At 44.7% G+C, this 125,875-nt stretch overlaps 1 protein-coding gene and 1 long non-coding RNA gene across 4 annotated transcripts; one reads left to right on the top strand and one right to left on the bottom strand.

The window, feature by feature from the left end:
- Nucleotides 1–9,100: 9,100 nt before the first annotated feature.
- LOC122240100 lies at nt 9,101–15,021 on the bottom strand. Its single transcript, XR_006219430.1, has 3 exons — nt 14,847–15,021; nt 9,912–10,229; nt 9,101–9,347 (listed from the first exon to the last, which is right to left on the bottom strand). It is a non-coding gene; the product is annotated as an uncharacterized LOC122240100 (long non-coding RNA).
- Nucleotides 15,022–15,186: 165 nt separating this feature from the next.
- SLC4A8 (solute carrier family 4 member 8) lies at nt 15,187–94,319 on the top strand. Of its 3 annotated transcripts, none has more exons than XM_042992322.1 (25): nt 15,187–15,358; nt 29,397–29,478; nt 40,167–40,313; nt 40,833–40,968; nt 42,709–42,869; nt 46,198–46,386; nt 47,265–47,356; nt 48,317–48,474; nt 49,407–49,494; nt 50,662–50,808; nt 51,647–51,747; nt 57,645–57,819; nt 58,418–58,551; nt 59,584–59,829; nt 63,555–63,660; nt 64,268–64,429; nt 67,331–67,444; nt 69,812–69,973; nt 70,865–71,116; nt 74,731–74,799; nt 76,087–76,260; nt 79,283–79,420; nt 85,429–85,520; nt 87,658–87,765; nt 88,933–94,319. In XM_042992322.1, exons 1-25 carry the CDS (start codon nt 15,314–15,316, stop codon nt 88,943–88,945), a joined length of 3,291 nt encoding a protein of 1,096 aa, XP_042848256.1. In that variant the 5' UTR covers nt 15,187–15,313; the 3' UTR covers nt 88,946–94,319. The 3 variants fall into 3 exon arrangements, with proteins under 3 accessions (XP_042848256.1, XP_042848257.1, XP_042848258.1); XM_042992323.1 differs by having other exon boundaries at nt 87,670–87,765; XM_042992324.1 differs by lacking the exon at nt 15,187–15,358 and adding an exon at nt 15,569–15,636.
- The last annotated feature ends 31,556 nt before the right edge of the window (nt 94,320–125,875 follow it).

Raw genomic sequence — 125,875 nt, forward strand, 5'->3', positions numbered from 1 at the left:
ATTAGCTGAGAAGAGGATTAAGTTGAGAGCTGCTAAGCTAGCTATCATGGCCGTAGCAGGAGAAGGAGAGTCAGCCTGAACATGAAGCCAATACTGAGAAAGCAGACAATAAAGGAAAGAGAGAGAGGAAGTGTGTCTGAAGTCATTTATTCCCAGACTTCTCCCTTTTCAACTTTGTTTTTTCTTTCTTTCTTTCTTTCTTTCTTTCTTTCTTTCTTTCTTTCTTTCTTCCTTTTTCTCCTTCCCTCCCTCCCTTCCTTCCTTTCTCCATCCCTCCCTCCCACTCTCCCACTCTCCCACTCTCCCTTCCTCCCTCCCTCCCTTCTTTTCTTTCTTTCTTTTTAGAGAGAGAAAGCACTCACAGAGGGGCAGAGGGAGAGAGAGAGAATCCTAAGCAGGGTCAATGCTCAGCTCAGAGCCCATTGCAGGCTCGATCCCATGACCCTGGAATCATGACCTGAGCTGAAATTGAGAGTTGGATGCTCAACCGACTGAGCCATCTAGGCACCCCTTCAACTTTCTTTTCTTTCCTTTTTCTTCTTTCCTCCTTTCCTTTTCTTCTTTTTTCCTTGTTTTGGTTGAAATTTTTTTGAGTGTGTTTTTGTTACTTGCAACCCAAATAAAGAATCTGACCAACAAATAGTGTGTGCACTGAATTAATGTATTGCTAGGGCGGGGAGCTATGTTCACTTAAAACCAGGCCTGGCAGGGAGGAAGCAAAGAGAAACTCCCAAGAAAAACTTAGAAAATGATGCTTTTGCATCTCTAGGGAGCAGAGATAGGGAGCTGAGTGGTGACTCATAGTGGAGAAGGTGAGGACATATTGGATTGGGAGGGATGGACCACCCATCCTTCTAGGCTTTATCCTATGAGATGCCCTTGAACCAGCCAATCTCCCTGGTAGAACTTGGAGATACATGGGAAGCCAGGAGAACTGGTTGACTTTCCCTTGGGGGGTGAGATGACCCCAAGACTAGAGAGGCAAGAGCCTGGTCAGGTGTCTGGCCTATCTCCAAGCCTCTCAGGGCATGCTGCACCTCAGTCCCTGTTAGTGCTGGCCAACCTAGGGACATCACCATTTCTCTACTTCATTACAACCTTGGGCTCAAGCCTGTTGATGTTCTATGGCCAAATATGTCCCTCATGTTTGCTTTGGAAAGGTTATACCCAAATTCCCCTCTAGAATCTCCTCTGTTGCACGTAAATAGTGCTGCTGTAAACCCCCTGGGTGCATGGGTCTGGTCATTTTCCTGGGGTAAACTTCTAGAAGTGGAACTTGTTGGGTCAAAGGCTATGAACATTACCAAGGTTTTTGATTCTTATACCAGCAGAAAATATTATCCATTACTAGAACACAGACATACAGATTTCCACCCTTGTCAACTAGGAGAAGGCTGATGGCCAAATAAGTAATGTAAGAGGTGACCTGTTTTTCAGAAATACAGACTCATGTCACAATGTCTATAATAAATTAAATTAAGACCATAATATGTGCTGTGGATACAGCAGATCACATGGCATTAAACAAATTGGACTGCCTGGTTCCCTGGAGACAAGGGCTAGAAAGCACCGGAGAGAAGTAATGGGGTTCTCAGGGTGCCTCCTTGGAAGTAGGAAGTGTTGCAGACGGCAGCTGCATTTCCTGAGGGTAACTTCAGTGTAAGTGGGGGTAGCACCAGAGGAAGGCAAAGGACATTTCTCTCAGGGAACTCTTTGTTTGATGAGGGAGATCACCAGCTACAAACAAAATGATCTCAGGAGAGAGATTTTGTCCTGGAACAGGTGAGAATGTTCTACCATTCTGTCCACAGTTGGAAAGATTAATGTATTTGACAATGTCTTCAGAATGTGGGAAGAGCTGTAACAGAAGAACGTATGTAGGGGATCCAGGGGTGGCACAAAGGAGGGAGCCATTAACTTCGCCTGTTGGAGAAAGAGGGGCCATGACCTGGTTTGTGAAGAATGAGTAAAAGTTTGCCAGGTGGGTGAGTGGGAGAGACGCAGGTAGAGTGAGGGGCGTATGTGTCACCTGGATGGCCCTTCCAATCTGGGCTACAAAAAACATGCCCCGGCGAGTCCACAGAATTTAGTGCTCCAGGCACCATATGCAATGATGTCAGATCCCGAAGTACAGTCTGGGGTCCTCTGAGGCCCACTCTCTCCCCAAGACCCTTGAGTTACCAATGTTGAGTAACCACAGGGCCAGTGTGGTGCTGGCCCAGCAGCCTTGCTGCAGCACAGGGCTGGTAGTCAGCCAGGGACTGACTTCCACCAGTCAGTCCTTAGGTGGAAGCTGGGTGAACTGGAGGCATTTGAAAGGACAAAGGCACTGGGGTGATGTCATGCCCTGAGGGTGTGCCTCTCAAGCTTGGGCTCCTTGCTTAGGAAAGCACACTCTTAGCTGAACTGGTCAGCATTCCCTGTTTAAAACCCTCTGTTTTTCCACCAGGAGCTCGGTTTCCTGCCCCGGTGGGGAGAGTGCACAGCTTCTGATCATAGACATGTGTGTTAATTTCCAGGGCTGCTATGAGACAAAGTACCACAAACGAGGTGACTCCAAACAGAAATGTATTGTCACACAGCCCTGGGGAAATCTGCAGGGCCACGCTCCTTCTAAAATCTGTAGTTGGTGGGGGGTTGGTGCCTGTGTGGCTCAGTAGGCTGTGTCCGCCTCTTGACTTCGGCTCAGGTCATGAATCCAGGGTCCTGGGATCAAGCCCTGAGTTGGGCTCTGCGTTGAGCATGTAGCCTCTCTCTCTCTCTCTCTCTCTCTCTCTCTCTCTCTCTCCCTCAGCTCCTCTCCCCTGCTCACATGTGCCCTCACTCTCTAAAATAAAATAAAATAAAATAAAATAAAATAAAATAAAATAAAATAAAATAAAATATAAAGCTTGTAGGAGAACGTTTCCTTCTTTGTGGTTCCTAGGACTGTAGACACAACCCTCTAATCCTCAGTGTTCACGTGACTCTGTGTCTTCATATGGCTGTCTTTTTGTAAGGACACCAGTCATATTGGATCAGGGGCCCACTCTACTGCGATACGACCTCATCTTAAATAATCACACCTGCAGTGACTCTATTTCCAACTAAAATCCCATTCTGAAGGTACTGGGAGTTAGGACTTAAACATATTTGGGGGAGGGTGCGGAGGGCACAATTAAACCCCTGACAGCGTCTCTCAGACACAAGGCAGAGCTTTCCAATGGTAAGGACTGGAGCTCCCCGTGCTCTGAAGTGTCGCTCAGAGGTGACAGCTCGGGACATGGTGTTCCAAGGCTGTTACAAGATCCAAGGTTGTCCAGCATTGGCCACAGGAAGGTGTGGGCCACAGGGAGCTGGGGCTCCCAGAGCCAGACCTCGGTGCTGTGGGTCTGGAGGGAGAGGGTAGAGTTGAATTCCCGTCAAGGGACCCATCGCGGGGCCCTTTCTCAGGTGTTCTTCGAGGAAAGAGGCTCCCAGTGTAAAGCTCATTCTGGAGCATATTCCTTCCAGAACTGGTAAGGAGTGAGGAAGGAATCTCACTAGATACTTGGGTTTTTTTGTTTTTGTTTTTGTTTTTCTGAGTTTCCTTGGATGTTTTTGCCCTTAAAAGAAATAGAGAGTATTAGTATGGGGTACAGTGCTATGTGCTAGGGAGCACATATCAACCCAGCTGATAAGTTTATTGTGTTCTAAAACTTATAGATGAGTAAAAGGAGAATTAACATCTTTAATAAAATAAAAGTTTTTCCTACCAAACAGGGTGGGCCTTTTGGTTTAGTTAAGACTTTTGTGCCACTCAGCAGTACTTGGTTTTTTCCCTATAGTTCTTGCATATTACTTGTTCGCTAAGACCTTTGATCTCTTTGCTTATTACCGTAACAAGAATCTTCTCTTGTTCTAATCAGTTGTGCTTTGTGTTAATAGGAAAGCTATTGAGTTTTGTATAATAATCTTGTGCCCAGCCACTTTTCTGAATTGCCTTATTGTCTGTGGCAGTTTTCAGTTGATTCTCGTAGGTTTTCCAGGTTTACGATTACATAGTGTATTCCTTTATGATTTTTTATATGTTTTATGTTTTTCTGTTATTAATGTCCATTGGCTAATCCCTCCTACCCATTAAGTAATGAAGGCGACTGTGATCATCCTTAACTAGTTTCTGACTTTCCTGGGAATACTTGTAGTGTTTTCCTGCTAAGAATAATGTGGCTTTGTTGTTCTGGTTAGAGTCACACATGAATGCATCTGGGCTTGAGTTCATTTATCTTTTTTTTTTAATGTTTATTTTTGAGAGAGAGAGTGTGTTGCATGAGCGGGGGGAGGGGCCCAGAGAGACAGAGAATCCGAGGCAGGCTCCAGGCTCTGAGCTGTCAGCACGAAGCCGATGCAGGGCTTGAACCCATGAGCTGTGAGATCATAACTTGAGCCAAAGTCAGACGCTTAACCGACTGAGCCACCCAGGTGCACCCCCCCCTTTTTTTTTATGTTTATTTTTGAGAGAGAGAGAGAGAGACAGAGTGTGAGCAGGGAGGGGCAGAGAGAGAGGGATACACAGAATCTGAAGCAGGCTCCAGCTCTGAACTGTCTTCACAGGGCACGACTTGAGACTCAAGCTCACGAACCATGAGATCATGACCTGAGCCAAATGTGGACACTTAACCGACTGAGCCACCCAGGTGCCCCTCATTCATCTTTTCAGTGGAGAGTATTTGAAACTTTCTTGTCTCTCCCTCTCCCCACTGCCATCCACTGGATTTTCTTTTTCTTCTAACAGTCTTCCTTTTTATAGAGCATTTGCCATTTAATTGATATTTTTCCTTACACAGAGTTGAGCAAAATTTCTTCGCATCAAAGAAATAGTCTCATTTACATATTCTTGTTTACTATTTTTTGCATTTATGTTTTCCCCTTTACCTAGCCTTCCCTCATGCTATGATTTGGTTCGCTGATGGGTTTTTTTCCCCCTAAAGAATTAGTTTTGAGGGGCACCTGGCTGGCTCAGTCAGAAGAGCATGTGATTCTTGAGCTGGGGGTTATGAGTTCGAGCCCCACGTTGGATGTAGAGATTACTCAAAGGAAAAGAATTAGTCTTGAGTATATATTTTCCCAGATTTATTGAGATATAATTGACATAAAACTTTGTGCAAGTTTCAGGTGTACAACGTGATGATTTGATACATGTATATATTTACAAAATGATTACCACAATAAGGTTAGTAATGCATCCATTACTTCACCTAACTTTGAGGTATATAATACAGTCACCATGCTGTACCTTAGATCCCCAGAACTTATGTATCTTATGACTGGAAGTTTGTGCACTTTGGCCGACACTTCCCCATTTTCCTTACCCTCCAGCCCTTGGCAACCACCATGGTACTCTCTTTCTATGAATTTGACATTTTTAGATTCCACATATAAGCGATACTCTACAGTAGTTGTCTTTCTCTGTCTGACTTATTTCACTCAGTGTAATGCCCTCAAGGTCCATTCATATTGTTACAAATGGCAGAATTTCCTTCTCTCTTTTTAATGGTTATATAAGCTAACTAATATTCCAGTGTGTGTGTGTGTGTGTGTGTGTGTGTGTACGTACATGACATTGTCTTTACCCATTCATCTGTCTATGGATACTTAGATTGTTTCCATGTCTTGGCTATTGTGAATAATGCTGCAATAAACATGGGGATGCAGGTATTTCTTAAACATAGTGATTTCATTTCCACTGGGTATATATCCAGAAATGGGATTGCTGGATTATATGGTAGTTCTATTTCTAATTCTTTCCTTTTGAGGAAATATCATGACTCTTTTCCATAGTGGCTGCACCAATATATATTCCCACAAACAGTACACAAGAGTCCCCTTTTCTCCACATCTTCACCAACACTTGTTACTTGTCTTTTTGATAATAGCCATTCTAACAGGTGTGAAGTGATAGCTCATTGTGGTTTTGTTTTGCATTTCCCTGTTGATTAGTGATGTTGAGCATCTTGTCATATTCCTGTCGACCATATGCATGTCTTCTTTGGAAAAAATGTCTGTTTATATCCTTTGCCCATTTTTAATTGGATTTATTTTTTTTTTGCCATTGAGTTGCATGGATTCCTTATACCTTTTGGATATTAACCCCTTTACCAGATATATGGTGTGCAAATATTTTTTCCCCTTCCCTTAGATTCTACTTTTAATTTTTTGAGATTTTTCTCCCATTGGCTGCCTTTTCCTTTTGTTGATAATTTGTTTTCATGGGCAGAAGCTTTTAAGTTTAATATAGTCCTACCTATTCATTCTTACTTTTGTTGCTTGTGCTTTTGGTGTCATATCCAAAATAATCATTGCCAAGACCAATGTCAAGGACCTTTTCTCTATGTTTTCTTCTAGGAGTTTTATGGTTTTAGGTCTTACATTGAAGTCTTTAATGCATTTGGAGTTAAGTTTCGTGAATGAAGACTTTCATTCTTTTGCATGTGAATATCCAACTTTCCCAACTGCATTTGTTGAAGAGACTATTTTCCCCACTGAGTATTCTTGGCTTTCTTGTCAAACGTTAGTTGACTGAATATGCATGAGTTTATTTCTGGGTTCTTGATTCCGTTCCATTGGTCTATGTGTCTGATTTTATGCCAGTACCATACTGTTTTGATCGCTATAGCTTTGTGGTATAGTTTGAAAAGTTCCCAAATACATTTATAAGCTCTATTGTTTTTCTGTTTTCTCATTTAAGTTTCTAGTTTTATCTTTAGGAAGTCTTTAGTTTTTCTGTGGCTCCTTTTTTAACTTTGTGAGTGGGATGTTTAATTCATTTATTTTCATTTTCACATTTATGTGTTTTACTATTTAAATCAATAAAATATTTTTGTCTCCAGTCTTCTGCAATTTCGGTTTTAATTTCTCTTCTTATGAATTACTTAAGACTTTTTAAAATTCCATTTAGTAGAGTTTAAAAAACTTTGTGTTACCTATTTCAAGTTTAATTACATTATCATAATAGAATGTCTATTAAGCTATAGAATTTATTCAGTTTTCTTTTGGTCTAATAGTCAATTCTGGTGAATTTTCCATAAGCCCTTCAAAAGATGTATTTTTTGTTTTCAAAGTATAGAGTTCAATATATATCAATTAGATCAATCATATCAATTTTGTTACTCAAATGTACGTCTTTATTTTTTTTGTATTGTTCTGTCACAGGCTAAGAGGGGTAAAATAAACTCTTACAATAATAATATGTGTGTTGATTCCTTCTTGTTTTTTCAGTAAACTTTGTTGCTATGTTATTTGGTTGCACAGGAATTTGTTAAATCCTCCTGGTAAAGTAAATCTTTATTGTTATAAATGCCTATAATTTTTACCTTAAACCAGTATTAGCAAGGTAGGATCTTGCTTTCCTGCTTTTCATTCCTTCCATTATTCCTTCCCCGCCCCCCCCCCCGCCTTCCCCCACATCTTTCTTTATTTTGTCTATGTGGTATATTTTTTAATGCTTTAAAAAAATGTTTATTTATTTTGAGAGGTGGGAGGGAGGGGCAGAGAGCGAGAGGAAGACAGAACCCCAAGCAGGCTCCTCACTGTCAGCACAGAGCCCAAAGAAGGGCTCGAACCCACAAACTGTGAGATCACGACCTGAGCCAAAATCAAGAATCGGACTCTTAACTGGCTGAGCCACCCAGGTGCCCCTATGTGGCATACTTTTGCCCATCCTTTATCTTTAAAACGTACTGAGTCATCTTGCTTTGGGCGAGACTCTTCTATTTCGGTGGCAATCTGTACTTTTGTCCTTTGGCCAACTCAGGGCAGCGATGTCCTGAAGTAGTGCTCACTGGCCTAGGGATTTGCCTGTTTGATGGAAGCCTTTTTTTGTTTGATTATTTGTGTTTTTGAAAATGTCTTTATTTCACTTTCATCCCCTGCCTTTTTTTGCTATTTCCCGACATTTTTTTTCCCAGGAGAAAATTGTGTTTTAAGAGCTAACGGTGTGATTTTAATATTTAAAAAAATTGCAGTACAGTGGATATAAAATATTACATTAGTTTCAGGTGTACAATATATAATTAGATCCAACAATTATATACATTACTTTACAACTTTTAATTATGAAAATTTCAAACATAGTGGGGAGATGAAAAACAAGGACAATGGACATCAGTAAAGCCTCCTCTGGATTCCAGAATTGTTAACATCTTGCCATATTTACTTTATTCCTCTCTCTCTCTCTCTCTCTCTAGGCATATCTGTTTCTATACCTATATTGATCTATCATTCATTTTTAAAAGTTTATTTACTGAGAGACAGAGTCAGAGAGAGGAGAATGAGAGAGAAGAGAGAGAATCCTAAGCAGGCTCTCCACTGTCAGCGGGGAGCCCGATATGGGGCTTGAACTCATGAACCGTGAGATCATGACCTGAGCCGAAATCAAGCATTAGACGCTTAACCGACTGAGCCACCCAGGCGCCCCTATATTGGTTTATCATTTAAAAGTAATTTGTATAAAATTTACATACATATATTTTGTGAGTCCCTTCCAACAATTTTTAGGGGACAGGGACCAGAAGTTCTGGAGAGACCCAAACTAATAGGTTAGAATTAAGTTGTGCTGGCATTAGTTCATTTTGCTTATGCCAAACAAAGTTGATTGTTTCTATATCTGTTTTAAGGCTGGATTTTTTTTTTTCTCAGCTCTTCATTGGCTGGCCATCTCATAGCTCTGGGTGTCCTTGGTAAATCTAGCAAACACTCTTTCTTATATTTTATGAGAAAAGACCAGAGAACCTCTGCCTTCTTTAAAGAGGAAGCTGACCTTTTCAATGTGGCACAAGATTAGGGGTAGAAAAAGACATATCAGGGAAATACGTTCAAATTCTGTGTCTCTTCCCTTTTGCCCCAACCCAAATGTCTGAATGGGTCTCTTTTTTATTAACTGCAAAATAAAAGGCCTCAAGGGATGTTACCCTAGGAGTAAGAGTAGCTTGGCTTGAATTTATATCTATGTCAGATAATGCGATTCTAGAGATAAGTAGTTAAGAGTTATTTTGAGAACTTCGTGAGAGTTTGTTCAGTGAGCTAATGAATGGGTATCCCTGGCAAGCTTTCCAAAGTGGAAATGATATGAAACGGTCATCTGCTGGGAAAGGGTAACAGAGGAGGAGCTCTGGGCTTTTGCTATGGGGAGTTCTTGTTAATTCTAAAGGAGATTCACATTGTCGCAGTTCAATTGAAACCAATTCAATTTTATGCAGGAAGTGGCTGAGTGAAGTTATATTTCTAGGAAGCCACACAATGAAGTGCAAAGCATTAGTAGTTCTTGACCCAGCTCTGCTATTAACTGGCGTGGGCAAGTCCCTATTCCAGCCACACTTCAGCTTTAGAATCTGTCAAATAAAAATAAATAAATAAATAAATAAATAAATAAATCAAACTACCATATAATCCAGCAATCCCATTTCTGGATATATACCCAGTGGAAATGAAATCACTATGTTTAAGAAATACCTGCATCCCCACGTTTATTGTAGCATTATTCACGATAGCCAAGACATGGAAACAACCTGAGTATCCACAGACAGATGAATGGGTGAAGACAATGTCAGACAGATCCGGATAAGGGGATACAAAAAAGTTAAGAGTATACAGAATTCTAGGAGTGTGAGCTGTTGAATGTGCTGCCACCTTAAGGATATCCTAGGCATACTGGCTAAAAGGGAAGGGAAGAACTTCCCTGCTTAGTATAATAACAAGCTCGAGAGGTCTTATCCCCAAGCAGATAAGATGTGGAATGAAACTGCCTGATTACTAAGCATCTGCGTTTGACTAGAAACGGATAAGACAGATGTATTTCATTAATACAGATGATGTGTTTGGATCTGATATCAAGGACTTGGCAAATGGATCTTGGTTAACACCCACTTCTCCTAAATTCCTGAATGATTGCCCACCTGGATCTGGAAAACTCAAGGCTTCTTTCCTCAAAGGCCTGCTTTTCTCTTGTGGTCTGCTCCCTCCTACCTCTGCCTCTCTGCAAATATCTTACTCGTGATTCCACATGAGGCAGAGTGTTGGTTTTTGCCATCTTATGGGGGGTTCCCTCTACTTGGTCTGGACCAAGGTGTGAATGAGTACAGTCTGGGGAATTTCTGTGGACCACGTTGATGATGACGAATGAAGGGGGAGGGATTTTCCCAGTCAGGAGTCCACTTTCGTGGCGTTTCATTGTTCTTCCCTTATGATGTGTAGTGTTTCAGGCTGGCAGCAGGCTGTGAACAAAGAAATTGTATGCAGTGGTCTCTTCCGATATGCTGTGACTTGGCAAAGGGCTGAAGGCAAAACCATGCACCTGCATGACCTTTTTAGCTAGACAAAGAATCCTCTCTCCCCCCAGCCCCCCAGGAAATGCTCCCAGACCACAGCGCAAACAAGCCCTAATTAAGTCTTTCCTTGGATCCTGATGTCTTTTCCTCTAACCTTTCCTTGGGTTTAGATGTGTAATTAAGAAGAAAGAGTGGGGGAGAACAGAATCAGGTATAAGACACAGCTGGGAATTGGGAGCTACTTAATAGCAAGTGAAGTCTGGAATCTGTTCTGGTGGCTCTTTTGATGGTTTGAACACAGCAAGGGATATGGTAAAATGATGGGAAAATTAAGATGCTTTTGATGAAAAAATTGGTTGCAGTTATGTGACTGAGCAATTTGCTCAGACATTTTGAGTTTCTTGTGTTTTTGCCTTTTTGTTTCTGAATAAAAGAATTTCAATGTTTTTCAGCCAATATTTAAAGATAATATAGGTGCTTGGTGCTTCCCTGGGAAGGCTGTGAACACACCCTTACAATTATATGCAAAATTTGAGGCTTTGTGTAGTTATCTGAAAAGAGAGTCCCATAGATTTTAATCATGTCCCCAGTGGGTTCAAGACCTATTCTCTTCCCCCAAAGTTTAAGAACTACTGGAATTAGGGGCACCTGGATGGCGCAGTCGTTTAAGCGTCCAACTTCCGCTCAGGTCATGATCTTGAGGTTTGTGAGTTCGAGCCCCGCGTCGGGCTGTGCGCTGGCAGTGCGGAGTCTTCTTGGGATTCTCTTTCCCTCTCTCTCCGCCCCTCCCTGCTCGTGTGATCTCTCTCTCTCTCTCAAAATAAATAAAGAAAAGCTTGAAAAGAAACCCCGCTGGTATTAGAGAAGGCTCTGGAGACAAAATCTGGAAGGGTAGCCATATTTGGAAGCCATGGAGACATGATGGAGCCTATAAAAGTTGGGGAAGGAAGGAAGCCCCGGACAGACCCATGGGAGGCAGTGAGTGGTTAAGCCTGTGTACCCTGGAATCAGATACACCTGAGCTCAGAGCTTAGCATCCTCTTCACTTATTAACCGTGCTGGCTGTATGATGGGGCAAGTTGTATCTCTAAGCTTCAGTCTTCAGTTTTCTCATCTAGAGGATGGGATGATAGAACCTACCTCGCAGAGTGATTGCAAGGATTAAGGTCATCCATGCAGCAGGCCTCCTTGCTTCCCTGTGGACGTGTGTGTGCACGTGTGTGTGTGTGTCTTTGTCTCTACTCGTACTTTGCTTTTTCCCGTGCATCGTATGCCTCCTTCTGGGCCAAGCACCTGTATAGGCCTCAAGAGGCCCTGCATTCGATCCCACTGTTTTTTCTGCTTTCTTTGGAAAAGTGATCATTGCGACGTGGTGTCCTTGGCTGAATATCCTCGTTCCAGCTCCTCTAGAGACCGCTTGCCGGCCGGGTTGAGAGCTGCATATTTGCACTTTTCCACGCAGTTTAGGGAGAATTAGAGCCTAGGAACCTAGAGCCTGGAGCGTGGAGCCAAGTGAGCCAGCCTCCTCTGGGAAGGAGAGACCAAAATAGTGCTGCTAGGGGAGAGCCTGTCTTCTGCAGCGCCTCAGATAGTGGCTGCCTCAGGCAGCCTCAGAGGCAGGTTCTGTGGCCCAATTCCTTTTGTAATTTGCACAATAGACCAGAAGATGGGGCTCTTGACCTTGGAGTCAAGGGCCAGAGGCTCTGACTTTTTCCACATTTGAACTGCAAGAAAATAGACCCACCAGAGCTCCCAAGAATGGTCTACCTCCTTAGGCCTCTCCCTACTCTACCCACTCATGCCCACTCCCATGGCTGGGAGCCGTATTTCTGGGGAGTGGGCAATTTGGGGCACATCTTCCCTTTGAACACCGTTCTTGGCCCCTCCTTAATTACCATGTTGCCAGAGTCCTTCCATCTGACCTCCTGCCCCAGGTTTTCCCCTGCAACCCACCTTGCCCCTGTGGTGGATCCCAGCCGTGTTGCGTAGTGGCCAAGAACTCCAGAGTCAGACAGGCTCATCCGTGACTCACGTCCTCAGAGGAGCTCACCCTACCCCTCCTTGCCAATTACCATCTATCACATAGCCTTGCTATTGAGTTCCTAGCAGCCCTCATAATCTGTGATTACTGTTTGTTTACTTGCTTACTGTCTCCCCACTAGATCCTAAGGCTCAAGAGGGCATGACCCTGTTTTCTTATTCTTTCTCTGTCGTGTAACACAGGCCTGAATACACAGGTTCTCGGTAAATGTATTTTGAATTAATGAATGACCAAAGCCCAGCTTCACACCTGCCCGACCTTAAGAAAGCTGCTGAACTTCTCTAAGCCCCAGTTTTCTTACCAGTGAAACGGAGAAATAATGGAGATATTGGAACTATTACATAACACGATGCATGTATACCACAAAGCCTGGGGCCTGGTACACGGAAGCACGTTCCAAAACCTTTAGCAGTGTCTTAGTTGCTATCATATGAGAAAAATAAAGTCTGAATTAATTAGCTAGTTCTCCATAATTTGGCCATAGGTTTCATTTATTATTATTATTATTAATTTATTTTTTAACCACAATTGGTACTTCACTACTACTCTTCTCTATAACTTTTTGCTTTGGCTCAAATCATGGCTACTCTGAATGGGCCACGTACATTCCTGTTATTAAGCCTTTGCCCAGTAGCTAAGATGCTTGCTCTCCTTACCTTGGCTCAATTATTTGCAGATTTAGCTGTAACCCATGTCCTCTGTGTCATGTTCCTGAAGTGTCCCAAGTCATAAAGATCATTTCCTTTTCTGACTGTTTATTACCTTTGTTGTCGACATTACTCCTATCACTCTTATTTTTGTGAAAATTTTTTAACATTTATTTATTTTTGAGAGAGAGAGACAGAGCGTGAGTAGGGGAGGGGCAGAGAGAGAGGGAGGCACAGAATCCGAAACAGGCTCCAGGCTCCGAGCTGCCAGCACGGAGCCCGATGCGGAGCTCGAACTCACAGACTTTGAGATCATGACCTCAGCTGAAGTCAGTTGCTGAACTGACTGAACCACCCAGGCGCCTCACTCCTATCACTCATATTTTATGTCTTATTATCTTGTCATTATGTTCACATGTCTTCTGTTCCCCTGATTAGATTGTAAGTCTTTTGGAGACAGTATTATATTTTAAATTTGTCTGCATCTTTGGTGCCATTTGGGCTTGTAAATAGCAGGCATTCAAAATATTTTCAATTGAATTAAAAGCACGTATATTTGTTAACTACTTTCTGTATGTTTAGCCTTCTTTGAGACTCTGTGGAGTATAGAAGGACATAAAAATAATTACTATCTTCAAAATACTTACAATATTATTGTAAGTTAAAGTCAACATATACTAAAGTACTTAACTAGGGGCACCTGGGTGGCTCAGTCGGTTAAGCGTCCAACTTCAGCTCAGGTCATGATCTCACGGTTGGTGGGTTCGAGCCCCGCATCAGGCTCTGTACTGACAGCTCAGAGCCTGGAGCCGGCTTCAGATTCTGTGTCTCCCCTCTCTCTGTGCCCCTCCCTCACTCACACTCTGTCTCTGTCTCTCTCTCTCAAAAATAAATTAAAAAATAAAGTACTTAACTAACCACAGCATGGTAACTGATAGAAGAAATGTATGGAATGCTATGAGGATTCATAGAAGGGAGAGATGACATCTCTCAGAAGTGTTGGAGAGAGTGGGATAAAGAAAGGTTTCTTGGAAGAGGTGGCCTTTGAGATTGACTTTGAAGGATGGTTAAGATTTTGATGGGCAAAAAATGGGCGGGGAGGGGGGTGAATTCCAAATTCAAGACAGGATTAGTGAAGAAATAGAGACTGTGGCAATGAATGCTAAAGCTCAGAAACAGGACCAGGGGCTTATACAGGAGATCAGAAATATGGTTCTGCCCCAGGGACACTGAAGCACAACCTTGTTTCGAATTTTAGGGCCAATGCAAGGTGTGGTATGCAGGGGTTGAAACTTTAACATGGACCCGACTATGTTCTCCAGATGGAGTTTCCTTCGGGGCTAAGGATTATTTGCAACCTTTTTTTCCCCCTCTCTGATAATATGGATTCACCTACAGTCTGATGTTATAGTGCGTGTAAAGCAGGGACTCCTTTCCTCCTCTTGGGGACAGAGGGTTGGTCGGATTATAGCCAGCCTCTTTTCTTTCAAGCCCAAATCAAATTGAATGCATTACTTACGGTTTTCTAACCTTGCCTTAGATCAGTAGTTCTGTTGTTAAATCATAATTTGTCTTACATCATTTCTCGGAAAAGTTGGAAGCGTTTTTGTGGAATTATTTCAACCATCAGCCTGAGCTCAACTCTGTGCTTTTTTCCTTGCCAACCTAAGACCCACGGAGAAGACCTAGGTCGTACGGAGTCTGTGGAGGGGGGTCGGATCACACTGCCTGCCCGCTTCTCTTTAATGCTCTTTCCTCTATCTGGACACTAGTTCAGAGATTGACAAGTAATTTGAGAAGGGCCTTTCCCCTCATCGTCAGTTACTTCCTTCTTCAATTCCAAGGGATGTTTCCCCAGAATTTAAGAACACTTACCTAAGGAATAACATCAGAATTAGACAGAAACTTTCTCCGTTTTCAAGGGTCAGGTGCAGCCGCAAACAGAAGCATGAGATTTTCGATTTGTAGCAAGCGGTTGGAAGGACCTTTAAGCCCAGAGGCCCCTGAAGGGAGGGAGGCGGTTTCCAAGGCAACCGGGCCGGGAGCGGTAGCCTCCCCGGGCTCCCTCCCTCCTCCTCCTCCTCCTCCTCGCGGTAGCCCAGGGTACCGCCGGACAGCGTCCTCCCGTGCTCCGCGCGCTGATTGGCCGCACAGGCCGCACGCTGATTGGCTGCGGCGAGGCCTCGCGGGCCGGTGGCAATGGAGGCGGCGGCGGTTGATGGTTGACCGTTGGCTCCGGGGTAGGGGTCGCCGCTCGGGCGATCGGCTCAGAGCCGAGCGGAGCGCGCGGGCTGCTGACGCTCGGCCTGGAGCCCGCGGGCGAGACCTAGCTGGGTTCCGCCATGCCGGCCGGGAGTAACGAGCCGGACGGCGTCCTCAGCTATCAGGTAGGGCCCCGCCTCCCGCCCCTCCCCGGGGCTCAGCCTCCTCATCCACTGCCCACCCTCCTGCCTCTGCCCCCGAGCCGGGCTCCGCAGGCCACTCCCTGAGGGCGAGGGGAGGCCGGCCCGGGACACCAGGGGGCGCTCCGGGCGTTTGGGGATCGGGCCGGGGCTGCGAGAGGGTGACCTTGGGCCGAACCTGGGAGCCGGCGAATCACTGCCGCATCCCTTGCGAGGCCGGCAGAGGAACCCTGACGGCGGCGGGCGGTGACCTCTGTTCTCGGGTACTCCTTCTTGGGAGAGAGGCTGGCTTCTGGCCTGGCGGTGTCCTGTTGGAACGTGGGAGAAAGGGTGGCCAGGGACCTCGCTCCGGTGGGGCAGGTCTCCTCTTTGTGTTGTTTCTGGAGACTTCTGGTTCCTCAGCGGCTCAGAGAAAGAGCTGGAAAGGCTGGAGGCTGGGGCCAGACCCCATTAGTGTGGCCAGCTTTATGAGTCTCGCCATCCCATTGGGCAGACAGCTGACAACTTCTGGCAAGGGAAGGGGGAATGGGCTGGGGAAGTGTTGAGAGGTCAGGAACAGGTGTTTATTTAAGGGAATGAGGAAACCAGGCTTAAGTAAGCCACAGCTCAACTGTTGGGGTGGCAAATGTAAGGAAAATCATCGGGCTAGGGGTCAGAGACTGCAGGCTCAAATCCTACATCTGCCTTGCGCTGGCTTTGTGACCTTGAGTAAGTCACTTGCCTCCTTGAACCTCAGTATCTCCGTCTAGTAAAATGCGAATGAGAATACCTGCTTTGCTTTCACAGTGTCGTTTTGAGGACTGAATGAGGTGCTATTTGTCAAATGTCTATTGTGTGACAACCAGTAAGAGAGTGGTAGCTCACTGAATTCTCACTCCCCCCTTTCCTGTACCGTCAGGTGGTTGTTACTGCTCTGGAAAGAGAGATTGAAGGGGGGGCAAGTCTGAAGTGGGGGACTGTGGCGATGATGATGGGCCTTCTTAGGAAGGATGATAAGTCTTGGAAACAAGTGCCATGTTGATGTCAGGGATGGTTTCTGTAAGGAGGCAGGGGAAACATTCTGAGTTTGTAGCAAAACAGGCATGGACTCTCTCCTCTTCTTCCTGGTACTAGTTTGCCTCTAGATGATCCATGATTCCCTCTTTGCTTGTTCCATCAAAAAAGGAACCACATCTAAGATTTTGGAAAATCTTTCCATATCTGATCCCCCTAAGGCCTAAAAGCGTATTCAATCTATGTGGTGGGGATACAGTGATGAGCAAAACTATGCAATGTTCTTGTCCCCTTGGAGCTTCCTGTCTTGGAGGGTGGGGAGAAATAACCATGTTTAAATCAAATAACCACACAAGTGTATTATTATGAACTGTGATAAGTGTTTTCGAAGAAAGAGAGGCAGTCTCTCAGTGTTTCCAGCCTTGGTCTCAGACGAGAGAAGATTTTGCTAAGGAAGAAAATTAGAGATCTAAAGAATAAGTATCAACTGAGGGAAGAGGGAGATCAAAGGACCTTGGAGACAAAGAGAATAGCAGAAAGGGAACACATCTAGTTAGAGGGCCTGAAAGAAGGTCAGCGTGGCTGGAGCCACAGAGCAATGAGGGGAATGGTGTGAGATATACTCTGGGGTCGAAACACAGAGCCATTATAGCCCGTCCTGAGAAAGTTGGTATTTATTTAAGCAGCGAGGGGAAGCCACTGAAGGGGTTTAAGCAGGGAGGGGAAGGAGAAAGCGAGAGCGAGAGCGAGAGAGAGAGAGAGAGAGAGAGAGAAAGAACGCTCGAGCAAGTGCATAGAGTGAGTGGGGAGGGGTGAGAGAGCAAGCTCCAATGAAATCATGATCAGATTTTCCTGTTGAAAGATTTCTCTGGCTGCAGTGGGGAGAATAGAATAGGCTGGAAAGAGTGTGAGGAGACAGTGTGCTTAACATGCAGAATGTGTACCAGTCGTATTGTCGAGATCACAATAACCCATAAGCTTCTGTTAGTGCTTTGTGAAATTGATAATTCCTGAGTGCTTCTGGGGTCACATAGAAAATAATTATCTCCTTTACATCTAGTTCATGTAACTTTCTTGATCAGTGGGGTGAGGAGACAAAAAGGAATAGAGTAGGAACAGTAGGACCTCATGAAGGCTGGGTCAGGTGATGGGCAAATGGATACTTGAGATATAGGGAGGAAAAGAAAGGAGGACAGGAGGAGGAAAGGAAGTAGGGGTGATTTGGGGGACAAAAAGTCAACCGATTGAAAATTGCCAACGAAGCCTCCTATGTGCCAACTAGGCTGTGGGGGGTGGGGTGGGCGGAATGGACCTTGCAAAGAGAGGGGATTGTGCAACTTGCTGTAAAGAGATTCTAGGCATCACATCTAAATATCACAAGTCTAGGCTGTTTTTTCTGGCTTGGACTATTGCACTAGCCTCCTACACTTCCCACTGCTTTTTCTCTTGCCCTTCTATAGTCCACTTTCCACATGGCAGCCAGAGAGAGCTTTCAAAAACACAAACCATGCCTGATCCCATCTTGAAACCCTTCAGTGGCTCCCCAGTGCATTTTAGAGTAAAATCCAATCTCCTTATCATGGCCTACCAAATTTTAATGTGCTCAGGGACTTGTCCACCCTTTCTGACTGCCTCTCCCCCATTCTCTCACCATGCACCCCTGCACTGGCTTTCTTTCTGTTTCTTCGATATGGCAAGCTCCTTCATACTTTAGGACTTCTGCTCTTGTTGTTTTCTCTGCCTAGGACATGATTCTATCCAGGGTTTTATGGGACTTAATTCTAATATTACCCCCTCAGAGCGGCTTTCCCTGACCCCCACAGTCACTGTCTTTCATATGATCCTGTTTTATGTTCTTAATAGCACTTATGACTTATCTGACGTGTTCTTGTTTGATTTCTATATTTTCTTTTTTGGAGAGAAGCTTGACGGGGGCAAGGACTAGGAGGAAAATCTTGCCATATAGCACAGTTCCTGGTATAAGATAGGCGCTCAGTTGCATGAGTGAATTAATGCCTTTCCTGTATCCAAAGTCAATGTGCTTCTCCTTCAGGAGCTCGCGGTCTTGGGGTTAGCACAGAACATCAGGTGCCCATGCTTGCTTACACAAAAGCTGTCCCTTGTGTGCGGCTGTGCCTTTACTCAGGTGTTCCAGCTGGGAAATCCTTCCCCTCCTCTTCACCTAGAATATCCCATTTAGCTTTCAGGGTCTGGCTCTTTATCACTCTCAGAATTCATCACTCAGTGTTCTCTGCTCACAGCACCCACCAAGGGCTATTACTGTCTCCAAAGTATGTGCCTTTAATCACTCTGCATTACTGTAGCTTGGTCTTTGACACCTACACCAATGTCTGGCTTGCAGCGAGCGCTTAATAACTGTTTGGGAAGATATATGTGGCAAGGTATACAAAGGTTACATTGGAGTGGGAAGAGACTGCACTGAGGGAGGCCAGCTAGGAGGCTGTAATTTAGGATGAGTTAATGAAGGCCTGCCTTTCTGAATTTTGATGGGATCTCTGGAGGTGGTTATCGAAATTTTAGGAGTCAGTGAACTCTTAAAGGGGTGAGGTAGTAAGGGAGGAAGAAGGGCAGGGGCGCCTGAGTGGCTCAGTCAGTTGAGCGTCTGACTTCAGCTCAGGTCATGGTCTCACAGTTTGTGAGTTCGAGCCCCGCGTCGGGCTCTGTGCTGACAGCTCTGAGCCCGGAGCTTGCTTCAGATTCTGTGTCTCCTCCTCTCTCTGTGCCTCCCGTGCTCATGCTCTATATCTGTCTGTCTCTCAATAATAAATAAACGTTAAAAAAAAAAAAGAGCAGAAAGCTCTAGGGAGAGCCCCTCGTTTGGACTGGAACTGAGGACATCTTGTATCTTGTGAGTCCTCCTGATCAGCACTTTCAGAACTGAGCAGAAAGGAGTACTGGAGGAGAAGGCCGGAGTGGTTGGAACCATCAGCACTCCAGCCACGTGGTTCTGGGAACTGCAGGGAGGTTCAGGGACGGTGTCAGCGACGGAGCGGGGAGCAAGTGAGTTTGGATATTCACCAAGGTTTTTATGTGAATCAGGCCTGCTCAGAATGGAAAGCTTTGCAGAAATCTTCAGAATAGTGAGCCCTGGGAAATGGGTGATGATTGGGAAGGGTGGCCGATGAGAAGACAGTCACATTCCGTACCTTATGGTAGACCTGAAAAAACTCCTCTAAGCCAAGAGTTCGTGACAGAGACGGAATGCTAGTGCCCAATGGCTGGCACGTGTCGGAGCCCAGTCAACACCAGCTGAATGTTGTTGAATAAAAATATCAGCCATAGCGGTTTCGCCTCTCACTACATCAGAGTGTACAAATCCATATGGCCCCGCCCCCTCCCGACAGCCGGGAGGTGTTCCTTTCCTATGAGGGAGTGGGGAAAACCGAACATTCTCTGTACCTGGCTTTCCCAGCTCTGCTGGGGAGCTTCGGTAGGGGAGGGGTGGGCGGTCCTGACAAACAGAGAACTGAGGTAGTGTGGGGGACAATGCAGGCTGCAAATTTACTTCCTTCAAAATTTGTGGATAATTGCCTTAGCTCATAGTTTGCCTTGGCAGGGTAGCCGGGGCTCTCAGTCAAGACTGCCCTAGTAGTTAGTAATCATTAGGACACAGAAAGCAACCGTGTTTATTCTGGATCTGCTGCCAGGTTACGGCAACAAATCTTAGATAATGGGGAGGTTGGTTGTTCCCTATAAGATAGTAAGTAATAAGTTTACTCTGGTCTTGGTAGTTAGGGAACCCTAATGTGTGTATTAGTTTCTATTGCTGCCATAGCAAATTACCACAAATTTAGTGGCTTAAAACAACACAAATTGATTATCTTTCAGTTCTCTACTTCACAAGTCCAATGCAGCTCTCACTGGGCTAAAATCGAAGTGTTGGCAAGGCTGTGTTTCTTTCTAGAGGCTCTGAGGAAGAATCTGTTTCCTTGATTTCTTCAGCTTTTAAAGCTACCTTGTTTCCTTGGCTTCTCGTTCCTTTCCTCAACTCCAAGCCGCCAGCATAGGGTGTCTCAAACCCTACTTTTGGTATCACATCTCTTTCTCTGACTCAAGTCTTCTGCTGCCAGTCCCCCCCCCCCCAACTCTTTAGGGATTCTTGTGATTGCATAGAGCCCACCAGATAATCCAGGATAATCTCCTTATTTTAAGTTCATCTGATTAGCAACATTACTTCCGTCAGTAACCTTAACTGGGGGGCCATTATTCTGCCTACCACAATGTACTAACTAGCAATCTTAATACAGAACAGGAGTTACTCTAGGTGGGGCTCAATAAAAGAATCACTTAGAAACCATAGCTACTTTGGAATTTGAGGCCCTAGCAGGTTGCTGAATAGTCAGAATAGGAAGCTCATGGGTATTTAGGAGCTCATGGCCACTGAGAGGAGGTCCGGAACAGCTGCACGAGTCCTTGCGGAACCTTTTTTTTTTTTCCCCCCTCGCTATAGCAGTCTGAATTCAGCGAGGAAGTCAAATTCATGGGCATCTGTGGGCCAGATTCACTGACAGGGTGTCTAAGGGACCAGAATTCAGAGACTTTGCTGGCTGAAGAGAAAGGAAATGAGATGGAGAACTCTTGGAAGTCTGGTCAGTAAAAGGGCAAAGTACAAGTTTGAAGTACAAGGTTCTGGCACACTATGGGTTTAAGGTGGCAATAATGTAGATCTTGAACTGTGGACATGAATGCATGATTGGGTGTCTTGAGCTCTCTGAAATGACCGGGTTCTTTGCTTTTGGCAATAATAGCGTGTAATGGTAATTGTAAGAATACAGAGAGGCTTGAGTTTGAGTTCCTCCTATCCCACTTACCTCTTGTGTGATCTTACTTAGCCTTGATTTTAAGAGTGTTGTGAGGATGAAGTGGGGCAATATACATATGTAAGGCACAATGCTAGGCGTATAGGAAGTGCTCAATAAATATTTGTTCCTGATACTCCCTGTGTCAACTCAATTTGCTGATCAGAAACCCTGGAAGTCACTTCTGTATTTGCTGTTTTAAAAATGGTTAAATGTGTCAGAACTCAATAATTGCTTGACTCTTTTTTGTTGGGGGTAAGGATGGGAGGGTGGAAGGGTGGAAGGATGTCATACACCATGTCTGAAAACATCGGATCTTTAGGAAAAAAGATGACAGGGGTCTCTGGAAGTGAAAAGTCTGAGACTGACTGCAGGCATGGAGGGGCAGTTGAGTTGGGCAGGTCCACCACCCCACAGGTCCGGAGTGGCGCTGCAGGGGGCACGAGTCAGGGAGAGGGCTCCAAATGGACTCCACTGCCTGCCACCTTCCCCTTCCCCTGCAGCCTCCGAGGCTGCTTCCAGGAGCTGGAGCCATTATGTAAGACTCAGCCCTGACCCTGCCTTTTAATTTGTCCATTAACTGTAAGTAAGAATCTGGTCTGTTACTCAGGTATGGTTCATTCATTTTTCAAGACTCATAACAAGATGTGCCTTGAAATTTCAATGTTTTAATGTGTATTTAACCCCCTTAGTTCTTTTTATCTTATCTAGTGCTTGAGGTAGGCACCCAAATCAATTCACATTTACATAGTGGGTCATTGTCAGTGAGCTAGGAGGAAGGACAGAAAAGAGGAGACTTAGAAACATTGCCTTTTCTCTAGTTCACTCTCCTTTCCCTCCTCCCTTCTTTCCTTTTTCTCCCACACTTATATAACGTGGTTCTCATGATTTTAATCTTTTCTGAGTCACAAGCTTCCCTGAGAATCTGGTGAACGTTATGGACCCTCTTAAGAAAAATGTACACTCACACATAATCCTCTAAAGTTCATTCATGGGAACCCTGGAAATCTATGGATAAGAAATCCTCTCTGCCACAAATAATGGTGGTATCAGAGGACATAATAGCCAACTGGTGAGGAATCTGTAACAAGCACAGACCAATGAGACTTGATATTCTTTACTTTTTTTTATGATTTTAAACAAACTTTGTATACACAGTACTTGAAATTTATGGAACATTTCGAGCAGACAACGAAGTAGAAAGACTTGTAAAAGTGACTTGCTATGTACCCATGACCTGGCTTCAGCAATGAACACTCACCTATGTTGTTTCATTATATCCCCACACACTCTCCAAATCCCAGACATCATATTATTTCATCAGTAAAAACTTCAGTATGGGGCGCGTGGGTGGCTCAGTCGGGTAAGTGTCTGACTCTTGGTTTCGACTCAGGTCATGATCTCATGGTTCATGGGATAGAGCCCTGCAACAGGCTCTGTGCTGACAGCATGGAGCCTGCTTGGGATTCTCTCTCTCCCTCTCTCTCTGCCCCTCCCATGTTTGCTCTCTCTCTCAAAATAAATAAGCTTAAAAAAAACCTTTAGTATGTATCACTAAAGATTAAGGACTTTCTTTTTATGATATCACTACCATGTCACAATATTGTTATTATTTTTTTTAACTAACAGTTAACTCCTTAATACAATCAAATGTCCATGTAGTTGTTTAAATTTATGAGTGCCAGGGGTGCCTGGGTGGCTCGGTCAGTTAAGCATCTGACTTCGGCTCAGGCATGATCTTGCGGTTCGTGGGTTCGAGCCCTGTGTTGGGCTCTGTGCTGACAGCTCAGAGCCTGGAGCCTGCTTCTGATTCTGTGTCTCCCTCTCTCTCTGTCCCTCCCCCACCGCCCCACACTCTATCTCTGTCTCTCTCTGTCTCTCAAAAATAAATAAACATTGAAAAACAAAAGATAAAAAAAATTAATTTAGGAGTGCCTTTTAATTTTTTAAATAGTTGGTTTACTTGAACCAGGATCCAAATGAGGTCCACACATTCACATTCAAGCCTGACATTTCAAATGCTTTGGCTAATGGTGTTTGACAGTGGCTCTGTTTTCTTTGGCAAGACAAAGAAAGTGGATGAACAATTATTCAGTGAATGTAGGCTGTGGTTAACCAATCTAAATTACGGAAACAAGTCGATTTTTCAACCTGAATATTTCAGGTGATTGACCTTGCTCTCCATATTTTGCTTTTATAGTTCTTAGAGTCATAAAATCAATTATGCCACCCTCCCCTCCTTCCTCTAGATTCCTGCTGTGTTCTATGTAATGCCAGGTATCTGTGGACAGTGCTAAGCATTGTAACCAATTGGTCCCTGTCCTTTGGATATTACAAACCTGCGGGGAAGCCAATACGAAAAATTATTCATATATATGAAGTTTTATGAGAAAATATATGATCATATGATAAAGAGTTCAGAAAACTAGTATTTATTCATCACAATTTTTATTTTATTTATTTATTTATATATTTTTTTAATGTTTATTTATTTTTGAGACAGAGAGAGACAGAGCATGAACGGGGGAGGGTCAGAGAGAGGGAGACACAGAATCTGAAACAGGCTTCAGGCTCTGAGCTGTCAGCACAGAGCCCCACGCGGGGCTTGAACTCACGCACCGCGAGATCACGACCTGAGCCGAAGTTGGCCGCTCAACCGACTGAGCCACCCAGGCGCCCCTCATCACAATTTTTAGATACTTACCACGTACCGGACATTATACTAGCTTCTAGGTACATAGTGGTGGACATAGGGACAGCACCCCCACTTCTGGAACTTACAAGCGTGCAAACTACTTACAGTGGTAAGCTATTGTATTGGGCTCTAAGAATATAAAGATGGCAAATTGTGGCTAGTACCATCAAGAAATCCATGATCTAAAAGGTGAGCTAGATAAACAAAGGACAAATCTAAAATAAAAGTTATTCCTAGAAGTTATTCCTTAGAAAGATCTTTACATGAGAGTTTTTAGAGCTTAGATAGAAGTGAAACTGACAAGCCTTGGAAAATTGACCCAAAGTGCCTATGGTGGTGGGGAAGACATTGATGTTAAAGATGTATTAGAAGGTTTTTTTTAAATAATTTTAACTAATTATAAAATGTGAAAAATTAATATTTCTAAGTTAATATATTATTTTACATATCTGTAATCTTTCAGTTTTACTGGTAAATATTTATGTATCACTCAAAGATAAGAGTTATTTTTTCAATTAAATTTTTAAAATTATTTTAATTTCCGTATAGTTTCAGGTGTACAATATAGCAATTCAACACTTCCATAAAAAAAGATAAAAATTCTTTAAAAAATAAACATAGTATCACCTAAAGAAAAAAATAGCAATTTCTTTACTATCATAAAAGATCTCATCAATATTCAAATTGGCAATTGTCTCAAAAAATCATTTAAAAAATAGCTAAAAAATTATTTGTTTGTTTGAATCAGGATTTAAATAAAGTCTGCACATTGAGATTGGTTTTTAAACCAATCTCTTTTAAACTACTGGTTTACTTTCTTTCTCTGTCTCTGTCTTTCTCTTCTTGCAATTGTTTGTTTTAAAAAAGGGGTAGGAGGAGGGAGAGGATTTGTTCTATAGCTTTATAATTTTGCTGATTGTATTCTCATGCTGGTGTTTTTCCGTGGAACTCTGTTTCACTGTATTTTCAGTAAATTGGTATTTCGATTTAGAGGCTTGATCAGATTCAGGGACAATTTATTTGTTAAGATTACCTAATGGGTGGTGATATAGTCTCCCATTAGGAGGCATATAATATCTGGTTGTCTCTCCTTGTGATGTTAGTGGCTGTTGAAAATCAATGCAATCCATTAGGGATTGTGAAATGGTGATGTCCTAATTCTAACATTCCTTTTTCATTTATTCTTTTCTATAATAGGAAACTTCTCTCATCTCTTCTATGGTACTACTCTATGGCACAATTTATATAGGAAAGCTAGGATACATTTTTAACAGTTTCGAAAATAATGGGTTGGTTTGTTAGCATTCTTCTCCAATGGTGACCAATTAATTTTTATTTTTTATGTATTTTTTAACGTTTATCCATTTTTGAGACAGAGAGAGACAGAGCATGAGCGGGGAACGGTCAGAGAGAGAGGGAGACACAGAATCTGAAGCAGGCTCCAGGCTCTGTGCTGTCAGCACACAGCCTGACGCAGGGCTCGAACCCACGGACTGCGAGATCATGACCTGAGCCAAAGTCTGACGCTCAACCGACTGAGCCACCCAGGCGCCCCACCAATTAATTTTTAAAGTGACAGTGTGAACTCATAGATTTTAACATATCTGATCTATTCAATCTGTTGCAGTTACTACTCTTACTGATGCTCAAATTATCCTAAAAGGCAAGGGATCTCTTTAAGTTGACTCCCTAGTGGTCTGTGAGTGCCTTTTAGTAGACAATGGTATTTTAAGAGACCACAGTCTGGGTGCTAAGGATACTCATTGCTACTGGCTGATCATTTTTTCTAGGGCTTTTGAGTGGACGGAGCTAGAAAATGTAAATTTATAAATTTAAAAATTTATAAATTTATAAATTTAAAAACATTTAAAGGTAAAAATGTATTCTATATTCTTGTTGACCCATCCAATTCAAAATCAGGACCGAATGGTTTTTACTTAACTTCTGTCCTAGGACTGTATTTCCTTTTACCCCTGCTGAGAATGCCAATTCTCAATGACATTGAGAGTGACAGAACAAGTTGACATGATCACGAATATGTTTATCTCACAATGCACAACAGCGTCAGAGTGATAGCACCAACACTCCCACCAACAGATAACTAAATTGTAGTTTAAGATATTCTTAAACTCTTTTTGTCTTAGGGTATATACCACTGAGGATGTTCAGGCAGCTTATTATATTTTACAGTTACTTGGAATGATATCTCTTGGAATAGTTATGCCATCAATTTGGCATTTGCTTTCATTTGATTTTTCATTTCTGGGAATTGCTTTTAAAATTTTTAGTTGTTTTAAAATTATGTAAGATATTGGGGCACCTGGGTGGCTCAGTCGGTTGAGTGTCGGACTTTGGCTTAGGTCATGATCTCATGGTTGGTGAGTTCAAGCCCTGCATCTGGCTTGCTGCTGTCAGCAGTGCAGAGCCTGCTTGGGATCTTCTGTCCCCCTCTCTCTGCCCCTCCCCCATGTGCACGCTCCCAAAAAGTAAATATTAAAAAAATAAAATAAAATTATGTTAAGATATTTACAAAATAAGGTATTTTCAAAGAAGTCTAATTTTCTGTCCTTTTCTCCTCTAACCTATTCCCTCACTCCTCTATGGGTAACTCTTTAAAATTTTTTTTCATGGTGGGGCAGCTGGGTGGTTCAGTTGGTTAAGCATCCAACTTCAGCTCAGGTTATGGTCTCATGGGTTCGTGAGTTCAAGCCCCACATCAGATGAGCTTGTGCCCCACTTCAGGATTCTCTCTCTTTTTCCTTTCTCTGCCCCTCATTGGATTCTCTCTCTCTCCCTCTCTCTCTGCCCCTTGCTCACTCATGCTCTCTCTCTCTCAAAAAATAAAAAAAGAATAAATAAATAAACAACAGGAATTTATTTCCTAAAATTTTTTTCATGACTTATTCTTCCTTTATAGGTTTTTAAGTATAAGCATATGCTTATGTTCTAACACCCTTTCTTTTTTATATGTAATTTTTTTTAAGTAAGCTCTATGCCCAATGTGGGGTTTGAACTCACAACCCTGAGATCAAGAATCTCATGCTCCACTGACTGAGCCATCCCAACAACCTTTCTCTGATAAAAGTTAGCAAACAGCAAACAGTTTTCTCTACGTTGCTTTTTAAACTTAATATTATATCTTGGAGATTATTCCATGATAGTAATAATATGAAATTTTAAATGTCTATAAACTAAATTCATAAGTAAAACACTATAAGTATTGGAAGCAATCCAAGTGTCCATCGATAGATGAATGGATAAAGAAGACATGGTGTACACACACACACACACACACACTGGAATATTACGTAGTCATAAAAAAGAATGAAATCTTGCTGTTTGCAACAACGTGGATAGATCTAGGAAGTATAGTGCTGAGTGAAATACATCAGTCAGAGAAAAGAATACCATATAATCTCACTCATCTGTGGAATTTAAGAAACAAATGAATAAACAAAAAACCCAGACTCTCTCTCTCTCTCTTTTTTTTAAGTTTATTTATTTTTGAGAGACAGAGGGTACAAGTGAGTGAGAGGCTGAGAGAAAGGGAAAGAGAGAATCCTATGAGGCGCAGGCAGGGTGGGGTGGGTGGGGTGGGGGGCAGCAAAAAAAATACATATATATGTAGACATTTGACTTTCATCTACTTCCCTAGAAGTTAGTCTATTCAAGTTGTCCTCAAGAACTTTTTTGAATCTTATCAGGGAAATGGATTGCTTTATATTCAGAGTTGCCTCGTTTGAGGACATAGATGATAACTTGAAAAAGTGTTAGAACAGTAAGCTGGAAATTTGAGTAGGATCTGGAAGATGATAAGGATTTGATGGAAAGTTGGGGGTGGGGTGGGGGAACGTTAGATGCAGGACATGTGAGCAAAGGGGTGAAAGTGGGAACATGCAGAATGCCCATGGGATCAGTGAACTTGGCTGGAGCTGCAGGTTTGATCAGAGAAATAGACTGACAGGAAAATCAGTTAAGATTAAAAAAAAAATAGTTCAGGGTCTTGATAAGGTAGGTGCCATTATAGTCATGATTTTAACAAAGAATTATTGAGCACCTACTCTGTGAAAAGTCTGTGTAGGGTGTTGGAGGAACAGTGGTGAGGAAGGCAGACAGGGTTCCTCCCTCAAGGAGCAGAGACATGTCATTACAGAGAAGCGCAGTGTGCAATAAGGGCTTATAAATGGGAGGACCTCACTTAGTTCAGATGAGGGAAGCCTTCCAAGGAAGTGCATTGAGGCTGAGATCTGTGGGATGATGAGTAAGTATTGGCCGCTGGTGGTAGGAGGTGGGGCTAGCAGGGAGAGGATGATAGTTCTAGACCGAGGGAGCAACACTCAAGGAAGAAAGTGAGTCTGGTTCCAGAACTGAAAACATGTCCAGTATGACTGAAAGGGCACGGGAGTATGGCATAGAGTAGATGAGAGATGAGAGTAGATTTGAGAGCAATTGCACAGGAGGACCTGATAAGAAAAGGAAGCTATCTTCCTGAAGGCATATAATAGGCACTTAATACACGTGGAATGGATAAATAAATGCATTTGAAATTTCAAATGTGGACTAAGAAACAGTCCTGCCATGGGTAAGTGTAAGTAAATGAGCACAGGGTGCTTGTTTTGGAAAGAAGATCAGTTTGGTTTTAGACAACGTGGGTCTTGTGGTCAACATCCCAATGGTTTGTCAAATACTGAGTCAACAGTCTCAGGCTGTAGTTGAAATTGGAAGACTCAAGTGAGGGAAACCAAAGGTAGAGCGCTCTTGCTTGGGAATTATGGTTAGAGGAAGAAGACGAGCCTTAGAATGAGACAGGGGAGACTTGATCAAAGGAGCAGGATGGAGAATTTCAAGGATAACAGGCTCAAATACTGAAGAGAGATCAAGGAGATCAGTCGACACTAAAAAAAAAAAAAAAAAAAATGTGGTTGACCCCGCTTGCAAAATGCAGACATGCTATGCACTTGCACTTGTGGGGAGGTAGAAAAGGCGTGATATCTGCAGTCACAAGACCAGAGTTCATCCCACCTCTGCCTTTTACCACATTTGTGCCCTTGGGCAATAATTACTTAATCCTCTCTAAGTCTCGGGCTGTTCATTTATAAAATGAGAAAGAGAATGGCTGTCATTAAAAAAATTTTTTTTAACTATTTATTTTTGAGAGAGACAGAGCAAGAGCGGAGGAGGGGCAGAGAGAGAGGGAGACACAGAATCTGAAGCAGGCTCCAGGCTCTGAGCTGTCAGCACAGAGCCCGACGTGGGGCTCGAACTCACAAACTGTGAGATCATGACCTGAGCTGAAGTCGGTTACTTAATCGACTGAGCCGCCCGGGCACCCCCGAGAATGGCTGTCATTTTTGCATCTCAAAGTTATTGTGAGGTTCAAATGAAAAACGTATGTAAACCATTGTGTTTTCTCCCCCAAGGGTTGCAAAAAGGGTCTGGCATACATGTGGTACTTCAGTGGATGTCTGAATGAACGTATGCTTATTACTATGGCTACTTATTTATATTTCAACAGAGACCAGATGAAGAAGCCGTGGTGGATCAGGGTGGGACCAGTACAATTCTTAACATTCACTATGAGAAAGAAGAGTTGGAAGGTAAGAACTGCCGTTCTTTGTGGTGGGGAAAATAAATGAGAGGCAGCCTGGTGTGGGAGGAGAATTTTGCCATCAGGAGATCTGCGTTTGAGCCCGCTGACTCTTTTCTCACTACCTGTCAGACCTGGGGGGAAAACCACTCAATTTCCCTTAGCCTCAGTGTCCTCATCTGTTAAATAAAAGTAGGGATATTAATACAGAGAACAAACTGGTGGTTGCCAGAGGGGAGGTGGGTGGAGTGGGGATGGATGAAATAGATAAAGGGGACTAAGAGGTACAAACTTCCAGTTATAAAATAAGTAAGTCATGGAGATGAGAAGTACGGGGATGTAGTCAATAATATTGTAAGTGACAATTGACAATAAATATTGTAATAATGTTGTTTGGTGACAGATGGTGACTGCGCTTACCATGATGAGCACGGAGTAATGCACAGAATCGCTAAATCGTCATGTTGTGCACCTGTATGTTAACTGTATAATTAACTGTATGTTAATTATAATTCCATTTTAAAAGTAGGGATATTAATACCTTACTAGTAGGTTCTAATAACATGTGAGACAGCACTTTGAGCACTGTTAAGTCCGATAGAAATATTAACAAATGATCTCTTCTTGAGACTGTGAAGGACTCGGGTCAGCTTGTCAATTCCTGGCAATTGCCCACAAATATAAATGTAAACATGTACACAGTTTGTACAAGAAAATAAAATAAGGTAGTTTAAAAAATTCAGCTTGGTTATAAAACCCTGTTTTTGCCCCATCTCCAATGTTTCCCATTCTAATGATACCCATTTCTGCCTGGTGTTTTTATCTAAGACAAGAGAAGACATACACCCCTATTCTCTAATTCACAGCACAGAACTGTATTTAAAAAAACCCAAGTGGGGACGCCTGGGTGGCTCAGTCAAGGAAGTGTCCCGTTCAGTTTTGGCTCAGGTCATGATCTCATGGTTTGCGGGTTCGAGCCCTGCATCGGGCTTTGTACTGACAATGCAGAGTCTGCTTGGGATTCTCTCTCTGCCTCTCTCTCTGCCCCTCCCCTCCCCCCTCTCTCTCTGAAAATAAACAGGCATTAAAAAAAAGCCCAGTTGAGGGGCGCCTGGGTGGCTCAGGCAGTTAAGCGTAGGGCTCTTGATTTTGGCTCAGGTCACGATCTCACAGTTCATGAGATGGAGCCCCACATCTGACAGCACAGAGCCTGCTTGGGATTCTCTCTCTCCCTCTCTCACTGCCCCTCCCCAGCTCACATGCACGCTGGCTCGAGAACACACACATACTCTCTCTCTCACTCAAAATAAATAAATAAACTTAAAAAAAAAAACTCAACTCAAGTGCAAGGGAAAGGAGAGGGGTTTTTATTGATCTGCTCTGTCTAGTTTACCTTATTAAGGCTCTTTTTTTTTTTCCTGTCCCACCCCTAGATCCCCACATGACCATTGGTAGTGCCCTTCTATTTTTCTTTTTCCCATAGGACCTGGTTTCCTGATAAGTGGTGATGTTCGGTTTTATTAGAGAAAGGCTTGTGTCCAGTATAGCTTTAATGAGAACCCACATTTGGCTCAAAAACCTTTGTTAAGTCTCTGCAGCGTCCCCTGCAATGTGGAAGACTATGATACAGCAACTTTCTAATGACTGAGACAGCATGTAAAATGTTCTCTCTGTACTGCTTGTTCCCGTGACTTTTTTTTTTTTTTTTTTCATCAAAGTTGTGTAATCCTCAGAGAAAACTTGTCCTCTGGATGGGGAGAGTGAGAGCTGTAGAGGCTGACTCAGCCTCTGGGTTTGTTACCATGAGAACTTATGTGGGTGGCTCCTGGAGGTCAGTGGAGGTTGGACATATCAAGGTCAAGTTTTCTAAGTTATTTTTGACCAGATGGAAGAAGAGCCAATGTGGGTCTCAGCGACCGGGAGAAAGTGGAGAAGGGGAGGGTGTGGAGGTGAGAGGCTGACATGTGTTGAATGGCCCTCATGTGTTAGGCATTTGATGAGGCACTTCGTACCCGTTGTCTTTTTCATCTTCACAGCAGCCCCGGTGGGTAGGTATCATCCCTATTTTACAGGTGGAGAAACTGCTCAGGGTCATTTAGCCTCATGGCGGGTGAGACTGGGCTGGAATTCTGCCCTTTCTATTCCAGCACACGGCCTGCGAGGGAGGCCAGCACTCAGCATTAACGCAAGGAAGGACAGTACTCAGCACGAGCCCCCCAGCCCCGACGTCTTGTTCCGTCACATACACATTTTTATATGGTATAAACATCATAGGGAATTTCTCTCGTTGCCTCACCCCTCCCTCAGCCCTGATAATCCTGTTGCCTCTCTACCCTCTCACTGCACCGTGAGAGCGCTGTTGTTCTCCGTTCAGCTGTCTGCGCTCACCAGACCTTTGCCCTCAGCAAGGAGGTAACCGTTGATGAACACTCTTGTCTGCCTGGGAGTAGAATAATAAACATGAGCAAATCCTCTTGGATCCTGAGGACCGGGTTCCACTCACAGAGGTCAGCTGAGTGATTGGCAGTGGGAGCATCTTCTCCAGACGATATCATCTATTCCTTATGCACTCACCATTTTGCTCTAAAAGAAAGCTATCTATCATGTCATTTCTAAGGGATAGTGTCTTGGGAAATGGTCCTTTATACATAGAGCTTTTTGAAAACTAGAATCTTATCTTAGCACTTTTTTAAAAAGTTTATTTGTTTTTATTTTGAGAGAGAGAGTGTGCTTGCACGCGGGGGAGGTGCAGGGAGAGAGAGGGAGAGAAGGGATCCCAGGCAGGCTCTGCAGTGCAGAGCCCGACACGGGGCCTGAACTCACGAACTGTGAGACCATGAGCTGAGCTGAAACCAAGAGTTGGACACTCAGCCGACTGAGCCAGCCGGGTGCCCCGTTAGCACTTTTTAAATCAAACACTGTTGGCAAATGGAGGACAAATGGTGCCCACTTCTCAGGCTCTCGAGCAGCTCGGGAGAGGGAGCCGGGGTCTGCTATAGGCTTGCTCATGCTGTAGGCTCTGCCCTGACTGACTGTGACGGAGGCCCTAGGACTCGGGCTGCACTTGAGTGCTGTCATCTCGAAGGCATGAAATAAAGTCAGTCCCACTTTGATAGAAGACAGAAGTAGATTGTGTTCCACTTCAATGTGTATGCCGTGATACAGGCTTCTGTGGCTGCAGATTAACCTCTGGGTCTTCTTTCCCCTTAATTTTCTACCTTCTGCTCCACATCACATAAATCATTCCCTCACCCTTTTTCAGAATTACTTCAGAGATTTAGTCTTGGGACGTCGCTACAGACTTTGGACGTGTGCGTCTTTTGGCGTAAGCTAATTCCATTAGTAGGAGAAGGCATATTAAACCATGACATTGATTCTTTTTATATACAAGAAGAGTCCAAACCAAATATTGGAACAGATTTCCAAAGATAAACTCAATGAAGAGCAGTAGTCGTCCATGATGTGCTCCAGTGGACTGTCCCGCCCCCAGAGGGACACGGAACATTGCTTTAGTTACAGGAATAATGGCTTTTTCCATTTTTCCTGACGGATCATTATTCCTGATTCACTACTAGACTTAAGGATCCTAGAACAGGTTTAGTGTCCTCTAATAAGTTTGTAACAGAGGTAGGAGCCTTTTGATCCTATTTATAAGTTAAAAAAAAAAGGCTTGCATCTGCTTCGCATGTTAGATTCCCCCCTGTGGTTATTGACTTTGAGTCATCCTCTAGCCCAGGGGGTGGAACAGTCTTCTGTATGTGCTAATGAGTTCTGCGTGGGCACTGGCCAAACAGTGTGCATGACATGCCCTCTGTGTTGGTAGGCCTGGTATCCATCCGCAAGGTAGGTCACAGCTGTGACTTCTGTCCTGCTTCACACGATGCAGCGCCAGTCCACTGATGGTTACTCTCTGTACGTGTATACATACTTATTTTGGGGTTGTTGGAGGGGAGGTGGGTTAAGTGGGTGACGGGCATTACTCTTGAAGCCAAGACTACACTGTACGTTAACTAACTTGAAAATAAACAAATAAAATAAAAAATAAACACACTAACGTCACACCTTTCCCATAAGTCTTTCAAACGAATACTTGTATTTGCATACAGATAGCCCCCTTTGCATCTGGGTGGCTCAGTCAGTTGAGCATGTGACTTCGGCTCGGGTCATGATCTCGTGGTTCGTGGGTTTGAGCCCCGCATCAGGCTCTGTGCTGACAGCTCAGAGCCTGGAGCCTGCTTCAGATTCTGTGTGTGTGTGTGTGTGTGTGTGTGTGTGTGTGTGTGTGTCTCAAAAATAAATTTAAACCACCATAAAAAAAAAAGTAGCCCCCAAAGAGTAGATTTAGAAGGTGGAGTCTGGGTGAGTTGGTCGGTAGGTAGCGGGAAGAAGACTGTGGATGGGAAAGCAGTTGAACGGCCAGCAAACTGACCATAGGATTCGTTTAGTGAAGTCACCAGACTGCCAGAGTCCAGTTAAATGGACTAGATTTTATTGACTCTGTGTTCATTTCCTAGTGTCCATTTGTTTGTCTTCACCTCTGCTGATCTCACCCAGAAAATCCAAGCCCCTGTTTCAGAGTCCTCAGCCTAGAAACTGAGGCCTGATTTTCTGACAGCCACTTGGCCCTTCTTAGCTCTGACCCCTGCTGGGGCTTGTTTTCATTTCCACCTGTCTCTGGCATTTTCAAAAGGTAGGCACTGTGGTTGGTTAGTGTTTGTGAGAACTGATCGGACCAAAACAATTCTTAGAGAAAGAAGAGTCTTCCTTCCCTAAGATTTAAGCTTTACCTTCCTACAGAGGCGCCAAAGGCATCTGAAGGGTGTCTTCCCCACTATCCTCAGACTTGCCTAGTGGGAATTTTGGATACCAAGCAAAACCATGCATCACTCGCTCAACATTTACTGAGACTCTGCTGGAGTGCCTTTTTGCAGCAACAAGTAAGAAGAGTGGGAACAAGTGAACCATCTTGGCTTCTCCAAAAACGACCTTGCCTGAGCCTTTCCTAGTTTGGATGTAGAACCTGGACTGGACATGAGAAGTCATTTGATCCGACCTCTTTGTTTTACTTTAATAATGACAGCAAATTCACCGAGAAAATGAGATCTGATAAAACAGGTTCTAACACCTAACCACTGCCCCTCAATTCCTATTTAGAATGTACTTAAAATTACATAATACTAGCAATACACCAACAAAAGCCCCCAGTGGAAGTATTTAGAATGTGCTTAAGGAGAAGTGGGGGTCCTAGCCTGCCCAATAATCCTCTGGGGGAATTACTGGGAAAGGAAGCTAATGGTTGGGATGCCTCTGTTGAAGGACTGAGAGTCACCCCTCGGTGAGGCTTTTCTTCACGCAAGCCAAGCTCGACCTGGACACAGTTTTACAACACGTAGGTCACTATTTTATTTTTTATTCTTGTTAAAACATTTTTTTTGAAGATTTTATTTTTAAGCACTCTCAACACCCAACATGAGGCTGAAGCTCACGACCCTGCGATTAAGAGTTGCACACTCTACTGACGGAGCCAGCCAGGCAACCCCCTAGGTCACTATTTTAGGGGCTGGTTGAAGTGGTTCTCTGGGATCTAATTATGCTTTTCACTGCCCATGGGTTCTTCATGATCTGTCCCTGCCTGCCTCTCTGACCTTTTCCTCCTCCTCTTCTTTCCTCTTTCCTCTTTCCTCTTGCTCTGGCCCTACTGGCCCTACTTTGGCTTTGGAATTTGCACATTCCCACTGTAAAGCCTATGCACTTGATCTTGCCTTGCCCTGGACTGCTCTTCTCTCATGGCCTCTCCTCATCACTCAGATGTCGCCTGTGATCATCTTAGCTACAATCTCTCTTCTTCATCCTACCCTCTACCCCAAACCCTTCAGCATGTTTTTACTTGGGATAATTATCAATACTTGAAATAATATGTTGTTTTCATGGTGTCTGTCTCCCCTAACTAGAATCTGTGTCTTGAGGACAGGGACCTTGTACTTTTTGCTGTTGTATCCCCAGCCCTTGGGACAGGACCTGGAACAGTTAGGTGACTCCAGCCCAGGTCGGTCTCAGCGGTATACTACGGGAAACTAATTAACATACTATAGTGGAACATTATTAGTTAACAGATGGTATTTTATTGAGATGGCATTCAACTTAGTCATTTTCACATTTTATAGTTTTCACTGACAATGTCAGAGGTTTGGAATCCCACATCTTAGCAGACGACTTCTTCTGGCTCTGTATTTTTATTTCAATAAAGTTACGAGGTGACTACACTATGTTCGGAGATCTGCCTGTCAGAAATGTCCTGAGATGTGCATGAGTCAACACAGGATTGCCCTGAGACAGGATGAGGATGGGAGGTGTGATTCCACTGGATACTGAATATTTTATCCTCCTGCCTCTCAGCATTCAAATAAATCTCTCATCAGCTTTCCCTCCAGTACTGTTCCTTTTTTTCTTGAAGTATAGTTAACATACAGTGTTACATTAGTTTCAGGTACACAATGTAATGATTCAACAGTTCTGTACAGTACTCAGTGCTCATCATGATAGGTGTGCTCCTTAATCTCCATCATCTCCTTCACCTGCACCACCACCTCCCCTTTGGCAAACACTAGTTTGTTCTCTGTATTTAAGAGAGTGTGTGTTTGGTCTCTTTCTTCTTTGTTCGTTCGTTCTGTTTCTTAAATTCCGTACAGGAGTGAAATCATATGGTGTTTCCCTTGCTCTGTCTGATTTACTTCACTTAGCGTTATATACCCTTTAGGTCCATCCATGTTGTTGCAAATGGCAAGATTTCATTCTTTTTTATGACTGAGGAATATTCCATCGTTTGTATGTAAATCAGTATAGCCACTGTGGAAAACAGTATGGAGGTTTCTTCCCCCCAAAATTAAAAATAGGATTACCGTATGATCCGGTAATTCCACTACTGGGTATTTACCCAAAGAAAATGCAAACACTAATTCAAAAAGATACATGCACCCCTATGCTTATTATAGCATTATTTACAAGAACTAAGATATGGAAGCAATCCAAGTGTCCATCCAGAGATGAATGGATAGAGAAGATGTATATATAATCCTGTTTCTTTTTATTTTTCTTTATCGCTTTGGAATTTGGAAGGCAGGAGAGGTTAAAGAAAAGGAGGGAGACATAGAGAAAGGACTGTTAGAGCTGCACTCAAAGGCATGTTAACTCCACTTGGAAGTGGAGAGCACTTACTGAGGAACCCCTAAAGAAGTTGAGCACAGTCTTAGGAAACCCCATTGCTATGGAAAGAAGATGAAGAGTTGGTAACTCTTTCCATAAAGTTCCCCTATCCAGGAAGTCTTCCTGGATTAAGCTCTACATTCTCAGGTTGGCTTGGACCTTCTCAATCCTCTCATGCTTTGGTGAGTTTTTCTTCTACCCTAAACACATTCACTTTGGTGACACATTCCTTTTGTGGCTCCTTTCAGATTAGAGGCCCTCTTAGGTTAGATTTTGGACTCCTGAGAAGTTATCTTCCCGAGAGAGGCTCTTAAGAGACGTTCCGTTTTCTGTACATTTGTGCAGCAATGGCCATCTGTAAAACACTGTGCTTTGTTATGTGAGGGATTCCAAGAGGAAGAAAGTCTGACCTGGGACCTTGAGAAGCCTGCAGATGAATAGTGGGCGGTATTAATTCTAGTTCAAGGCATAAAATAAGTGCATGAGAGAATGTTAGCCAAGGGCTCTGGGGATTTAGAAGGAGACAGCACATCTGATTGGGGAGATCAGGAATAATAGCAGGAAGGAAGGAAGGTGCGTTTGCTGTGAATCTTGTGGAGGTGAGCCAAGTCCATGTCTGGAAGGCATTGGCACATTTGTGGAATAGCAGGTTGGTTCAGGTAAAGAACGTGAGATGGTGGCAGGTGTAAGCATCTGAGGCTGTGGAGAGGAGACAGGGTGTCTGGGGTGGATGCAGAAGGGGTACATCTCTAGACCTGCACCCCCCACCTCCAGAATGTTTAAATGAGGTGACCGTGTGTGGGATTTCCACTTGAGTCTCTCTCGAGCTGATCACTCAGTTCTTTTAGAAGCCGCTTCCCTTTCTTTTCCTAGTGAATGCACGATTTGTCCTAGTAAGGAAACGACTAGAAAGGAGACTGGGGCCTGAGGGTCCTGGCTGCACAGAAGTGAGCTGTGATCAGAGCAGTGCTTCAGGAAGACTCATTTGTAGGAATGAATCGATGTGGGAGGCAGGAAGGAGACTCCTGCTGTTGTCAAAGTGGGAGGAGAGAAAGCCTTGACATCCCTAATCTGGAGGATGTAACACTGAGGGGCATGGGGAATAGCTCTGAGGTTTCAGGCCTGGAAAGTGGAGAGAATGGTGATGCCATGAACAGAAACATGGAAGAAATGGGTATGAGCCTGACTTGAAGTGGAGGATCATGGGTTTGCTTTGGGCTGTATTGAATTGCCATAGATAAAGATTTGGGTGTTGTTTGAAGAAGTAAACTTTCAAATCGTGAGAGTAGATGCCAATAGAAAAAGGGAAGGGCCCAAGACCAAAACCTAGGGATTTTTCCTTTGGGGATTGTGGAAGGGATGGAGAAGCATAGTCAGAGGAGTGCAAATGAGCAAGGGAGGGCAGGGGTACAGGAGCTAAGGGACCCTGGACCATCCAGGAGAGGAAATAGTCTAGGGATTTGGATACCAGGATAGCCTGGCACATGGTGGGCTCTCAAGAAAGGCTTTTGAGAGAGACATAAGATGATAGAGATTTGGTGATTAAGTGGTCCCTAATGAGGACACTTTCAGTGGAAAGTAGCCACATGTAGATGCTATGGAATAAGGAGATGGTGAGGAAAGGGAGCTAGGTGGGTAGACTGCTCCCGACAGTGGTTTGATGGAGAAGGGAAAAGGACAGGTAGAAGCTTAGAGGGTAGCACCATATTGGGAAACTTTCTTTTTAAGATAGGAGAGACTTGGGGTACTTGGCTGGCTCAGTTGGTAGAGCATGCAGCTCTTGTTCTGAGGGTCATGAGGTCGAGTCCCACGTCGGGCCTAGAGTTTACTTAAAAAAAAAAAAAAGAGAGAGAGAGACTTGTAATCAAGAGAAAGCTGTGGAAGGGGTAGATAGAAAGGAGAGACTGGGGATAGCTGATGGAGTAGGACTCTGGATGCATGGGAGGCCACGCTCATTAGCCTGGCAAAGAGGAGAAGCTGGGGGAGAAAGCAAGCCAGGCTGAGATGGACAGAGGTCACATGAGACAGCCTAAGTCTTCTTAGTAACATATGAAGTGAGGTCACCTGCTCAGAGGGAGGAAGTGTCAATCAGGCTTGTGGATTTGAGGACAGTGACTGAAGATTGGAATGCTTCTGTAATGGAAGAAGCAGGGGATCAGTCCGGGATCTAGAGTGCCAGTGGCAGTAACTGGGCAGCACTGGGGGGAAGACTAAGGCTCTGCGTGTCAGGGGTGGTAGCATCCCAGGAGCTACTGATTTTGCGCTTCAGGCCTGGCAGGAAAGCAGGGAAAGCCAGTGGAGGTGAGAGAGGCCTAGAAGTCACGAGCAGAAAAAAATATTGCCTATAGAAGGAACAAGTGAGTAGAAAAGGAGGACCTATGCAGGTATGCTGCGGGATCACTTGTTTTCTCACCTTCTTCTCTTTTTGTACAATATTTACTCTCTCTCCCTACAACCCCAGACTCGTGCTTCTTATGATTTGTAACTAGTGTCTCACTTCTATTTGAGCTTGTTTATTCTACAACGAAGGAGAAAAAAGTAATGGAACCTGTTTCTAGAATGTATTGACATCGTGTTAAGCATTGTACATACATTATCTTATTTACTGCTCATAAAAACCCTCTGAGTTTATTTATTTATTTTTTTAACGTTTATTTATTTTTGAGACAGAGAGAGACAGAGCATGAACGGGGCAGGGGCAGAGAGAGAGGGAGACACAGAACCGGAAGCAGGCTCCAGGCTCTGAGCCATCAGCCCAGAGCCGGATGCGGGGCTCGAACTCACGGACCGTGAGATCGTGACCTGAGCTGAAGTTGGACGCTTAACCGACTGAGCCACCCAGGTGCCCCATAAACCCTCTGAGTTTAAATAATAAGCTTTTAGTATTATTTTTTTAAAAACAGAGAGAGATTAAATAACTTGTTCCAGGTTACATGGTTAGTGAATGATGTCGTCAAGTGTAGGACCCAGGCAGGTTAACTTGGGCATTTAACCACTTTTCTAAACTACCTCCCTTCCAAGACTTGCTTCGGTTGTCAGAGTGACTGTACTGCTTTTTTCCAATTGCTCAAATTGTCATAACAATGACTAGCATCTGTGTTGACCTTTATGGTTTGCAAATCAGGTTCATGCACGTCACATCCTTTGATCTTAACACTCCTGTGAGGCTTGCAGCCACTGTAGGGTGAAGGAGTCCGTCCACTCCAAGGTCTCTATACATCTTTAGTCCTGGAAGTCTTTGAAGTTTTGCCACTAGCGTTGTGACCAGGCCAGAGAACTATGATTTTCTTTCTCTCTTAAATATGCTCAATTCCTTTTACTAATGGCATTCTCTGGGGTGCCTGGCTGGCTCAGTCAGAGGAGCGTGAGACTCTTGATCTTGGGATTGTGAGTTTGATCCCCGTGTTGGGTATAGAGATTACCAAAAATAAATAAATAAAAACCTAAAAAAAAAGAAAAAGGCATTCTTTGCACAGACCTTCTTCTTTGTTCTAGGTCATAGAACTCTGTATGTGGGGGTTCGGATGCCTCTGGGCCGACAGAGCCATCGTCATCACCGAACCCATGGCCAGAAGCACCGGAGACGTGGGCGGGGCAAAGGAGCCAGCCAGGGGGAGGAAGGCCCAGAGGCCCTGGCCCACGGTAACACTCTCGGGACAGAGGGTGGGTGTCCATGGCTGGGACCTCGGTGAGGCTGAGGGAATGTGTGATGGACGTCAAGTAGGTGGTCTTGCTTCTCTAATCCTTTTGTAGAGTTTTCAGAGCTTGCTTCCAAGAAGAAATGCCTCTAAGAATCAAAAATACCTTCCTGAAAAATTCATAGTTCAGGTCCCCCCAAATCAATGACTATATAGATGAAATCATTTGCTGGAAAATTATCCATGTTTTTTGATCAAATTAATCAGATTTCCAGTTTGTTGTGGGTTTTCTTCAAGTGGTCTTAGCTCATAATTTTTCCCTCCCTTCAACTGCTTGCATAGAATAGCATTTTGGGGGTGAGGGGTGGTAGGTGGTAAAGAAATGTTTTTGATCTACATTCAGAATTGTCTTCTCTATGTTCCTGAAGTTATAAGGCCCCCAGATGTGCTAAGTATAGCAGAATGCTATTTCTGTTCTAAGTTGAGGCTGGGAGCAGACCTTTCTCTGTGGTTGATTTTCCAGACACACCATCTCAGCGTGTTCAGTTCATTCTGGGCACTGAGGAAGATGAAGAGCATGTACCTCACGAGCTGTTCACAGAGCTGGATGAGATCTGTATGAAAGAGGGAGAAGATGCTGAATGGAAGGAGACAGCCAGGTAAGGCCCTAAAATAACCTGGGTCAAGATTTGCTTGGGTAGACCAACTTGGACCTTTCAGCAAGTGACAGGTCTGCTTTTCGTTTATTTCTTCATGGGAGAAGTAATGATTGACATGGGGATTAATGTTCCAGAGTCTTCTATGCGAAGTCTTGATGTCGGCCTCTTTGTGATGTCTCTGGTGACGTCTGTACCAATTGACCTTGAGCCTGGGATTGGTGGCAGAAACAACAGAACCTTTAGGGAGTCCTCAAACTTATTTAGGGCCCAGAGTTGTTCCTGGGCTATCTTGATATTATAGGTCTGGCTTAGAAGATGTTTCATGGGACCGCCTTGGTTTGGACCCAGCCCAGAAAATATAGCATAGGTGAAGACTTTTCTGCAGGTGAACCATAGAATTTTAATTCGTTTGGGTTTTAATTTACTGGGAGTTTCAGAATTTTTGAGACAGCCCAACCTCACGGAGACCCCTGGGGTTATAGCTAACCTGACAGTAGGCTTCTGGGGGTAGCTGCAGAGTGACCAGGCTTGCTTGAGGCTCAAACCCCAAAAGAGCCCTCCGATTAACCAGGGCCATGTCTGGGGCTCCTCTGTAATTGACCAGTGAGCCTCACGGACAATACAAAGCCAGCATGCCTGAGCCTCAGGGAAGAAGGCAAATTGGGTAACTAGCAAAGTGTGGCTCTAGCTCTTATTGGAACAGCTCTTCCTGGAACCCTGCTATATCCTTGGACGTTTGCCATGGCTGGAGAGGATTAGACAAGCCAATCAACCTGATACCAAGTGAAAAGGCAATTCGTCTTGTTATTCTGTCTTTGCCAACTTCTAAAGGTCACACAGAGCTTTTTAAAAAGAAAAATATGATCATTTTATTAATATACCGAAATGATACCGATGAGATCTATCTTTTTTTTTTTAATGTTTATTTTTGAGAGACAGAGAGAGACAGACCACAAGCAGGGGAGGGGCAGAGAGAGAGGGAGACACAGAATCCCAAGCAGGCTCCAGGCCCTGAGCTGTCAGCACAGAGCTCAATGTGGGGTCTCAAACCCACGAACCACAAGATCATGACCTGAGCTGAAGTCGGACACTTAACTGACCGAACCACCCAGGCGCCCTGAGATCTATCTGTTACACAAGTAATATGTGCTCATTATACAAAATTGGAAAATAAAGATAAGCAAAAAGGAGAAGATGAAAATTATGTATAATTTTACTACCCCAGGTATAATGAGGGATACAGCATTTGGTGTCTTATACATGTGTGTTTGTATTTTTAAATCTTTCTTTAAATAGAAATGGGATCAAACTGTACTCAATTTTGCACTGTTTTATAACCTGTTTTTTTTCACTTACCAATGTACCCTGAACATATAGATTAAATTACAACGTTCAGTATGATTATTCAGATGTCTTTCTTTGTGGCTTACATTAAAAATTCTCTCGTAAGGGGCGCCCGGGTGGCTCAGTTAGTTAAGCGTCTGACTCTTGATTTTAGCTCAGGTCATGATCTTACGGTTCGTGAGTTTGAGCCCCGCATCGGGCTCCACGCTGACAGCTCAGAGCTTGGAGCCTGATTAGGATTCTGTCTCCCTCTCTCTCTTCCCCTCCCCTGCTTGCTCTCTGTCTGTCCCTCTCTCAAAACAAACAAATAAACATTAAAAAAAATTAAAAGAAAATTCTCTTGTGAAAACCCTTCATTTTCTACCTCTGGCATCTAGTTGTTTGTCACGCTTTCAGGTGGCTGAAGTTTGAAGAAGATGTCGAGGATGGGGGAGAGCGCTGGAGCAAGCCTTATGTGGCAACCCTTTCACTGCATAGTCTCTTTGAGCTAAGGAGCTGCCTTATAAATGGAACAGTCCTTCTGGATATGCGTGCAAATAGCATAGAAGAAATTTCAGGTAAGCGTAGGTAAGAGAAAACAGAGGAATGTTTGTTTAAATTAAGAAGTGTGGTGTGGAGGGGCGTCCGGGTGGCTCAGTCAGCTAAGTGTCCGACTTCAGCTCAGGTCATGATCTCGGGGTCCATGAGTTCGAGCCCTGTGTTGGGCTCTGTGCTGACCGCTTAGAGCCTGGAGCCTGCTTCGGATTCTGTGTCTCCCTCTCTCTCTGCCCCTCCCCTGCTCACCCCCTCTCTCTCTTTCTCTTTTAAAAAAATGAATAATCATTAAAAAAAAGAAGTGTGGAGGAAAGAATAAAGTAGCTTTGTGTCATTATGCCAGTCACTGAACCTTCTCGACCTCAATGTCTTCAGCTGTGGGATGGGTTTTTAATTTAATTTTGGTATTTTTTTAAACTTATTTATTTTGAGAGAGAGAGAGTGGGGGGGGGAGGGAAAGAGAGAGAGAGAGAGAGAGAGAGAGAGAGAGAGAGAGAGAGAGAGAGAACAGCAGGCTCTGTGTTGTCAGCGTGGAGCTCAATGCGGAGCTTGATCCCATGACCCTGGGATCCTGACTTACGCCAAAATCAAGAGTTGGGATGCTCAACCGACTGAGCCACCCAGGTGCCCTGTGGGATGGGTTTTAAACTAAGAAACCACTCTACCTATTTCACAGCCTATTTCAAATGACAGGGTGTTCGGTGCCTATTCATTTAGCACACATTTATTTTGTATCTATTTACACTTGGTAATATTCTAGGCACAGGGAAATAAGATATAGTTCCTACTCTCAAGGGACTCACCTTCTAACGGGGGAAATTACCGTGGAACAATTTAAGTAAGTGCAACAACAGAGATATGTCTTGGTAATAATTAGAGGAAGGGGCAACTGGGAGTTGTGCAGAGAAAAAGGTGTTAAGGAAAGATTTGTAAACATGGCAGCTAGGGAAGACATGTAAGAAACTGAGCCACAGTACCCCCATTTTTTCAGCAAGATGTAATGGGAGATGTCTGATGGGGTTTCCTGATGTTGAGTGTTGTTACCATGTTTTAGGAATGGCGTTTGGGAAACACCTGGGTGCATGTGAAGGTTTTTCCCTCAGCTTGGCTCTGTTTGGCTAGACAGTGAAATAAAGTTTTCTTCAAGCTTTTCTGCAAGTGTACCAAGAGATTCTGCCTCTCTGGGATCACTTGGGGAAACAGGGGAGGGGTCAGCAATGATGAGACCCTGTGTCCCCTCTGAAGGCTCTAGGGGAAAGTTATTCCTTGCTTCTTCCAGCTTCTAGTGGCTCAAGGTGTTCCTTCTCAGGAATGCATAACTCCAGTCTGCCTCTGTCTTCGCATGGACTTCTCATTTGTGTCTCTCTTGTGAGAATATTTGTCAATATCATCCACGATGATCTTGAGATCCTTAACTTAGTTACATGCGCAAAGACCCTTTTTACAAATAAGATCACAGTCACAGGTTCTGGGCGATTAGTACATAGAAGTCTCGAGGGGGCCACCATTCAGCTCGTTACAAAAGCTAAGAAGGGAGAGAGTTTCAACTCCTCAGTGTCAAATGCTGCAGAGAGGTCACGTAAACATCCACTGAATTTAGCAACTGGAAGGCCATTGATTTTATCAAAAGCAATTTCATTGAGAGAGCCAAATTGCAGGGGACTGAGAAATTTTTGAGAACTTTATTTTGTGATTTTAATTTTATTTTTTTAAGATTTTAAAATTTATTTTTATTATTTTTTACGTTTATTTATTTTTGAGAGAGAGAGAGAAAATGTGCACGTGCATGTGCCCACAACATGTGGGGGAGGAGTAGAGAGAGCAGGGGTGGGCAGAGGATCCCAAGTAAGCTCTGTTCTGTCAGAGCAGAGCCTGACAGGGGACTCCAACTCACGAACCATGAGATCATGACCTGAGCTGAAGTTGGATGCTAACAACCTTAGCCACCCAGGTGCCCCTCTTTTGAAAACTGTAAATGATAGGAGAGAGAGAGAGAGAGAGTGAGACAGACAGAGTGCCAGAGTTAAAGGAGGGTCTGGGTTGGACATTCTTCTTCTTTTAAATTTTTTTCAAGATGAAGGATCTTGGGACACCTGGCTGGCTCAGTCAGTGGGGCGTGTGAACTCTTGAATTCGGGGTTGTGGGTTCAAGTCCCACATCGGGTGTAGAGATTTCTTAAAAATAAAATCTTAAAAAAAAAAAAAGATGAAAGATCCTGAAGCATGTTTATAATATGGGAGCAATAAACCCATCAATATAAAGGTTAAATATAGAGAAACCATGGATCTTCAGCTTGAATATTCAAGATAGATTTTCTTCTAGACTTGGATAGTCATGGAAGGAGTTGGGGTTGAGAATAGGTTGAAGTTTTGGGGAGGCTTGGGGATAGGGATGTAGGACTGAAGTGTAATTGCTATAGTTCTTTACATTAGGTACCTGATGTATTCATGTTGGTGATAAGAATAGGTAAACTGTATCAAGTATTTACTGATACGGCACTTGGTATTTATGATCTCATTAATTTTCTGTAACAACTTTTGAAGATGGTTAATAATATTAGCGCCATATTACAGATGAGGAAACTGAGGTACGGAAAGGTTATGTAACTTGCCCAAGGTCACACAGAAAGTGATAGAAGTGGGACAGAATGTGGGCCTCTAGAACTCATACTCATTATTGGGATTTTTTAACCCCCCTCAACTGTGCTGGTCTGACAGGTTAAAGGTTGATGGTAATTGCCTGGGGCACTTAGTTAACTGAATCATACACGTCGGTTCCACCTTCAAATTGTCATTTGGAGCGTTCTACAGTTGTCGTTCCTCTTGACGAGTATAGCGATGTTGAAATGTTGGAGGAAGGGAATATAGAGGAACTTTGGCAGATAACAGAACAAAGTGGGTAACGGTGTGGGCTTTTGAGTCAGATAGTCTTGGGATTGAATCCCAGCTCTGCGACTTACTAGATGTGAGATCTTGGGAAATTTTGTAACGTTTGGGCCTCAGTTTTCTGGATCTGTACAAATTGTTACAATACCACCTCCTTCTCAGAGGTTTCATTAGGATTTGATTGGATAATCTGTGTAAAGTTCATAGCATAGTTCTGGCACCTATTAAATGCTTGATTGTTTCTAATAATAATGATCTGTTATATGCATAAAGTATAACTTGTCACAGCTGCTGTCGTCAAATAGATCTTTCAGGCCCTGAGGTATGATTGTACCTTATACTTTAATGACCCTCGTGGAACTGTTTCTCCCACTCCTCGCCCCTCACCCCTCATACCACCCAACGCGGGCCTCTTTGAGTTCACTGACTGTCAGTTTGAGTGTTCATGTTAGCACCTGCTTTCCAGACCTGATCCTGGACCAGCAAGAACTGTTCAGTGACCTGAATGACAGCATGAGGGTTAAAGTACGGGAAGCCCTTCTCAAAAAGCATCATCATCAGAATGAAAAAAAGAGAAATAACCTCATTCCCATTGTTCGCTCCTTCGCTGAGGTTGGCAAGAAGCAGTCAGATCCACATTCGATGGATAAAAATGGTAAGATTATTAGGAGTGACTGTTCTTTTATTAATAAGACACTTAGGAACTAGTTGAAGATGCTAAGTTACCAGAGGGTACAGGCTATATTTGTCTAATATGTTTCCATGCTCACTTACACGCAATATGGTTTGGTTACTGGCAAGATGGGGGGTTGGGACTGATGACCATCTATCTCTGTGGCACTAGGGATGTTGCCTCAGATTGATCTTAGATTAGGGACACAACATACAGTAGTATAGGCTCTTGAGTCCGACTTCGAGGCTTGAGATTCAGGCTCCACTATTTGCAAAGTGTGTGACCTCGGGCAGCCTCCTAAACCTCTTAAAGTCTCACTTTCTCCTCTGTGAAATAAGGATGATAATAGCATCTGCCCCATCAGTTTAACGTGAGGTTTTGATACGTGATTCTACGTAAATCCCTTAATCAGGTGCGTGACGGGTTGTAGACATTCCATGAATCTCAGCTGCTGTTTGGTTTCCTTTTCTGTGGCCAGGCAATGTCTAATCTCTATGTCTCCCTGTCCCCACATTTACTGAATCACAACGTGCAGGGGATATGCCTGGGAATCTACGTATTTGAAACGTTATCCAAAGGAGTCTCTGATATGCACTCCTGGTTAAGAATTCCTGCCTTAATAGAGGAAGAAAAGAGGACCACAAATATGTTCAGGAAGAAGGTGCAGAAGTAGTAAGACTTCTGCCCTCCCTTTACTAGTCCGTAAGGAGACATGTATGTGTGGGTCTTATCTGCACAGTCTTCTTAGCTCTTCTCCATGGGCCTTGCAGGACAGAGAGCCATAGCCAATGGGTGACGGATGGGGTGTGTCAAAGGGGGGAAAGGGCAGAGGCTCAGAGGATTCTGTTTTCTCTGAATAGGTCAAACTGTGTCTCCTCAGTCTGTTCCAACTACGAGTCTTGAAGTAAAAAATGGCGTGAATTGTGAACACAGTCCCGTGGATTTAAGCAAGGTGAGCAGAGACATGGGAGCTTGGCTTGTAGGCCTAAGAGTATTCCTAGTGGAACCAAGAGTCCAATCGCTGGAAGCCGGGTAAGCTTTGGTAGTTCAACACCTTTTGTCTAAGACCAGAACCCTTTCTGCAGAAAAGGAGGCCCCTCTGCCTGGGTCTTCTCCCTTTCACTCCAGCCTGCATGGGGCGGACTCAAGTTTATTCCACCAGGTTCAATGCTAGAACTGAGAGGAGCCCCTGATAAGCCTCCCTGACACAGACCTCCCGGTTTTTCCAAAGTTGTTTTTGGTGCTTACTCTTCAGCAGCCCCTTCTCACCTCCCAGGGTTTTGCGGAAACAATATTTTTGCTCTTGTCTCCTAAAACTACTTTGTGGTCGAGGCTCTTCTTGGGGACTGTGACTTGGGCATCCTAAGATTTCTGCAGTAGCAGTGCCTCGCTGCAGCTTCTGGCTCAAGCCTCGATCTCCCTGCCTCCAGCCTCTCATTGCCCTGGTCTGTCCTCGACACTAGCCAGAACACAGATGGGGTCGCGTCACTTCTCTGCTGGGAAGTCTCCCTGTTTTATTTAGAAAAGCTGAAACCTCTGACAAAGCAGTCAAGTGTTTTAAAATGGAAAAAATTTGACCGAGAGCTTCAAAAACAGTCGGTGAGAAAGCGTGGTGTAATGAAATTCAAATCAGAGGACCTGGATTTAAATTCTCTCTCTTAAAGGCTCCACTGGGCAAGTCAACTTCACCTCTCTGGGTTTCAATCATTTCGTTTTTTTTGTAAATAAAAAATGAGGCTAATAAGACCTATTTTATCCACTTTACAGAGGTATTGCAAGGGTCAAATGAAAGGGTGTGAGCAAACATTTGTTAAATCATGAGACAACAGGTGAATGTAAGGTAAGGGAGGGTAAGGGTTGATGTGTGAGGTGACAGCTCCTAGGTTGTCAGAAGGTTCTTTTGGACTTTCAGGTGGATCTTCATTTCATGAAAAAAATTCCCACTGGGGCCGAGGCCTCAAATGTCTTGGTTGGTGAGGTGGATTCTCTGGACCGCCCCATCGTTGCCTTTGTAAGGCTCTCTCCAGCCGTTCTTCTCTCGGGTCTGACAGAAGTGCCCATCCCAACAAGGTAAAGACAAGGGCAGCAAAACTCAGTGCATCCTGTCTAAAGCACAGATTTGTGTGAGCTCTGGTAGAAGAAACCAGCTAGTGCCAAAATTTGGGATTAACTGGGGAATGCTGTTTAAAATTCAGCAGCGATCTCACTGTGGGTATGTTGGATTAACCTCCACGCAGAAGAATTCTAAGACTTTTAAGGCTATGACTTTTAAGTAACTATAGCCTTGGGAGTGGAGAACTGAAGAGCATCCCAAGGGCGTATCACAGGCTAATCACTTGTTATGGTGGGAAGCCTGAGTCTTACCCTCTCAGTTCCACAGAGCCGTGTCTCAGGGAAATATGTCTGAGCAAAAGTACTGATGTCTCTTTCCATGGTTCTGGCAGGATTTGTATGGTTTGCAAATATGTCCACATTTGTTCCAAAGGCTATTCGTGCACTCTGAAGGTGGTGATTCAGGTGATTCAGAGCCCCATTAATTACAGAGTATTCAGATGTCCAGAACACAATTTCGACTCCTCTACAGGGCTTGATCATGTCAACTTCCTTATCCCTCTCCTCTCCCCATCATTTGCTTATTAGAGCAATGAATGAGATTCAGAAAACCTTGAATTTGCACAACAATGGCATGTTTTAAAAAAAGAATTAAAAAAAAAGAATTTTTTTTTTCCTATAGCAAGGAATTGTGTCTATGGAAACCCTAACAATTATAACCACATTATTGAATGGAGTCATACAAATACGTCCAATGCTCAGAGTGGAGCTGTTAGGTCAAGGCCACTTATATTGCTCCATCATTAGTCTGTCTCCTTTTATTGAAGTTACCACAGTGATTTCTGGTTGATAGGAGAGAGAAATGTTTCGTTGTTTGGAGAGGAATAAGATGCCACTTCTTTATGTCTGCTTACATAGTTTATAATTTCATCCTCTGTGTGTGTTGCCAGATTTTTGTTTATCCTATTGGGTCCAGTAGGGAAAGGTCAGCAGTACCATGAGATTGGCAGATCCATGGCCACCATCATGACAGATGAGGTATGTACCATTCTGCTTTTCGTTCATGCTGTAAATATGTATTGAGTATTTACTCTGTGCTAGACCCTGAGTTATCTGTTGGGGATAAAATAATCACCCTTGCAGTGTCTTCTGGGGAGCAGGTCAGGTCACGTCTCTGAATGCTTTTTGTGGGAAGACCAAACCTTCTGGGGTTATTTCTTCCTATATCATCTCTCCCAAGGATGCAGAGAAATCTTTTTCTGGGAAAATTATCCTTGGCTCTTAGGATGCCTAGAGAGAAAGGTGTTAAGGCTGACAACCTTCTAGAGAGGATGGCTAATTGCATACATAAAAGCTATTTACATAAAGAACCCTCACTCTTATTCCACGTGAGGGTCAGGGGTATGAGCTAGGGTACTGAGATGTGAATGTCCCAAACAACCAGACATTGTGGCTGCCATGGTGCTGAATCCCCACTACATGCCTTAGTGAGGACTGTACTGCTCTTGTAAGCTGCAGGGTAGGGTTTTTAAGGCATATGTGTTAGCAGGCAGAGGGAGATGGGGGTTGTGTTTTGTCATCTGTCTTTGATTGGGAAGCTTATTTCATGGGGGACCTTCATTAGGAATTTCATCCACTTTTTCCAACCATTATGATAGGAAAATTTTCCCATGTGTCTTGCCTTTTGTCCCACTCTTTGGGGGGATAACAATTATACAACTTTAGAGTCTCATCTTTTCTTGTACTAGCATACAGATATCTAGTTCTTTTTTGACCCATCTCATCTTTAGTTTCATTTTTTTATGCTTTTATCCTTGCACTTTTTTAAATGCTGAAGTTTTCCACATTGTCATGTCATTCCCCATGACAGAGATAAAAATCATGAGGTTGTATCTGTCCTTCACCACATTCATTGGTGATTGTTGTTGTTGTTTTTAAGTTTATTTATTTATTTTGAGAGCAAGAGCATGAGTTGGGGAGGGGGAGAGGAGAGGGAAAGAGGGAATCCCATGCAGGCTCTGTGCTGTTAGCGTGGAGGCTGATGCAAGGGCTCGAACTCATGAACTGTGAGATCATGACCTGAGCCAAAATCAAGAGTTGGACGCTCAACTGCACAACCGACTGAGCCACCCAGGTGCCCTTCATTGGGGATTGTTTTAAGTAAAGTTATTTTCAACTTTCCTAAGGGTTTTTTCTTCTCTGTAGATTTTTCATGATGTGGCGTATAAGGCAAAAGAGCGAGACGATCTCCTGGCGGGGATTGATGAGTTCCTAGACCAGGTTACAGTGCTCCCTCCAGGGGAGTGGGACCCCTCCATTAGAATCGAGCCACCCAAAAATGTCCCTTCCCAGGTAATGTATGCACATTAGCCAATGGTGGCTTAAGTGTCACTTACTGAGTACCCACCATGGACAAAGCAAAGACCATGTGGGTAAATACTAAATAACTCAAGCTATAGCCCTGTTTTGGGCACGTAGAATGAACAGAGCAGTTATAAAAAATGAGTATACAGTAACATAGATTGGCTCAGGTGTGATGCGATCAGTCAGGATTACTCTAGGATAATTTTAAAGCCAGCTTTTGGAGGTTTGATGTGGGATGGGATAGGAGAGGAAAGCACATTTCTTGGGAGTATATTGTGAATGAAGCCATGCGATGAAAAGAGCAAGTTGTGTAGAGAGAACAGGTGGAATCCCGCATACTTTGGGACAGATCAAAGGTGGCCAAGGAGCCCTTGTACACGAGACACCAGGCCTGGTGCTTTACAGATGCGAACTCAGCCCTCCCGGCAACATCCCCACGCAGGTATTTTTATCCTTAATATTACAAATAAATAAAACTATCTTCAATGAAACTATCTTCAGAGTTTTAAGGTGAAGTGAGATTATACAGAGGCAGATTTGAAACTGGAACTTAGGTCCCACCTGATGTCCAGGCCTCCATATTTCTGTCTCTGAGCAATGCAGGGTTAGGAGTTAGGCACTAGTAGAGAGGGCGAGAAATTATATGTTGTTATTGTTTTTCAGGAAAGTCAATAAACTGCCCCAAATCAGTAAATGCCTTTGAAAACTACAAACACATGGGTATTTGGGGGCTGTTTTTGGATGATCTCATTATCACTCCCCGCTGTTAACAGGAAGGACAGGATAGATGGCTGACTTTACTAATTTTGTGTTCCTCTGTTGAAAGGAGAAGCGGAAAATGCCTGGAGTTCCAAATGGAAATGTTTGCCACATAGAACCGGAACCACATGGGGGCCACAGCGGGCCAGAACTTCAGCGCACCGGGCGGTAAGTTCTGAGACGTTTCACAGCTCATGCTGCTTACTGGGCTGAAGTTGTGTAAAGGAATGAGTCATAGTCTTCACTTTCAGCCTTCTTCTCTCTAGTATTTTGGCTGGGAATGACTTTTCAAATGGAACCACTGACTGTAATAAGTATTGTGAATTTATCAGATCTTGTATTTATTCATTCAAGTTTCTCAAACCACTGACCACAGTCTGTCTCACCTCCAGTCCTTTCTACATGTTGTTCCTTCTGATTTGAACACTCGTCCCCTCCCTCATCTCCTGGCTAACTGCTACTTACCTTTTTGTCTCAGCTTAGGGGTCACTTCCTTTGAGAAGCCTTCTAACACTCTCTCTAGATGAGGTTAGGTATTCCTACTGTGTGGTGTCACAACTTTGAGCTTTGTCCCTCACCTGTCTGCCACCTTCCTCCTACCCCTTGGTTTACAGCCCTTCCCATACTTTATTATTATTGCTTCATTTGTTATTATTATTGCTTTAATAGCATTATTGCTATTATTGCTTCCCATACTTTATGATTATTGCTTCATTGTTCATTATTGCTTCATTATTGCTTCATTCCTTCCTGCTAGAATGTTTGCTCCGTAAGGGCAGGGTGCCCATTATAATCCTAGCACCCAGCATGGTGCCCTGCACAGAGTGGGCACTGAGTATCTGATGAACAAATGAATGAATACTTTTAGAGTGATCCCTGTTCTGTAGCATGAGTGGACTAAATATAGATAAATATTTAGTGGTTATTTATTTATTTATTTATTTATTTTTAATGTTTATTTTTGAGAGAGAGAGGCAGAGAGAGAGAGAGAGAAAGAGAGAGAAAGAGAGCATGAGTGGGGAAAGGTAGAGAGAGAGGGAAACACAGAATCCGAAGCAGGTTCCAGGCTCCGAGCTGTCAGCACAGAGCCCGATGTGGGGCTTGAACTCACGAGCCATGAGATCATAACCTGAGCCAAAGTCGGATGCTTAACCGACTGAGCCACCCAGGTGCCCCTTGAGTGATTATTTTAAGTAAAGAAACTCCCTTAGGGTAGGAAAATAAGTAGTATTTTAGGGGTGTGGGTGTGTCTCAGTATAGTCCATCTACTCTTCTAGGCCCAGACTCTAAAGACAGATGTCCACGGAGGAGGTTCTCTATGGAAGTTTAGGGAAGCAGGTTCCCAGACTAACTTTGATTTGCCAGGTAAGAAGGTGGTGAAAGAGGATGGTGTTTTGGGTTGGAGTGACATCTAGGGTTTCCCCAGGTGGTGGGAGATGGTTGAGACCATAGTTCTGGTTCCATAAGTTGTACTTGTTTCTGAGGATCTGCTGGGTGGAGAGTCTCAGGACAGGACTCAGATCATGGAGTGAAGCTTTGTAACGTCCTCTACTTCCTAGCTTTCACCTTAGTTTTTTTCTTCTTTGCTTGAAGTTGCTTTCCTTATTTTTCTATCCTCAGTACCCAGTGGAAACTCAGGGTTTTCTAGAATTGTAGACAGTCATCTATTTTTCTACTCTTAGAAATTCAGGGAGAAGCTAGGAAAGGGGGCTTAGAAGCAGGAGAGATGGCACTTAGCTAGCAGTGTCCAGAATGGGGGTGTGTTTCCTGGCTGGAGGAATGTATTTGAGGGTGGGGAAAGATAATTGGGTTCTGGGGAGTGATCATGGAGGAAAAGAATAGCTCTTTGATGGAAGGGATCACTGAAATGAGGGAGCAACCTCCAAGAGTAAATTTAACATTTTCTTTAAAGTTGGGAGAGGTCTGAATTGGGTGGGGAGGCCTGGTATTGAGAAGCAGTTCAAGGGAAGCATCTGTCCCTAGAATAGGTTCCAGGATTGAGACGGTCCTAGAGGAGGTGGTGTTTTTTAGGGAAAGGGTCTTGGGTGTTTGATGGTATTTCAGGGTGGTGATGTATCTTTTGAAAATAAATGGTGTTCACACCCTAGGACTTAGAGTTTGAAGGTAGTGGAAATGAGGGCAACAGGGTTTCCTCCAAATGATTTGAGATTTCAGGTTTCTTTTGGTGTTAGAGGAGAATAAACTAAAGTCCCAGGCCTTTCCAGGGGGTCATTTATAATCCAGTCCACGTGGGAGTTTGGGAGACCATTAGATTAGATCTCAAGAATTGTCGGTTCTCAGAAATGGTGCCTGACATCCCAAAAGAAGATCTCATGTGGCCAGGATCATCACATGCTTACTCACAGTGTCAAAGTACCTTTACTCACAAACTCATCTAGGGTTTGAGGAAGTTCTCCCTTCATGTCTTGTCAGGAAGTTAATGGAGTTGATAAAGCTGAAAGGAAGGGTTATCTAGGTTCAGGGCCTAGGGCTGCTTGGTATGGGAGATACCTCCTCTTCCTGAGTTCCCAAAATTTTCCTCAGAGCCCTTAGTAAAAGACCTCAAGACACATGGTCTTTCTCCTATTATAGCCTTGTAGGTCAGGTGACTTCATGCCTGCATCAGAGATTATGCTTCTGTGCCAACCCTTTTCTCTTTCCAAATCTCAAAGTTTGTAGGGAGTCAAAGCAAACCCTCCCCCATAGATGAACATCCTAGAACTTTCTGGACCTGCCTGGACTACACAGACAAAAAATAGTTCTTCATACCATTAGTTGTGTTTCTCTGAGGTGGAAAACCTGCCTTGTGTGTACAATGTTGCAAGGCCTGGGGCAAAACCTGGAGACTTAGGGGATGTTCTATTTGTTGGACGGGGAGGTATATGAAGATGGGGGCGTGTAGACTCTTAAGGCAGGAAAGGAGGCAAGTTGAAAACAGTCCTGTATTAACCTGAGGCCGGGCTGGAGCACAGTGTGTTGGACCTCCGTGATGCTGATGCATTCCCGTACATAACAAAGACAAAAGTCTGACTAGAGTGTTCCTAGGTCACAAGTGTCACCGCAGGGAAGAGAAGGGTTTTCCAAGAAAGGGCTTTTCCAAGGCATATTTATGTACCTCGTTGGGGATGCCGCTTTTGGGAAGGGTTAATGAAAAAAAGAACCAGGAGCTGCTATCTCGATGATTCCCCGCCCCCCCAACACACACACTTCAAACAGGTTTCTTCTAAAGCACACCAGACAAATGGATGGCTGGCCTGTCCTTAAAGCCCTCCAGAGAAGGTCTCCCTAAGTCAGTGCTCCAGAGCCTAGTGACCCTCTACACGGGTAAGTCCTTTCTTGCATCAAGCTGAAATTCGTATCCCTGTGTGCCTCCTACCCCCCAAAAAACTTGAACATCAAAGGTAGTGTTGAAAGGGAAAGGAAGTCTCAAATGTGGAGAGAAGCATCCATGCCTGATCTTGTGGTAGCTGTGCAATTATGGTCTGATTCTATGCATGAGTGAGGGATAAGGCTGACTCCATAAATAGTAGTCAGAAATCATTTTATTAATTTATAGTTACATTATCCATAAGAGCCTCAGATCTTTTCTTTCCCCTTTTAATCACTGTTAGGCATGCAGATGCCCCCCCTTTCTATGGCTTCTTATAAATCCATTTCGCATACATCTTTTGTCTGTGACTCACAGACGTTTCTCCCTGGAGGGGCCTCCTGCATCCAGGGGCTGAGCAATCGTGGCAGCATCTCAGGTTGCCAAGTGGGGTGAGGCTCATTATTACAGAAGGAGAGTCTTCTCCCAGAATAATACCCTTCAGAGGAAGGTCATCGGTGATTAAGAGGTGATATTCACATGGTACTAGTTCTGTCTTGGTAAAGACCCAGAAACACTTGTGTCTTGCCCCAGACCAATCAAAACTGCCTATCAGGTCCTATTTGCACAGAGGAGAAAGCAAGGCGTAGTGACACTTTATTACAAACTGGAGCCTTGGTTCCAAACTCTGAGGTGGAACTCTCACACTCTAGGTTAGACCCTATAGATAGCTCCTTACCTAAGCTAGGTTTGCCAGATAGACTAAAAACAAAACGAGCTTTGCCTCTCTTCTCTAAGCCAAGAACCAGATTGTGATGTTACCGCTATAAACTGACAACGATGAATCCCAACTATACCCACCCAAACCAGAGGAAAAGAACAAATAGGTAGAATAGAACAGTGTCCGCCCTGTGTCCACGAACACACTCATTGCACCTGGCTAGGGAGAGAAAGCATTCAAATGGAAAGAGAGAGCTGCCTGGGCCTTTCCCCCTAGCGTACAGGCCCCAGGTCGCATGGTTCTCCTCCAGGCTCCCAGGCAGAGAGATGGAAAGAGCTGGCCAAGCCTCCTTTCATGAAAGAGTAGCTCATTTTTTGTTTTTGGCTTATTATAGAAAGTTTCAAACACATAAGAAGAGAGAACAGTATAATGAACCCCCATGTGCCCATCAACTGTGATTAACATTTTGCCAGTCATGTTTTGTCTATTTCTCCCCACGTAATTGTTTTATTTTTATGTTTTCTAGATTATTTTAAACCAAATCACTGGTATCATGTCATTTTACCTGTAACTACTTCAGTATGTATCTCTGTTTGATAAGGACATTTTAAAAAACAACGGTCATGCCATTATGAAATCTAACAAAATTAACAATAATTCTTTAAATTGTCTAATGCTCAGTTCACATTTAACTTTTTGTGATTGTCTTAGCCACATCTTTTTAGAGGTTTTTTTTTCTTCACATAGCATCCAGTCAGGGATTGCATTTGGTTATTATGATCCCATTCTGTACTAGCTCTCCTTCCTTTTTCTCTATGCCATTGGTTTGTAGAAGAGACCAGGTGATCTGTCCTGTAATGCTGAGTGGCATTTTTTGTGACTCCCCTATCAACTTTCACTCTGGTGCAAAGACCTCACTCTAGAAAAAGTGACCCAGTTTGAGAACGCTCTTTCTTGGTGTGGGATATCTTGCTCTTGATCTGTCTCATCCTTGGGAACTGGAGAGGGGTCCAGAAGTCCTGCCACCACGTCCTGTGGACTCTACTTCCTGATTCAGCCCTTGAGTCCTTCCACTTCTCCTCCTCCCAATCCCCTGCCTCCAGTCTTGCCCCGCGTTCCATTCATTACACCCCCTCCAGAGTGATCCTTCCAGAATGCACGTTTAATTATGTTGTTCTCCTGTTTACAATCCTTCGGTGACTTGACATGCCATCAGGATAAAGTTCTAATTCCTTAAAACAGTTTGCAAAGCGCTCTGTGACTTGGCTTCTCCAGCTTCACCGTTCCTGTCTGCTGGTATTTGCCCCTCACACTGTCTTATCGAGCTGTATCTGCGTTAGCACTTGGACCCTGCCATGCACTCTCACCTCCAGGTGTCACCCACGCTAGCCCCTCTGCCCCATCTGGCTAGCTCCTGATCGGTTCTCTGAGTCCCCGTTGAAATCTCCCTCCTGTTCTATGCTGCCGTGGCACCCTCACAGCACTGCCTATCGCCTGTGCTAGAGAAGGGCTGCGTTGTTTTGTTCCCTGCTGCATCTCCGGTCCCTGGCACAATATCTGCTACTACTTGTCGACCACATGAACGAATTCTTATGCTAATTTCTCAACAGTAAGGTGGGTAGCTGTTCAGCGTAGGGAAGTGCATGTGATGGGGCTCTTTGGCTAGAATACATATATAATAAAACTAACGATTTTAATACCTTGAATGGATTTTGCACATTTCCTCCGAACAGCTCAGAATTTGCGGTTTGAAGCGATTACTTAATTTCACGTTAATTTTTTTTGGAACTCTTTATTGAATGGGCAATATGCACTCCCAAAGCAATTCTCTTTATGCTCGGGATAATCATTCAAATTCATGCCCTTGTTTGCAAATGGAATGTGTGCTGACCCCGGAGAGATTTCTTGTACTGGGGCTCACATCGAAGCCAAAGCATGTCTACAGAGCACATTTGAAGTGGCTTTCAAATGTGCGCTGTTCAAATACTTCCGTGGAAGAGGGACCGCGTTAGAGGCCTGTTTGCCATGTTTCCACAGGCTGTTTGGGGGCTTGGTGTTGGACATCAAGCGGAAGGCCCCCTGGTACTGGAGCGACTACCGGGATGCACTCAGTTTACAGTGTTTGGCCTCCTTTCTGTTCCTGTACTGTGCCTGCATGTCACCTGTCATCACCTTTGGGGGATTGCTCGGAGAAGCCACTGAGGGACGCATAGTAAGGACTTTTTACCACTTCTCTTGGCCCCAACAGGAGTTAAAACATTGTGCTGGCAGGGAAGTCTGCTGAGAGGAAAATCCCCTGGGCTAGGGCTGAGGAGATTGGATTCTTTCTACTGAATACTGCGGTCTTCTGATTTCATACCAAGCAACAACCTAGTTTTCCCTTTAGAACCGACTCTCGTCTGCTTGCACATCAATGTCACTAGTTGACTGCCCGGTTGAATTGCCTGGTGCTCAAAAGGGTGGAAAATGATAGATCAATGTCATTTGAAATTTAATGTGATTCTGAATGACGGCTCATCATACAAATGGTATCACTGTGCTTTCTGTGTATATTTAAGTACTGAATTGAGTCACTGAAGAACAGGACTTAGTTAAGGAATCCTATGTGGTTGGATTTGGGCACCTGGATTATCAAGACGGTATCCTTTACAGGAGTATTAGACCGTGTGTATACTTCACTCTTGCTAAAATGAAATACAAGCAAAAGGCTTGTCAGGGCACACACAAGAGCTAAGTCAGGAATGTGCATAAGCCCACGCTACTGGTTACAGATGGGCTATGGACTCTGATGATTTTTTTTCCCCCCTCAGAGTGCAATTGAATCCTTGTTTGGAGCCTCCATGACTGGGATTGCCTATTCCTTGTTTGCGGGACAGGCTCTCACCATCCTGGGAAGTACTGGGCCAGTGCTTGTATTTGAAAAGATTTTGTTCAAATTCTGCAAGTAAGACATTTGGTTTTCTGAAAACTCTAACTGGATGTGTTATTGTGCCGTTAGGGTTGAATGCCAGGATCCTGGGCGAACATAATCAGGCAAATATTACTCTGGATTGTAAAAACCTAATGAAAGAACATCATTTGGTCTGTTGTCCTGCCCCCAGGTAGTACTGTATCTAAAATAGTAGATCTCCTAATCTTAAAGAGCTTTATTAATGTCCCTCAGCCATGATTAAAGTCTTGACTTTTTATCTTTTTTTAAAATTTATTTATTTAAATTCAAGTTAGTTAACACACAGTGTAGTACTGGAGTTTTCTTTCTCTAGCTAAGTCAAATTCCTTCATTTTCATTTCAAATCAGGTTTTTAAAAGTTTATTTATTTATTTTGAGAGAGAGAGAGAGAGCGCTCACACAGAGGGGACAGAGAGAGGGAGGGAGGGAGAGAGAATCCCAAGCATGCTCCCCACCATCAGCACAGAGCCCATGTGGGGTTCAAACTCATGAACCGTGGGATCATGACCCAAGCCGAAGTTGGACGCTCAACCGACTGAGCCACCCAGGCGCCCCTTTCAAGTCAATTTTTAATTTGGCCTAAGACGCCCCCTTCATATTGTGGGGTAGGGGCTGATGGTAGGGGCTTAGCAGTGCCTCCTTTCCCTATCAAATTTTTTCTTCATTTTGGATTGGACGTAGGAGCATGTGGAACATGGGCCAGCCCCTTTTTCCTAACTGTAAGAATAAGATCTGAATCAAGTTGGGCAGTAATGGCAGAAATGCGTGTGGCCGATTCCTTCCTTCTCCACTTTCCGTGTCCTTGCTGTCGCAGATACTACCTGTGGGGCAAATACTACCCGTGGAGCAAATCTTTGGTCACAGCTGTCCCTGGGCAGCATTTAGGAGTAAAGTACAGTCAGAATTAGGGGTAAACTGGGTTGCGGTACTGGAATGGATGAGATGAGATGAATTAACCACATTTCTGACCCTTTGTCTTGTAATTCACCCATCCATGCTTTTTGATGAACTTTGGTTTTGTTTCAGAGATTACGCTCTTTCGTACCTCTCCCTGCGAGCCTGTATCGGACTGTGGACTGCCTTCCTGTGTATTGTCCTTGTGGCAACTGATGCCAGTTCCCTTGTCTGTTACATTACCCGCTTCACTGAAGAGGCATTTGCCTCCCTGATTTGCATTATTTTCATCTATGAAGCAATAGAAAAGCTCATTCACCTGGCAGAGACCTACCCCATCCACATGCACAGCCAGCTGGACCACCTTAGCCTGTATTAGTAAGTATGCTTTATGCTTGTCTTTTTTTTTTTTTTTAATGTTTATTTATTTTTGAGACAGAGAGAGACAGAGCATGAACGGGGGAGGGAGAGAGAGAGAGGGAGACACAGAATGGGAAGCAGGCTCCAGGCTCTGAGCCATCAGCCCAGGGCCTGACGCGGGGCTGGAACTCACTGGACCGTGAGATCGTGACCTGAGCTGAAGTCAGACGCTTAACCGACTGAGCCACCCAGCCCCCCCCCTTTTTTTTTTTTTTAAAATTGAGCAGTGGGCCTGGGTTTACTGGCTGATGCAGTGTACCTGGCAGTACTTGCGCCTTTTCTTAAGGAAGTGTCTTGGCCCTCTGGGAAATAAGGCTTAGATAGGGATGTGGAGACCCCAGGGGGCCTGCCAGAGAACAGCCAGAAGTGATGACCTCTGTCATCACTTAGTCAGGATGGACTAAGAACAAAACTCAGAGGGGACATGAGGAATGCTTTCCAGAGCACGGGCTTTTGGTTCCAGGCACGAGACGAAAGTAGGCTGCAAAGGTAGCAGGGAGAATTCAAGTGAGTTATTGGGAGGACCTTCTTTTTACAAGGATTTGTGAGTCCCTGAAGCATGTTATCAAGATCGTCTGAATGTATGTACAGGCTCCTCTTAGGAATCGTTAGGTAGAGATATACTAACAATTCTTTGCAGATCCACAGGTCTCTTACTCTGTTTCCTAAGGATCTAATAATCTATTTACTTACATAGATTTCTTTTTTTTTCAATATATGAAGTTTATTGTCAAATCGGTTTCCATACAACACCCAGTGCTCATCCCAAAAGGTGCCCTCCTCAATACCCATCACCCACCCTCCCCTCCCTCCCACCCCCCATCAACCCTCAGTTTGTTCTCAGTTTTTAATAGTCTCTTATACTTTGGCTCTCTCCCACTCTAACCTCCTTTTTTTTTTTTTCTTCCCCTCCCCCATGGGTTTCTGTTAAGTTTCTCAGGATCCACATACTTTGGTTTCTCTTCAGATCGTATAAATCTTTCACCTTTTACTTACATAGATTTCAACGCAAGAGACTCTTTTCTTCCCATGCCTGATACAGTTTGGATCAGGGGGAGAAGAAACATGGTATTTCGCCATGTCGTCAACCATCCAGGAGAGTCTGGTCCTAGAAACACTTCTTCTCTGGAATAGTATTCTCCAAATTATGACTAAAGATCCTCAACCTTTAGCTCCGTACATCAAATTCCCTGCCTTCTGGCTGTACATTTCTGACGTGGAGGGCCTGGTTGTAAAGCGAACAATTTCAACCCGAAACTGTCTGAGCAGAGAGCACACTGTATGGAGGGGTCTGCCAACTAGTCATGGATACATTTTCGTAGGTTCTGCATATTCATTTATTCCCCTTTTTAAGGTCAGAATTCATAAAAAACTTTTGTTAGAATTTTGAAACTATTTTATTACAAAATAACAACCATTAGAGGAATATAATCTTTGAAGCCTAGTGGATTGCTGATTGGCGTTGGAGTAAGGTTCATTCTTCGACCTTTTTCTCAATCATTCATTTATTTGTTTAACAAACATTTGTTGAACACTTACTATATGCCGGGCATGGTTTTAGGCCCTGGAGACAGCAGTGAACATGGCAGACAAAGGATCTGCCCTCAGAGACCTAGTGGGGGAAGATTGACAAAAGTGACCAGCCTTGGACTGAGTAGACTTTGGATCTGGACACTGTAATTCTGTGTTAATACAGCTCAAGGTGGGATTTTTCTTAGTTGCATTCTACCGTTGGAGCTGTGAAGCTAGAACTCTCCAGCTCTTTAAATCATTTTATGTTAGTATGTGGAACTGATTTTTTTAAAAATATATTTTATTGTCAAATTGGCTTCCATACAACACCCGGTGCTCATCCCAACAAGTGCCCTCCTCAATGCCCATCACCCATCTTCCCATCTCCCCCACCCCCCATCCACCCTTGGTTCTCTGTATTTAAGAGTCTCTTGTGGTTTGCCTCCCTCCCTCTCTGTTTGTAACTATTTTTTTTTTCCTCTTCCCTTCCCCCATGGTCTTCTGTTAGGTTTCTCAAGATCCACATATGAGTGAAGATATATGATACCTGTCCTCTGACTGACTTATTTCACTCAGCATAATACGTTCCAAGTATGTGGAACTGATTTTTTAAGAGCAGTTTTAGGTTCACAGCAAAGTTGAGCAGAGGATACAGAGTTTCCATCCACCCCCTGCTCCCACACATGTGCAGTCTCCCCCAGTATCAACATCCCGTACACCAGAGTGCTAAGTTTGTTGCAAACAATGAATTTACATGGAGACATCATTATCACCCAAAGCCTATAGTTTACATTAGGGTTCACTCTTGGTGTTGTACATTCTATGAGTTTTGATTGATCTATAAATAATATATCCACTATTATAGTATCATACAGAATAGTTCACTGCCTTAAAGATCTGTGCTCTGAGGGCACCTGGGGGGGCTCATTCGGTTAAGCCTCCTACTCTTGGTTTCAGCTCAGGTCATGATCTCACACTTCATGAAATGGAGCCCCGCACTGGGCTCCACACTGAGAGTGTGGAGCCTGCTTAGGATTCTTTCTCTCTCCCTCTCTCTCTGCACCTCCCCTGCTCATGCTCTCTCTCTCTCTCTCTCAAAAAAAAATATTTGGTGCTCTGCCTACCCATCCCTCGGTACCACTCCAAACCCTGGCAAGCATTGATCTTTTTACTGTCGTCATCATTTTGCCTTTTCGGCAATGTCATATAGTTGTAATCCTGCAGTATGTAGGCTTTTCTGATTGGCTTTGTGTACTTAGTGTTATTGCCTTAAAGGTCTTTAATGCCTTTTAATGGCTTGATAGTTCGTTCTTTTTAGTGCTGAATAATAGTCCATTGTGTAGTTATAGATATAGCGCATCCATTCACCTACTGAAGGACATCTTCGTTGCTTCCAAGTTTGGGATTGATTTTGTAGACCTAAATGTAGGACTTTATGGCTTTCCCTATTACGTTTTATTTTGTTGATTTCCTCCTATTACAATCTACTGAGATCTTTTTGTATTTTAATTCTGTTGTACTATATCCTTAGAAGGTATGCTCATTAAATCCACAGAGGATGCAAAGTTAGTGGGAATGGCTATGCTCATTGTGGGACTGGGAGGCCGCATGTTGGCCAGAGGGACAAGTCTGATCTGGTCTGGTTAGGTACAAGAGGAGGCCATGGTGGTGGGATATTACCAGGAATAATGCAGTGTCGGGACAAGCTTGCATCACAATTCCAGGAGCCTCTGATATTGAGAGCATATTGAGAATGTGGCAGGGTATAGAGAGCAGGAGATATCCAGGCTCGGAGAAGACTGTTGAGAGCCAAATGGGGTAGCAGGTCCTCCTTGCTTTATAGATTGAATTTCACGGGAAGGGCCTAAGCGAAAGAAACTAAGCAAGGAGACCATCAAGAACCATTCTGTGCCAAGCATGGTGGTCGGCACAATTTAATTCAAGGCCCATGTGCTGATTTGTGTCTGTGTTTATAATGGCTGACTGAAAAATAAGGATGTGGTTGGGTTTACCCATGGGCCTCAAGCAACAGGACCAATCTCAGGGACCTGAGATGGGCAAAGGAGAAACGAGGCAGGCTCTGACAGGGCCTTTAGTCCAGTCATGGCTAAAACTATTTAATCAAATACTTGGCTGCTTTCCTCAGGAATCCTTTTTTCTTGTTCCCTCAGCTGCAGGTGTACTCTCCCAGAAAATCCAAACAACCATACCCTGCAGTACTGGAAGGACCACAATATTGTGACAACAGAAGTCCACTGGGCCAACCTGACTGTTAGCGTAAGTCTGGGAGTTGTATTGTACCATTGTGACTGCCAAGTTTAAGTGTCGTAGCCCTTCAGCGTGGTCTAGCGTTTTCAAAAATAAAGGTTGTTTGTTTGTTTGTTTGTTTATTTATTTATTTATTTAAACTATTCTTGCTGACCCTTTTCCCCAGCAAAAGTTCTCTTGTACATAAAGGGAAAAGAAGATTGCCTTTCTCTTCTCTCCCACGTACACCCTACCCAGGGTCCCTGCACTAGGGATATGTGGGGATGAAACCAGGCAGGGCGGGGGCACACCCAGGTTTCTGAGGCTGGCAGAACATTCCGATTTGGAAGTCCTCTGTAAGATAAACAGTACGAATTGCCAGAGCCCTCCCAGAGCTTCATGCTTGCTTGGGATCATCCTGGTTTCATTTTCCAAGCGTCTAAGGACTCTAAGTATCACCGTACTCAGAAGGGGCCTGTGCAAGCGAGAGTGCCACAAGCACACGGGTCAATGGACACTGCCGGCAGCCTGTGCTCCCCAGCAACCGTGGGACGACAGGGAGGGGTGGGCTCAGAAGGCCAGAGCTATTTATTCCCTCGTGCCTGCCTTTCATCACCCAGAATGCTTGTTCCCGCAGGAGTGCCAGGAGATGCACGGAGAGTTCACGGGATCTGCGTGCGGCCATCATGGACCCTATACTCCTGATGTGCTCTTTTGGTCCTGCATTCTCTTCTTCACCACCTTCATCCTCTCGAGCACCTTAAAGACATTTAAGACAAGTCGCTATTTCCCAACCAGAGTAGGTAGCACCCTCATACATTTCTTCCACGTTAGAATTCTAATATAACAGAGTCTATTCTCAGCTTCCATGCCTCTTGCTGAGTAGAGTGGCAGGTGGCAAGTTCCAGATGTCCCGGCAAGCCCCACTGTGGCATTCTCTTCTAGTGTCTGGCAGCCTTTCGTAAACGTGTGGTATGGGCTGAGGGGTTAATACTCAGGATTTTTTTGATTAAAAGTGCCGGGCGATGGGTGCCTTGCTGGCTCATTCAGTAGAGCACACAACTCTTGATCTTGGGCTCGTAAGTTCAAGCCCCACATTGGTGGGTAGAGATTGCTTTAAAAAAAGAAAAAAGTGTCAGGGGAGTTTAAGGTGGTTCTGCAAAAGCTCTTAACCCTCAATTTCCGGAGTGCTGTGAAGTGTCCTTTCCAGGATGCTGGGAGATGGAGTATGCAATAACTGGAGCTGGCTGCTAAATATAGTAAAGCGGGATGATCGCTTTGGATACATAGGGGACCCCAAAGTCTCTTCCCAGGGATGTCTCTTGTGGCAGTTTGTGAAATCACCAGACACATTGACTGCAGCGGCCAGAATACTCCTGACTTGGTTTGCTTGACTCTTTGAAGCCTCAGTAATCTGATACAAATGGTGCTGTTTGATCATGACCAGTTTTAGTAGAGCGGAATCAGAGGCTGGGTGTAGAACGGCGAAAAGGGGCCACTTTTGCTTTGAAAAGGAGTTCAAAGCATGAGAAATGGTGGGTTTTCTGGAAGTGAGGGTTCGGTCAGGTACATTTGCAGGGCAGGAAGTCCGAATGGGTGGGGAGCTCAGTTGATTAGCTGTCTATGGTACACTCATGTAGGAAAAACACATTCTTAGACTTCCGGGATGCTACATGGTAGTTAAGGGAAACACATATTGAATTAGTTCTGGGTCATTTTTTCTGATGTGGACAAATAGTTAATAAGGGCAGTTCTCTACTAGCTACTTGCTGAGGCCTGGGTTAAGTGCTATCAGAGATATAGAAGTTTAAAACACGGTCTCTGCCATCATATAGGAAGGAGAAACATACGAAATGTACAGGTCCATATGATACAGTGTAAAGGGTTGGGCGCCAACCTGGGATGCAAGGGGTCATAGGAGTTCAGAGGAGAGAAGGGCCACTGGGCTCCAGGATGGTCAGATGGACCCAAGATGGCTCATGATGGTGGGGGCAGGTACAGGTTCAGAGAATTGTGTAACATTCAGAAGAGAACTGACAAAACCAGGGCCAGGAAGCTGCAAACCTCAGGTTTCAAAGGAAAGCAAAGTCAGGTTAAGATATATTTTGGCTAAGATATATTTTGCTCTGTCTCTGTTGGAAGTTCAGATTAAGGCAGACACTGGGCGTTTTAGAGGCATTGTATTTTATTAAAGCTGAACTAAACTATAACGTCCTCCTAGGCACAAAATGGTGATGAGTGCTATGGAGAAATTTTTTTCAAATTTATTTTTAAATTTACATCCAAGTTAGTTAGCATAGAGTGCAACAATGATTTCAGGAGTAGATTCCTTAATGCCCCTTGCCCATATAGCCCATCCCCCCTCCCACAACCCCTCCAGTAACCATCTGTTCTCCAAATTTAAGAGTCTTTTATGTTTTGTCCCCCTCCCTGTTTTTATATTAGTTTTGCTTCCTTCCCTTATGTTCATCTGTTTTGCTATGGAGAAAATTAAGCAGAAAAGGAGCATAGGCGGTGCTGGAGTAGAGAATGGTGACCAATTGCAAGTAGGATCATCAGAGAAGATCTCATAGGGAAGGTGATCTTTGTATGAACATAGGGAGGTAAGGGAGCTACCCAAGAAGTTACTTGGAGAAAAAGCATTCTAGACAAGAGGGATAAGCAAGTACAAAGACCCTAAGGTGGGATGTTTAAGAAACAATAGAGTTGGGGGGGTTGCCTGGGTGGCTCAGTCGGTTGAGCGTCCGACTTCGGCTCAGGTCATGATCTCGCAGTTTGTGAGTCCGAGCCCCGCATCGGGCTCTGTGCTGACAGCTCAGAGCCTGGAGCCTGCTTCCCATTCTGTGTCTCCCTCTCTCTCTGCCCCTCCTCCGCTCATGCTCTGTCTCTGTCTCTGTCTCTGTCTCTCTCTCTCTGTCAAAAATAAACATTTAAAAAAATTTTTTTAAAAAAAGAAAAGAAAATACACAACGGAGTGGTCTGTATGGCTGGAGCAGAGTGAACGAGTGGGAGAGCGTTAGAAGCTGGGCTTCTAATGATTTCAATTTGTGGGCCTCATAGGCCGAGGCCTTTTGGGTTTTTATCTCAGTGAAATGAGGAACCATTTCAGGGTTTTTGTGGATTGACATAATCCAACTTGTATAGTCAGTCCAATGGCTTTAAAGGGGGGCTGAAGCAAGTGTCTGCTGTACTTAAGAGAGACAAGAGCTGATGGTGACCTTGGTCTGGGTAGGAACAGTGGAGGTGGTGAGAAGTGCTCAGATCCGGGATTTGTTCTGGAGGTAGAGCCAACAGGGCTTGGATGCAGGTAGATGAGGTGTCGGGCATGAGGGAGAAGAGTCGATGCTGTCACCAAGGCCCTTGGCTGGTACAAATGGACCTTAACTGGCCCCAGAAAATCTTATTCCAAGTTCTCAGAACTATTGCCCAGACCTGGGCACAAATGCTCCAAATAGAGCTCTTCCCAGTCAGGGTGGTTACATTAGAGTTTGCCAAATGGTTCATTCTCCCTCACCATATCCACCCTTTGGGAGTATTAACTTGGGCATATTAACATATTCCTGTTGTTTACATGTGGTTGTATTAATTCAATTATAACATTAAAGCATTCTTCTGAGGACTTTTAAACCTTTACAATGCAAAATTCTCTTCTACTGCATTGAGCCTAATAAAACACTTTTCCAATCCTTTCTCATGCCAGGTACGCTCCATGGTGAGTGACTTTGCTGTTTTCCTCACTATCTTCACAATGGTGATTATTGATTTTTTGATTGGAATCCCATCACCAAAACTTCAAGTTCCCAGTGTGTTCAAGGTAAACAGCTTTCAGGGTACTTGGTGCCCTCATGTGGTTTCCTAGAATCTGGTCCCAAGTGAATTTCAAAGGCCTTTCCATATCCTAATCCTGCGTCTGCAGTCCCTGAAATCTAAACTTTGTCCCTCATGCCTTACCTTTCAGAAGAGCAAACTCTTAAGGCTTGGCTGAGTTCCAGCCACAAAACTCCAAGAACAGAACATCTAAGGTGGTATAATGAATGAAAAGTTAAGATTTACAATAGTGGAATGTGCATGTTTACTTAAATACATACCTCATACAGTGGAAATGTGGGTCCTTGGAACAAGTCTGATTAATAGCACTTTCCTTGAGCTTCAGCTGTGTATGGGCACTGGGAAGGGGTAAGAAGTTAAATTAGGGTTGACCCCTCTCCTTCAGGATCTTGCCTTGTGAAGAGGTGAGCCGGCCTGGGGGCTTCACCTACAGTCTAATGCTCCTACCAGAGTAACCGGGACAGCTCTTCAACCCTATGTCATCGTTTCTTTATATAACTCTCTACAATATTTTGCTGAAAATGTATACATAAAAGAAATAAAACAAATGATCTGTATGTGGGGACTCCAGATCTGGTTCAGTGCAGCGGCACTGAGTAACAGAGAAGATGGGAAGGCTGAGCTGGGTTCCATAGAGCCCCACAGACCAGAGGGGAGGGAAAGCCTAGGCATACTCAGTGACTGGAGAAGAATCATAAGATGAGAAGAACAGGAGAGGCTGGGGAAGAGAAAGAAGACAGGAAGAAAGGCAGTCCTTGACTTGTAAACATCCCTGTACCCTGTGCCTTTGTCTTCCCTTTCTCCCTCCCTCCCTCCCTGAAATAGGCCCGGTTAAAAATATCTCTTTCCATATTGCCTGAAGATTTTTTATTTTATTTCGTTAAATGCACTGAAATGCCATCAGCTAGAAATTTGTGGATTGAAAAACACCCTTCTTAAAAATATAATTCTTCTGAGAATATGTCATTCTCACCTTTGTGTGAATGAGCGCAATCAGCTTTCTTTCTAATACCTAGCTGAGGTCAGCCCTCCAGAAGGAATGGATTTTGTGTAAAAATAAGTAATTTGAGAACCTTAAGCAGTCCTTGGAAAGGTTCCCTGATGGGTAGGCTTAGATAGTCAGAAAGTGCTGAATTTCTGGGACATCTGGGAAGAAGGCCCCGGGAGGTAGGGGAGAGATGGGAAGGAAAAATGGGAGAATGTCAAAGACAATGCTGCTTGTTGGCAGGCCTTGCTTTCAGGAAGCAGAGGAGAAATTTTCTTCCTTCTTTCCTTCCCTGTTATACCACATGGCCCCCAGTGATGAAAACCCAGTCTGAAGGCTAGTACTATTACTAATGTGTTAATGTCAGTCAGAGTTTAGTAAATTTTTGTGTTGGCCTAAGAACTTAACTGTCACATAGAACATTGTTACTAAGGAGACATAGATCCTATAAACTTTCAGAACTTAGCCCATTCATGATTTGGGATCTGGTGACATTGTTGAAGAGTCTTTGAATCCTAGAGTCACGACCAATGGGGAACCAAGTACTTTGGATGCAACAGTCTTTGCTTTGTTCATTGAATTTGGTTCAATTCTGAGCCAGTTTGTATGCCTAGCCTTTCATCTTCCATTACTACTTGCCAAACAAGGGGAACTTTTCTTCCCCAGAGTACCTGGGGGAGTTTGAGGATGTCAAAAGTACCCTAAGAGAGTTTAGGTATGTCATGAACACCCAAATAAGGTTTATGAACAGTAGTGGTCTTATAGGAGCATTGGAGAGGGTCCTAGATTAAATAAGCCCCAAGTTCAGTAGTCTTGGGCTCCTCTCTCAAATCTCTAGTACCTGGGCTCCTGTTTTACTGCTGATGGGAGAAGGCCCCTGGGCCAACGCAATCTAAGCCCACGAGATTCCATGCAACTGGCTGTACTTTGCCTTTATTTGTGCTGTAGACATGCATTATATGGCTTCTGGAGGGGAGCAACGAGGAGGATATTCTAAATTATTTATATTTGCTTTAATTATAATTGTGTTAAATTCTTTTTTGGCAATAGACTTGTTATTTTACTTGGGCTAATGTTAAGTTAAAGGTGGTGGCGGGTTTGGAGAGTAGGGGCAGGAAGTGAAATATTAATGAGTGTTTCACGGGAAGTTGATAATCCAGGATTGACTCAAAGAGGATTTGGAACAAGGTCATAGATTTCCTAAGAAGTTGCTACTAAGGAGTTACTTTCTTGACTTTTTGTTGTTGTTGTTGTTAGGATTCTCATTTAGGAGTAAAAACAATGTGGATATTGTGATTCAGTTTAATCTCTTTTGCCCTAATGACTATAGTTAAAGTATAAAACAAAACTTTATTTTTTCCCCTTTAGCCAACAAGAGATGATCGAGGGTGGATTATTAGTCCCATTGGCCCCAATCCCTGGTGGACTGTGATAGCTGCAATTATCCCAGCTCTTCTCTGTACTATCTTAATATTCATGGACCAGCAGATCACAGCTGTCATCATTAACAGGAAGGAACACAAGCTCAAGGTAACAAAAAGTTCTGACCTCGAGGATGAATGGTAGCCAGTTACTTTTTTTTTTTTTTTTTTAGGGTAAGCCCCTTTAGACAAGGAACTATAGAACCTGGATAAAAGCAGTCATAGAAGGAGCTCATAAAATGTTTCCAGAGGTTTCTGATTCCTCAATTAGTGACAAAGATTGGTTTGGAGATGAAACCAGAGTAGAGCATGATGAAATGGTGTGAAAGGAGCTTGGACTCTGTTAGTTTCCTCTCAAACCTGTGCGGAAGGTGGGTGGGCACAGTTCCTTGTGGTCCCTATACAGGCTTGTCTTTCTGAGGTTCAGGTCAGGGCTTGGGCCACTGTTTCCGAGAGTCAAGTATTCTCCCATTGGTGTCCGTTACTGGAGTTTCCAGACTGAACCTTGAGTCCAAGGATTCCAAGGAGGTAGGTTTGAGTCCAGCACATTTATCGGTGAGAGGCTTCATGCCTTCATCTCTGTTCTTTCCTTACTTAGAGTAGGCAAATCCATATTTGGCAAGGATCTGGGGGTGTTTGTGTGGAGCCATTTACCTCCAACTCCTATATTGTATACCACTAGAATGGTCAAGGTGTGCCTTGGCCTCTTGTTACTCTGCCAAGAAAGGATGAATCTTTGAATGCATGAGACTCAGGGTGAAATCTGGGGGCACTTGAATGAAAAATGGATATGGCATGTATACGACAGGGTAAGGTTTCTCTTTTTCTTCTCTGTTCCCTCCAAACCAGGAGGGGCTGGAAGACTCATCTGGGATCTCTGGACCCCTTCTTCCTTACCCATACACTCCCTCCTGCTTTGGGCCTGAGGCTCTTAGCTCACTGTTTTGTGCCCCACTACAGCCAGCCCATTGGTGGTGACAGAGACTCTGTTTCCCCACAGAAAGGCTGTGGCTACCACTTGGACCTGCTGATGGTGGCCATCATGCTGGGTGTCTGCTCCATCATGGGCTTGCCCTGGTTTGTGGCGGCAACTGTCCTGTCCATCACACATGTGAACAGCCTCAAACTAGAATCTGAGTGCTCTGCTCCTGGAGAACAACCCAAGTTCTTGGGCATCCGAGAACAAAGAGTGACGGGCCTTATGATCTTTGTGCTGATGGGCTGCTCAGTCTTCATGACGGCCATATTAAAGGTAATTATTCATTCACTCGTTAGATAGATATTGACTGCCTGATTTGTGTCAGGAATTCTGGGAATACAGTGATAGTCAAACAGATACATGTACAAATATCTGTCCTGAAAGAGCTAACTCTAGCAGAGTAAAGCAGATAAGATGTAGTTAAGGAAGTTAGTTAAGAGGGGCACCTGGGTGGCTCAGTTAAGCATCCAACTTTGGCTCAGGTCATGATCTCACGGTTGGTGGGTTCGAGCCCCACATTGGACTCTGTGCTGACAGCTCAGATCCTGGAGCCTGCTTCGGATTCTGTGTCTCCCTCTCTCTCTGCCCCACCCCCACTCATGCTCTGTTTCTCTCTGTCTCAAAAATAAATAAACATTAAAAAAAATTTAAAAAAAAAAGGAATTTAGTTAAGAACACAAAAATGAGGGGCGCCTGGCCGGCTCAGTCAGTGGAGGGTGTGACTCTTGATCTTGGGGTGGTGGGTTCGAGCCCCATGTTGGGTGTAGAGATTACTTAAAAATAAAATCTTTAAAAAAAAAAAGAGGAGGGGGAGGATAAGAAAAGAAAGAAAACAAACATAGTAATTATAGAATATGATAAATGATTAATGGAAATATTTGGTGCTCTCTGGTGCTATAGAGAATTAAGGGAGTGCTGTTTTAGTCCGTGTGGTCGGAGAAGGCCTCTCTGCAGAGATAGTATTTAAGATGAGATGGAACTGGTCATGCCATGGATGGTGGGAGATGGCATAGGGGAAGGGAGAGAAGCAGTCTAGGCAGGCCCTGAGATGGGAAGAAGTGATATGTATACTAAGAAATATCAGGGCTGGGGCGCCTGGGTGACTCAGTCAGTTAAGCATCCGACTTCAGCTCAGGTCATGATCTCGTGGTCCGTGAGTTCGAGCCCCACATCGGACTCTGTCTGACAGCTCAGAGCCTAGAGTCTGCTTCCGATTCTATGTCTCCCTCTCTCTCTGCCCCTCCCCTGCTCATGCTCTGTCTCTGTCTCAAAAATAAATAAAAACATTTAAAAAATTAAAAAAAAGAAATATCAGGGCCATGTGGCTCAAGGCAGGAACACAATGAGATGAGAGTGAAGACTAGGTGGGGGCAGATCATGCAGGGCCTTGTTGAGTCTGGTAAAGGTAACCTTTGAAGAGTTTTAGCAGGCAAGGGACATGATCTATTTAGTATTTTTATTTATTACTTTTTTTTTCTTTTTAAAAAACATTTATTATTATTTATTTTGAGCATGCGTGCAAGCCGGGGAGGGGCAGAGAGAGAGGGAGAAAGAGAATCCCAAGCAGGTTCCACATTGTCAGTGCGGCCCCCATGTGGCACTCAGTCCCATGAACTGTGAGATCATGACCTGAGCCGAAATCAAGAGTTGGACACCCAACCGATTTAGCCACCCAGGCACCCCCCTCCCCCATTTAGTATTTTTAAAAGATCACTCTGGCGATGTCTAGAGAATAAGTTTTTAGGGTTGGGAAAAATAGAAACAGAGAGACTAGTGAGGCTATATTATAGGTGGGAGATGATGGTGACCTGGCTAAAGAAGGTGGTAGTAGGGATGGATAAAAGGCACGTCTTCTGTGTATCTTGGAGGCAGATCCAAGGATCTTGCTGGTTGACTGGATGTGGAATGGAGTGTGGAAAATGGAAAGATCAAAATGCCTTCCAGGTTTTGGACTTGACCATCTGGATGGAGAGTAGTGATATTTAAGATGGAGAAGACTGCCTGAAGGAGGAAATGATTTTGTGAGAGGTGGTGGGGCTATGGACAGATTTTGGGTGAGATATCCAGGAAGCAACTGAGTGAAAAAGCTAGAGGGAGGCTCTGGATTAAAAATATAAATGTGGAAGTCAACAGCAGTTAGTGGTATTGAAAGCCATGAGTGTAGATCAGATCGCTCAGGGAGCAGGGTAGATGTAAAACAGAAGTAGGACCAGAAAGAAGAGCAAAGTCTAAGGAGCTCCAATATTTAGAAGTTGGGTAGAGGAGGAGACGGCAACAGAGACTCAGAAGGAGCTGCCAGAAAGGTAGAAGGGAAACCAGGAGGGCGTGGTGTCAAGGAAGCCAAACCAGGGGAATTTTTCCAGAAGGAGGGGTTGGTTAGAAACTGTCTAGAAAGATGAAGACTAAACCAAGCCATTGGATTTGGCAATGAGGAGGCCTAACATGACTTGACAAGAGCAGATTCAGTGGAGTGATAGGGCAGAGGCTGAATTACAGGGGAGTGAAGAGTAAATAGGAGGTGAAAAGTAAAGACAGCGTGGGCAGACAACTCTTTCAAGAGATTTTTCTGTGAAGTGGAATGGAAAATAGGCAGTGGCTGGTGTGAGGTGTGGGGTTAAAAGAGGATTTTTTGAAAGATGGGAGACACCTCAAACATGAGAAAAAAATATTTAGTTTTGTGGGTGGAAGGCTTGTGTCTGGGAAAAATGGGGTGAAAAGGAAAGTTCTGTGGCTGTAACACCAAACCCCAAACATTCTGGAGCACTTACTTGGCTCCCTTGCCTCCTTTCCCCTTCTTTTTTGGTGAATCTTCAACCACCCCAGCCTGCACTGCAAGTGCTATTTAGGGGTGACAACTGAGAGAAATGGGAAAGGATTTGGAACCATCTTCCTGGCTCCTTACTTTCCACCCAATCTCGCCACCTCTCCTCATACCCCCTGCCCCCTTCTACTCTCTGTCCCCAGCCCAGCCCCTGCTCCCACCTCTGGTCTGCCTGCCATCTGGAGGAGCCCAAAGATTGCCGCTCCTCCAGGAAGGTAACCACGAAGCCATGGGAGTAGGCATTGCCTAGCCTTCCTAGAACTGGCTCAGAAGGATTCCTTCAGAAAACCATTCAATAGTTCCGACAAGCAAGGTTAGCACCAAACTGAGATGTCTACTCACTGTACAGTTGAAACAGCGTAAAATCCAATGGGGACTTTCTAGTTCTGAGAAGAATTATGTTTGAGAATGTTCTTTAGCCTCAGAATAAAAGCAAGTCAAGTTTAGTCTTCAGCTATGAGACTTCCCTTGCCTTAATTCCATAGGCCTCATTTCCCTACCTCCTAGAGTTGCCTTGAAGATTACCTAGATTGCTAGGTGTGATATGATAGGTGCGTATATATATTCAAGTGCAATATAATAATGTTGCTGTTTCTCCCCAAATCATTCTCCCTCTGATACCTCCCCATTTCTACCCTCAAGTCTCTGGTTAGCAAAAAGGAAACTTTATAGTCCATGTTAAAATACACCAAATCCCTGAGATGATTGCTTGTGTGATTAGAAAAAATTTGAAAGGTATCGGTTCTGTACAAGAGGGATGTGTGTGTGTCTGCCCATCCCCATGGAGGAAAAAGAACCTGACGGATAAAATGTGAGGCCTAGGATTTAACTAGGGCTGGATTACACATATGGGTAATCATTTCATTTCAGAACAAAATAATTTTTATCATTGTCAGCTTCTGGTTTTGCTTCTACTTCTAAATCATGCAAAGGCAGCAGAAACTAATGCAATGTTTACGTGGTGATTTTGTGACTTTGTTTCCTTGGAGATTTAAAAATTTATGTAGTCTTGAGTGCATTATGGTACCAAATTTAATTTCTGGTCTTTCTGCCCTTTTGTCTTCAGTTTATCCCAATGCCAGTACTCTATGGAGTTTTCCTCTACATGGGAGTTTCTTCTCTACAAGGAATTCAGGTACGGCATGCTTCTGCCAGGGCAGTGTTTTTGCACTGGGAGCTCATCTGTCCTGACCAGGGAGGGAGAGCTCTCCCAGAAAAGCACAAATCCATTCTTGAGAAACTATTTCCTAGTCTTACTGGAATTTTAGATATTTCTTTGGACATTCGCTAAGTCATTTGGACAGTCAAGTTGGCATGATGATGGTACAGAGACTTATAGGATGACCTGGCTTGATTTCAGGGTACCCGTCATCCATTAATTATTCAACAGACAATTATTGGGCATGTATTATTAACTTCTAGGTGCTTTGTCAGATGCTAGTAACTTAGATCTGAAAGGCTTGTCAAGAGCCAAACTGGCTTCCACACATGGACCACACTAGTGTTAGCGCTAGGCTACAGTGTGAGAGAGGGAGCTCAAATGGGGGTCTGCTGGTGAAGAGATTGGCAGTAGTGGGGGCTGCTCCAGGTAAGCAGACATTACTTCCTGCCCTACTCGGCCTTTTCCCATCCATCAACTCATTCCTCTGAGTCCTCTGCATGGAAAATCAGGACTGGGCACCGATCATTTGGGTACCCCAGATGATATGATAACTTAGTTTCTTCTTCTATTGGTGGCTGGTTCCTCTTTGTTTTTATGGAATATCCAGTGGTCACTCTTACCCCCTGAGTTTTAATGTGACCTTCGGCAGGTTATTCAATCCCTCTAGCTCTCTGTTTTCTTATTGCTAATATAACGCTGGTCATATATTCTATCTCCAGAATGTTATAAAGTTTTATTTTATTTTCTTACTATAAATAATCAATGAAAAGCTCCAGACTCCTCAAAGAACAAGTAGGAGATTTGGTTTTGATACTAAGCAGAAATATGGAACTGGCTTATTTTGTATTCAGCACTCCCTGAGAAAGATCTCTCAGGAGCCAGTGTGGGATAGAAGAAAGACATTTTCTGATTCTAGAATTAGAAAGGATGGATTTAGGGGTGCCTGGCTGGCTTAGTAGGTAAAACACGTGACTCTCGATCACAGGGTTGTGAGTTCAAGCCCCAGATTGGGTGTAGAGATTACTTTAAAAAAAAAAAAAATCTTAAAAAAAAAAAAAGATGGATTTAAATTTTGATTCTGTCATTTACCAACCCTTAGCCAAATTACCTGTCCTCTCTGAGACTCAGTTTCCATTCTGTCCAGTGGAAACTGTATTACCTACCTTTCAGAGCAGGTGATATAAGAGACGAGAATGGGCCTGACAAGGCTTCTGACCCAGAGAAACCTCCTGAAAATACATGCCGGTTCCCTTCTTTCAGTTCTTTGACCGTCTGAAGCTCTTTGGGATGCCTGCAAAGCACCAGCCAGATTTTATCTATCTTCGGCACGTGCCCCTGCGCAAAGTGCACCTCTTCACCCTCATTCAGCTGACCTGCCTTGTCCTACTCTGGGTCATCAAGGCCTCTCCGGCTGCCATTGTCTTCCCAATGATGGTGAGTGAGTTTTAAAAAAATTATTATTATTTATTTTTTAAAATAGTGGTGAAACCCACACCACATAAAATTTACCATCTTAACCATTTTCAAGCGTATAGTTCATTAGGTACTTACATTGCTGTGCAACCGTTGCCACTATACGTTTTCGGAACATTCTTATCTGGCACAACTGAAACTCTGTGCCTATTGAACGATGACTCCCCATTCCCCCTCCCCTAGTCCCCAGCAACCACCATTTTGTTTTCTGTCTCTATGACTCTGACTACTCTAGGTACCTCGTATGGGTGGAACCATAAAGCATTTGTGTTTTTGTAGCTGGCTTATTTCACTTAGCATAATGCCTCCAGGGGGCTCATCCATGTTGTAACATGCGTCGGATTTCTCTTTGAAAGGCTGACTGATATTCCTCTATGTGTACCTATGTATATATACGTATTTATATATGTATATATGTGTATATGTATATGCCACATTTTGTTTATCTGTTTGTTCATTGATAGACTCTTGGATTGCTCCCGATTTTTGGCAATTGGGAATAATGCTCCTGTAAACGTGAATTGTACAAATATCTGTGTTCCCACTTTCAGTTCTTTGAGGTATATACCTAAAAGTGGACTGCTGGATCATATGGTAATTCCATTTTTACTTGTTTGAGGGACAGTCGCATCATTTTATATTCCTGCCAGCAGTACACAGGGTTCCAATTTGCCAATGTTTGTTTTCTGTTTGAGGGGTTTTTGTTTGGTTTGTTTGTTCATTCGGTTGTTGTTGTTGTCGTTGTTGTTGTTTGATAACAGCCATCCTAACCGGTGTGAAGTGCTATCTCATTGTGGTTTTGATCTGCATTTTCTAGTGGGGCTGAGCATCTTTTCATGTGCTTATTGATTCTTTGTATATTTTCTTTGGAGAACTATCTTTTCAAGTCCTTTGCCCATTTTTAATTTTTATTTTTTAATGTTTTTATTTATTTTTGAGAGAGAGACAGACAGTCAGAGAGACAGTGCATGAGCAGGGGAGGGACAGAGAGAGGGAGACACAGGATCCGAAGCAGGCTCCAGGCTCTGAGTTGTCAGCACAGAGCCCGATGCGGGGCGTGAACTCGTGAACCACCAAGATCATGACCCGAGCTGAAGTCAGACTCTCAACCAACTGAGCCACCCAGGCGCCCCCTTTTGCCCATTTTTAAATCAGATTTTTTGTTGTTGTTGAGTTTTAGGAGTTCTCTGTATATTCTGGATATGAATCCCTTATTAATGGTGAGTTTTTTGTTTGTCTTTTGCAGGAGCAGTATTATTTGGGGACTTTGAGGTGTGAATACATGTGTGTAGCAGGTTGCCATGTTTACTTTCAAGTCTGTCAGCCTGCCTTCCTCCCTCCCTTCCTTCCTTCTTCCTTTTTTCCTTCCTTCCTTCCTTCCTTCCTTCCTTCCTTCCTTCCTTCCTTCCTCTCTCTCTCTTTCTCTCTGTCTTCTCTCTCATGAATCTGACATGGAGAGGATTCTTCATGTTTATAATAATTTGCATATTATAGTTCCAGTTTAGAATTTATTACAGTCAGAAGTGTCTAAAGTGGTGGAAATGCACTGTTTTAAGCCACTGGAAGAGAGGAAGAGGTTGGTCCATCACTGATAAGTGACTGGGACATCTGTACCTTCTTTCGAACTGAGGCAGAGGCTTTGGAAAAGGGACCAGGGAACCTGAACTGTGTATGGTGTAACAGGTGATAGGCTGCTTCCTGCCACTGGGATGGTGATGAAATTCTTGCCACCTGACCAGCACACTGTCTCATCTTCTCCTCCTGTTGCCTCCTCTCTCTGGCTCACCCTGTGTCACGGGAACGCTGAGAATTGTGGGCTGTTTGAAAACTACCCAAAGGGTGGGCCTCTAGAGAGAAAAGTCAATGAGGCTAATGTTTGGTATTTGTTTAGGGACTTTTGAGCTCTGTCTTACTGGGAGAATATTCAAAGGTGAAGAAACTAGGGTCAGGGAATTCTTTTTCTCTAATCTTCTGCATATATACCTCCTGATGGGTTTCTCAATTTTGTCAGAGTACACATAGGTTTCTGCATTTAAGTGTTATATTCAGGGGTTGACCATTTGGTTAAAGAAACAGCAAATTCCTGACAACTTCTTGGGAGGGATACCATCAATTTTGGATTTGTTGAGGAAATAGTTATGGAAATGAGGGAGAAATATGATTGAAGGTAGTAAGCCTGATTTGCCTCATTCCTTCCCTAAGCCACCAGATGTAGCTAGTGAGCACCTGTCAATCCAGGCAGGTCATTCTGGGTTATTATGAATTCCCCTTTGGCAAAAATGGCCTTTTATGGGGGAAAAAAAGTGGAACAGCAGTTGATACACCCTGTCCTGTAAAATTGAGGAAATTAGCTGTCAGATATTAGAGGCAAGTCACTTTCTATTCCCTGAGCCTCAGTATCCTCATTTATAAAATGAGTGTCAGGCCAGACCAGAGGGCGGAGACAAAAAACACTAGTGATTCATGATGCAGGCATAAAGCAAGGAGTTTGCCCAGAAATGTATAGGCAGAGGATCAGAGGGAATTGAGATGATCCTTCAAGGTCCCTTCATCCCATGGTGAGGCATGCTTGGGCTGGGTGCAGCTGGCCTCACCATAGCTGTGCTCCCGCAAAGGCTTTCCAGCCCACTGCTGCCCAGCAACCCTTCCTGCTCATCCCATGACAGGGAAGGGCAACTCTTAGGGCCATCTGAGGATGAAGGGTTTCTCTTTTCAAGGAGGGAATTAAGTTGGTTGCTTTCTAAGTTGTAGGGTTGTTATGATGATAGTTTAATAAAATATTGTATATAAAACACGAAGGTGACTATTTAGTATCTGGTACAAAGAAGGCACTCAATAACAGGCAATTATTATTATTATTATTATTATTATTATTAGTTTGATTTTCCTTGACATGTCCTAGTGTGCTGTGAAGATAAGACTTTGCTTTTAACTCTGGGAAGAAAATGAGCTCTTTTCATCCCCTGTCTTTATTTTTCTTCAGGTTTTGGCATTGGTCTTTGTCAGGAAAGTCATGGATCTCTGTTTCTCTAAACGAGAGCTGAGCTGGTTAGATGATCTCATGCCTGAAAGTAAAAAGAAGAAGCTGGACGATGCCAAAAAGAAGGCCAAGGAGGAAGAGGTCGTAGTTCTTGGACCAACTGTACACTTGGGGGCAGCTTCAAATTACAGAACATAGGAAGGGCCACATGAGAAGTCAGCATGTCTAGAATCCCAGGGGTTATATTTAGGAGTTAGGAAGATTACTCCAAAGATGTTTTTAGCTGAGAATGGAGCAAGGATTCTTGTCCCTATCTGTCCTTTATTTTTAGACACGATAACCCGTTGTGTTTCCCTTTGTCTACAGTCTACTCACCAGGTTCATGCTTACAATATGAACATAGAGTCTGTTCTTATTATCAGATCTAAGGGTTCGTGTTCTCCTAAAAGGCCTAATTTGACAACTATACAAAACCTATTATCTGTCATGTACCTAATGGCAGATGGTATTGTGGTTGGCACCATGCAAAGACAACTTGCATAGGACTTTCTGTCCTTCCTCATTTCCCTCAGCGCTTGGCATCTGCTGTCCATACAATGGACCCTCAATCAATGGCCTGTATGTGCCAAGAATGGATGTGTAGCAAAACGAAAATCCCAGACCAAGAAATGAATGAGCCGGAAAGTGTTTCCAAATACAGTTAGTGCCTGAAATAGGGTCCTTTGAAATGCATTTTAAATGACATTTTTTCTAATATCTTGAGTTTTTGAAATCTTGTATTATTTTTTTCCAGCTTTGTTGAGATATGATAAACACATAGCCCTGTGTACGTTTAAGGTATATAGCATAACGACTTGATATAGCTATATATTGTGAAATGATCACCACAGTAGGGTTCGCTAACACATCTGTCACCTCACATAGTCACATTTTTTGTGTGTGTGGTGAGAACTTTTAAAATTTACTCTCTCGGCAATTTTCAAATACACAATACAGCCTTGTTAACTATAGTCACCATGCTGTACATTACATCCCCAGAACTTACTCGTCCTATGACTGAAAGTTTGTCCCCTTCAACCACCTTCACCCTTTTCCCCCACCCCAGCAACAACCAGTCTGTTCTCTGTCTCTATGACTTCAGTTTTGTTTTTGTTTTGTTTTGTTTTTTAGATTTCACATGTAAGTGAGATCATATAGTATGTGTCTTTCTCTGACTTATTTTACTTAGCATGATACCCTCAAGTTTCATTCATGTTGTTGCAAATGGCAGGAGTTCCTTCTTTTTTTATGGCTGAATGATATTCAATTGTATATATATACCTTTTCTTTGTCCATTCATCCACTGATGGACACTTAAGTTGTTTCCATGCCTTGGCTATTATGAATCATGCTGCAGTGAACATGGGCTGCAGATATCTCTTCAGGATAGTAATTTCATTTCCACTGGATGTATACCCACAAGTGGGATTGCTGGATCATATGGTAGTTCTATTTTTAATTTTTTGAAGAACGTTTATAGTGGCTGCACCAATTTACATTGCCACCAACAGTGCATAAGAGATCCCTTTTTTCCATGTCCTCACCAGCACTTATCTCTCGTCTTTGTGATAATAGCCATTCTGGCAGGTGTAGGGTGATACCACATTGTGGTTTTGATTTAAATTTCACTAATTATTAATGATGTTGAGTACCTTTTCATGTGCTTTCTGGCCATTTGTATATCTTCTTTGGAAAAATGTCTATTTAGGTCCTTTGCCTATTTTTAAATTGGGTTATTATTATTATTGCTATTGAGTTGTATGTATTCCTTATATATTTTGGATATTAATTCCTTACCAGGAGTTAACTCCTTACCATCTATGGTATTAACTCCTTACCATCTATGGTTTACAAATATTTCCTCCCATTCCATAGGTTGCCTTTTCATTTTATCGACTATTTCTTTTGCTGCACAGAAGCTTTTAATTTGATGTCATTCCACTTATTTGTTTTTGCTTTTGTTGCTTGTACTTTTGGTGTCCTATCCACAAAATCATTGCCAAGAACAATGTCAGAGTCTTTTCCCTATCTTTTCCCTATCTTCAAGGAGTTTTACTGCTTCAGGTTTTACATTTAAGTGTTTAATAACATTTTGAGTTGATTTTTGTGAATGGTGTAGCTTATGAATATCCAGTTTTCCCAGCAACATTTATTAAAGAGACTGTCCTTTCTCCACCAAAGGCTCTTGGCTCCCTTGTTGAATATTAGTTGACTGCATATGCATGGGTTTATTTCTGGACACTTAATTCTGTTACATTGTTCTATGTGTTTTCTATTATTAAATTTTTTTAATGTTTTTATTTATTTTTGAGACAGAGAGAAACAGAGCATGAGCAGGGGAGAGGCAGAGAAAGAGAGGGAGACACAGAATCTGAAGCAGGCTCCAGGCTCCGAGCTGTCAGCACAGAGCCTGATGCGGGGCTTGAACTCATGGAGTGTGAGATCATGACCTGAGCCGAAGTCGGACACTCAACCGACTGAGCCACCCAGGCGCCCTGTGTTTTCTATTATTAAATAAGCTTTAACAATTCGATGCACAAAAGCAATGGAGGAAAACTTTAAAGATTGCTGAAAATCACTACACAAAATGTTTGGCCGTCAAGCATCCCAAAACTCTATAAACAAAATTTAAAAATTACACACTCACACACACACAGGCTTACCTTGTTTTATTATGCTTCACTTTATTGCATTTCATAAATATTGTGTTTTGTACAAATTGGAGGTTTGTGGAAACCCTGCATCAAGTGAATCCATCAGCATCATTGTCCCAAGAACATTTGCTCACTCTGTGTCTCTGTCTCATACTTTGGCAGCTCTTGCAGTATTTGAAACTTTTTCATTATTATTATATTTTTATGGTGATATGTGAGTAGTATTTATGATTCACTGAAGGCTTAGATGGTGGTTAGCATTTTCTAGCGATAAGGTATTTTTTCATTAAGGCATGTACGTTGTTTTTAGACCTCATGTCTTTTAGACACTTAATAAATTATAGTATAGCACAAACGTAACTTTTACATGCAGTGGGAAGCAAAAAATTGCTTTGCTTTGCTTTATAGTGGTAGTCTGGAACCAAACCTACAATATCCCTGAGGTATGCTTGTACATACATACGTATGTACATACATACATTTATTTCCTGATTTATATAAAATTTTAAGTAGTGATATGTTTTTTTAAATTTTTTAAACTTTATTTTTTATTTTTTAAAATTTACGTCCAAATTAGTTAGCATATAGTGCAACAATGATTTCAGGAGTAGATTCCTTAGTGCCCCTTACCCATTTAGCCCATCCCCCCTCCCACAACCCCTCCCATAACCCTCAGTTTGTTCTCCATATTTATGAGTCTCTTCTGTTTTGCCCCCTCCCTGTTTTTGTTATTTTTGTTTCCCTTCCCTTATGTTCATCTGTTTTGTCTCTTAAAGTCCTCATATGAGTGAAGTCATATGATTTTTGTTTTTCTCTGACTAATTTCACTTAGCATAATACCCTCCAGTTCCATCCATTTGGTTGCAAATGGCAAGATTTCATTCTTTTTGATTGCTGAGTAATACTCCATTGTGCATATATATATATATATATATATATATATATATATACACACACACACACACACACACACACCACATTTTATTTATCCATTCATCCCTTGATGGACATTTGGGCTCTTTCCATACTTTGGCTATTGTTGATAGTGCTGCTATAAACATGGGGGTGCATGTGTCCCTTCGAAACAGCACACCTGTATCCCTTGGATAAATGCCTAGTAGTGCAATTGCTGGGTCGTAGGGTAGTTCTATTTTTAGCTTTTTGAGGAACCTCCATACTGTTTTCCAGAGTGGCTGCACCAGCTTGCATTCCCATACTTTTTTTTTTTAACATTTATTTATTTATTAAAAAAATTTTTTTTTAACGTTTATTTATTTTTGAGACAGAGGGAGACAGAGCATGAACGGGGAAGGGGCAGAGAGAGAGGGAGACACAGAATCGGAAGCAGGCTCCAGGCTCTGAGCCGTCAGCCCAGAGCCCGATGCGGGGCTCGAACTCACGGACCGCGAGATCGTGACCTGAGCCGAAGTCGGACGCTTAACCGACTGAGCCACCCAAGCGCCCCTAACATTTATTTTTTTGAGAGACAGAGACGGAGCATGAGTGGCGGAGGGGCAGAGAGAGAGGGAGTCACGGATTCCAAAGCAGGCTCTAGGCTCTGAGCTGTCAGCACAGAGCCCAACACGGGGCTCGAGATCATGACCTGAGCCAAAGGCAGATTCTTAGCCAACTGAGCCACCCAGGTGCCCCAGTAGTGATATGTTTTAAGAAGAAAGTAAGGGGTGAGGGAGTTACTCTATTTAGGGTGATCAGGGAGGACTCTAAGGACACATCCTAGCTGAAATCTGAATAAAGTGAGGGCAAGTCGTGAGACTATCTGGGAGTAGGAACATTCTAGGCCAGGGGCATGGCAAATGCCAAGGTTTTGAAGCAAGAATGAGCTCAGTGTGCTTAAGGAATACAAGAAAGCCAGGGAGCCTGTAAGGGAGAGAGGTAGCAGGACACTAGTTAGAAGTCTGTGACAATAGCTCAAGCAAGAGGTGAAGGTGCCCTACGTTAGGGGAGAAGTGGTGAAGTGGCTGGTTTGGGACTTATTTGGAAGACAGAGTTGACAGGCTTTGCTAATGGATAGCAAGCATGAGAGGAATCAAGGACAACTCTTAGATTTTTGGCATGAACAGTTGGTTGAGCGGTCATGCTACTTATGAAGCAGGTTTGGGAGAAAAACCAAGGCATCTCTTTGGGATGTTAAGTTTGAAGTGGCTGGTAAACATTGTACTCCATATTTTTCCAAAGTTTCTGAAGTAAACATGTATTTTTTTAAATTATTTTTTCACATTTAATGTTTACTCATTTTTGAGAGACAGAGAGAGACAGAGCATGAGTGGGGAAAGGGCAGAGAGAGAGAAAAGGAGAGACAGAATCTGAAGCAGGCTCCAGGCTCCGAGCTGTCAGCTCAGAGCTGACGCAAGGCTCGAACTCACAAACTGGGAAATCACGACCCGAGCCGAAGTTGGACGCTTAACCAACTGAGCCACTCAGGCGCCCCAATATGTATTTGTTAATACATGTTTTACTTTATAAAGTTATTTTGAAAATGAAATGAAAGAAAAATAATGAAGACTTCACCCCAAAATTGCACATCAGCATCCAATATTTATGTTCATTTCTTTATGTTCTCTTTACGTCCTCAACATAGTTTTCATGTAACTGTAATAATTGTTTATTTGTGTGGGGGAGGTATTTTTTTCTGATTTTTTCTTCTCATCTTGATTTCATGACACTTTCATGTTTCTATGTGTCTATATAATAGATAATCATATTTATTGTTTTAATGGCTGCATAATATTCTATAGTGTTTTCTCATAATTAATTTAAACTTTCTTCCCTTGTGAAAATTTACAGTTGTTTTAGGATATATTATTAAATATACTACTTCAAACATCTTTGTATGTATTTTTTTCTCTGTAATTATTTTCTTTAAATTAGTGGGATTCTTTTTTAAGACAACATTTTGTTATAGAACATTCAAATAAATGCAAAAGTAGAAAGAACAGTCAGTATTCATATTTCCCAATTGCCTTATTATTTTTTTTTAATAATCTGTTTGACTCAGGATTCAAATAAGGCCTAAATATTGCAGCAGTTGATATGTTCCTCAAATTTCTTTAAGGGCCCCTTTCTATCTTTTTTTCTTTTTGTTGAAGAAACTAGGCCTCTGACCTGTAGGATTTCCCATCATTTAGATTTTACTACCTATGTCCCTTGGTGTCATTTAACATGTTCTTCTGTCCCCTATGTTTCTAGTAAATTGGTAGTTGGATCTAGAGGCTTATTCAAATTCATTTTCTTTCTTCTTTTAAAAAACACTATTCCCCAGGTACAAATATCTGGTTGTCTTTTTTTTGTGATGAGTCAGATCTATGAAAGAACATAATTACACTCTTTCATAATAAACGTGAGAGAAATTAGGTAGAAATTATGGTAAGAGAAAAATGGGTGGTGTAGACTCATGGTTTTCCTTGGTCTCAGATATAATGTCGTCTTCTCTTGCAGGAGGCTGAGAAGATGTTAGAAATGGGGGGAGACAAGTTCCCCTTAGAGAGCAGGAAGTTACTAAGTAGTCCTGGAAAGAACAACAGTTTCAGGTAAAACTCCCCAAAATCCACAAGGAGTTGACTGTTTTTTTGGTTGTTCTAGAAACAATCTGGCTTTGTGGTGGGGGTGGTCACAAATGCGATCACTGGTATAAAGAGCTAACGTTCAGCCTCTCCATTCCAACCTGGGAAAACACCTTTTCCTTCCATGCTTTACTGAGCACCTGCTAGATGCCAGGTACCACCCCAGATGCTGGGAAAGGAGAACAGAGGTAAGGGAGCCCACATACTGAGCGTCTTCTCTGTGCTAGGACTGTGCTGGAAGCTTTACTTATGTATTCTCATTTGATCTTTGCAGCAGCTCTCTGATAAAAGCCTCATTACCCACCTTTGTCCAATGAGGAAACTGAGGCTTGGATGGCTTTAGGTAATTTCCCCAAGGTCACAATGCTGCTAAGTAGAAAGCTTAAGAGACAAACCCTAGTCTTTGTATTCATCAGATCAGTGCTCCCTCTGCCTTTCTCTGCCATTTTCCGGAGATGAATAGGATATGGCCTTTGTTTCCAGAGAGTCCTCAGCCTGTGGAATTCCCATGCTTGGGCAAGCCTTTGTCGAGGGGCAGAGGCAGCCCCTTCAGTTTGACTCATGGCATCTGTGGTCCTAGGAGCCAAGGGGGAACCAAACTGGGGTCCCCCAAATTCCTTAATTTCTGCCAAGGCTCTTAGCTGCCTTCTCTAGCTAAGCTATTGCTCACCACGGGACACGGGACACTAAATTGGTCCGTTAGTGGTTTTATTCCCGGCATTTTGTTTCCACTGTGGAAGAGGTACACATAAGCTGAAAGAAGCCCAGAGGCTGAGAGGGGGCAGAAAAGGAAGAGAGAGGGGATCTGGGTCATCTAGATCCTGGATAATTTATTGCCAGATCATTGAATCCATTGTGGTTTATACTGAGGGGAAGATGGGGAAAGTCACGTCGTTGGGATTTTTTTTTTTCAATTTTGACTTATTTACTTTTGACAAATAAAAAAATATATTTAAGGTGCACGACATGGTGTTTTGATATCTGGACACATTGTGAAATGGTTACTGTCATCAAAGTAATAACATATTCATTACCTCTTACAGTTATCATTCCTTATTTTGTGGTGAGAACACTTGACATCTACTTTCTTAGCAGATTTCAAGTATACAGTACATTACTATCAACTATGGTCACCATGCTGTATACAGGTCTTTAAAAATTATTCACCTTATAACTGCAAATTTATACCCTTTGATCACTATCTCCCCTTCCACCCCACCTGCCCAGCCTCTGGTAACCACCAGTCCACTGTCTGTTCCTAGGAGTTTGATTTAAAAAAAAAATTTTTTTTAATGTTTATTTATTTTTGAGAGAGAGAGACAGACAGGCAGAGTGTGAGCAGAGGACAAGTAGAAAGAGAGAGAGAAGGACACACAGAATCCGAAGCAGGCTCCAGGCTCTGAGCTGTCAGCACAGAGCCCGACATGGGGCTCGAACTCAGGAGCTATGAGATCATGACCTGAGCTGGAGTCGGATGCCGAACCAACTGAGGCACCCAGTCGCCCCATCTTTTGGCCCTTTAAAAAGAGACTGGCTTGTAGAAAATTTCCTAGTACTCTGGGCTTCTAGGAGACCAAGGACTCGATTCAAGGCCTTGATTGTCCTCTTACTGACATTTGACCTTGGGTGATCACTTAGTTCTGAGAGCTTTGGTTTCTGTACCTTCAAAATGAGGATGTTAATCATCTCTGATTGATAGTGAAGATATTGTAACGAGTGCTTTGTTAACTACAAATGGCAAGCATTTGGCCATGTAAGTGAGAAAACCAACGAAGACTGCTTAGCACCATGCCTGGCACACAGCGAGCCTAGCACACAGCGAGCGTTCAGTAGGGGGTAGCTCCTGAGGCTCCTGTTGACATCATAGCACTGTCAGGGCAGGATGGCTGTGGCACGGCTGCCTGCCACATGGCACAGCAGCCCAGCCCTCAGCACCACCTCGTAGGCCACCTTGCCTCTCTACATTCCAACCACCTGGCTCCTGGTGCTGCTGAGAACTGTTAGCTGAGCCCCCTCAGACCTACTCTTTCCTGCCTGGTGGGGTGTGATCACTATAGACCGAGATACGTATTTTATTTGTGTGTCCTATGTTTATTGTCCTAAGCATTGATTTCAGATGTGACCCCTCTGAGATTAATATATCTGATGAAATGCCTAAAACTACGGTCTGGAAAGCTCTCAGTATGAACTCTGGAAATACAAAGGAGAAGAGGTAAAGAGAACTATAGTTGCTGATTTTTATTTATTTTGTGCTTTTAAAAATAGCAATCATGTTGAAAGTAAAATATATCTAAGTTGTAAAATTAAATTTGTCTAAAAAAATATCCCTTCCGGGACGGGTGCCTAACCCCAGGTGAATTGCTATATGCCTCAGAAAAGGAAAAAAATGTTTTTTTAACTATTTGCACAGATGTGCTGTTTTGAGCTGCCCATTTACACAGCCAGCCCCCAAACCAAGGAGTATGTGGATGTGTACATTGCCTTTCTCTAGTCACCTGAATCCTCTTTCCAAAAGTTCCCATTTCAAAATCTCTCTGGTTACCGGAACCACACAAACTGGAAAATGGCCAGAATGTCCAGAGAGTGTCGATCATGCCAATACAGACTCCACCTATTTCAGTCATTCCATAATGAGAACTGTTGCCAAGGAAAGATTTGAAATATTAAACTATAAACAGGTTTCCGATTTTGGAAATGAAAATTCTGTGTATCATTTGCCAATAGCATAGATCAAGTGTAATCAGGTTGCTGAAGAAAATGCAAGGACTTGAGGCATCTTTGCCTGCACCGAGCGAGGGTGGCTATGTACCCAAACTACTTGAATAATTTAGTCCAAACACCATTTTAAGAAGTCAGCCTTTAATTAAAGGCAAAATCTTAGGTCTTATTAAAGGCAACTTTTCTAGTTAAAAAAAAAAAGCAGTAGGCCAGGAATTAGGGGGCCTGGTCTAACTATTTATTTCCGTGTGTAACCCGGTAGGCTACTGTTTCTGGCACTCAGTTTACTGAGCGGTAAAATGGGGATAATAATAACTAACTGCCTCACTCATAAGAATGCTCTGAGGAGGAGCTGAAGTACTTTGAAAAGTCACAGCCACCAGTGGGTGGTAGTGGGAGGTTATTCCTTCATCGAATGGGTTAAAATAAATCTGTGCTGAATGTGAGTGAAATATAGAATCTTGTTTCCTTCAGAGGAAAATCCAGGCAGCTGTCGAAATGTATAACGCACATGGTTATTTTTAGTTGAGAACTAGTCTACTTGTAAATGAACTTAAAATATAGCCAGATCCAAATTGTGGTGACATCTTCAAAGTGTTGTGTTAAAAGCAGGAATGAATCATGTGTTCCCTTTTTGTCTAATTGTAACACTTTTATTCAGTCTCTTCAACTAAAAGTCTTTGCTGGGAAGGAAGATTTGGGCCGTGAGGTGCCTCAGGGAAGTTCTGGTTACAGAGAAGATGTGAGTCTCTCAGAGAAGAAGCAAGACCGAGTCTGGCCCTGCCCGTGGTCATGTCAAAGCCATGCCGAAGCATTCAGTTACCCGTGCTGTGCACTGGAGGGCACCCAGCTATCCCCATACCAGCAGCCAGTCACCAGATGTGGACGTGAAGCAGAAGACCACCTCCTGTTGGTACTTCTTCCTTTCTCTTTCTCTTCAGAATTGCCACCAGTGAAGACCCAGCTTCCCATTTTCCAGACATTTTCTCTGAAACTCTCTGCTGGTGAACAGAGCCATATGGATCCATGCTGCCGCTGAGGGTTCCTTCGATGAGTTCCCTCTTCCTAAAGGATGGGATGGGGGAGTAGGAGGAGAGCAGAGAGAAAAGGGAAGGCTCTCCCGCCCTGTAGAATCTGCAGGCTCCCAGGCAGCCCTGGGCCTGGGTTTGATGCCTACTCTGGGGGATGCTGGTCAGACCCAGAGGCTGTCAGGAGGGTCTGCCGTTAGGACGGTCGGCAACCTGGGCATCGGCAGGGGCCCACCACCACAGCCGGAAGATGCCTCTGCCTCCGAAGCATCTTTATCGCTCCCTAGCAGCAGCCTGTGTGACTCGGTGAGAGCCTTGGATGATGAAAGGGCCATGAGGGACACCGGAGTTGTTTAGCTCAGACAGGAAGAAGGTCGGGGGAAATAGATAATGATAAGCGAGGATGAGCAGCTTCTCTTGGTTTCGCTAAGGATAGACCAAGAGAACGAGCTTCGATTGCTACAGAAGGAGTTGGTTTAGACACCAGGAAGAACTTCCTAGCCTGAAGAGTTGTCGTGGTGTCTGCTTTCTAGACACCTGCGAAAGGTTTGATGATAGTTGTTTGTGAGCAGAAAGAGAGATAAGGTGTTTTTACTGGCCACATTGTGGAAACATCCATGTCTTGCCGCTGTCTCTTGAGGACGCATTCTGATTCCACTCCTGGAGAGATCCAAGTGCTTACGTAATGTCTCCCTAGCTGCCTTAGTAGCGAACCGTCATCAACTCAATGGACCAAAACCACCTTCAGCCATGTGGTTTCTCCATCATCATGAATTTCTTTCGGTTGACAGATGTATGACTCTCAGATGTAAAAGACCACACTGGGAAATGAACTGTAAGTGGTGAGATTAATTTTGGTATTTGGTTGAAAACTATATTTATAGTTTCTCTCTTCTTTTCTCTGTTGCAATGAATATCAAGGGTTTGGACTCCAGTGTGTATATCTTCCCTTCCTTTGTGCACAGAATGTGACTAGTAAGCGTGTCGGTACCCAGGGAATTCGATCTTATCAGTTTTCCATCCTGGAAGACCTTTGTACAGTGGGATGTTCTTTCAGGTTCCTCTCCTTTCGTAGGTGAAGAGTTGGCTACAAAACTTCATTGAATGTTGCATTCCTTAGCCTCTTAAAACATATCAGTGTATTCTGGCCTTGCTCCTTGGAGTAAGACTCCTTACGCCTTTGAAATTGAAGGAATCCCGCATTTCTTGACCATTTCCACATCTCCTAGGACCACACCTGTTTTAATACACAGATGGTTTTCAAAATATTTAACAACTGGTACAGGATGGACACCAACCACTCAGAACGGATGCCTGCTGTAAGCAAGCAGTGTGCAAGGCGGTGCCAGTGCCTCGTGACCAAACATCATGCTACTTGCGGACGTTAAAGTGATATCCCATTGAACTGTGGGTATTGCTCCTGGTTTGTCTAATTTCCGCTCACAAGGCTGTTTTATGCAGAGCCTTGGCTTCCCTTTATATAGTGCAGACAGGAACAGGCATGCATCTTCGAACTATACGGGCATTAAAATCTTGGCGAACCAAAGCTTCACATTTGATCACTTTAGGAGAAATGTAACAATTGTACCCATTTGCCTACCTAGTGTAGAAAAATCAAAAGGCAACCTGTCAATGGGGAAAGCTTTCCTGCTGGCTGACTTTCCCTGCCTCTCTCCGGCAGCTTCCTTGAGCTTGCCTCCTCCTTTGGCTTCCTCGTCCCCTGAGAACACTCCCACTTTCTTCCTCTATCTTGTCCCTCCCATCTTTTCCTGCCACCTCTGTGTAGGAAGGTTGGTGGCTGCTTCTCCCGTCCCCCTAGTCTCAGCACAGCTGGAAGGAATGTGATAGGGAAGAGCCCATCGTACAACAAATGAGGTGGCAATATCACTCAGAAAAAATCTCTCTCCTATTTCATCGATGTCTCACGATGCCTTCCTTGTGTAGGCTCTCGAGAGCAGAAACCTGTCTTTATTAACTCTGTGCAGTGCAGTTACCGGACCATGTGTGTACTTTCAGGCCTTCCCGAGCCACATCCTCCCAGGTTACTGCGCCGTAGGAACGTTAGTTACTCTGGAAGCCTGTGCCAATCCTTTTAGGCCATTACATCTTTCTCAGATAACAGCCAGCCTCATTTCTGCTACATCTCAGTGGTAGACACCATTCCCCCCTACTCTCATTGTCTCCCTTTTCCCAACCCCCACCCAACCCTCAACCCCGGTCCTACCTGCATGCTTCCTTACTCAGGTCTGTGGCCGGTGGCTATGGTGGCACAGTCAGTTTGGGCAGTGTTGGGGACAGGAAACTGGGAGTGGAGGTGAAGCAGTAGCAGCGTGTATGTGTGTGTGTGTGTGTGTGCGCGTGTGCATGTGTGTTCATCGACAAATACGAGTGTGTCCATGAGGTGTCACTGCTGCTATTAAATAGTTTTGTGTACCTAAGCTGGGAGGGGGACATCAAAAAAACATGATCATTCCCCTCTCTAGGGATTCTCTTCTCAGACTTCTCTGATAGAATAGCTTGAGGGCAAATATAGGCAGATTAGTCTATAGGAAAAGATGTTTAAACTCAACGTTAAGTAGAAACTGACAGTTTCTACTTGGGCCAGAGAAGCAGTCCACCTCTTTCATGACAAGGGAGATTTCAGGAACGGTTTGAGCGTTTGCAGGCTGGTGCCCTGATGGGCTGGTGGTGTCAAAGTAGGAAGGGAGGGAAGCCAGGGATTGAAGAAACTGATGGTAAGTGAAATCTTGGTTCTAATGGTAAGAACTGGTGTTGCTGAGTGGTTGGGTTACTTCCTAGCTCATGACCTTTAAGGGGAGGGTTGGTCTAGAGAGAAGGTAAAGCCCAGCAATCTAGTATGAACTTGCCAAATACGTTCGGTTGCATAAAATGCAGGCTAGCTCTTTGTGGCTACATAAGATTTCCAACTTCTGATGACGGGCTTCTCGGAAGATCTGGTGTTTACATATACAGCTCCTGTCCCCATCTCCTTAGTCATATAAATTTGCCTTTGGGATAGAGGGGCAGGGAACCATTTATTCTAAAAGATGGTGTGAATAGTTGCTATTTCTCTTTGTCTGGGATGTGATTGGCTTTTAAATTAGTCACAAATCTTTGGTAAAAATCTGGTAAATGCTAAGTCTCAGGCTTGGTTGACATCTCAGGCTGTGAGAGCTGTGACCTTCAAGAAGTCTCTGTGCTTTCTGGGCATCCAAACAAGACAGTTCCCGAGACTACTTTATTTTCTACCCACTTTGCTCTCCAGACTTCCCTCTTAGCAGAGGAACCAATGGTTCTCCCTGCGTCTTCTCTATGAACTTTAATGTCTGTGTTCTGAGCCTCTAGGTTTTCTTGAAGCAGGGGAGAAGGTAGGGACCCTGGCTTTCCTTTCAACTGGCATCAGAAGTCCCATCCAGTGTGTCCTCTCTGCTGCTGCTTCAGTCTCTACATTTCTTCTTCTACAGGAACGTTAGCACCGCCTCCTAGGACTGTTCAGCGGTCTTTGCTGGCTTGTCACTACGTTTCCCTCGGACGTCTCAGGTTTCCAAGCCACATCCTGGCAGGACATTCAGGAACCTGGCACTGAATGTTCTCAGCCTTCTTGATTTTCTTTTGGTTGTGGCTGTCAGGCCTCCGTGATGTAGAAATCCTTCCTGCGGGCTCTGACTGGCCACATGAGACATCATCCAAGTTCCGCCCCTTTTACTGACTCAGCTTCCTTGGCTTCCTCACTTCCTCAAGCAGCCTTTCTTCTCCTTTCTGCCTCGGTCTTTCAACTCCTCCTTGGATGGCAGTCAGAGGTCCTAAAACCCACCACCAGTTGGGGGTGGTGAGAGAGGTGAGGATGTTGGGCAGAAAGGGGACTTTCTGTTTTCCTTGCTTGGGGTGAGGGGCTACAGATTCTCAAGCCCTCACACTCATCCATATTTTAATAGAAACAGAAAAAGATATCCCCAAATCAAATCGGAGTGGTTTTTCAACCAAATCTACTCTTTTTGATTCTTGGTGCCCTTGTTCTCTTACACGAATTATAGAGAATGGGCAGCTGACTCCGTTAACATTTCTTTGCTAGAAAGGAGGCTAATTTTCATAACCAGAAGAGATATGAAGGAACTGTATCAGTGCGTGAAGCATGAAAAGAGGGAAGGAGTGTTATGTGAGTCTCTTCAATAGGAAAATTCAGAAAGTGGAATGATTCATCCATAGGCAAAATTCCTCTAGGACGTTCTGTGCTCAAAGGGAACGGAATGGTTTCTGATCCTTCTGAAAAGGAATGGCATTTTTCTTACACCTAACCCACTTTCAGCATTGGAGAGTACAGAAGGCTTTCTTCGAGCTGATGGCGTTAATATTTCCTGAGAGAGAGAGAGAAAAGCTACCCACGGCATGTCTCCAAGCCCGGCAGGAAGTAGCTTGGGCTTCTCTAGCAAGTTTGCAATGGACCCCAACGTGCAGGTTTTCGTACATGCGATCATGCTGGAAGCAGAAGTACCAAACTGAATGTGCAATGACTCCTGCAAAAGAGGCCAGAATCCTCTTCCCCACTCCTTTCTCCCATATTCCCTCCTCCAAGATGCTGAGCCTCCCTCATGTTGATCTCTGTCTGTCTGATTGGTTAGATACGGCTGCCCTAAGCGAATGGTGTCAGGTGGAGAGCAGAGCACGCTTCCCGCGGAAGGGGACAACTCGAGGTGCTGGTACATTTCTCTTGTTTTCTATGTTCTTCTTTCTAGTAGGTCTCGTGTAGAGATAGAGATATTTTTGTTTTAGAGATTCCAAAGTATATATTTTTAGTGTAAGAAATGGACCCTCTCCACCCTCCATGGTGTAAATAGAACCGAGAACAAATGTGTTGTTGTGATAATCCCATAGCAATCTGTGGTAGGAATAGGACCCTCTCCCTTGCCACCAGGTCTCACGGTGTGTGTCTGTGAACCAGGGGAGGTGATTGTGACACCTCTGCCTGCCCAGACCTTCCTGTGCTCAGTGGGTGAAAAATAAAGTCTGTGTAAACTGTTCACACCTGTGGTATTTTTTGAGCCCGAACCAAGGGGCTGAGCCAATGCCGGCCAGTTTCAGAAGGTGGGAAAGAGTGAAGGGGGGTCATGAAGGTGGTGGAGAGAGGAGGGAGGGGTGTCTGCTGGGCGTGCGTTAAGCAGGGCACATGCACCTCCTTGGGGTCGACGCCGCGCAGTCCTTGGGGCAGAGCCACGGAGGGAGGCTCTTAGGGCCCTTTCCCTGGGGACTGCCTAGACTTATGTTTGGGGTGGGGGACAGGAGAGCAGGAAAAGATAGCCCACCTTGGAGATACAACCGGGCTGACGAGAGCGACTGCTAATATTTAAGGACTCTACTGCCTAGAAATCCAGATTTTTAGGGGCGCTTGGCTGGCTCAGTTGGGAGAGGATGTGACTCTTGATCTCGGGGCCATGAGTGTGAGCCCCATATTGGGTGTGGAGATTACTTTAAAAAAAAAAAAAGAAGTTACTCCTCCCTTAAAAAAAAATAAAAGAAATCAAGATTTTAACAATCGCTATCACTTGGAGTGTTCTGGGTTTGGGGGGGAGGGGGGGTGCCCCATTTATCTTCTTCTCAAATCCAACCGTTGGAAGGTTGGAGAAAAGGGGAAGAGGGAGGCAATGGCGTAAGAACAGAGAGACCAGCGAGTGGGTGAAAGGCAAGGGTGTGGGGAGAGCCAGTCAGCAAGCACCATGGAGTTCCTAGAAAGACACCACGTGAGGGCACCCTGAGCACAGAGCGCAGTGTGAATATTAAGGAGAATAAGGCCAAGTTGGACGATGGACCTAGAACTCACTAGCTCTGGGGGCTTTTGCTGTCTTTTGGCTATTCGAAAACATACTGACGGTGTACACACTATGTCATTTTGTCTCGGAGATCCATGCTGAAATTGCATCGAGTAATGGGCAGCGGATGGGAAGGCTGCTTGTGCAGGACCTGGGGCCGGCTCTGATGCGGGCTTGGGAGGGGTTGGGGGGGAGCATTTAGCCTTCTCGTGTCCCAAGGACTAGCCTCAGGCTTGGGAAGGGTTCCATTAAGTAATACGTGAAAAGTGCTTGGAATGGCACGCGGCCCATGGTAAGCACATAGTTAAGTAACAAGAAATCTGGAGGGAGGCGGTGCCTGGTGGTAAATGCGGCAGCAATCACATCAGGACTCTGGTCGTGTTCTCTGCAGTTCTCTCGGCTCTCCCCTCATCGTCATCACGGGATGGCTCCAGAATTTCCAGGCATCACATCAGCCAAACGCAGCAAGAGAGAAGGGCATTTCTCCAGCTTCTCTCTCTTTCAAAGGGGAAAATTTTCCCCAGAGCCCCCCACCATGTCATTGGTCGGCACTGAGCCACCTGCCATCTCTCAGATGGGAAAAGGGACGGGATTCCCTTGTGTAGCTTGGACCACTGAGGCTGTATTCTCTGGGGTTGGGCTCATCTTCCCTGACCGTGCTGGTGCTCCAGTACCTGTACAGAATTAGGGTTCTGCTTGCGGGGAATAAGGCAGAGGCTAGACGTGATTTAATATCCCGAAGCGTCTGCTGCAGAAGGCAGGAGTGCCCGAAGCAGGGGCCTCCCGCAGAGCAGCCGGAACCTCACTGAAGGTCAGTGGCTCTCCACCTGACTTGACCTGAGATTCATCTGAGGAGATTTCGAACCTATGGTGCCTGGTTCCCACTCTACACCAGTTAAATGGAACCTCCGGGTATGAGTGCAGGCACTCATACCTGTTAGATTCTCTCCAGACGATTCTGACACACAAGGCAGGGTTGAACATCATGCTTCGCCTTGGCCCGACTCGGCTCTTGGCGTCTGTTTCACTTCCGGCCAGCTGATTTCTCAGCCTTCACTGTGTAAATGCTCGTCCACACTAGCTCCTCGGCAACATTAGTGTCTCTTTGACCCACCACAGCCTTGACCACCTCCACGTTCTTTCACCTTCACTGGGTCTGTGTCTCCAAATCAGACTCCCAGGTTTGAGGATGTGATGGGTCCCTCAGCAGGTCACCTTGGAGGTCCCGACCAGACCGTTGGGACTGGGGCCACTCCTGGGCCAACTAGCTGAGAGTGAAATTCAAGCAGTAAAAACTATGGCAGTCAAGGGGTGTTCCTTCAGCAGAGGCTGTTGTCGCTTGTCATTTCTTCTTGGAAGGAGACAAGGGCCAGGGAGGCACAGCAATCGACGCGTCTGGTTATCTTTGTGATGCCCAAAGGCTGATCCCCAGGTCACAGACCTGACCACAGACTCACCCCTTTTACCTCTTGGTTGTGTCCAGGAACACACAGGCACACGCCTGCAAGAAAAAGGTGCAGGTTAGGTGCACTGCTCCCTTCCGCCGTTGCCCCACACGTCCCTGATGGAGCACACTTGCCTGCATCTCACCTGTCCGGTGCTCGCTAGTGGAGGGGGGCACGGAGCTTCTGTCGGGAGGCAAAGTGGGTGTGACTGAGGCTCTCAGCAAGCAGCAGTGAATATAACAGGTAAACCAGGCACAGGCCTGCCTGAGTTCAAGTCCCAGTTCTGCCTTGACAGCTGTGCGACCTTGCATAACTTGCTTTCATCTGTGCCTCCCGTTTCTACACTGCACAGTGGAAGGGCTAGGACCACCACCGTCTAGGGCCAGGGGGAAGGCTAAATGGATCACCAAGCATGGTGGGGCCGGCCTTGCGTGCCCTCCGTGCCCCCTCTAGCGGCAGCCTGCTTGCCACCCCGGTCCTCGGCTCTGTGGCTGGGTGGTAAAATGGGGCGCTAGGGCCAAAGGTAAGGAGTCACAGCACTGCAACCTTTGTCTGGGCTGTTTGTGGGTATTAACTCCGAGGAAGGAAGAGGCGTCACTTGGGCTTCTTGGCCAAAGCCATGTTCTCCAGCTCAGCTTCCACCCGAGACTTTAATGTGGGGTTTTGGGGTGCTTGCCCAGTAAGATTATCAGTCTTTGTTTGGGTGTATGCTTCCTAGGCCCAGGGGGAGAGGCAGGGTGACCCAAGCCCCTAAGGGTAATGGCCATGTCTCCATTATTACCATGGTCCCCAATGCCCCGCCCCACTCTCAGAAATTACAGAATGAATTACAATCACCTGATTTCCTTCATGGCCACAATGGGTAAGGAGTAAATGCCCAGGCCTTGACCATCCAGGCAGAATAGTAAGTTTTCTAGTAACTTCAGGCTATGTGATTCCAGGGCCGATTTTGAGTCCTGTTGCCCTCAGTTTCCATTCCGCCAGCTGCATGAGGTTCCTGTCCATGGGGTCTGCATCTAAAACACACACCTGCATGTACACAGAAAATAATTAAGAAGACTTACCGAAAATAAAAGCATTAGAGAAATACGAAATAAGAGAACATAACAGTTTTATCGCTTGTGAATGGCTGAAGTTGAGGAAACGAGCCCAGTGTTCCAGAAATTACCTAAGATATGGCCAGGTATGCAACAATTTGTTTGAATGAATGACCAAGGGCAGTGACAACCAGTCCTGAGCAATCCTGAGAAAGTTTTCTCAAGAAGAACTTTAGGATGCACTGGTAAGATGCAAAGAACTTGAACTGATCAACTATTTGGGGAACCCGAGTGAATAGTCGATGGTGGTCGAATGTTCTCATCGTAAGTCACTGCATCCCTCTCCCAAAGTTTGGTGGAGAGATGTCCAAAGCAATGCCCTTGAGAGGAACAGATGGAGAAAATGAGGAAGACATTCAGGGAGCCCTGGCAGCTGGTTTATGTCATCATCGCCCTGTGAAGGGTGTGTGGGAATAAGGGTTCTCAGAGGACCTCCAATTGGACTCCTATCAAAAATAAGACGGCTTATGTCAAGCACAGTGGTGAGGACCATGGGTTCTGTGGGGTGTGCGAGGGCATCCCTTCGGAGCCTTGGAAATCAGGCCTCCAAAGATGAGACCGTCTTGGAGGAGGGGAAAAAAAGAGGGTGTGGACCAGGTCCCAGAGGCAGGAGTACTGATGGAATGTTCTGAGGCCAGTGAATTTGAGTGGTTTGCTTGCAGTCAAAGGTGTTGTGTAAGGAAGTAATTCTACATAAGTTTGGAGACGGAGGAAAGAAGACCTTGAATGCCAGGATAAGAAGGAGTGAGGAGTTCCTGTAGGCTCCAAGCCACGGTCAAAAGGGAAATGTACGTTTGCTCTGGTGGTGGCATCGAGGAAGCACCGGAAGAGGGAAATCCGGAATGGGTGGCCAGGCACGGTGTGGGGCCGGGGCAGTGGTGACGAAGAGGGAGGGCAGACAAGAAAGATGAACTGGAGGAACAAAAATGAGTGTGGGGGAAACACAGGTGGCACGAATCTCTCTCTAATGTCACACATCTGCGAGAAAGGAGAACTGATTTGATGGAGCTTCAGAGGACAACAGCCGGGACAACCTCTCATCTCTGCACAGGCAGATTTGGGCTCAGTGTTAGGCACTCGGGCGAAAGCTGTCCGAGAAGGGAATTCGCTGCCCCGGGAGCCTGTGGGCACCCAGCGCTGGAGGTGCCCCTGGGGTGCGCAGGGAGGCCATCTGCCGAGAGAGCGCAGGTGTGGGAGGGCCCGTGACTCTGCAGCAGGGACGGGGTGGGAGCTGCAGACAGACGACGTTACCTGCGAGGAGGATGAGCCACGGGAGGGTGGTGATGAAGGAGTGGGTGGGGAACAGATGTCTGAGTCGAGTAGACGGAGCGAGCGGTGCGGGGAAGAGAGTGAGTGGGATGAGGTTGTCTGCTTCTGAGGCCGAGTGTGAGGATGGGGCCTCTGCACTGAGTCCCCAGTGCTCTGGGGCTGGGTCTTTGGGCTGTGTGGGTCCCAGGTTACATGGCTCTAGGTTAAAAAAAAATGCAGGGCTCCAGAAGGACACGAGAGGGCATTTTTCTGGCTGTCCCTTGCCCCCCACCTCCTATCATAGGACTTCCAGGCTCTCTTGTGAAAAGACCCCAGAGCCAACTCGTGTCTGCTCATGATCTTGGTGACCTCAACGACCACCTCTCCATCTGGGCCTTGGTTCCGGCTCTCGGTGCCATGCCCTGTGCTGAGTGAGACTCTACCGCCACCCCTGCCTCTGTCACCCACCGCGGACATGCTGTACCGGGCCAACACCGCACATGCCGATGGCAGTGCTGAGCTGTTCTTCCCGGTCCAGGGAAAGGAGGCTTTCCTCCCAGCGTCAAGGCCCCGTCTGCCATTGGATTCCCAAAGCTGGTTAGTTGCCCTGGTTCATCAGGTGTGTCAAAGGAAGAGCGTTCTCTACAAGGTGGCAATTGCCTGGGGGCCCATGTCCCCTTTCTTCAAAGGGGTGGAACATGCTGACCTCTACTACTAATGCCCTACCTTGGTCCAACCAGTGGTGTCCAATGTCAAGGTCATGCGGGCAGTGGAGGCTGTGAGTGGGGCTTGCTCCCAGAAGGCGGTATGGGGAGAGCTGGCCTCATTGCTCATGGAGCATCCCCAATATAAAAAAATTACCATACCCTGAGGGCTTAGCGTGTGTCAAATGCTGGGCCAAGTGCTTTAAATTTATAATTCACTTAACTCTCACAACAACACTTTGAGGTAAGTATTGTTATTCCTTTTTTACAGGTGTGGAAACTGAGGTTAAGAAAGTGAAGTGATTTGCCTGATGATGGCCAGTCCGTGGATGGCAGAGCTAGGATTCAGACCTAGATCTTTCTGAGTCCAAAACGCATCCATGCTCAAAAAACACATCATTGTTCACTGTTCTGACCACACTGGTTCAGCCTTGTCCAGTCTGGGGCCAAATGACCACTTTTTTGAGGGCCGGGTATTTTGGTTTGGCTGACTTGCTTACTGAGCCAACAAATAATGAGGGTGCCGCCCCCAGTGCTTAGGACACAGTGGTGAACAAACTGGTGGAGGTTCCCAGTCTAGAAGGGGGTGACGTAAGTGAACACATTACATTGAGGAGGAGGCTGATCTCACCAACACGATGAGCAGTTTGGAAAACTTCTGGAAGGGACCTCGGTCTCCTGGTCGTTACATGGCCCTGGGGAAGGGGAGGTCAGGAGATGGGGTTCTGGTCCTGACTCTGCTCTTCACTAACTTCAGTTTCCTTCTCCGTCTCCAGTTTCTTCATCAGTATAATCGCGGGGTCACATTTAGATAGTTTCTTAACTCTCTTCTGAGATCGATGTCCCCTGAGTCCAGAATGGGGGCAGGGATTGATCAGCAGGGTGAACCCTGGACTTTGGGTGTGGTGAACCGGGAGCCACAAGGGCTGGGCAAACCCGGAACCACAGGGCGGGGCAAACCCGGAAGACGGGACAGCAACGAGGCTGGGGAATCGACCAGGGACATCTAGGAGGGTCCAAGCAGGCTGAGTCTGGAATCCAAGAGGCAAATCTTGAGGTAGTGGCACCAGGAGAAAGGAGTCCCTTGCAGGACCTAGACCCCCAGGGACCCTCTCAGGGGCAGCCTTGTGCCCATGTTTATATGTGGACCCTGCCATTATTGACATTGATGAAAGTCCAAACCCGGGGGGGGGGGGGGGGAGGGTGTTGTGGTCTCTGATCTCCTGCCTGGAGGAGGCAACACAGATCCATTCAGATCATCACTAGGTCATACACTCAGCTTTGTACACCCTTTAATGAGTTATTGGAAAAATCTAACCAGAGGGAAGCTGCAATATGTTCCTGGAGTGATAGCCGCACTCTCAGACAACCCTGTGACCTTGCAGATCAGTCCCTGGAACTGGAGTCCTCATGCCGCTGGCAACAGTGTGACCGGGAAGGGTGGAAATGCACCCCCGCGGAGGAAGGAGTGACCTGTCTAACCCTCTAGATCAGGCCTCCGCCATCTACATGACAAATATATCTCACTGCTGGTTATCTTACCAGCTTCTCTGCAGACTTGATGGAAGCTGATCGTTCTGCATTCCGTCCTTCCCGTCCTCTGCTCCCCACTGATCCCCACTGATTTCTTCGCATCCCCCTCTCCCCTCGCACAGGACAAACATACCAAGGGATGTCATGTCTCAGAGAACACCGTGGGGCCTGTCCTCTCCGTCCCCCAGCTCCAGGTCTCACCTGGTTCCTGCTCACGTTGACCCTCATGGTACAGGTGCAGCAAGGCCCTCTCCTGCCCCCAGCATCTCTCCCATCTACCTACTCCTGTCACCCTCACCAGAGAATCAGAACCAGATGAGGTAGATGGATGCTGTTGGGCTATACACGGTTTCAAATAAAACATACCTTTTGTGGAGCGCTGGATAGTAGGTATAATTATTCCTATTTTATAGATAAAGAAACCAAGGCTCAGAGATGCTTAGGAATTTTCCCAAGGTCACACAGCTATTAGGTGGCAGATATGACTCCGAAGCACTTTCCACTTCCTATTTCATTAATTCATCTCCCAGAACCTCTGAGGGAGGCTTAAGTATTTTAAACTGACGCTTTTTATCCAAATATGAAATTGTTTTGTAATACTAAACATGCTTTTTCCTACTCTGTATTCTGCCCCCTGACTGCCCCCCAGGGAGGTGGTGCATCTTCACAGGAAGACATTCTTACCCCAGCTCCTGAGGGCCATGAGCTACCTTAGAGTGACAGGATTCCATGTGGGGAGATGCCAACATTCCCCTAGACTCAGCCAGAAGCGTGAATCCGGAAAGAAAGGTTTCTGCCAGTGCCTTAGAATGGGAACCGCAGTTTTCTCTGAGCTGGAATCAGTCAAAGCACAAAAGAACAGGCCTTCGGGATCCCACGGCAGGAACAGCAGCCGGTCCCTCCTTTCTCCTTCGCTTGGACCAGCTGGGTCAGAAAGAGCCCAGGTTCCCCCGAAAGCACCTCTTCTCCCATTCGGTTTGTCTCGAACAGGAGGGGACTGACAGGACCCGGCCTCTTTCTTCACAGCAGTCTTTTTGCATATGGCATCTGATTCGATCCTGGAAACTGCCCGAGAGCAATTATTCTTATTTCCTTTTTAGAGATAAGAACATCCAGGGCTCCAGGGCCAGTTAGTGCTGTCCTTGCGTCCCTTGCTGCCTCCTGTCTAGGTCGGTACCTGTCACACCCTTTCTTTTCAAAGTGGACATTTACCTACAGTTTGTTTCCTGGGGCAGATTTAAAAATTTTATCATAGAAGTCAGTTATAGACCTGTATTGTCCAATATGCTGTCCACTAGCCTTGTGTGACTATTTCAACATAATTAAAATTAGAGATTTAAAAATTCACTTCCTTGGTCACACCAGCCACATTTCAAGTGCTCTGCAGCCACAGGCAGCTAACGGCTCATGTATTGGACAACACAGAGGAGAATATTCCCATCGTTGCAGAAAGTTCTATTTGACAGTGCTAGTTAGTACCAAATACTTAGAAGATACAGAAAATGATAAAGCCACGTAGGAGTATAAACGTACTCATTTTCCATTGCGGTGTAACGAGTTACTACAACCTTAGTGACTTATATAACTGGCTTCCTATCTCACACTTTCCGTGGGTCGGGAGTCTGGCCACAGCTTGGCTGGTCCTTGGCTCAGGGCCCCTCACGGGCTGTAATCAAAGTGTCAGCCAAGGTTTCTGTCTCGTCTGAGGCTCAGTCCTTCTTCCAAGATCATTCAAGTCATTGAGAAAATTGAGTCTCTTGCAGCTGTGGACTGTGGCCCTCAGCTCCTAGAGGCTATTCAGCTCCACGGGCCCTTTGCACCGTGATGGAGTGCTCCTTCAAGGCCAGCAGGGGAGCTTCTGGTACCTCTAGACCTGCTCTTAAAGGGCTCGCCTGATTAGTTCAGGCCCCCCCAGGACACCCTCCCTTCTGATCAACTTAGAGCCAAGTGATGAACCAATTTTGATTAGGTCTGAGAGAGGTCCTGACCTTTGCCATACAATGTAACATAAGGATGGAGTGACGTCACATCACCTTGGCTGTAGTCTCTTGGCCAGGAGCACTTGTTTCTAGTCTTACGGGTTCCACCCACCCTCAAGGAGAGGGGATTGTACAAAAGGTGTGGAGACCAGGGGGCAGGGATCACAGGGGCCAACTGATAATTCTGCTCACTACCACCAAGTATAATAGTACGAAGAGACAAGTAGTGTGAAATAGTATGAAAAGACGCAAGTCAATAGATCTGTAATTCTGCCATTGACGAGAACCCTTGCTAGCATTCCGTTAGATTGCCAGCCCGTCCCTTCTGAGCCTATTTCTTTTCTACTACTAAAATCATGCTGTATGTACAATTTGAATCTGTTGTTGTTGTTGTTTTACCATTATCAGGCCATGAGAAAGTCATTGCAAACATCATTAATGACGGGATAACATCCTACCAAGGGATATATTATGATTTTGGTAACCAATTCCCTCTTGTCGGACGTATATGTTGTTAATCGTTTGCCTGATCTTATCAACACTGTGACAAACATCTCTGTGCATAGTTTTTTTTTTCTACATGTCACAGTATATGTAGAATAGAATTGACAATGGAAATTATTAGCGTAAAGAGTACAGCGATTTGTAAGACTCTTGATACACCTGACGGCTTTCTCCAGAATGCCAACTGCTCTTCCCCCAGCAGGGGGTGCGCATGCCCACTGCATAAGTCATAGTTTGGGACTTCTTGGGTTTGGTCGCGTTGAGATGGTTGAGCCTCCCTGAGCAGGACCACAGGGTCTCCAGGTTAACGTCCCACCTCCTCTAAACCAGGGAGGGGTAGCCCAGATTCTTCATCAGCCTCCACAATTTGAACAGAGCCTTTCGCGAACGACACTACTCTTCCCTCGTCTGGAGAAACTGAGAGCTGTCTCCATTTTACCTGCTGTTTGAGCACAGCACAGGTGCACTTTTCAAGAGAAAGAGGAAGTTCAAGAAATGTTTTGAAATGTAGAAGATCTGTGCTCAGACTCTGGGGGATTTTTCAGGGACCCCCCCCCCAACAAATACTGCTTTATTAGAGAACAACTTCCCCCTTCTCTGCTGAGATTCACATGATGGCGAGGAGAGGATATTTTCTGTTGCAGGACCGAGCATGTTCAGCGAATAGGGAAAACTCTTCTATTTTTGAATTCAAATTCACAATGCTTCCGACAGCAGACGCGTGGGGTTTCCACACCAACAATTCTAACTGCCTGCAGTTAGTGCAGATACCACAGGTTCAGGGCTCTGTCCCCCAGGACTGTCCCCCACACACTTCAGAAGCCAATTGCAAGCAGTGGGTCCCCAGATTGCTCACGACTTCTGTCCAACTTGGCTACAAGCCAGAGGTTCCCATGACCTCCTCTTTTAGGTTTGATGATTCACTAGAGTGGCCCCTAGAACCCAGGGAAGCAGTTTACTTATATTGCCAATTTATTTCAAAGGATATTTTATTGTATTTATTTGTGTGTGTGTATGTGTGTGTGTGTGTGTTTTATTTAAGGACATTTTTACTTATTTTATTTTATTTTATTTTATTTTATTTTATCTTTGTTTTTGTTTTATTTTGTTTTTAAATGAATGAATGAATGGATTTTTAAGTTTACATCCAAGTTAGTTGGATGCATACAGTGCAACAATGTTTTCCAGTGATTCATCCCCTATGTCTAACACCCAGTGCTCATCCCAGCAAGTGTCCTCCTTAATGCCCCTTACCCATTTAGCCATCCCCCCTCCCACAACCCCTCCAGCAACCCTCAGTTTGTGCTCTATATTTAAGAGTCTCTTTTGTTTTGTCCCCCTCCCTGTTTTTATATTATTTTTGCTTCCCTTCCCTTATGTTCATCTGTTTTGTCTCTTAAATTCCTCATATGAGTGAAGTCATACGATATTTGTCTTTCTCTAATTTCGCTTAGCATAATACCCTCTAGTTCCATCCACGTAGTTGCAAATGGCAAGATTTCATTCTTTTTGATTGCCGAGTAATACTCCATCGTATACATATACCACACCTTCTTTATCTATTCATCCATCAATGGACATTTGGGCTCTTTCCATACTTTGGCTATTGTGGATAGTGCTGCTATAAATATGAGGGTGCATGTGCCCCTTCAAAACAGCACACTTGTATGCCTTGGATAAACACCTCGTAGTGCAATTGCTGGGTCGTAGGGTAAGTTTTAGTTTTAATTTTTTGAGGAACCTCCATATTGATTTCCAGAATGGCTGCACCCACCAACAGCGCCAACATCTGTTTTCAGAGTGGTTGTGTTCCCACCAACAACACCAACTTCTGTTGTTGCCTGAGTTGTTAATGTTAGCCATTCTGACAGGTATGAGGTGGTATCTCATTGTGGTTTTGATTTGTATCTCCCCGATGATGAGTGACGTGGGGCACTTTTTCATGTGCTGGTTGGCCATCTGGATATCTTCTTTGGAGAAGCAACTATTCATGTCTCTTGCCCGTGTCTTCACTGGATTATTTGTTTTTTTGGGTGTTGAGTTTGATAAGTTCTTTATAGATTTTGGATACTAACCCTTTATCTGATAGGTCATTTGCAAATATCTTCTCTCATCCCACCGGTTGCCTTTTAGTTTTGCTGATTGTTTCTTTCACTTTGCAGAAGCTTTTTATCTTGGTGAGGTCCCAGTAGTCAAAGGAGATTTTAAAGGATACAGATGAACAGCCATGTCAAGAGATATATAGGGCGGAGTATGGAAGGGTCTTGAGAACAAGAGCTTCTGTACTCATGGACTTGAGGTGTGCCACCCTCCCACAACCTAGAAGCTGTACTTTTGGGATTTTTATATAGAGACTTCATCATTCAACCATGATCAATTATTAACCCAATTTCTAGCCCCACTCACCTTTCTAGAGGATGGGGAGGGGGGTGAGGCTGAAATTTCCAAGCTTCTAATCATGGCTCAGTCTTCCTGGTAACCAGCCCCCATCCAGGAGCCATCCAGGACCCACGCAGAGTCACATCATTAGAAACAACCATCCAGGAAATTCCAATGGATTCAGGAGATCTGTGTCAAATGCCTTCTACCACTAAGAAAATGATAAGGGTTTTAAGAGCTCTTTGCCAAGAACCGGGAGCAGAAACCAATATATATTTTTTCTATTGTTTCATACTCAGGATTGCCCTTTGTGCTCCGGTCACGCGGGAAAGGGGCCGAGGCAAGGTCTCGAGCATTAGCAAGCCTTCTCCCTGCTTGCTGGGCCCAAACTCCTCTCCCCATCTGGCTGTTACTCCAGCCCTTCATCCACGTTCTGCCCCTGACTAGCTGTGTGACCCTGGCTAAGACACTTCCCTACTTTCCATATCAGTTTCCTTCTCTGGAAAGAGAAGATGCTGAGTTTCGGTGAGTTTAAGGTCATCTCCGTCCCTATCGCTTTATAATACATTTGAAATTACTCTGCCACAACACAATGTACATATTATGCATTTATAGTTTATTTTGTGGCACATAAATATCACGCATTGCCATTCAGAGAGGGAATGGATCTGTGCGTTTAGTCCACAAGCATTTATTGGGTGTGAGCAGGATTGACGCTAAGCTGAGAGATATGGAAATGATGTAGGGGCACCTGGGTGGCTCAGTCGGTTGAGTGTCTGACTTCAGCCCAGGTCATGATCCCGTACTTTTTGGGTTCGAGTCCCGCGTCGGGCTCTGTGCTGACAGCTCAGAGCCTGGAGCCTGCTTCAGATTCTGCGTCTCCCTCTCTTTATGCCCCTCCCCCATTCTGCCTCTCTAGCTCCCAAAAATACATAAACATTAAAAAAAATTATTGAAAAGAAATGGTGTAGAGTAAGAGAATCTGAGATGCTGGCTTTATGGGACTTGGGTCCCAGGGAGGGTGGGCTGGGGGGTACAGAAAGTAATAACATGATCTAGTAACCTGGCTCCCTTATTCTTGAGTCCCGGCAGCCATGGGCCCCCAGCATTAGGCTGGAGCCCTACACCTTCCTCATTCCTACTAGTTCTGGGATGTGTTCCCGAGGTCTTTCTTTCATGGTAGAACCCATCCAGAGCACCACTCAGACGGCCGCCAGACTCTGAAAACCACCGCAGCCCAGATTCCCTAGCTGAGTCTGCCTCGCCCCTCGGGATGGAATGCTTGGGGTGGACGGGTTTTGCCAATCCCCCTTTACAGGGTCTGCTGGTCTCTCCCGGGGAGGAGAGTGGAGACAGGGTTGCCACTCTGTATTCATGTGCCCTGAGAGGTGCCCAGCCGTAAGGGAGAATGGGAGCTGGGACCAAGCTCACGCTCCAGTCACCAAGCTGACACACGCTGTGCCCTAACACGGCCGTGTTTGGGTGGAAGAAAGAACACTTTTTTCAAAACTGCACAGACACCCTCTGGGCTGACGGTGGCTCTGGGTTTCCCAAGCTCCTGCAGTTCCTGTCACTTGTCACCGCCTTGGCCCATCATCCCTTGGCACGTCTTAGAGTTCCTCCCCTCTTCTCACCCACCGACATGTAACTCTGGGACCTTGTGACCTGCCCTTGAATCCCCGTTTCCATCCTCAATACTGCCCTACCCTCAGACTCCAGACTGATTCTGTCCCTGGCTCATCGATTACCTGAGCTGAGAATCAGTGTATCTGGGGAAAGCCTGGTTTCTGTGCAAGCCAAGTTGCGGAAGCATCAGTAGGAAAGTTCAATAATACAGGGAAGCATGTTCCCCAAAGAAAGGGGTTTCCTAAGGACATAAGCAAAGGGGCTGGTTAGGGAGAGGCCGAGGAGGACATGAGCATCGATATTCCCTGGATGTCCTCTCTCTCAGAAGGCAGCCTTGCTCCAAGCAAATCCCCAGGGCCTCAGACAAGCCGGAGGTGGTCCCTCAGGATCTGCAGCAGCAGGTTCCAAGGGCACAGCTGACCATATAGGGGAGCTTTCTCACCCACACCTTTATTATCTTTACTCTATGGTCCTCTCTTTTCTCTGCCTCCTTTTGGAATAGGTTGTTGTCTCACAAGAATCCTGCGCCCGTCCAAGCCCCCACACTGGTCTGTAAGGAGACTAGACTATAAAAGTCTTCAAGACAGGGCCCAGACCTATGGTGTTCATCTCTGCATTTCCAGGAGAGCACGCAAAAGATGCTCATTAACCCTTCGTTAAATAAACACATGGCCCGGGTGCCTGGGCGGCTCAGTCGGTTAAGGTCTAACTCTTGATTTCAGTTCAGGTCACGATCTCATGGTTCATAAGATCAAGCCCCATATCGGGCTCTGCACTGACAGCACAGAGCCCGCTTGGGATTCTCTCTCCCTGCCCCTCCCCTGCTCACGCTCTCTCTCTCTCTCTCAAAAATAAACATTAAAAAAAAAATGAACACATGGCCCAACTCCAGGCAGCATTAACCTGCAATTATATGCTAATGGAGTACAAGGACATTTAAAGAGACGACAGATCCACACCAAATAGATTAATTACAGAACAGGCTCAGCTGGGTCCACGGCAAGGGTCTGCTTCCTGGTGTCTGTGTGGAAAAGGGTCAACCCGGCAGGCCCGGCGGCTCAAATCGCACGCCTTCTGGAGAAAGGCTCGTCTTCCGGACTGTCCTTGATCAGCTCCTGGAGATGACGTTTGAGCCCTTAGAATACCCTGCTTGATAGGAGATTTTTTTCCCCATGCTTGAGGCCTTGGGTCATAATTCGTCAGCCTGACCAGTTTATGCCAACAAAGTCACTATGGTAATGCCCATTTTGTACGCATGAGGCCCAGTACCATGGGTATCAGTCTGACCTCTAGCAGGGCAGGGAGCTAGAAACCGAGTAGCTCAAATCAGTCTCGCACGCGTTGTATCGCCTGTAAAACCCTGGCGACTCCCAGTAAAACCCTGGACCACAAGGCTTGGCTGTGCTTCTCTAGCCGACAGTGCTTTGCACGGGTGCTTGCACGTAGTTTCCGGCAGCATGAAGGGCACCCTCGTGCGACTCTACTGGGAGGGGACCCCTGGGAAGTTGAGCCTCATTTCTACCCGACTGCACCCCACACCCTTGTTCTCTTCGCTGACTTTAATCTGTAGCCTTCTGCTTTGATGAACCACAGCTGTGAGTCTGGGAGTTTTTCTGAGTCCCGCTGAGTCTTCCCAGAGAACCTTCGAGCGTGACGGTGGTCTTGGGGACCCCCAGCACGAGGTCTGGGACGAAAGAAGCGGAAGAATCTGCCTTCGGCGGCGCCGATGCCTCCTCACAGAAACACTTCATTCATTCATGCAACAAACGTTTCTTGAACACCTACGGTGCGTGGATGTCCCGTTCCAGGCCTGGAGAACACCAGTGAAACAGAGACCTCTGCCCTCACGGAGCTAGGGTTCTTGTGGGAGCAGGGGGAGAGGCTACAGGCAATAAAGAGTAAATAAGATAATAAATGCTCAGGTGGCTCAGGCGGTTAGGCACCCACCTCTTGATTTCGGCTCAGGTGGTCATCCCGTGGTTTGTGTGTTCGAGCCCAGCTTGGAGCCTGCTTGGGATTCTCTCTCTCTCCCTTTTTCTCTGCCCCTCCTCTGCTCACTCGTGTGCACTCTCTCTCTCTCTCTCTCAAAAAAAAAAAAAAAAAAAAAAAAAAAGTCAAGCAGATACAGGGGCTCAGGGGTGCTGGGGCGAAGGCGGAGCCCATTGGGAAGGCAGGCGTGGCTTGACGGAGATGTGGGAGCTGGCTGTGTGGGTGGCTGCTAAGCCAGGTCTCTGCAGGACAAGCCCCGCCCCTCCAGCACTTCTCGTTACTTAACGAGCACCATAATCCCTGCGGGAGCTGGCGAACAAACCAGACGCCCGGACCCCTTTTGTGTGCGTGGAGGGGGAAGGAGGATTTGTATTTTTCACAAGCACTGCCGGTGAGCCTGGCACTGGAGGTCTGTGAACTACAGGTGAAGACACAGCCCGGCAGGCCGCCCGAAGGTGGCTAAGACAAGCCCCTGCCCTTGAAGAACTTCCTCTTCAGTCAAACAGAGTGGTATCGGGGCGCCTGGGTGGCTCAGTCGGTTAAGCGTCCGACTTCAAATCAGGTCACAATCTCGCGGTCCGGGAGTTCTAGCCCCGTGTTGGGCTCTGGGCTGATGGCTCAGAGCCTGGAGCCTGTTTCCGATTCTGTGTCTCCCTCTCTCTCTGACCCTCCCCCGTGCATGCTCTGTCTCAAAAATAAATAAACGTTAAAAAAAACGACAACAACAACAGAGTGGTATCTGGGGGCACCTGGTTGGTTCGGACGGTGCAGCATCCAACTCTTGGTCTTGGCTCAGGTCATGATCTCAAGGTTGTGAGTTCGAGGCCCTCACGGGGCTCCCTGCTGACGATGTGGCTCCTGCTTGGATTCTCTCCCTCTCTTCCCCTTCCATCCCCCCTCTCAAAATAAATCCATAAATTTAACGGAAACTATTAAAAGAAGAAAAAAAAGAGGGGTATCTGAAAAAGCATAATGCCTTTTAGAGCATCTCTCGGCCATTTAATACCTCCGCGGGGCTTTCTGAGTTGACAGTTGCTGGGCGTAGAGAACTCTGCGGGGACACACCTGGGAAGCCAAGGTAGGAGGGATTGCGGCACAGTGATGAGCACTGCCATGAAAACGTAGGTTTCCAAGGCCAACAAAGGAGGCCCCGAAACACCGGAAACGTCTCCTCCAGGGAGGCAAGAGGGCTCTGAATCCTCCTAGGCTTTCTCAGAGGTGGCCCTGCCTGAAGGGACAGCGCCTCTGGCCACGGAGACTGGATAAATAGAAGGGGCCTTGGAGAAAGTGGCAAACGCTGGTGGTACAGCCCCGGGTCCCCTCACAGCTCCTCCACCCGCTCTGTGTCCCTCCCTCAGCATCAGTGCTCACCCCTGAAGGCTCCTGGCAGCTCCTGACTTCAGAGGACAAAACACAGGCGGGTTCTGGAGCTGCTTCACCCCAAGGCACCAAGATCTGCAAGTCCCTTGGAGTTCGCATCCCCCCCCGGGCAGTCGTGCCAGTGACCCCTGGTGCAGGACTACGACAAGAAAGAATGGTCTCTGTGCCCCCGGCTGGGACAAACTCTGCTACAACGTCTTCTCCAGGGCTCCCCACGGGATCAGGCCGAGGCTAGGACTTCCCCTGGAATCGAACACTGGCTTCTCCGTCCCTGTTCTGCTTTCCCGCATCGGAGTGGGAATATTTCTTAGTAAACCACTTGCGTGTGAAGCTTTGTCTTGTCTTTGTCTCATTCAAGCACAAAAGCAGCCTGTGCCCTGGCTCACAGCTCTTAGGAGATGGGACAAAATGAGGGGTGAGGTGGAAAAACGGAACCTCTTCCCGTGGCAGCCCAGAGAAGCATTCCACCCCGCTTCCCCAGCCTGGACCGCCAAACCTGCCTTGCCTGGTTTCTCTAGAAAGGACATTGCTAGTGCTTCAGGAGGCACCAGGCTTCAAACTGCTGTCAACTACGGGAAACTGAAATGCAAACTCAGTATCAATTCCAGGCAAAACCAAGGATGTACATCTGGAGCCCAGAGTTGGGGCAAATAACTTCAAAACTCACACAGAGAGGATTTACCTTTGTTAGCAAGCCTAGAAAGCGGTCAAACTGTTCAGGGGCGAGGAGACCAACAGGAGAACTTGTCTAAACAAGCAGACTCTCTGTCCTATCTTTGCTCAGCCCGCCCTCTGCTGGAGTGACTCATGAACAGCGGCTAGTCGGGAGGGACAGAGCCAAAAGCAGGTTCCAGAATTCTACTCAAATCCCACCCATCCTTCAGGGTCCAACTTAAACGTCACCTCCCCCGGGAAGCCTCCCCTGATTCTTGCTGCTGGAAACGAGTTCTTTGTTCTGTGAGTCATTAGCCACTTGGGGCATTAGCACATTAGCAGAGCCCAGAGCTCAGAGCCAGGATGTAACGGGAAAGGTTTTTAGATGGCAAAGAGAGGTGAGAAAAGAAAAGGGGTAAGGAATAAAGGAGGAACGGGTTGAGCATGGGTCATTTCTGACGACAGTGCCTGGATAAGGCTGGGGAGAGGTTGGGGCATTGGAGGGAAGCAGAAAGGTATCAGGACTCATTTACCCTGAGTTAGAGGTTCCAGAAAGGTGTGGGACAATTCTCAGACAGGCCATTGCATCTTATAGGACCCAAAATGAAATTATTGGCTTAAAATGTAAAAAGAAAACAGTACAACAGAATTAATAAATAACTGTCAGTTAAACATAACATTGTGACAACTTCATTAATCGCTGAATTTAGCATTTTAAATATTCATTCTATTTGAAAAAGAATTAGTAGGTTAGACTTTCTCACTTCCTGAGTAGAATTCCCAAGTAGAAACAATGACTCCTAAGAAATTGTAGCCAATTACAAATTAAATATTACTCATAGCCAAATAATTTCCAAAGCAAACTCATAAAAACTCCTTGCAAATTTCCAGGGCAAAATTACATTTGTTGTAGGATATGAGCACATTTTATTATATTCAACATAGTAAACATAGGAGTCCCTGGAGCTTACAAAAATTTTAAATGGCCCTGTCAAAGATCAATTTCCTCTGTCCCCTCAATTCCCCCCTCGATGACATCACAGGCTTTACCTGCCACAGACAAGCTGCTTCCTTCTCTGAAATGCAAACTTATCTTCTCGTCCACCTGCACGGGCCCATCCCTTACAATTAACTGAGTCATTAAATGCTTGGAACAGCTAACTGGAAAGTCATCCTGTTCTCAAGTGTAATTCATTTCTTGTGTATATTTCCTGAGCCTCCCATGCATTTACAAACAAAAACTGAATACATATTCTCTACCTTCCCCTTCGACAGAGCTCCTAATTTCTCGCACTACCACGTTCCTTGCCCTTTCTACTTAACAGTTGAATCCCCTTTTTATTTTTGTAATGTTTATTTATTTTTGAGGGAGAGAGAGAGAGAAAGAGAGCGTGTGAGCGGGGGAGAGGCAGAAAGAGACGGGGACAGAGGTTCTGAGGTGGGCTCTGTGCTGACAGCAGAGAGCCCAATGTGGGGCTTGAACTCACAAACTGCGAGAGCATGACCTGAGCCAAAGTCGGACGCTCAACGGACTGAGCCACCCAGGTGCCCCCCTGAATCCCCTTTTTAAAACCCATAACTGTGAGGAGACTACCAGTAGCTTCCCCCACCCCCACCCCCAAATGGTCAGAAGGGGAAGAAACTTACAGCCCTTCAAAAGGCAGAAGCAGTTTGTGTCTAGTTAGCAAACACTGAGCTACAGAATGTAGTGAAAAGGATGCCTGGGTGACTCAGTCGGTTGGGCAACTGCCTCTTGATTTCGGCTCAGATCACGATCCCAGGGTTGTGGGGATCAAGCCCCGTATCGGAATCCATGCTGAGTGTGGATCCTACTTGGGATTCTCTCTCTCTCTCTTTCTCTCTCTCTCTCTCTCCCTCTGTGCCTCCCCTGGTCTCTCTCTTTCAAATAAAAGGGGGGTAGGGAAACAAGTCATGTTACAGACACAACTTAGACTCCCGGATGCAGAGAATGCCAATGTCAGAGTGTATGAAATGAGTGAGCCCTAGAGAAGCCTGATGGCCAGAGTCCTATTTTTCCATTTGCAAGAGAAATGGTGATGAGCATCTCTCTCCTCTCCCTCCGTTGTCTTCCTCCTCCTTTCTTCCCTGTCTTGTTCCTGGTACAGATAAAAATGATTGCCAAGAAGTCTGGAGGAATAGCCACCTAGAAGCAAAGGGAGGTCAGTTATTCAACAAAAGCTGAGCACACACTGGGTAGGGGGTGAGGCCTGGTCATAGCAGAGCTGCGGAGAACTCGACACTAATCAAGAGATCAGAGAAGCTGGGCTTGAGTCCTTAGTTAAGGGAGGAAAGGAAGAGAATCCAAGGTTTGGTCGTGTTTTCTCTACTTGCATCTGAAAACCTAGAGAATGCAACACAGTGATTTTTCTTCAGGGGCGGCCGTGTATCATCAGGCAGGAGGGCCCAGCAGTGCGCAAGTCCCTGTTCCACGGCACTGACTTTGTCAGGGAGAAAGACCACACACAAATGCATGGCAATTATGTGACATAATATCAGGTTGTGATCAGTACTTTAAGGACACAGAAAGCAGGGGGAGGGGCAGAGACCGTCAGGATGATGGGGGGAGATGTGACTTTAGACAGGGTACCCAGGGAGAGCCTTTGGGGGTGCGGTGGCATTTGGGCAGAGATCCACAGAAAGCAAGGGACTGAACTGTTCTAGTATCTGCATAATGAGCCTGCCGAGTAGTGATAGCACTTTGCTGCGAGGTGGGCCGGGAGGGGGACGAGGTTGGGGAACTGGTCACGTCAGCAGAGGCCCGGGCTCAGTAGTGCAGTGAGACCAATATGTGAAAAAATGAAGTGGAATCCAACAGGCAAGGAAACATCAGAGTGCATTGTGCGTGGTACAATAAGGATTGTTCTGGGAAATATTTGTTTCAAATATATACGTGTACATATATTAAGTCATAACATAAACCGTTTGTCCTTTTTAAAAAAATTTTAAGGTTTGTTTATTTATTTTGAGAGAGAGAGAGTAGGGGAGGGGCAGAGAGAGGGAGAGAGAGAGAGAATCCCAAGCAGGCTCTGCACTGTGATGCGGGGCTCGAACTCATGAACTGTGAGATCATGACCTGACCTGAAATCAAGAGTCAGACCCTTAACCTACTGTGCCACCCAGGTGCCCCATAAACAGTATCTCCTATACTAGGTGTCCCAGTGAAGAAAGTATGAAGGCCACTGATGTGAAGGTGCTTAATCTGGACTGGGATCATCTTTACACACACACACACACACACACACACACACACACACACGGTAATGTGTATAACATCCATATACAGTTGGCCCTTGAACAACATGGTTAGGAGTGCCAACCCCTATCTATGTATAACTTTTGACTCCCCCCCAAACCGAACTGCTAATAACCTGTTGACCAGAAACCTTACCGATAACATAAAGAGTCGGTTAACACATATTTATACGTCGTATATATGACATGCTGCATTCTTACCATAAAGTAAGCTAGAAAAAACAAAATATTAAGAAAATCACAAGGAATAGGAAATACATTTATAGCATGTACTGTATTTATCAAAATAAGTTTGCTTATAGGGGTGCCTGGGTGGCTCAGTCGGTTAAGCGTCCGACTTCGGCTCAGGTCATGATCTCACGGTCTGTGAGTTCGAGCCCCGCATCGGGCTCTGTGCTGACAGCTCGGAGCCTGGAGCCTGCTTCGGATTCTGGGTCTCCCTCTCTCTCTCTGCCCCTCCCCTGCTCATGCCCTGTCTCTCTCTGTCTCAAAAATAAATAAAAAAACATTAAAAAAAAAAAGTTTGCTTATAAGTACACCGGCACAGTTCAAACCCGTTTTGTTCAAGGGTGACTTGTACACATACAGTGATAAACTTCTTGTTTTGGAATAATTTTAGGTTTATAGAAAAGGTATAAAGATAAAATAGACACAGTTCCCATATGCCTCTCACCTGGTTTCCCATAATGTTAACATCTTCTATTACCGTGGTATATTCGTTAAAACTGGATACTAACATCGGTACGTTACTACCAACTAAGTCTCCGTTTGGATTTCAGTCATTTTTGCAGTTTTTCATATTCAGGATCCGATCCAGGATGATGCATTGCATCGGGTCATCGTGTCTCCTTAGCATCTCTGGTCTGTGATGGTTCCGGGCTTTCCTTGGTTTTCATGCCCTTGACAATTTTAAGCAGTATTGGTAAAAGGTGTTTTGTAGACTGTCCCTCAATCTACAAACCCTCCAGCGGTTTTTTCTCATGATCAGAGTGTTGTTATGAGTTTTTTGTTGTTATGTTTCCTTTTTTGTTTTTAACTAGGCTTCACATCCACCGCAGAGCCCAGCAGGGGGCTTGAACTGAGATCAAGACCTGAACTGAGATCAAGAGTCAGCTGCTTAACTGACTGAGCCACCCAGGTGCCCTGTTGTTTTAAGTTTTTAGGAAGAATCCCATAGAGGTCAAGTGCCCTCCTTATCGTATCCTCTTGGGGGGTATTTATTTTGTTGCTCAGACGGTTCCAGCTTTGGCCATTGGGGGATTTTTCAGGTTGGTTCCTGGGTGTCTTTGACATCCTTTTTAAAAGTATACTTGTTTGTTTTAGGGACAGTGGAAGCTGGGGAAGGGCAGAGAGAGAAGGGGACAGAGGACCCAAAGCAGGCTCTGTACTGACAGCAGAGAACCCGATATGGAGCTCGAACTCATGAACTCTGAGATCATGACCTGAGCCGGAGTCTGATGCTCAATGGACTGAGCCACCCAGGTGCCCCCCACCCCACCGCGCCTTTTTTTTTTCTTTCTTTTTTTCTTCTTCTTCTTTTTTTTTTAGCACTTCCTTACTTTCTTGCACTACAATATAATATCTTTATATTTTTAAAGTCCTGCTCTGCAGTGTACCACTTTGTTGTTTTTCCCCAGCAAAAAAAAAAAAAAAAAATGCCTATTTGTATCATTACGTTAGACATGAGCTGTAAAGGGGGACGTGAGGAGGTGGAGACTCTCGCTGTCCCCCAATATCCATTCTCCCTTCCTCCAGAATTACAGAGGTCACCCAAGTAAACCTACCTCTGCTAGACTTTTGCAGCCAGATGTACCTGTTGACCGTCCTGGCCAGTGATTTGCACGAGAAGTGATGTAAGCCACTCTCAAACTCGCGCCCTTAAAAGGATGGAACAGGAGTGAGCTCCCTGGGTCCCCCTCCTCCTTCCTGCTGGCCGACAGATGGCGAGGCCCACGGCAGCCAGCTCCTAGTAGCTGCAGCAGCAAGAACCCGGATCCGGGTCAGGGAATGGCTGGCTTTCCAGCAGCTGAGCTGAGGGAGTCCCCCAACCTGTTCTCTGTTTCTAGGAGTCTTTCTTACACGGCACAAGCACAACAAAGCAGACCACCCGAAGTCGGACGCTTAACCCACTGAGCCACCCAGGCGCCCCAATACCTTGGGCAGGGGTCCTTCTGGTGGTAACTTCGAGCCAGGCGCCAGGTGAAAGGGGGCGGATGCTACCCTGCCAAGGAGTTAAGGACCCCACAGCGGAACAGTACAAAAGAGTCAATGTTGTCGGTTGTCTCTGGGCCTCAAGAAGCATACCCATCCCAGGGGTGCCTGGTGGCTCAGACCCTTCTCTTCACCGGGACCAACAGCCCTCACTCCTTCTGTTGTGTTTCAGTTATGTGATGGGAACTCCCTCCTGTCTCTTCTCTTGACCTTCTCTTTCAAGAAATAAAATCCCAGGTGCCCCACAACCAGAAAAACAAAGCCAACTTGCGCTTCATCCCTGTTCCCTGTCCACTGTTTATCTCTCTGCTGACGCTTCTATCATAGTGTTTGGGGATGCTACTTTCTTACCCCTCTTGTGGCGGATTAAAAATGACCACAGGCCCTTGGCTGCTTTTCCCACCAAGAAATGGAGTCTGTTTCTCCACCCCTTGAATCTGGGCTGGCCTTTTGATTTGGTTTGGCCGATAGAACATGGCAGAGGCGATGACTTCTAAGCCAGGCTCAAGAGACTTAGCAGCTGTCACTGTGGTCTTCTTGGGACTCTGCCCTGAGGCCATCAGGCTGAGAGGAAGTCCAGGGTAGGAGAGCTGGGGAGGGAGAGAGAGGCCCAGCTCTGACATTCCAACCGTCTCTGTGGAGGCCCCAGCCAGCATGCAGCTGCATGAGTGGGGCCCTGAAACACCAACATAGAAACTGCCCTTGAAACTCACAGAATGATAAATAATAAACCGTTGGTGTTTTAAGCTACTAAGTTTTGGGTAGTTTATTGTCTAGTACATAACCGATACATTGACAGAAGAAGTCCTTTTTTTTTTTTTTTTTTTAATTTTTTTTTTTCAACGTTTTTTATTTATTTTTGGGACAGAGAGAGACAGAGCATGAACGGGGGAGGGGCAGAGAGAGAGGGAGACACAGAATCGGAAACAGGCTCCAGGCTCCGAGCCATCAGCCCAGAGCCTGACGCAGGGCTCGAACTCACGGACCGCGAGATCGTGACCTGGCTGAAGTCGGACGCTTAACCGACTGCGCCACCCAGGCGCCCCAGAAGAAGTCCTTTTATTGAGTGCTTTTGCTCTCCACTCACCCAGAGGTTTTCTTCCCTTGCAATAGTAGAATATTTATCTACCGCCCCTCTGTCCCTAGGTGTCCCCAGCTCAGGGCCCCCAGCCGTAGGGGGAAAGAGCCCAGCCTTCTTGTTGTGCAACTAGCTATGCCGCTGCTAAGAATGCGTGCCCAGCATGGGGATGAGCAGCCCAAGCCAGGAAACTAGACCCTTTTCCAAATGACAGTTGTCAAAGAAAAACCGGATGTCTGACACTGACATCGAAGAATAGCGTGTTCTTCAGTGGCTGGTATCCCACTGTCTGATATTGGGAGGAATTTAGCAAGCCAAAGGGAGACACGATGGCAGATGGAAGAGGCCAAGTGGTGGCCTCTCTGTGGAGTCAAGAGAGTAACGGAATAACTTCCGTTTCCAAGATGTTTTTTTTTTTTTAATTTTTATTTTAGAGAGAGAGAGAGGGGTATGCAACCAGGGGAGAGAGGCAGAGGGAGAGAGAGAGAGAGGGAGGGAGACAGAGGGAGAGAGAGAGAGAAAGAAAGAAGGGGAGAGAGAGAGAGAGGGAGGGAGAGAGAATCACAAGCAGGGTCCTCACTCCGCATGGAGCCCAATGCAGGGCTCATCCCATAACCCTGGGATCATGACCTGAACCAAAATCAAGAGCTGGGTGTTCAACCAACTGAGCCACCCAGGAGCCCCTCCAAGAAGTTTTTTTGTTTTTGTTTTTGTTTTTAATATTTTTGGGGGGGTCTTTGGACTTCCAGGTAAAGAGACATTAACAGAGATATGGAAATCAATTCATTCTAACAATTCTGAGCCCCTATTAAGTGCCACAGCACATGCATTAGGGATGAAGCAATAAACACCACCAGCCCTCAAGGAGGTCAGTTCAGATCCAGAAGGCTGGCCTGCAGTGGCAATGAATAGCAAGATATCTGCAGCAGCTGCGATATGACCTGTGGCTTCCATCAGGTACTGCTAATTCTACTGGAATTTGTTGCCTACATTTATATTTAAAGATGCTGCTGGGGCGCCTGGGCGATTCAGTTGGTTAGGCCTCCAACTTCGACTCAGGTCACGATATCGCGGTCCGTGAGTTCGAGCCCCGTGTCGGGCTCTGTGCCAACAGCTCGGAGCCTGGAGCCTGCTTCGGGTTCTGTGTCTCCCTCTCTCTGCCTCCCCATCCCCCGCTTGTGCTCTCTGTCTCTCTCTCTCTCTCTCTCAAAAGTAAATAAACCTTAAAAACTGAAAACAAAAAGACTGCTAATTTTCAGGTAGTAATCAGTGAAAGTAAAGATTTTTTTCCCATTCAAATACCTAGGCCCTGGATTGAGACTCCCCGGTGTCCAGCCCAGCAACTAAAGAGAAAGCAAGACAGTTGTTTCCATATTGTCGAGGTCCAGGCGCTTAACCCTTCACCACACAAGCAGAAAGGGTCAGCCTCGCTGGGGGGAGCCCAAGCCCCAGCAGTCCCCAGCCCTCCTGGGGTGGCTTGAGGAGGGACTGTCAGGCACTCAAGCCATGCTTGCCTCCGCATCCCCTCAAGGAGCCCACACCAATCTTTGTGACGAGCCCCTGGCTGGCCCCCAATTTCTGCCCCTCCGTGTCACTTGGGTTTGCGGTGGCCTTGGCTTGCCATGGTACCTTATTTTTTGAGGCCCGAAAAAACATTTATCTGAAACAATTTCAAACTCACATTAAAGTTGTAAGGATATAGGAAACTCAGAATACGCTGTATTCATGTTCACCAACTTTTACCAGTGTGTGTATTTGTTTTCTCATTCTCTTTATCCATAGATATTTTTATATTATAGGCATCTGTGTATGCATATGTACATGTATTGTATACACACGTAGTATTTTCTAAGCAATTTTTGAAAAGGGGTTGCATACATCATGCTCCTTTCCTCCTAAGTACTTCACAGTATATTTCCTAAATATGGATGTGCTCTTCTGTTTGCACATTACAGTGATCAAATTGAAGAAATTTAATGTCGACATATTACTTTGATTCATCCGTAATACACATTCCAATTTCTACAACGAATTCAATAATGTTGTTCTTAGCAATTTTTTTCCCTGTGCAGGATCCAATCCAAGAATCAATAATACACTCTGTTGTCCTGCCTTCTTGGTCACCTTGATTCTGGAACAGTCCCTCAGTCTGTCTTTGTCTTTCTAGTCATTCATACTTTTGAAGACAAAAGATACAGACCAGATATTCCATAGAGTGTCCTTCACTTTGGGTTTCTGCAATATTTCCTCATGACTAGATGTAGGTTATGCATATTTGGCTAGAATCGTACATAACTTAGATAGTCTTGTTAGGAAAATCACGTCTAAAAGTTTGTGAAATTCATCTGCCCCTTATTGATGATATGAATTGTGACCCCTTACTTCATGTGTTGTCCAGTGTCTCCAGTGTGTTTTGATGATTTTTTTCTCTTGTGATTAATAACTAACATGGAGGTAGCTATTTTGAGACTATTTAAATATTCAGTTGTTCCTCCAACCCGTCTGCACTTGACTTCATAGGCATTGGCGAAGCTTGCCTGAATCCATTGTTACTATCGTGGTTGCAAGATGGTTACTTTTAAAACTTCATTCCTTCCGTATTGATTAGTATTTTTTTTTAACGTTTTATGTCAATTCCAGTTAGTTAACATGGAGTATTAGTTTCAGGTGTACAATACAATGCATCACCCTGTGTTCATTACGACCAGTGCACTCCTTAATTTCCTTCACCTAGTTCACCCAGCCCCCAACGACCTCCCCTCTGGTAACCTTCAGTGTGTTCTCTATAGTTAAGAGTCTCCATATTTATTAGTCAGGATTTATTTATCTGCTTATCTGAGTTTTTAAAATCATTATGAACTCATGGATTCTTATTTTATTTAATGGAATATAATACACAACTCTCCTTGAGTATTTTGATGCTTAAAATTTTGACGTCCCAGATTTTGCCAGTGGAAGCCGCAAAAAGCTGATTCCTGTCTTTTTCACACATCTCCATAATATTTTTTTTAAGTTTATTTATTTTTGAGAGAAAGAGAGACAGAGAGAGAGCGAATGAGGGAAGGGCAGAGAGCGAAGGAGACACAGAATCTGAAGCAGGCTCCAGGCTCTGAGCTGTCACCAGAGCCCGACGTGGGGCCCGAACTCACAAATCGCAAGATCATGACGTGAGCCAAAGCTGGACGCCCAACTGACTGAGCCACCCAGGCACCCCTTCATCCATAATATTTTTAAAGCACTTCCTTACTTTCTGGCATAACAAGGCATTCCAGGCTCATCTTGTACTTTTCCTGCTCTAGCTCTGGACTTAGCAATTTCTCCAAGGACCCCTGATTCACTAAAGAAGATATACTATTAACCAAGAAGCACATAAAAGGATGTTCAACAACATTAATCATCAAGAAATGTGTATTAACATGTAGTTGAAGGATAAAAAAAAAGAAATTGGTATTAAAACCACAATGATAAACCACTGCACACTCATTAGAATGGCTAAATATAAAAGAATGACAATAAAAAGCGTTGACAAAGATGTGGATGACCAAAACGCCCGTTCATCTGCTGCTACAATCACTCCGGGAAACAAATTGACAATTTTCAAATAAAGTTACACTTATAAAGTTTTATATTTCCCATGTGACCTAGAAATTCTATCTCCACGTGTTAACCTAAGAAGAATGAAAATGTATGTCCACGTAAAGCCCTGGCATGAATGTTCAGAGCCACTTTGTTCATAAAAGTAAGAAATTAGAAACAAGGCAAATGTCCATTAACAGGTGACTGGATTAATGCATTGTGGTGTAGCCATACAAGGGACTGTTACCTTGCAGCAAATAGAAAGAAACTACCGATCCAGGCAACAACAAATGACCTCAAAAACATCATGCTGAGCCAAAGAAGAACAAGAGTATATACAATACAATTTCATTTGTATGAAACTCTAAAGGAGATAACTCGAATCTTTGGAGATAAAAAGCAGGTAAGTGGCTGCTTGAAGCTGGTGGCATGTTGTGGGGCTTAGCTGGGAAGGAGAATCATAAGGAAATGGGGATAATAGAAAAGTTCTATATTTTGATTTGGGGGCTGGGGTGTTTACGAGGGTGCATGCATTTATCAAAACTCCTCAAACTGTATACTAAAAATGGATTTATTGTATTGTACATAAATTACATTTCAGTAAAGTTGATGGGAAAAAAAAACTATATAAAAAGTATGTTCAGAGAAGTGTCACTTCTTTCCCTCTTTCACTGAGTCTTGGGCTGGAGCTAACTTGTTCTTGCTTGGGAGCGATGATTCGGTGAATCCCTGTAGGAAGTTTGAAATTGACCACAACAAGAGGATTTACACCGATGAAACTGGCAAATGTATAAACTAGGGCTTTCGTTTTTATTTATTTATGCATTTATTTATTTGCAGAGAACTGATTTACCAGCCCACCACTGTCTCTATCTTACTGACTCTCCAACCTCATAGATAACTCATGGCGTTGGTTTCTGGTTTTGTCTACCGGTGTCTTTCTATGAAAATCAACAGACACATGTTTGTTTTCTTTTTTTTAATTTTTTAATGTTTATTATTTATTTTTGAGAGAGAGGGAGACAGAGCACTAGCGAGAGAGGGGCAGCTCTGAGCTGTCAGCACAGAGCCCGATGCGGGGTTCCAACCCACGAACCGCGAGATCATGACCTGATCTGAAGGACGCTTAACCGACTGAGCCACCCAGGTGCCCGACGTGTTTGTTTTCTTATTTCCTTTCTTTCTTACATAAAATGTAGCATACTATATAAGCTTTTTTTTGCAATTTGCTTTTTCTCACTTAACAATATGTCCAGGAAATCGCTCCAATTCCGTTCACAGAGCTTGTTTTCCTTCTTTTTTCAGCTGCATACAACGTCACTGGGTGACTGGACTATACTTTACTCAGCCAGTCTCCTACTGTGGGACATACAGGTGGTTTCCAGTATTTTGCAGCTGCACGTAAGGCTCTGATAAATAACCCGGGCCTGCAAAGTTCTGCGTTGTTGGAGGTGTCTTTTGAAATTAAATTTCTAGAAGTGGGATTGCTGGGTCAAAAGGCACATGTTAGACATTGCCAAACTCCTCTCCATAGCGTTATACTTCATATTTTAACCAGCAGCGTATGAGAGCGTCTGTATCCCCGCATACCTTGCCAACCATGTATGTCGTTAAGCTTCTGAATTTTTGCTAAATTCGAAGGATGAGGAATGGTGTCTCAGTGTATCTTCAATTTGCATTTCTATTATAATGAGCAAAGTTGAACTTCTTTTCATGTCAAAGGGTAGGGTGCACACTCTTGCCCCCATCCTACAAAACCTTTCTTGTCTGACCAAGCCTGAGGCTTTTGTTTCAAGCCACTGAGAGGGAATACGATCGGCCCACCTCTCTGTGAATTTGCACCCAGTTGTCATCAGCTGTCTCTTCCTAAGTCTCTTCCTCTGTCCTATGACTGGGGCTTGATGGTTGAGGGAATTCTCAGAAGGGAGTGTGGATTGAGCAGTCACTACAAGCATGAAAGATGCTGAGTGACGATCAGTACTGAAAATCTGTGCTGGAGCCCCAATGCCCGTTTCCGATAAGACTGCTACTCACAATTCCTTCATTCAATTGATATTTTTTTTAAGTACTACCATGTGTAAAGTACTGATCTAAGCACCACAGAAAACACCATTTTTTTCATTAAAAATACATTAGGGGGGGCGCCTGGGTGGCTCAGTCAGTTAAGCGTCCGACTTTGGCTCAGGTCATGATCTCATGGTTCGTGAGTTCGAGTCCCACGTCGGGCTCTGTGCTAACAGCTCAGAGCCTAGAGCCTGCTTCAGATTTTGTGTCTCCCTCTCTCTCTGTACCTCCCCTGCTCATGCTCTGTCTTTCTCAAAAATAAACATCAAAAAAAAATTAAATATATTATGGAACATTGCAAATGTAAACAAAAATAGAGAAAACATATAATGAAACTCCATGGACCCATCACCCAACTACAACTATCAACCCATTTCCAGTTTTGTTTTCACCTGTATACCACGTGCTCCCCTCCCCATAGCTTTACATTATTCCATGTGCAAATAGTTCAGTGCAAATTTTCAAAAGATAAGGACTCCTAACTATAAAAACATAACTACATTACCCTTATCACACCTTAAAAATTAATGATAATTGCTTACTAGCAAATATTCACTTAGTTCAGGCTTGCATGTTTGTTTTTACAAGTTTGTTCAAATCAAGATCCAAATAATTTCCATACACTGTAATTGATAGGTCTCTCAGGTTTCTTTTAATCCAAAACTTCTCCCCTTTCTCACCCCTGACCACTGACTCCTCTCTTCCTTTCCACTTATATGTTGAGGAAACAAGGTCATTTAGGCTGTGGAGTTTCCCACATTCAAGATTTTGCTGATTGCATGCCTATGGTAGTATTTAAAATATACCTCCATCTCTTGTATTTCTTTTAAACTCAGATTTTTCTTTATTTATTTTTGAAAGACTCTTTCAGACAGACAGAAAATGTCTGGTTGTTTCTCCTTTTGAGATGTCAGCAGCCATGTTCAACCCATTATTAGTTCTTTAGGGAATGCAAGATGGTGATATTTTAATTCTACCATTCCTTCTTTCTTAGCTGGAATATTTCTACAAAGAGAGGCTTCTCATTAGCTATTTGATTATCTGTACTTATGATTTCCATAGGAAAGGCAGGATGAATGCTTGAACCCAGTTTTCAACCCAAGAATCGGTTCTTAGTATGAGAAATGCAAACTGAATCTGCCATGGATCCTGCCTTCATGGAGCTTCCCTTCTAGTAGGGGCATAAGACATGTGGACAGAGTGATAAGAGAAGCCAAGGAGCACAAAAGGCCCTGAGCATACCCAGAAGGCCATGGTCCTTAAAAGGCAAAGCAAGTTGGGCTTCAGTCCTTCTGGACGCTGGGCTTCAGGGGAACCTTGTAAAGGCGGTGGAATTTCAGCTGAGCCTTGAAGGATGGAGGGGGTGGGGTAAGGAAGCACCAGGAAGAACCCAACATCAATTCTGCCATTCTTCTTTGCCAGGGCTCACGTCTTTCAGAAATAAGATAATTTTATTTTTCCTCGCAGTTCCTTGTGGCCATAAGACAAAGTTCCGGTCTATGGCTGTTATTAGAAGAAGTAATCTGAACAATTCCCAGGTTGTACCCTTAAAAAAGGGGGCAGACCTTTTCCGTCCCCTTCCTCCATCCTGCTGCTCACAAAGTAGGTGATGTGGTGCACCATCTTGGAACAAGAGGTCCAGGAGGCACCATATGGATGGCTGAGTGACAAGACAGAAGGAACCGGCTGGATCCTGGATATATTCCTATGAGCCACGATACCAGCCCTGGACTGCTGTCCAACTGACAAGAACAGGAATAAACCTCTTCCCCTGATGGAGCAGCTGTGGATGGAAGCGCCTTCTGGGGTCTCCCTTGGAACACGTGGTATCCGCTGGCACTGGGAAATAGTGGGGAAGAGAATCCAATTCAAAGAATGTAGGGACTGGAAAAAGTGTAAGGCCAGGGAAATGTTTTCAGTAGTTTACACATTGAGGAAGAAGAGAAGAGAGCCACCAAAATCATCTCCCAAAGTCTGTAAAAGGTGGGGTTAGCTGGCATTTTTGAAAAGCATAGACTCTCCCTCTTTCCCT

The sequence above is a fragment of the Panthera tigris genome, chromosome B4 (genome assembly GCF_018350195.1).
Source record: "Panthera tigris isolate Pti1 chromosome B4, P.tigris_Pti1_mat1.1, whole genome shotgun sequence".
Lineage (NCBI taxonomy): Eukaryota > Metazoa > Chordata > Mammalia > Carnivora > Felidae > Panthera > Panthera tigris.

Bases quoted from the DNA above. Each gene is read 5' to 3' on its own strand.
- SLC4A8 (XM_042992322.1), top strand. From the start codon at position 15,314: ATGCCGGCCGGGAGTAACGAGCCGGACGGCGTCCTCAGCTATCAG. The intron at 57,820-58,417 runs GTAAGGACTTTT...TTCCCCCCTCAG, and splicing joins AAGCCACTGAGGGACGCATA to AGTGCAATTGAATCCTTGTT. The intron at 74,800-76,086 runs GTACGGCATGCT...CCCTTCTTTCAG, and splicing joins CTTCTCTACAAGGAATTCAG to TTCTTTGACCGTCTGAAGCT.